At 37.9% G+C, this 105510-nt stretch overlaps 1 protein-coding gene and 1 pseudogene across 1 annotated transcript; one reads left to right on the top strand and one right to left on the bottom strand.

The window, feature by feature from the left end:
* Positions 1-233: 233 nt before the first annotated feature.
* ELOVL2 (ELOVL fatty acid elongase 2) lies at positions 234-82096 on the bottom strand. Its single transcript, XM_037844309.1, has 8 exons — positions 82035-82096; positions 17946-18009; positions 12086-12273; positions 9119-9196; positions 8075-8246; positions 5674-5798; positions 5045-5179; positions 234-3291 (listed from the first exon to the last, which is right to left on the bottom strand). Exons 1-8 carry the CDS (start codon positions 82035-82037, stop codon positions 3166-3168), a joined length of 891 nt encoding a protein of 296 aa, XP_037700237.1. The 5' UTR covers positions 82038-82096; the 3' UTR covers positions 234-3165.
* Positions 66841-68695, top strand: LOC119539633 (annotated as a pseudogene).
* Positions 82097-105510: the final 23414 nt, after the last annotated feature.

Below are 105510 nucleotides of genomic sequence, written 5' to 3'. Positions count from 1 at the left end.
GTTAATAATGTTGCATAAAAGCCCACTGCTTATGGTAATGAATGAAGAATGAAATACCTAAAATTAATTGCTAACGTTTTTACTGTAAAAAAAAAAAAAAATCCCTGAGTAATATGTCATTTGGAATATCATGCAGGTACACATTTTAACTTCTTTAAACCAAAAAAGAAAAATCACCACATGCTTTAGTGTAAAAATCAATTTATTATACAACAATCATACAGAATGCTTTTTATCTATCTATAAAGAAAAATGGCTTCTATTGCCTCCCTGTCCACCCCAATCATGATACTATGTTCTTAAGATATAATTTCAAAAGAGAACAAAAAAAAGTGATATCCTTATTTTACAAATAAGAAAGCCCCTATAAACACTCATGAAACAATATGAAAATATTGGAAAAAAGACTAGAATGGTCTCTCACATGCTAAATGCTGTTCTAAATACCATTTTGCCTTAAACAAAAATAAGAAATACCTCTCTGATAGTTTTGGGAAGGACTTTATTCCCCAGTATGGCTAACATAGTTTGACGGGTTGAGAAAGTCTATGTCTACTTCTATTCAATAAACATTCCATTTTAATTTTTCACATTAAAAATTGGGGTAATTACTAATTGATACTCTTATAGTATTAAGTGTTTTCATTCCCATGAGTAAGAGGAAATTCATTTGGGAAAAAATTTCCATTTGTTTAAACAGATTATACAGATTTATAATTTTTTTACAGTTCTATTTTAAGCAAATCACACTAAAATTAAACAGTTGTGTTCTTTAAAGTTATAACACTTAACGACAGGTTCAAGTATTTACCTGATTCCATTTTTGTGGCTAAGATTCCAAAGTTCTGTGTATTATCATCCCCTGAATGGTTTAAGGCTATACGTTTTTTAACTTTCACTAGAATCAAAGACCAAACTGGAAATAAACATCCTGAAAATTCTAACTAGATCTCTGGCATTAGCTTGAAGGAGTTAACTACCAAGTTCTTCACTTTGATCTAGAGGTTTCAAGCTGCCTTGTACTGACAGCTGCTTGGCTCTCTCGTTCTGCTGTAGGATGACCCACCCTCCTTACACACAGCCATGAAATACCTGAAAGCACACCAAATTGCAGCCTTGATACTGAGCTTGGGACTTGAAGGCCTTACGACAACAAAGAATGAGCTGAATATAATTATGACCTCTGATGTCTGTCTACTAGCTCTCTATTTCTTGTTTTTACATGGAATGTCCAAGCTCCAGACCTAAAATGGACTTAGCATCCCCTTTCTCCAGGAGGCTTCCTCCTCAGTCCAATTTGTGTTTTGTCCTAGAAAAGCAATGACAGCCAGACTCGAGGCTAGCCCTGGTTTGAATTGCTGGGAGAAAGCAATATGTTGAAAACAGTTATATGGTGGTGCAAGAGGGAAGTGGTGAGCAAATTAGTTTTAGAAAACTGCTTAGAAAAATAAATCTGAGAGTAAGTGGACATCAGAAGGAAATGTCTCTTCAGCAGAAATAGATCAACCAGCAGAGAGGGGGATGTCCCAGGGTATAAGTCATTCACCCTGAAGACTACTAAGAGATAGTCACCTTTCAAAAAGTGAGTCAAAATCCTGAGAAGGGTAGTTTACATGAATTAAAATTTAGAAAAGTCAGTGCGAGTTTTATTTATTTATTTATTTTTCAAGAGGAAAGTCAATTTAAAACTAGAGTGCAGGAAAAAAAGATGGCAAGCAAGGGACAGAAAGGCCCTTGGCCTATAATGTGAAATATCTTTCTGCTTTCTGATGCATATGTATTTGATGTCAACTTTATGACCTAGAAACTTACTTTAAAATGAATTAAACAGGAACCAAGATAAAATGTCAGTGTTGGCAAGTCTCAATTTACAGGGTATAAATTAACGTTCATCGAATCTTGAGAAAATATTCCATTTCCATTCTTAATACAATTTAATAATAAATGATAGTCCAACACTTGGGGAGGAAGGAAATAGTCACTCTTCTGCTTTTGTGCTTGATTCTCTGTAGAGATGGCAATATCTGAACAGGGAAAGGATGTGCTGCATTTGCCAGTTTGGCAATTCTCATCGTGGCTCATTATCAGCCCATGGCTCAGTGTTGGAATCTTTCTGGAGCACTCTTTTTCTTCCTATTTTCAAAAACCTAACTAACTTGCAAAGGACAGTAGCAGGTATTTGGGATAATAGTCACAAATAGTTTTCCCAAGCAGTGGTTGACAAAGTCAGTGTCTGTCTGCTCCATTAGTTCTGATCTGTAACTATTCCCGAGGCACGTAGGAATAGAGAAGAGCAGATAAGAAGAGCAGATAAGGACTCTAGCCCTTACTCAGAAAGGCAGTGGGCAGCCAGATTCAGACACTGCTTTTAGCACGGAGCAGGCTGGCTGTCTGTCTGTCCTAACCTAGACTAACTAGCATGGGAAGTAAACACGAATACATGAAAAATTGAGGAAATCAAATTAAAACTGAGGAACAACTCCTACCCAAAGCTCCTGAGTTATGAGGATTTGGCAGAGGATGTCTTCTTTGAAGAACTAATCTTCAAAATAAAATACACACATTTCATCATTGTATCACTAAATTTAGAATCAGGAGTGGTGGGAAAGTCAGAAAGACTCTGACTTAAGAGAGAAGTTTTGCTAGATTTTTCTGTCTTACATTTATGATTCCATTTTGATATCTCCTGGTGTTGATTCCTAATGGAACAGACATATTGATAATGCACTGGCAATTATTGCTTAAAATGTAGATTAAAACACACCCTGTATTTAGAAGACAGTTAACTTTTTAGTTTAAACATTTTCACTGAACAAAACTTTAACTTTTTATCTGAAGGCTTGCTGTGAGGAAAAAAATGTTCCATGTTTACTAGGTTTGTATCTGTATAAATTGCTAAAAAGTTTTTGGTTAGGGGTTAAGTTACGAGTGGGGAGGGAGTGGTAGGGGAGTGGCACCAATTTTGAGGTCAGCTTCATGTCAGTGCTGAGCAAAGGCTTTAGTGAACATGTTAAACCTAATAGCAATCTATTAATACATTCTGGTAGGAATGATTTATAAACTCGAAAGAAATTAGCTTATGCTAAAACGTATATAACTTTCAGTCTTTGCTTTAAAACAAGCGAATCTGTTAGGCTACTGTATATGCTTTTCCTGTTACTCTTTTTATTGTGCTTTCTTGTTGACCGCTCCATTAGTTGCCGTGAAGCAGGCTTTGGAGAAGCCATTCTTAACTTCTTTCCCTGCAGGTAGCTCTTCCACACCTTTCTTCATTGGCTTTTTCCGGTATGTCTGTTTTGAAGGGAAAAAGAAAGAAAGGGATTCTTTAATAAGACCTTGTCTCTGACATTGCATATTGTCTAAAACTGTACATGATTTTTTGGGGGTATTGAAATTTCTAATAAAAATTCCTGCTCCTTTGTAAGATGACCATTTGTAAGCCTCTGGTTAAAGATAAAAATAGAATAAAAACCAAGACAAATGCATCAATTTCAATGAAAGGTTTTTTTTTCACCATAACTACATTAGGTTAGGATTTGTGTATTATGGAATCAGCAGTCAAATTATTTGGCATTAGCTGCTTTCCTGGAATGATAAACTTCTTTAAAAATAGAATTCCAGCAAGAAAGTACTGTTATTTTAAAAGAAACAGTACCTGGGATTCTGGCTTGATTTGCTTTCTGGCATATCCTTATTCTGACAAAATACCTGATCTCATCTCAAATTCTGAGGGCTAAGTAGGAAGATTTCCAAGTTTAATTTATTTGACTTCTTTCCTAAGCAGTTGTTGCTGGTTTTTTTGTTGTTGTTGTTTTAATTTTAAGCAATGTTATCATTAAGGCCCAAAACTGAAATGATATACTCAAGTTACAAAGGACTAAGATTCAATTTGAGCCAGCATGGAGGGTTAAGCCTTCCAGGACCATTACCTACCCCTGCTGGGCTACTTGCTTCTCTTCAAATTTTAACAGCAAGCACCAACATGACTCCCCTATTAGTCTTTTTTTGTGACTTTGGTTCCAGCAATGGCTATTTCTTTAGAAATTCTCAAAGGAAACTTTTATCTCTTTATAAAATACAAAGCCTCCCAGTCCAAGAGCTGAAAAGCTGTCAAAAGTTCAGTTCCCACAATTGTACTTTGTATGAAACTGTTATGGGTTAACTTTCAGCAAATGCAAACTAAAACGTTCATTTCCCACATTTGTGCTCTGTGTAAAATCACCACGAATTAACCTTCAGCAAATGCAAACTAAAAAATAAGAAAGTGCTTCTTGTTTGAGGGAAAAAAAACAATTGAATACAATTTCAAAAGTACTGGTTAGAATATAAATGTATGCTTTTATTTTTTTCATAAAGCTTTCCATTTTTCCTGTCCACAAAGGAGAGCAATTTAAAATTGACAACCACCTGAGGCCTGTGCTCTATTACTGCTTTCATGAGTTCTTGTACAATAGTCATTTTGAAAGCGCAATATTGAAGCTCTCTTCCACTTAAATTGTAATTAAAAAGAAAATGATACTTGATAAAGTAAATGTGATCTTCCCACACTGGTTTGCCTGAAAGGATTTTTCTTCCATCTAAACAGTGAGCCTATAACATCACACTAGCAAATATGGTAATAATTTTTTAATACTAAAATCATTAAACCCATGTTTTTCTCCATTCATATAAACTTCCTGGACCTGTATTACTATAAACAGTGATTAAATTTCAGATGTCAGACTTTGGTTGCATGGTGCAAATACATGATGCAAATGAAGAACCATATGTAAAGCTAATAATATTTTTGATAAATCTTTATATGCATGCACTAAAAAATGTTGAATAGAATGCCCACTAAATTAATAAAGTGGTTATCCTTCAAGGAGTTAGGAAATTTCGTATTTTACTCTGCATCTGTTGTAGGAATTATCAACAAGCATGTACTACTCTAATTTTTAATCAAAAAAATTAAATGAATACATAATGCAAAAGTGCACAATCTATTTTTTTTAGTTAAATAGTTACATTCAGTTTTACCGCGGAATCTTTACATTCCACTTACCTGGACGTAAAAATTTAAGAACAGGATGACCAACGTGAGCATGTAAGATGACTGGAAGATAAGGCAACCGAAGGGAAAGCCGCAGGGTCTGACGACAGCGCTCATGGTGTGCGTGATGGTGAGCACGAACTGAACCTGCCGGGGGTGGAGAGGGCCTGGCTGGGAGGGTGCAGGGCTCTGAGAGCCCCGGGAAACCACCCTCACAGTTATAAATTTAGACGCCCACCGCTATTACTCCCTAAGTTTTGCGGGAATAAAACAAGAAAGTGCAGAAGCAGTCCTCTATTCTATTTAGGAGTTTTATTTGATATTAGTAAATATATAAAACTGCCTTTTATTAATTTTCTCTTGGAAAAGTAGGAGTTAATGTATATGTTAATTTTATAAAGTATTCATCTACATTTCAAAGTAAGGTACCTCCCATTATAAGCAAATTGTATACACACAGGACAGTTTAACACAAAAGGGTTAATTCTTAAAAGGCCATTTTGGAGAAAAATAGGAAGCCTCAGCACACATAAAAAGCCTCCCTTCTAAGCCTGGATGTCTGTTTTCCTTCCCCCATACATGAGAACATTTGAACGCTTTCACGTGGAGAAGAGGTGAAAGATGGGTTAACGTTAACATACCAGTTGAGCCTGCGTGAGGTATTTCTTCCACCAGAGATACTTGTGCATAGATGGAAACACAGAGAGCCCATAGTAGGAGTACATAAGGATGTGGATGAAACTGTTCAGTGTTGGTCCAAAGAAACCTATGAGAGAACATGAAAATTACTCTCTTCTAGAAAGTACTGTTTATTCTTCTTATCAAATGAGAGTCCTCTTGTGCATCACAAGTTGAAAATGAATAAACAAATGTGGCACTGTTACAAAACAAAGGTCACCCTGATCACTGTGCCATTACTCTAGGATCCAGCAAAACTCCCCCAGGTTGAGCCTTTCAGCCAGAGTGTCAGCCAAACAGGTAACTCCTGATTTGCAAACGTTCTGCCGTTTCTTTAACTGTCATTACTGTCAGCTAAGAAATACTAGTTTAAAGCTGGTGGCCTTTGATGAGCCCTTTTATTCTGAATGATTTCAGTATATAGCTGAATAGAATGCTAGAGAGACAAAGAAAATATGCTGTGTTCTTCATAAGTAAGTAAGTAACTTCCACTCGGAGGCCTAAGAACCGGGAGATGGAAGATGAGAGGATGGGGGAGAGGGAAAGCCCAGCAGGATGACAGGGCTGGGCTGAGGAGAGACTGGCCAGTGGGACCCTCCCAGCAGCAGGGCCACCTGACAGATTTTTCTTAGGAAAAATGTGGGGTACTTGCTGTGCTAAGCTGTGCTGTACCACCACCCGTCCCCTACGCCCCATCTTCATTTCCTCCATCACCACCTGCAATGAGGGTGAATGGAACTCGAGGAAACCAAGAAGGGCTATGTTCTATGTTGGGTTCGCTGAGGGTCAAAAGGGTGGATGTGTTGGAAAGAGAGGACATTTATTAGCTATGTTGCCTTGGATAGGTTATTTTACCTTGTGAAATAAGTTTTCTCATCTGTAAAATGGGCAAATAATAACCACTCTTAAGATTGTGATGCGATTAACTGAGATAATGTAAGACTAAGTAAACTAAAAAGTACTGCACATATACTAGCTAATTAATCTATGTAAATGCTCTAACCTGGTTTTCTAATCCTGTGTTAGAGATCTGGATAGACAAATGCATGTCAATGAACTAAGAAACAAAATACAATACCACGCACAAAGTAAATGCTCAACAAATACTGGCTGGAATGAGTTGTGAAGGCAGGTTTATTTATATGAAAAGATAATTTCGAAGTGCCAGGTAGTAGCAACAACAGTAGTGATATTTCTTTATCTACATAGGCTTGTGTTTCCATGGATAGACAACAAAAAATGGTTTCTGCTTTTAATTTTAATAATAATCTACACTGAAAGGAATTTGTTACATGCCTAATACGCTCATCACCAGAATCTCTGTTTACATAGTGACTGTGAGGTGATCTGGAATGACACTGTTGAAAATCATAACATACCTAACCTTGATAATTCTCCTTTGATATTGACTATAATCGTCTTTCCTTGATAACTGAACTCAAGAAGCTAGATTCCGTCTAGGAGAGCTGTAAAAGCCCGTCTTTCTGCCCACTCCACCTGCAGCAGTGTCCTCCTTCACACCGTGGCTGTAGATGACACCTTTGGTTACGGATATATTCCAGACACCCTGGTAATTTCTTCTAATAATATGTCTATTAGATTCTAAAGCCTAGAACAATATCATTTTGACCCAAGTTTTACCTGTTCTGAACTTTCAAAGAACATTTTGAAATTCTTGGGAACAAGACAGTAAGCATCAAATAGAAAATACTGCTTTCTCTAGTTCAATGTTTCTTGAACTGCAGGTCATAACTGATCCATTAGTGACTGAAGTCACTGTAGTGAGTTGTCACTAGTCTTTTAAAAGAGTAAAACAGAATTATCAATACAGAGCTAGGGTAACTACCACTTCGTCAAATCTTTGATTTATACAAAAACATATATATGACTGAGGGCATGAGATTACGATGTCAAATGTATTTCTTTTTGTAGTTACTGCTCTGGTGGCTCTCTCAGAGATGAAAACTTCATTTTTCAGAATGGAAAACCCAGAGCCCTGAAAGTTGAGATGACCCCATCTGTATCACAGTGAAGTGGTGACTGAGGAAGGTGCTGTATTTCCACAGCAGGCACAGAAGTTGCTGGCACTGGAGTAAAACTGCTCCTGCTGGGGTCTGTGCTTTGTGCTTTGTGCTTCTGACCACCACATTTGGTGCACACAAAAGAAAAATCCAGATTTACCCAAGTGTCGAAGACCAGAAACTAAACCACCCTGGCTGACTCGTACTCACTGTTGTGACAATGTAGGCTGTGCTCTGGCCTCCCTTGGCTCTCTCCAGACCAGTCTGCAGAGCTCAGCACGAGAGGCTCAGCAGCGGTCCCAGAAGGCTCCGTCCCACAGCACTGAAAACATAAGGTACTCACTCTGTCCACAAGGTATCCAGTTCAGAACACACCACCAGATGTTGAACATAGAGGCGTGATGATAGACGTGAAGAAAAGTAATCTGATTGGTTTTTTTCCGCAAAACAAAGAAAATTGTGTCCAGGAACTCTATTGATTTGGAGAAATAGTACCACCATAGCACTTTGGCTACCTATGAGGATATTAAAAAGGAAAAAGAAAGTGATATGTGATAATGTTCTTCCTGCCACCCAGTCAGCAGCCTGAGGGCATCGTTGGTGTGTCTCTTCTGTGTTTTCTAATGATAGCAACATTGTCCTTTCCTTATAGTATGTCTACACCACAGTCTCAAGAAAGCAATGCTGGTCTTATTATTAATCATAGCAACAAAAAACTGCTGCAGGCAGTTTCAAAGTACTTGAAATAATAATTCTTTGGATGGTTATGTCAACAACTTAATCTATTGGTATACTCATTTGTTTTAGTTTGTTTCCAATTTTGGGGGGTGCGGCTGCCTTGTTTTCTTTTTTACTTAATTTTGTTTTGTTTTATAATTATGTAAAATACTTAATGGATCCACCATGAAGTATAATGTAAAGTACATTCAAGGAAGCCTAACTTCCACCGCTGTCTCCTCCACTCTGATCCCTCCCCACAAAGGAAAGCATTTTTACTGACTTTGGTTTATCCAGCCATTGCTTCTTTTTAAAAATGTAAGCAAAAACATATACACAGATGTATATTCATATTTTTCTCCATTTCTTACACAAAAGGTACCACACTATAAACACAGTTCTGCAAGTTACTCTTTTTCAGTTAAATATATCCTGGAGATTTTAACAGTATAGAGATCTTCCTCATTCCGTTCTGTAGAGACATTTATAACATGGTTTATGCCACGGTTAATTAGGTTAGTTCCCTAAAAATGGACACTTGGAGAACCAAGTTTGTTACCTACTCTTTCTTTCTCATCCCAGCCCCAGGCTTGTATCTGAGAGGAGAAGGCCGCCTCTCCATCTCAATGAGAGGTGGTTTATAGATAGTTGATCTGCTCTAACAGCTCACCCGAACATCAGCTTCCCCTGCACTGGCAAGATCTTGACACTGTAAGTTGTAGCCTCCTTCCCAACTGGAGAGAATGAGCTGCCCAAGAAACAAGGGAAAAACATATCAATACAAGAATTTGGACCCCAACTTGAATTTTCCATGCATGTTTCTGAATAGCCTCTACTCAAGGTTTCAGTAGAAACATCCCAGAATTTGAGTCTGACTTGATACTGTCCTCAAACACAATTATCAAATGATTTAATTCTTGCTGTTGAACTGAAATCAATGGTAAACACATCAATTAATATATTTTACTTCTAACCATTTACATCAGCCCAAAGTAACAGAACTTAGCTATCATTTGAGTAACAAAATATTTCATGTAAGGAATTACCTAGTCCTGTATTTCCACAAGTATAATGTAAAATTAATTGAATATAAAATGTGAGGAAACTGTACTAAAATTTTAATATTTTATATTGGTTTATATATATTATTTTTATGCATACTCTGCATACAGGAATAGAATCACTCTTTGAATGAGGAGAAGACCAGGCACATTCTCTGCTTCAGGCAGATTTCTCCAGGCAGCCCCTCTCCCTGCGGCACCGCTGCAGGATGACCTGGCAATGTAATAACTGAATAGCAGAACGAAGCAGCAAAACTACCAGAGGTTCTAGCTACCTCACTCTGGGCCATTTCTAATCTCCAAGGTGTGTTTGGTGCACAGGAATCATCCAAGCTTTGTGTTGAAGAGAAGGAAACAAGACTCCCAAACAGGATTACAGCTTAAGGAGGTGTGGGCTCATCACTCCGAATCATATGTAGAATCCTTTGGCTTCTCCCCACATCCACCACCTTAATTCAAGCCACTAGCATTCACTGCCTATGGTACTGCAATCATCTGCTAACTGGACTCTTGGCTTCCATTCTTGCCTCCAACTCACCCTCCATGGTCTGTTCTCCATGTAGCAGCCAGTGATCTATTGTGTGTGTGTGTTTTACTACAGAAGTTGTGGATTTACAGAACAACCATGCAAAAATTATAGAATTCCCATACACTACTCCACCACCAACACTTGCATTAGTGTGGAAAATTTTTTACAATTGATAACACTTTTTTACTTGTAGTTACATTTGTTGCAATTGATGAATGATTTAAAGTAGTACTATTACTACCATCCAGAGTTTACGTAGGGGTATTTCCCCCACCCCATATTCCCGATCTATTATTTTTTTCATGCACGTCTTTATTTTATTACTCATCTACCCATACACTGGATAAAGGGATTGTCAGTCAAGGTTTTTACAATCACATGGTCACATGATAAAAGCTATACAGTTATACAATCATCGTCAAAAATCAAGCCTACTGGATTACAGTTCAACAATTTCAGGTATTTCCTTCTGGCTATTCTGATACACTAGAAACTAAAAAATATCTATATAATGAGTCAGTAGTCACAGTGATCTATTTTGAAAGAGAGAACATATCACTTCCGTCATTAAAATCCTCCAAAGGCTTTCCATTACACTTAGAATAAAAGCCAAGTTCCTTATAAGGCCCTATAGGATCTGCTTCTTCTCTATCTCATCCTGAATCGTCCTCTCCTCCGTCTGGTATGCCTTAGCTATGTCCATATTCTGTTTCCATTTTATAGGAAAGTTACCTAAGGTTCAAAGAGCTAAAGTAACTCCTCTAAAATTACAGAGAAAGTGGTAGCTGAAATTTGAATTTGGGTCTTCTAATTCCACTCTACAAAGCTTCCTCCAATCAGGCCCTTTTGATGCAGGTGCAACTTCCAAAGCAACCCAGGGAAGAGTATCTTTCCCTTTGCTATAAAGAGAAACTAACTCCATAAATTACTGTCTTGCAAGCTGGTTTAGAAGAGAGTGAACTAAAATTTATCTACTAAACAACTTCAAAAAGAAGTAAATTTATGAGCACCTGTGTATTATGATCTTAGGGTTGTCAGCACGGCTTTCCTGATCCCAAAGTCTTATCGCCTGCATTCCAAATGATGCCTAAAATTCTATTAGAGTTTCATTCCAGTCATTTAAGGTAATGGTTATTAATAATTATTAAACTGTGCATACTAGAATAATTCACAGAATAAACTATGGATGAGAGAACCTATATTTTAAGTCAAGGATTTATTTTATTTTAGAATTCAAGTATACAAGGGAGGCAGTTATACTTGGGCAATTATCAACCATTTATGCATTTTATAAATGATTTTATCATAACTTCTCCCTAAAAGAGATTCTGTAATGCTTTTGTTCCTTTTGTCTCTTCTTTTCTTGCTAGAGCAGGTTTATTTAACACTGTAAGATTTCCCCTTTTAAGACAGTACAACACTGGTTGTATTGGCAGGGCAATCATTACTTGTTCTTTCTCTTGTAAAATTATCTGGTTTGGTGCCTTATCAAAGAACAGGGAGTGTGTGATGTCGCAGAGCAGCTAGAGCTGAGCTGGAAAGTCAGCTTGGGCCCCCTGAAGTCGGCCTGAGGAATAGGAGTGCACTGCCTCGGTGGTCAGAGGATGGGACGAAAATTCTTTAAGGGAACACGTAGCTGCACTTCAGTCAAACTAACTGCATTTGGTATTTAAGTCAATTGAAAAACCATGCTGTTCTTCAATGGTCGTCTATTCTCAAGGAAGTCATGGGACTTTTCTAAGCCTCAGTATCATGATCTGTAGAAGGAGAAATTTTTAACATGATCTTCAAAGGCTTTTTCAGATCTAAATTGTGATTCTAAGTTACAGTGAAAGACGGAGGACTTAAAAAACACTGAGGGGGATGAAAATATTCAAGATAGAGATAAGGATTCCTAGTACTTCCTGAAGGGATGATATCAAACAAGTTCTTAAGATCTTAACGAATGACACTGATAGCAACCTTGGAGAGCTCAGCTATGCTAGATTCAATTGCTTTTAAAAATGGCTCACTTCTGGAAGGCAGCTTTAGCTGCATGAACACTTACCTCTGCCAGCATATATACGGAGAGAAGTGTGATTCCAAGATTGTACAAGGTGAGGATCCCCCTGAGAGAGAGAGCAGGCCTGTTCTTCATATACTTGTTACCCAACCAGATTGAAAGCAGGTACATAACAGTGAGAGAGAAGGTGGGAAGGTAGGAGTCCAGCATGAACCATCCTCTGACTCGAGAATCTGAAAAGAAACACGATAAAAATCCTGAATAACAATTTTGTTCATTTTATAAAATATCACACATTTTGTTTAAACTTACCAAATACAACAGGAAACAAAGTATCATTAAGTAAACTGCATTTGGGTTATAGGAGTTCAGAGGAAGAAGAAGACAGTGGGGGCTGGATAGTTAAGGAAGTTTTCATGGAGCAAGCAGCTTAAGACCACTGAATGAGGGGAAGAACAACTCAAAGGTGGGAAGCAACAGTTCTGGAACATCTAGTTCAGAACAGTCACTGTGTTTCTTCACTCTAAATTAACACGAGGTTAGTATTTTGCGAAAGGCCCTCAATAGTAAGAAGCAGAGCCGGAATCTGGATTCACACCCGACTCCTAACTTGTTGTACCTTGCTGCTGTCCTCCCAGGGAGAAGACCTCAGCAGGCAGGGGAGAAAAAGCAATACTGATATTGTATCTTAATTCTGAAACCCAGATTCTCCAGCATTTGCCTAGATCATTGTGCAGGAAGCCAGGAATGGGTTTAGAGTTCAGCTGATCCAAACAGAGCAATGGTGGCCTGGGATTTTGGTAAGGCAAGCAAGGGAAACTGAAGATAGCAAAAGACAAAGCCTTGGGGCTGATGATTTGGAACTAGCACAGGAAATAAAACCAAGGAGCCGGACCTGGCCATGGTCTAGATGTACAAACAACTGGGTGGCAAGAACCTAGATACATCAAGTATGTCCCTTACACTGGGAAATTAAAATTGTAAAAGCTGAATAAAATCCACATGATGGATCTATAATATAATTAGTAACATGTGAAAATAATTGTAGGCACAAAATGATCAGTTGTCTATTTGTTTGCTCTTTTGGTTTGTTTAAAGAAAAAAATAATTTGGCCCAGAATTATAAAAAATTCCATGCTGTTTTTAATCTCTGTGAATGGAGTTAGAGGAGCTGGTTTCCTCTGAAGATAATGCCTCTTCTGGATTTCTCTGGCTCTCTCTCAGTCTCAGTCCCTCTTCTCGGGCTACCCTATCTATACAAGCTTTTCTTTAAATGCCCCACCCTAAAGACAGAGTAGCATTTCTACAAGGAAAGTGTCCTCCCAAGCTCTTGCTGTCCTATCAGCTATTCTGTAGACTTCTTCCATTTGTGACAGAGATGAAAAGAAAGTCAGTATTAATGTGACTGACAGTTGGTACGTTTCATACAACTAGCTCATAATCACTTGTCACAGAAGTTTGTGCTATATGCCACTTCCCAAAGTTCATCTCCATATCTAAATCCTACTCATCCTTAATGGCCAGATGAAGGTCCTGCCTTCTGAAGGGAGCCATTTCCCTTCATAACTGTAGCTCTTCATTTGCATAAACAATTATTTTATCATTGATATATTATTATGGCTATTAGTATAACTACCATTTACTGGACACTTACTCTGTGCCCAGCACTTTTCTAAACTCTTTTACATGCATTAACATTTAATTCTCAAAACAATTATATTATGTAGGGTGGTATTATTATCTCCAGTTTACATTTGATAAAAACTGAGCCAGAGAGGGTAAAAAAAAGTAAAAACAAACAAACAAAAAACAAACAAAAAAACCACTCACTAACCTGCTACCCCACCTCCTGCTATTTCCATGGTTTAGTACATAATTACTTTACAATCGTATCAGAGTGATAGTTCTACTTCCCCATCTGGAGCACATGCTCCATGAGACAGGGACTAGGTCCTACATTTTGGTTCCGTCTTGCTTCAAAATTATATCCATTTAGTGCTGAGTTGAGAGGAAACGTTCATTAAATATGTATCAGTTGGTACACTGAGTCAACAACGTATGTAAAACTAACAGAGCACTCGAAGTTTCCCTTTCCTTTGGCCATGGTCTTGTGAATGTTTGCTGCAGTTAAGAACTGTTAAGGATGATCATAATTATTTATCAAAATATAGGAGCAAATACTTGTAATAACATTTGTTATCTTTAAGATTTGAGAAGTGTTAGCTGTGCATCTCTCACATATTTTTCCAGAACATCCCTTGATGGTACTAACACGGAGTGAGTACAATCAGAAAGCACTGGGGACATTAGATGTTTACTAGGTGACCTGCCAGTCAATCTAAGCTTTTGTCACTTTCAAGAAGGGATAAAGATTACTGGCCTAGAGCCAGACGCCTGTCATGTGGAGGTCATCTGATTTGGTTAATTGTCAATTTTACAATCTCCTTTCTACAAAGGAAGCTTCCATAGAAATGACCAAAGCTGAGTAAAAATACTGCAAAACTATCCTTAATTGATCCCATATCTGCATAATTCCAGATCATGGGTGATCTTATGTCCAAGTTCAATTTGAACTTGGCTCAGAGAAATTGTTGCTTAACTCTTTAGTTTAAGTGCCAAATGGAATGCAGAGTCACCAAGAAGCTATAGCTCCTCCATGTGTCCTGCATGCCTAAAAGAAGGCCATGCCCTCTCCACTGAGCCAACTTCCCTACACACTAGAACTATAAGGTAGAGGAAACACTGATGTAGGCTGCTAAGATACAGCTGTCCTGTCCTGCCTGCCACTCCAGCATCAATAGGAGGAGAGAATGAGAAAAACGACCAAAAGGTACCTGAAAGTATTTTTTAAAAAAGCTCTATGCAGTCAGAGTATCGTATGAACTATATAAATAGCCATTCACTTATAATAGTTTATGGAACGTGTATAGAAACTGGAGAATGGTCTAATTAATCTTTAAGTCTCTGAGTGATTCTGTTTCAAGATTTTGAGAAACAGGAAAACCTCCTCTTTCCCCACCCTGGCCCTGCCACATGACAATGCTGAGGAATTAGGTTGTAGAAAATTGTGGATTTTCCAAGTTTTTGAACCAGTAAGGCTCAAGTGAAATGAAACATGCTGTCTAGATTTACTCATATGTGCAAAACATAGAGTGCTTAATATGTTCCAAGCCCTGGAGTTAAAATGGTGAGGAAAACATTCACAGTCCTTGCCCTTGGAGAGAAATAAATAATATTAAATATATGAAGGAAGTAAACAGGGGTTGTAATAGAGAATAATGAGGGGCCTGCATTTCAGTTGTCTTGGCTGCTCAAGTAAATACCATGAAATGGGTCAGGTTATGCAATGGTAATTTACTAGGAAGTCCAAACCAAGTTGTCATCAAGGCTATGCTTTCTTCCTAAAGACTGGAGTTCTGGAGCTGGCTGCTGGCGACCCTTGGTCCTTGGCTCCTCTGTCACATGGCAATGCACATGGCGGCCTCTCCTGGTATCTCTCTCTCTCTCTTCCCTCTTCTCTCTCTCTGAGAATTGGGGTGGCAGCACTCTCTCTGAACAACAGGGTGCAGGCCAAGCCCTCCAAGTCCCGAGGTGGACCTTTCCACACACAAAGGTGGGGTCCACTCTCTTGGCATGAGGAGATCTTTTTGGTCCAGATCTTGGCTTCCATGAGTTCTGCCCTTGGAGTCATTCTTCCTTCAGTCTATCCCTTCTCAGTTCCTTTCAGTAGAGGCTGCCAGTGGTTACGCTCATAAGAATTTCATAAAAAATTGGTCACCTTTGCATGTAGTTCACAGGGGTCCAAACCACCAGACAAAAGGATCTGCCACAGATCCTCTCTGGACAACTGCATTTCCAATCCTGACTTCCCCTAACATGGCTGACTGGTTCCATGTTCTGTTAAACCCTCACATGGAACATTATTCTCCAGGGACTTACTTCCTGAAAGCTCAGAGAGGTCCCTGACAGAGCCACTTCTGGCCCTTGTCTCAGAGCACAACTATCTGGATAGGCTCAGAATTTTGCAAACCATCAATTTCTGGTTTCTTTGTGCCCAGGAGTTCAGTTCACAACTCACCCCTTTCCTCTCTCATATTACTGCAAGCTGCAAGGAGAAACCAGGCTGCACTATCCACACTTAGCTTGGAAATCTCCTCAGCTAAATATCCTAGTTCCTCACTTCCAAGTTCTGCCTTCCATCCAACATCAAAAGTTAATTTTGGCACATTCTCTACCACTTTAAAACAAAGATTGCCTTTTCTCCAATTTCCAATAACACATTCATCATTTCCTTCTAAGGCCTTATCAGAAGTACCTTCAGCATCCAGATTTCTATCAACAGTCTCTTCAAAGCAATCTAGCCTTTTTCCTGTCACGCACCTCGTAATTCTTCCAGCCTCTACCTGTTATCCAATTCCAAAGTCATTCCCATATTTTTGGTATTTATAATAGCAGCACCCCACTCTCCTGGTACCAAAATCTATTTTAATTTCCTTGGCTGCTCAAGAAAATACCATGCAATGGGGTGGCTTAAACAATGGGGATTACTATCTCACAGTTTTTGAGGCTAAGAGAAAGTCCAAATCAAGACATCATCAAGGTGATGCTTTTTTCCCTAAAGACTGGCATTCTCGGGCTGGCTGTTGGTGACCCTTGGTCCTTGGCTCCTCTGTCACATGGCAATGCACAACAGTCTCTCCTGCCCTCTCTGTTCTCTTCCGGGTTCTGCTGAATTTCAGCTTCTGGATTCCTGTGGCTTGCTTTCTTTCTCTCTGTCTGAGTTTCATTTTGCTTATAAAGGACTCCAGTAATAGGATTAAGACTCATCCTGATTGAGGTGGGCCACACTTTAACTGAAATAACCTCATCAAAATGTCCTACTTATGATTGGTTCATGCCCACACGAATGAATTAAGTTTAAGTTTTTCTGGGGTACAAACAAGTCCAAACCAACACAGCCTGCTTTAGATAGGACATCAGAGAAAGCCCACCTGAGAAGGTAACATTTAAGCTAATACATTAAGTATGAGAAGCCACTAACTATACTGGGGGCTGGGGCAGGGTAGAAGACACTGGAAGGAGTGGGGTGCATTCCAGGCACAGGGAACAGCAGACAAAAGAATTTTACACACTTGAAGAACAAAAAGAGGTCTAGAGTGGCCATATCAAAGTGAGGGAGGAAGAGTGGAAGTGACTGGTTGGACAGGTGAGCTGGGGCTAGACAATACAAGGTACTTAGTCCATGATAAGAAGTATGATTTTATCCTAGAGGTATTAGGAAGACATTGATGAGTTTTAAACTAGAGTATCATCCAATATGCTTTACGTTTTTGAACTATAATACTGGCTGATAATAAATGGTTGAAAGAGGGCAAGGGTACAAGAGGGGACTAGTTGGAAAGCCACTAGAATGGTCTAAATGACTGCTGATGGGGCAATGATGGAGAAATTTCTGAGCTCAACCTCATGGCCCTGGGCAGAGAAAGGTCACACATCTTTAAAAGAAATTTATCTAGATGTGTAACCACAGAAATGTCATTATCTAACTGCATTTGGGGAAGGTGTAAGGTGAATGGTGATGAAGGTGAGCCAGAAGTAGATTAGTTTAGAAGGAGAGTTACAACCTGACTTTGGTAGCCAGAAAACACCAGAGGAAAGTATTGCATTTCATTCCATTCCTGCTTCCTGTTATATAGATCGTCTTTAATCCAAGGACAATGTAAGCAGGAGGGGACGTAGGGGCCTTCTGTAAGTTCTGGGAGAAGTATATCAAAGGTAAGGAAACTTACATTTCTAAATGTTAAGTAACATTATTTTTAAGACATCAGAAACTGCATAATTATAGAAATTAAATGGCAATCTTCTTAGTGTTCCTTCCACATTAAATCCTCAAGTAGTCACTCACCTCGAGGTCCAAACATATTGTCTAAAAAAGCATTGATTTCATCATCAATGGCCTTTAGATGCTCCTGAAAAGATAAAGAAAAAATGATTTAAGTGGTTTTTTTGGAAACTCAAAACAAACTACTACCAACAACAACAACATATAGTTGACAGCATCTCCCACAGCCCCAGAGCCAAGGACTTTTGACTGAAATAATTAGATGTAAGGAAAGTGGACCATTACTTTTCTTCAGCTAGTAAGGATCCGGAAGGAAACAATTCCTCTTACAGTTCCTTAGGCAAAGAGGGTCCTGAAAAGCTGGTCAGTGCATTTAAACATTGAAGAGTTATTGACCTTAATTCCATTTACATCTAAAATGCTTTGAGGCATAAACTGTTCCATAACCAACTTCTATTGTTGTAATTAATAGGAGCTGTGTGTAAACAGCAGAGAAAATCTATACCCTTAGGATATAAATGCAATTTTTAAATGAAAATTCAGCTGGATTGCATTTTGCAAAGCTTTAAAGTAGGCTTAATTTCAAGTAAGGAAATTAAGCACTAAAGCTATTTTTTTCATTACCTTTCTATTTTGTTGTTTTTAAACACTTTTTAATATTGCAATAAAAATTGTCCCTCTGGTACATCAGATTAATTATTGCCACTTTAATTGGATTCGGTTTGGGACTTGGAAAATTGTTGCTAAGAATCTTAAGGTTGATAGGTTGGCTTTTGCCTCTTGATTCAGCACCTATTAATGCTTATCTACTATCATACTGACCTCCTCAAGCTCAGGGAAAAAAGACAGCACTATCCAGTGTTCCTAGGAAAGAGTCCTGAGAGAAGCTTTGGGCCAGCGGATTGTCCTTTACTCTATGTGAGTTCAGTCTGGTGGCCTTCAGGAAGTTCAAACAAAACATGCTCTATAGTTGAGAGCTGGAGTGCAGTTAAGACACCAAAAGCATCTATCTCTTAAAGAAAAATTAAGTGCCAAAGAGGAGAAATGATATACTGGTATCTGAAAAAGTATCTGCACATTCGGTGACTGGCAAATACTATTTGGACCTATCCCTGACTTTGATCTGGGAGAAGTTTCAAGGAAAGTTTTATCTTTGGACACTTTGGGAAGGTTGAGAAGGAGGATGGGGATTAGAGACTAACATTTATTGGCACTTACTCCTGCTGGCCAGTGTATTAGGAACTTTATTTTCATTATTTCATAATATCTCTCTAAAGCATCTGGGCTAAACAAAGCTTTGAAGTTCTTAGACTGTTTTTTTTTTAATCTTCATTTTATTGAGATATATTCACATACCACGCAGTCATACAAAACAAATCGTACTTTCGATTGTTCACAGTACCATTACATAGTTGTACATTCATCACCTAAATCAATCCCTGACACCTTCATTAGCACACACACAAAAATAACAATAATAATAATTAAAGTGAAAAAGAGCAATTGAAGTAAAAAAGAACACTGGGTACCTTTGTCTGTTTCCTTCTCCTATTTTTCTACTCATCCATCCATAAACTAGACAAAATGGAGTGTGGTCCTTATGGCTTTCCCAATCCCATTGTCACCCCTCATAAGCTACATTTTTATACAACTGTCTTCGAGATTCATGGGTTCTGGGTTGTAGTTTGATAGTTTCAGGTATCCACCACCAGCTACCCCAATTCTTTAGAACCTAAAAAGGGTTGTCTAAAGTGTGCGTAAGAGTGCCCACCAGAGTGACCTCTCGGCTCCTTTTGGAATCTCTCTGCCACTGAAGCTTATCTCATCTCCTTTCACATCCCCCTTTTGGTCAAGAAGATGTTCTCTTTCCCACGATGCCAGGTCTACATTCCTCTCCAGGAGTCATATTCCACGTTGCCAGGGAGATTCACTCCCCTGGGTGTCTGATCCCACGTAGTGGGGAGGGCAGTGATTTCACCTTTCAAGTTGGCTTAGCTAGAGAGAGAGGGCCACATCTGAGCAACAAAGAGGCATTCAGGAGGAGGCTCTTAGGCACAATTATAGGGAGGCCTAGCATCTCCTTTGCAGCAACCGTCTTCCCAAGGGTAAAACCTATGGTAGAGGGCTCAACCCATCAAACCACCAGTCCCCTATGTCTTAGACTGTTTTTTTAATCTTTGGTTTCCATGTATGACATCTTAGGAAACCTCCAGACTTGAGAAAGGTCGGTTACATAATAGCTCAGTGTGACAAAATCTGATCTGTGTTACCACCAGAACAGGGCAGCTCTGTCCAGAGGCGTCTCATACTTGAGCAAAGAAGGTTAACCTTACTGATGTTCCCATCTCATAGCAAATACCAATGAAATCTTCCCTCCATTTCCACATCCACTCACAAATGTTTAAAACTTTTCAGTTTGTTTGCTAAGGTTCAAAATCCATTCTCCAACATCTATAGAACTAAGAACACTTTAATTAAAGGTCACAAAGCTTGTATTATTACTACAATCTTGCATAAATTTTGTTACAGTGGAAGAAGAGTAGAAACAAAAGAAAAGTAGGAAAGCAAAGGATATTTAAGAGGGGGTAGACATGAAGAGATAGCTGAGAATGAAAGAGATGAATGAGAAAGGGGCAGTCCATTCTTTCATTCATTAATTTACTGATTCATTAACAAATTATGTGAGCATTACTTTGTGCCAGCACTATTAGATGCTGAAACATGAAGTCAAATGACTTGGTTCTTACCTTCACATAGTCTGCAGTCTAGAGAGCATAATAGACAAGTAAATCAGTGATTACAGTACTAGAGTCTTAAATATCATGAGATTGGGTTCCAGTGATGTTCTAAAAGAGCAGAGAAAGAACTTTAATTTAGAAGGGGGAGAAAAGAAGGTGTCCCACCACATGATGAGTTCTCTATGCTGTTCCCAAGCCTGGGGATAGTTGTCAAAGGTTGATACTCCTGTGGGAATACTGTCAGTCGGTCTATCATGTATTTGAATAACCTAAAAATGTTCACATTTGTGAACAAAATTCAAAAGTTCAGAGGATGGCTACAAGTGGACATGTAAATATATATATAAAATTCCTTGTCTTCCATGCAACTGACTTAACACAATGTGTACAACTGTTTGTGTTGTACAGTCCCATGGATTTTTCTTAAACTGTTATTCAAGTAACATATATACTACCTAAATTTCCCCTTTTACCCACACTCAAATAGATAATTTAGTGCTGTTAATCACATTCACAATGTGGCATTACCGTCACCACCATCCATTATCAAAACTTTTCCATCATCACAAATAGAAACTATGTACAATTTAAGCATTAACTCCCTATTCCCTGTGCCCACCCTGTCCCCAGGTAACCTATATCCTGGATTCTGACTCTATCAGTTTTCTTACTCCTATTATTTCATATTAGTGAGATCATACAATATTTGTCCTTTTCTGTCTTGCTTATTTCACTCAACATGATGTCTTCAAAGTTCATCCATGTTGTTGCATGTATCAGAAATTCATTCCTTTGTACAGCTGAATAATATTTCATTGTGCACATATACCACATTATTTTTATTCATTCATTGGTTGAAGGACACCTGGGTTGCTTCCATATTTTGGCAATTGTGAATAATGCCTTTATGAACATTGGTGTGAAAGTAACTGCTTTCGATTCTTTGGGATACATACCTAGAAGTTGAGATTGCTGGTCATATGGTAATTCTAGTTTAACTTTCTGAGGAACTGCCAAACTGTCTTCCAAAGCAGCTGCACCATTTTACATTCCAACCAGCAATGAATTCATGTTCCTGTGTCTCCACTTCTCCAACACTTGCAATTTTCCTTTTAAACAACATTAGCCATTCTAGTGGGTTGAAAACGGTATCACAGTATGGTTTTGATTTGCATTTCCCTAATGGCTAATGATGTTGAGCATCTTTTCATGTGATTTCTGGCCTTTGTATATCTTCTTTGGAAAAATGTCTATTCAACTCTTTTGCCCAGTTTTAATTGGGTTGTTTGTCTTTTAAGTTGTAGGAATTCTTTATAAATTCTGGATATTAAACCCTTATCAGATTTATGCTTTAAAATATTTTCTATCATGTACATTGTCATTTCACATTCATGATAAAGTCCTTTGATGAACAAATTTTTAAAATTTTGATGAGGCCCCTTTTATCTATTTTTTTCTCTTAATACTTATGCCTTGTGTATAAAGTTTAAGAAACCAGTGCCTAACAAAAGGTCCTGAAGATGCTCTCCTATGTTTTCTTCTATGAGTTTTATAGTTTTGGTTCTTATATTTAGGTCTTTGATCCATTTTGGGTTGTGGCATGAGTGTGAGGTAGGTGTACACCTTCATTCTTTCTATTTAGAGATCCAGTATTCCCAGCACCATTTGTTGAAGAGACTTTTCTTTCCTAATTGAGAGGTGTTCACCCTCTTGAAAATATCAGTTGGCCATAAACGTTGAGGGTTGATTTCTGACCTCTCAGTTCAATTTAATTTGTCTATATGTCTATCCTTGTGCCAGTACCGCGCTATTTTGATTACTGTAGCTTTGTAATAAGTTTTAAAATAGGGAAGTGATGATTAGGTTCATGAGTCAACTTGGCCAGGTGATGGTGCCCAGTTGTCTCGTCAAACAAGCACTGGCCAAACCCTTACTGCAAGGACAATTCATGGCAGGTTAATAAACCAGAAGGCTGATTTATTAAATCATCAGTCAATTTATTGCATCTGTGGCTGATTACATCCACAATCAACTTAGGGAGTGTCTTCCTCAATGAGAGAATCCAATCAGTTGTATTTAATCCAATCAGCTGAAGACTTCAAAGGGAAAAGAGAGAACTTTCATCTCTTCTTTGGCCTGCCAGCCTCTCCTGGGGAGTTCATCAAAGACCTTCATCAGAGTTGCCAGCTCACTGCCTGCCCTATGGAATTTGGACTTGTGCATCCCCACAGTTGCATGAGACATTTTTATAAAATCTCAAATTTACAGATATATCCTATTGGTTCTGTTTCCGTAGAGAACCCTAACTAATACAACCTCCAACTTCATTTTTCTTCTTTGTTTTCCTCTTCTTCATTTGGCCATTTGTGGCCCTTTACTCTTCCATGTAAATTGAATTGGCTTTTCCATTTCTGCAAAGAAGGCTGTTGGAATTTTGATAGGGATTACATTAAGTCCGTAAATCACTCTGCGTAGAATCAATGTCTTAACAATATTTAGCCTTACAATCCGTGAAAATGGTATGCTCTTTCATTTATTTAGGTCTTCTTAGATTTCTTTTAGCAATGTTTTGTTGTTTTCTATGTACAAGTCCTTTCCATCCTTGCTTAGATTTATTTGTTGATATTTCATTCTTTTAGTTGCTATTGTAAATGGAATTTTTTTACTTGATTTCTTCTTCCAACTGTTCATCACTAATATATACAAACACTACTGACTTTTGTATGTTTATTTGAACCCTACCACTTTGCTGAATTCATTTATTAGCTCTAGAAGCACTGTTTTTAGTTTTTCAGGATTTTCTATATATAGGATCATGTAATCTGCAAATAGGGAATGCTTTTCTTCTTCCTTTCCAATCTGGATACCTTTCTTTTTCTTGCCTAATTGCTCTGGCTAGAACTTCCAGTAAAATGTTAAGTAACAGTGATGACAGTGGGCATCCTTGTCTGTTTTCTGATCTAAGAGGGAAAGTTTCAGTCTTTCACCATTAAGTATGGTGTTAGCTGTGAGTTTTTCATATATACCCTTTATCTTGCTGAGGAATTTTCCTTCTATTCCTCGCTTTCTAAGAAGGGGTACAATATTTTTCTCCATCAATTGAGATTATCATGTGGTACTTTTTTGTTCATTCTCCTAATGTGGTGAATCACACAGATTTTTCTTATGTTAAACCATTTTTGCATACCTGGGATAAATCCCATTCAATGATGTGTATAAATCTTTCAGTGTGATGTTGGATTTGGTTTGCTAGTATTTTGTTGAGGATTATTGCATCTATATTCATAAGAGATACTGGTCTGTAATTTTCTTCTCTTATGGTATCTTTACCTGGCTTTGGTATTAAAGTGATATTGGACTCGTTGAATGAATTAGAGAGTATTTTGTGTTCTTTAATTTTTTTCAGAGTTTGAACAGGACCGATGTTAATTCTTCTTGGATTGCTTGGTAAAATTACCCTGTGAAGTCATCTGCTCCTGACATTTTATTTATTGGGAGATTTCTGAGTACTGATTCAATCTCTTTACTAGTTTGGTTTGTTTGTATTTCTTCTTGAGTCAGTATAGGTAGTTTGTGTATTTCTAGGAATTAGTCTACTTCCTATTTGTCTATTTCATCTAGTTTATCTCACTTGTTGGCATACACTTATTCATAGTATCCTCTTATAGTCCTTTTATATTTCAGTGGGGTCTACAGTACCGTACCCTTTTCATTTCTGATTTTAGTTATTTGCATTCTCCTTTATCTTCATCATTCTAGCTAAAGGTTTGTCAATTTTATCAATCTTCTCAAAGACCAACTTTTGGTTTTGTTGAATCTATTGTTTTTTCATTCTCTACTTCATTTATATTTGCTCTATTCTTTGTTTCCTTCATTCTCTTTGCTTTGGGTTTAGTTTGCTCTTCTTTTTCTAGTTTCTCCAGTTTTGAGGTTAGGTCTCTGATTAGGTATCTTCCATCTTTTTTAATGTAAGAATTTAGAGCTATAAATTTCCCTCTTAGCACTGCATTTGTTGCATCCCTTAAGTTCGGTATGTTGTGTTTTCATTTTCATTTGTCTCAAGATATTCTCTATTTCCTTTGTGTTTTCCTCTGTAACCAACTGGTTATTTAAGATTACGATGCTTAATTTCCACACATTTGTGAAGATTCCATTTATTCCTCTGTTACTGATTTCTAGCTTCATTCTATTGTGAACAGAGAAAATACATTGTATGGTTTCAATATTTTTTAATTTGTTGATAATTGTTTTGTGGCCTAAGATATGGTCTATCCCGAAGAGTGACCCATGTGCACGAGAGAAGAATGTGTATTCTGCTGCTACTGGGTGAAGGGTTCTATTTATGTCTGTTAGGCCTGGTTGGTTTAGAGTATCATTCAAGTCTTCTTTTACCTTTTGATCTTTGGTTTAGATGTTCTTTCCGTTATTGAAAATGGTGTATTAAAGTTTCCTACCATTAATCTAGACCTGTGTATTTCTCCCTATAAACCATCAATGTTTGCTTCTTATATTTTGGGAACTTGCTCTTAGATGCATATATAATTATTATGTCTTCTTATTGAATTGACACCTTTATTAGTATATAATGACCACCTTTGTCCTTTGTAACAGTTTTTGGCTTAAAGTCTATTTTTTTCAGAAATTGCAACAGCTACCCCAGCTCTTTTGGTTACTACTTACATGGAATAGGTTTTTCATCCTCTCAGTTTCAACCTTCTTATATCTTTGAATCCAAGATGAATTTCTTATAAACAGCATATAGTTTTCTCATGCTTTATAATCCATTCTGCCAAACTCTGCCTTTTAACTGGGGAGTTTAATCCATTTACATTTAAAGTCATTACTGATAATGCAGGGCTTTCTTCTGCTATTTTGCTATTTTGTGTTTGTAAGTCTTTTACCTTTTTTTGTCCCTCAATTCTTCCATTACTGCCTAATTTCATATTTATTTGGTATTTTGTATATTACCATTTTGAGTTCCTTCTAATTTCTTTCTGGATATATTTTTCATATTTTTAAATCATTTTCATAGATTAAAATTCAACACCGTAAATATATAACAATCATATTTGATTTGATACCAACTTGACTTCAATAGTATGCACACTCTGTTTCTTTCTATACTTCTCCATTCCCTGTGTCTTTTTTGTTCTTGCTACAAATTATATCATTGAACACTTTATAGTAAAAACCATAGATTTTTTTCATTATTTTTTATGTATCTGCCTTGTAGGAATAGAGTTACATAGCAAAGAAGCCCAATACAATGGTACTGGCATCTATAATTACTCATATGGTTACCTTTACTGGAAGTCTTTCTTTCTTTATGCTGCTTTGCACTACAGTCTAGTGTCCTTTCCTTTCACTCTGAAGAACTCCCTTTAGCACTGCTTATAGGGCAGGTCTCGTGGTGATGAACTCCCTCAGTTTTTGCTTATCTGGGGATGTTTTAATCTTCCTTCATTTTTGAAATAAAGTCTCAGCAGATATAAAATCTTTGTTGACAATTGTTTTTTTCCCAGCACTTGAAGTATTTCAAGCCACTGTTTACTTGCTTCCATGGTTTCTAATGAAATTGGCATTCAGTCTTATTGGTACTCACTTGTACATAACATGTTGCTCTCTTGCAAATTTCAGAACTCTCTTCTTCTCCTTTCTAATTCAAGAGTTAGACCAGCATATGTCAGGGCATATTTCTCTTCAAGCGTATCTTGTTTGGGTTTCTTACGGGTTCTCAGATGTGCATATTTACATCTCTTGCTGAGTTTGGGAAATTTTCTGTCATTTTATCTTTGAATATTCCTTCTGTGCCTTTCTTTCTTTCTTTTCCTTCTGGGGCTCTCATAATGTGTATATTGGTGTGGTTAATGGTGTTCAACAGGTCTCTTAGGCTATTTTCACTTCTTATAATTCTTTTTTCTTTCAGCTCCTCAGCCTGACTCATTTCAGTTTTCTTGTCTTTGAGTTCATTGATTCTTTATTCTGACAGCTCCAGTCTGTGTTGAAACCCTCCTGGGAATTTTTCATTTCATTTATTGTGGTCTTCAACTCCAGTAGTTCTGTTTGGTCCCTTTTCAAAATTTCTGTCTCTTTATTGAGATTCTCATATTGTTCATTAACTGTTTTCCTGATATCCTGTAGTTCTTTCTCTGTATTTTACTTCATCTCCTTGAGCATGCTGAAGACCTTTTTTTTAAAAAAGTCTTTGTTTACCATGTTCACCATCTGGTCTTCTTCACTGATGTTTTCTAGATTTTTATCCTCTTCCTTTTGATGAGCCATCATTTCCTGTTTGTACTGGAATCTTTTGTTGCAAGCTGGACATTTTTAATATTTTAAAATGTTAACTGTGATTTATTCTGTGAGATGTCTGTTTCTTGAATTTGTATCTACCTAGTGATATGATATTTTCTTGAGTGTCAGGAGGTAACAAAACCAAGCAAACCTAAACTTAAAACACCCTTCACTGTCTTTGCAAATTGGCTTTGTACTAGATGGTGCTCTCCTTCCAAGTCCAGCCCTCCTATCAAGAAGGTCAGCCCAAGGTGACTGCAAAATGCAGGGTCTTCTGTGTCTTTTTTCTGGGCCTGTGTCTTGACCTGGGCTTGTCCTTGCTAGTGTGTTAGGAGTTCCCATGATTACAGGAGTTTGAATTCTCCCTCTACTTCCCAGGAAACAGACTTTCTCCCTCTCAGGGATGTTCCATTTTGGAACTTAAAGCAAGGTAAGTCTTTGCCCCAGGATGCCTGCCTCAATTGTTTCTTACTCTGCTTTTGCTATCTCAAACTGCTTTTGCCTGGAGGGCAAATTCTGGGAGAGGGGGCACCCCTGAAAGGAGTTTCCCAAGTTAGTCATTCCTAGCCAGAACAAGGCCAGGGACCCATAAAGGAAGTGCTGGCTGGCTACAAATTGCCCCCCAGAGGGGATAAGGGAGAAGCCAGGAGTTATGCTTTCTTGACTGGGCACTTATCCAGCAAATGCAGCCCTTCAACTGTCCTGTGCAGCTCTAAGGAAGCTTGCCTTCTTTAAGTCTCCTCCTCCACCTTTGTTCGGGTTGGTTGGATCAATGGCCACCCTCAGTGCCTGGTCCCCATCTATCCAAAGCAACTAATCAAAAGCAGTGATCAGTGATTGGACCATATACCTTTGGATCTTGGGGAAAAGTCTTTATGTCCCACTGTGGCCCAACATGCAGCACCAGGGTCCGGGTTTGAGTACCTCCTTGCTGCCTGTCAGGAGAGTGGGGGGGATAGGCAACAGTTGCCACTGTGTGGAGAGTACAATTCACCTGCATTTACTGCAGTTTGCCAGCCTCTTCTGACAGCTTTTCCCTGGATGTGGAGTCCTGAAATAGTTGATTCAGGCGGTTCCTCCTGTTTAATGATTGTTCTGGTGGAGGAACTGATTCCTGGAGCTTCCTACTCTGCCACCTCTCCAGAATTCACTCTAACCACTGTTTTTATTCCTTCAGATTGAAAGGTTTCAGAGCTTGGATACCAGAGATGGTCTTTTTGCAAAGCTCATGCTCACATTTCTTGTGCTGTGGTATATGGCAGAATACTAAGTTGCAAAGACAATAGAGGCTGTTTTTATTTGCATCCTGGGTAACCCTGAGACAGTAGGAAAGTTTCCAAATTAAAGAGATAAAGGGACATTTTTAGAATGAAAAATTGCTACAATTTTGTTTTTTATGTTCTGCTTGCCCCACATGGCTCTCTAGCTCATGTCATTGGTCTCTGGTCAAATGATAGCTCCTTATATGCTTCTCTGATCCATCTCTAATGGGCTTGATTAAAAAGAAGAGGAAAGCTTCTGCTTTGTTGCTTTCCGGTATGTGGTGCAAAATCATTTTCTATTCTCTTATCTGCTCTTTTTTCCTTCATAGCACTTATCATTACCTGAACTTTCACTCCTCCTTATGGACCCTTCACTAAAAGGTAAGCTCCAATAAGCCATTTTCCCCTGATTCCAAGAACAGTGCTTGGCATTGAGCACTTAATATTTGTTGGATGAATTAACCAAACACTCATTCTTCTGAACCTTGACAATACTCACTTGATACTTATTTCATATTATACTTTTATATGTGTGGTCTGTTTTCCAACGTATTTTGAAAGTTGTTAACACTCTTAGCACTCAGTAGTATCATGAGGGTCCATTGGGCCCGATTTTAGTTTCTTTGTTCTTTAGAACAAAGAAAAAATTAACTTTTATTTTTAAAAGTATAATAAAACTCTTTCTATGTTGCAATTAACACATGCAATTAGATTTTTTATAAATATGATTCATTATGGGATGTCAATGATCTTATTTTTCCTAAATCTGAAAATATTTTGCTATTTTAACATCCTAAGAATTATCTCATTAATACTCATCAATCATTCCAGTTTGTGCTAAAAAGACAAAAAGACTTATGAAAATGCAAGAATGATGGACTTGCCTAGAAGGACAATGCAATAGTGAAAGAAGCCATTACTATTGCATCATCTTTCATTTTTTAAATTACTTTACCTGAGGTATTGCAAAATGTTTCTATAAGATGTAAAAGAATTCTGGAGACATCTTTATAGACTTTTTAAAGCCTTCAGTAAACACAGCTGAGTTTATAATTTTTCATGTTCTATCCCTAATGGCAAAGAGAAGAAAACTGACGGAGAAAGACATTTCATAATTACTAGAACCAGAAGGAGAATGCAAAGAAACAGCAGCACTCTGCACTTTGATGATGGTGGAATTGATAATATAAACAAAAGCTCATACTATGAGTTCTCATATGATGATATTCTAGATGAATTTTCTCAGACCAAGAATTGATGAGTGAATGTAAATGTTTTGCAACTACGAGGCAAAGAAGATGGCTGTCTTCTCTTCAACAAAATTATGCCAGTAAATATTTTTTATTGTGTTTGAGAATGTAAATGAAAGAAGAGCCAGTGATACTGATAAGTTAAAATCTATTAGAAATCTATCTGAAATCTGGAATCAATATTTAAAAGAAGGATATGTTCCAAATCATGCATGAGAGTTAATGAGCAGTTAATTGCATTCAAAGGGCATTGCGTATTTCAAACATATCTACCTTAAAAATCAAGAAAATTTGGGGAAAACTTGGACTTGCTATGTTTAAATTCTTATATTTTTGCTGAAGTTGCTCTTCACTGTTCTTTTTTTTAATGTGATTGTTCACATACCATACAATTATCCAAAGATCCAAAGTGTACAATCAATTGCCCCCAGTACCATCATACAGCTGTGCATCCATCACCACAATTTTTGTTCAATTTTTAGAATATTTTCATTACTCCAGAAAAGAAATAAAGACAAAAAGAAAAAAAAAAGGAAACTCACATCCTCCCATATCCCTAACCAACCCCCCTTCGTTGTTGACTCATAGTATTGGTGTAGTACATTTGTTACTGTTTATGAAAGAACATTGAAATACTACCAACTGTAGTATATAGTTTGCAACAGGTATATATATTTTTTCTATATACCCCTCTATTAATAGCTTCTAGTTGTAGTGTCATACATTTGTTCTGGTTCATGAAAGAGATTTCTAATATTTTACAGTTAATCTCGGACATTGCCCACCACAAAGTTTACTGTTTTATACATTCCCATCTTTCAACCTCCAACTTTCTTTCTGGTGACAAAAATGACTCTGAGCTTCCCCTTTCCACCACATTCACAACCACTCAGCACTGTTACTTATTCTCACAATGTGTTACCATCACCTCTGTTCACTTCCAAACATTTAAGTTCATCCTAGTTGAATGTTCTGCTCATACTAAGCAACCGCTCCCCATTCTTTAGCCTCGTTCTATATCTTGGTAACTTATATTTCACGTCTATGAGTTTACATATTATAATTAGTTCCTATCAGTGAGACCCTGCAATATTTGTCCTTATGTGTCGGGCTTATTTCACTCAGTATATTGCCCTCAAGGTTTCATCATCAAACCCTTTTTTTTAAGAGGGTTTTGTTCACATGCTATACATTCCATCCTAAGTAAACAATCAATGGTTCCCTGTTTAGTCACATATTTATGTGTTCACTACCCTCACCAGTATCTATATAATCACATCTACATTTCTTCCACAAAGCAAGAGGAAGAGTCAAAGAAGGTAGAGAGGCAAAAGCGTAAGAAAAAAGAGAGAAAAACAAACAACAACAACAAAAAAACATGACAGCTAGGAAGCAGCAAAAGGAAAGATAACCTTAGATCAAAGTAGCATAAAGAGTCAGACACCACCACCAATGCCAAGAGTCTCACATCCCTCCACTGTGCCCCCCTCTTATCTGCATTTACCTTGGTATATTGCCTTTGTTACATTAAAGGAAGCATAATACAATAATTCTGTTAATTATAGTCTCTAGATTATGTTGATTGTATTTTCCCCCAATAGCTCCCTATTTTTAAGACCTTGCAAGGCTGACATTCGTTTGTTCTTCCTTAAGAAAAAACATATTTGCACATTTTATCACAATTGTTGAACACTCTAGGTTTCACTGAGTTATACAGTCCAAGTCTTTATCTTTCCTCTTTTCTTTTGGTGTCCCACATGCTCCTCACCTTCCTCGTTCAACCATACTCATAGTTATCTTTGTTCAGTGTACTTACATTGCTGTGCTACCATCACCCAAAACTGTGTTCCAAACTTCTCACTCCTATCTTTTCCTATCAGTCTTTAGTATTTCCTGTAGGGCACGTATCTTGTTCACAAACTCTGTCACTGTCTGTTTATCAGAGAATATTTTGAACTCTCCCTCATATTTGAAGGCAGTTTTGCCGGATATAGGATTCTTGGTTGGTGGTTTTTCTATTTCAGTATCTTAAATATATCACACCACTTCCTTCTTGCCTCCATGGTTTGTACTGAGAAATCCACACATAGTCTTATTGAGCTTCCTTTGTATGTGACGGATCGCTTTTCTCTTGCTGCTTTCAGGATTCTTTCTTTGTCTTTGACGTTTGATAATCTGATTATTGAGTGTCTTGGCATAGGCCTATTCAGATCTATTCTGTTTGGAGTACGCTGTGCTTCTTGGATCTGTAATTTTACGTTTTTCATAAGAGATGGGGAATTTTCATTGATTATTTCCTCTATTATTGCTTCTGCCCCATTTCCCTTCTCTTCTCCTTCTGGGACACCAATGATACATGCATTATTGTATTTCATTTTGTCCTTAAGTTCCCAGAGACGTTGCTCATATTTTTCCATTTTTTTCTCTATCTGTTCTTTTGTGTGTAGGCTTTCAGGTGCCTTGTTCTCCAGTTCCTGAGTGTTTTCTTCTGCCTCTTGAGGTCTGCTGTTGTATGTCTCCATTGTGTCTTTCATCTCTTGTGTTGTGCCTTTCATTTCCATAGATTTTGCCAGTTGTTTTTTTGAACTTTCGATTTCTGCCTTATGTACTGTGCCAGTTTGAATGTATTGTGTCCCCCAAATGCCATTATCTTTGATGTAATCTTGTGTGGGCAGATGTTATCAGTGTTGATTAGATTGTAATTCTTTGAGTGTTTCTTTAGAATGAGCCCCACCCAGCTGTGGGTGATGACTCTGATTGGATAATTTCCATGGAGGTGTTGCTCCGCCCATTCGGGGTGGGTCTAAGTTGATCAGTGGAGTCATATAAATGAGCTGACATAACAGAAGAAATGCAGTGCAGCTGAGAGTGACATTTTGAAGAAAAGCTACAGCCAAAAGGGACACTTTGAAGAAAGCACAGGAGCTGCAGATGAGAGACATTTTGAAGACGGCCATTGTAAGCAGACTCTTGCTCTGGAGAAGCTGAGAGAGGACAAATATCCCAAGTGCAACTAAGAGTGACATTTTTGAGGAACTGCAACCTAGAGAGGAACATCCTGGGAGCAAGCCATTTTGAAACCAGAACTTTGGAGCAGACGCCAGCCATGTGCCTTCCCAGCTAACAGAGGTTTTCTAGACACCATTGGCCATCCTCCAGTGAAGGTACCCGATTACTGATGTGTTACCTTGGATACTTTATGGCCTTAAGACTGTAACTGTGTAACCAAATAAACCCCCTTTTATAAAAGCCAATCCATCTCTGGTGTTTTGCATTCTGGCAGCATTAGCAAACTAGAACATGTACACCCAGTGTTTTCTTTATAGCCTTTATCTCTTTTGCCATATCTTCTCTAAACTTTTTGAATTGATTTAGCATTCGTTGTTTAAGTTTCTGTATCTCGGTTGAAGTGTAAGTTTGTTCCTTTGACTGGGCCATAACTTCGTTTTTCTTAGAGTAGGTTGTAGTTTTCTGTTGTTTAGGCATCTGGCCTCCTTGGCCACCCCAATCAGGTTTTCCCTGACGAGAGCAGGCTCAGGTCCCAGAAGGAGGAAATATTCAGTATCCGGTTTCCCTGATGGTGTGTCTTAGAGGATTGACACACCCTGTGCTTTTCTGCCCAGCAAGTGGCGCCTGTCAGCCTGTCACTCCAGACTGGTGTAAGGAGGTGTGGCCTGCAGCTCTCCTCCCCCAGCCTCTGGGGTCTGGCCCTGAATGGAAGGCTGGTAGTAGAGCTGGGACCCACTTCTATTCTCTTGGGAAGCTATGCCTCATAGAGAGAGGTTATTTGCATATAAATAGATTATTTGTTTCTCTGACTCTGCTATCTCCACCCTTGTCTGGGTCAGAGTGCTGCGAGTTTAAAATGGCTGAGTCTTTCTCTACTGCAGAGCACTGCAAGCCGAAAACAGTTGAGGCTTTCTCCACTGAGCCGCCCAGGTTGAGAGAGAGAGAAAAAGGGACAGAAAGCCCCCAGATTCACCCACTGGCCAGAGATAGCACCCAATCCCTTGGGCTCCCCGTCCCAAGACAGATACGTCACCTGACTCTCCAAGGTCAGTTGTCTCCAAAAGCCTCTGTCTGCTTGTTGGGGATTCAGTCTGTATTGAGCGGTTAACATTAAAACCCCAGTTGGAGGTGGGCTGATGTATATTTGCTTGTTCAGAGAGTGCTGCTCTCTAGTGGTGAGGCTTCCATGAGGGAGGGGCTCTTGGCTCTTGGCTCAGGTTCCAAGTTTTTACTTACAGATTTTATGCTGCGATCTCGGGCATTCCTCCTAATTCAGGTTGGTGTATGATGAATGGACAGTCACGTTTGTCTCCCCGCAGATATTCCAGGTTATTTACTTGTTGTTCCTGTTGTTTATTAATTGTTCCAGGGGGACTAACTAGTTTCCACTCCTCTGTCATTTTAGCTCCTCCTCTTCACTATTCTTTTAACCAAACTTGTATAAATTATTCATAAAATAACTTGAAATATTAAAAATAATAAGAGTTAACTGAACCCAGATGGCAAATGATGGTGACTATTTTCCTGGTTTGCTGAGTTAAAGGATACGGACTGTATTACTTTGTAATGAATTGTTTCTTTGTACCCCCCAACAATTCCTTGCAAATAAGGAGAGCTCAAAAAGATTTATTACTCACCTGACTGTATTTTGCAGTCAGAGAAGCAGATAGATTAAAGAGAATATCCCTGCTCCACAGAGCAATGAAGCAGAACTTGTGCAGTACCTTCCTTCAAACCACTCAGCTCCCAGAATTATCTCTGTACAAAGATAAGGAGTCATAAATCCTGGACCAAGTATGCCAAATCCAATGCTCTTGGCTGAAAGAGTAACTGTTTAGATTGAGGCTTTCTATACTTTAATATTGCCAATAGTAGAGAAGAAACTAAATATGAATCTCCCTTACTACTCTTAATATTTATGCACCAAAATCAAGAAGCATTGCAATATAATGCAATAAAGTCCCATGAGAGATTAAGCTGGGAAATATCTTGATCAACCTTGCTCCCCGTCCTTAGATCATTATATATCTGTCTGAGTGCTTAGATGTCATGAAGATAGTGTTCAGGATACAGAGAGCTGTACACAGAGAAAAAGGGGCTGTTAGGTTATTGTTTGCTCTTGAAATAAATTTTCAAACAGTACAAGGTATAACCCCTTCAAAGTAACAAATAAAATTTTAAGAAGTCTACTGATCGCTTGTTGCAACACAGCTAAACAAAAAAAAAACCACTGGTTTTCCCTGACTGCTCTCCTTCTCCCAAACTAGGCAAGATCCTCTGTATCTGGCACACACTAGGCACTCAACAAGCATTGTGGAATGCATCTATTAATGAATGAAAAAGTTCACCAAAATCACACTAGGAATGGGGCTAGCAAACTTCAGAGATCTACTTTTTACCTTTGTTCTTTGGCAATACTCTTGTTTTACAGGTTCGGGGGATTATCAGGATAATGTATATATGAACACATACATACCACTGCCAAGTAGCAGTGCTCAGCCGGCAATCAGCATTCTACAGATATAGCATGAATGTTCATAGGATATTGTGACACCTTGTGGAAGTATCTGCATTCCCCAGCAGAAGGGGATCTGAGCAAGAGAAGATGACTATCCCCACAGATACCATGAAAAAAGTGACCAGAATTATTCATGAACAACCCCTAAGAATTCCTGGAAGTAACTGTTAGGAATGTGTGTATGTGGGAGTGGAGGATAGTAAGGAATTTTGTAAAGAGCAGGAATAAGAACTGGTTATATATATTATATATATATACACACACACACATATATATATGTGTATATATAAATTATATATACACAAAGTAACTGGAGCACAGAATGGTTCCTGGTCAAAGAAAAGATATGAAATAAATATCTTTTAAAATATATTCAAAAGGACTTAAGTAATTTGTGAATAATTCATTGGTTACAGAAAAATTTACCAAGTATTTAAGGAAACTGTTTCTTTACTAAATGCACATTCTTAAAAATGAATGTAATAGAGTTTCTTTCCAGTCATTTGGATGTTATGGCCTTCTCTTCAAGAGTATAGAAATAAAATCCAAACACATCCAATTTATAACATTTTGGTCTCATTAAAAGATATCAAATAGGCAGAAGACTATGGGAAGATCACAGAGGGAAACAGTCCCTCCACGAGAACAACTGTTAAACAGGCAGGAACTGTCTGAGTCAACCATTTAAAATCTTCACAGTCCAACAGAACACTGTACAGCATCCTTATCTAGGGAAGGGCAGGAGGAGGAGACTGATAAATTACAGTAAAAACCGTATCTATTGGTCTTTCTGCACAGTGGTTACTGTTGCCATTCTTCACTCTCACAGTAGGCAACAGTGGGTCCGATTTGGCGTAGCTTGCTGGTGCCAGAAAGGGACATAAAATTAGAGTTCCCCAAGGTTGGGGGAAGAAGGAGCGCGGGTTGATCATCGATCACTGCATCTGATTAGCAACTTTGGATCACTGGGGGTCTGGCTCTGACACACTTCAGACAAAGGCAGTGACGGAGAGTAGAGATGAACGCTTCCTCAGACCTGCAGAGGACCGTGGAAGGGCTTTTTGGCTGAGCAGGGGCTGAGCCAAGAAAGCACACTTTTGAGGAGATGTGGAAAAAGCTTCTGGCATCCTTCCTGGCCACTCTCTAATCCCGTTTCCAGGGCGTGCTCCCTTAGTGAGCCCATGGCCTTGTTCCAGCTGGGAAAGAATGACTTGGGAAACTTCTCTCCAGGCAAAAGAAGTTTGAAAAAATGAAAGCAGTGTAAGAAACAATTGAGGCAGTCTGCAAGGGGCAAAGGTTTACCTGCTTTAAATCCTCCCGTGGAACACCCAGGCAAGGGAGAAGGTCTGTTTCCTGGGAAGTAGAAGGGACATTCAAACTCCTATGACTGGGGAACTCCTAAGGCCACTACTAGCAAGCACAAGCCCAAAACAGGACACAAGCCCAGAAAAGAAAGAAGAAAGTCCTGCATTAACAGTAATGAGTAAATGTAAGTGGATTAAACTCTCCAGATAAATGCAGAGATTGTAATCGAGAAGTTAAGACTTAGGGGATGATTATGATTACTGTATTATTATATAGGTATTCCTTTTTTATTTTCTGGTACATTAGAGTAAACAGAGGGAAAGACCAGAACTGTAATCCAGCTGTTTTCATCTCTGATATGATTGTATAGCCTTTATCCTGTGCCCTTGTGATTGTAAAAACCTTGTGACTGACCCTCACTTATACCACTTTTATCTGTTTTTTCAACTTTAGAGTCTTATGATCACTAAAGACAGCCCCTCATGTTTATTAATGAAGGGCCTTGAGTCAGCCCAGAACTAACCCACCCCAATTCCAAAGCTATCTTGAAAAAGGAAGCTGGATCTAACCAAATGGGCCTGCTTGACATGTGTAGTAGCTTAAACTTTAATCTATAAGTGACCTATACCTCATTATAATACTAAAAATCATGCCCATAATCATTTCTCACATACATTCTATGACTAAGCATGTAATCAGTCTGTGCATGCTCAATAATTAGATCACCTCTACTTACATCATCTAGAGCTATTGTGCTCATTATCCTAAAACCTGTCCATCGTTTGATACTATAAAACTATCAGATTACTGCAGTTTTGGGAGACAGAGTTTTAGGCCCACAGGCCATCTGCTCTCCTGCTTCACACCTACCAATAAACTCTTTCTCTCTCTGAAACCCTAGTGTCTCAGGAATTGGTCATTTGAGTGGATTGGGCAGAGAACCTACCACTTTTGATTGGTATCAAGATTGGCAGAATTTATAAAAAAGCATGACCCAACTGCAAGTTCTTTACAAGAGACTAACCTTAAAGTCAAAGATATAAGGAGGTTGAAAGTAAAAGGATGGAAAAAATATTCCATGCCAATAGTAACCAAAAGAGAGCTGGGGTAGCTTTACTAACCAGATAAGATAGACTTTAAGATCAAAATTTTTAAGAAAGACAAAGATGGTCGTTATATAATGATAGAGGGGTCAATTCAACAAGAAGACTTCACAATTGTAAATACATATGTACCTATGAGCAGAGCCCCAAAATATATGAAGAAAAATACTGACAGATTTGAAAGGAGAAATAGATGGTTCTACATTAATAGTAAGAGGCTTTAATATACCACTTTCCATAACGGATAGAACACCCACACAGGAAATCAATGATGAAATACAAAATTGAAATAATACTCTAAACCAACTATACCTAACAAATATACATAGAACACTTCACCCAACAACAGCATACACATTCTTCTCGAGTGCACATGGATCATTAACCAGGTTAGACCATATCTTAGGTCACAAAACAAGTATCAATAAACGCAAAAATATTGAAATCATACAATTCTCCGACCACTATTTTGCTGGTTTGAATCTATTATGCCCCCCACAAAAGCCATGTTCTTTAATGCAACCTTGTGAAGGCAGGCTTATTATTCTTTTGATTAGGGTGGAATATTTTGATTGAGTGTTTCCATGCACATGTGTCTCACCCAACCGTGGGTGAGACCTCTGATTAAATTATTTCCATGGAGCTGTGGACCCCACCCATTCAGGGTTGGTTTTGATTAGTTCACCAGAGTACTTAACAGAGCTGAAGAGCCAACACAGACACTGATGCTTGGAGATGCTTGGAGATGCAGACAGAAGGATGTTTAGAAATGCTAAGCAAAGAGAATGAAGCCCAGAGTTTGCTCCAGAGAAGCTAAGAGAGGACTCTCAGATGCTTAGAGAGAAACACTCTGGGAGAAAGACGCAAGGATACATAGAAGTTGAGAGAGAGGAGTGAAGACAGAAGCCCAGAGACATTTTGGAGAAAGCCATTTTGAAACACAACCTGGGAGCAAAGGACCAGCTGACGCCAGCCGCATGCCTTCCCAGCTGACAGAAGTGTTAAAGGTATCCTCTTGTTGATGCCTTAGTATGGACACTTTTATGGCCTTAGAATTTCAAATTTGTAATCTAATAAATCCTCTTTATAAAAGCTAATCCATTTCTGTTATTTTGCATAATGGCAACTCCAGCAAACTGGAACAATAATGAAATGAAGCTAGAAATCAAAGAGGGAGAAATGAAAAAGTCACAAATATGCAGAAATTAAACATCGTAATCTTTCTTTTTTTGTTATATTCACAGTTATGCTTTCTTACAGGGAGAGGACACAGATTAATATATCAAAGTATAAAGGAATATTGGGGTAGACTTCAGGAGAGACCAGACCCAAGTTTCCACATGGCCTCTCCCATTCAGTCAGACGAACAGGACTTCTCTCTCAGAAAGCACGTGAAAATACATGAAAAGTATTGCGAAACAGGGGAGTTCACAGGATTCATGGTGCAAAGGGTTTAAACTTGGGGTTACTCACAAAGTGTGGTGTCCCAATTTGACTGATTTTACTTACCCAGCATCCAGGTCCCTAGGGATCAAACTATACATTATGACCCAAATCCTCTTGCGCACAAAAACACCGTAATTCACAGTTTTAGCATGAACTATCTGGCCTAGCCCAAGGCTTCAGACATATAAAATATTCTTCAGATGCTGGACATTCCAAGGGTTCAGATGCTATCTCCTGAGAGTGGCTAAGGGCCAAACCATTCCTTGGAATGGGAAAGATTGAGAAATCCTGGCTCTGCTGTGTTAACACTTTAATATACAAGGACATACAAATATCCGCAAAGGAGCTTACAAAAAAGGGTAATTGTCCTACATATTCTGCAAGGCCCCACCATCTCAGTTAAAAACCTGAAAATCATTTGGCAAGCTACAGCCTGCTCCATCCTGACACTATCAAAAAGCAGCTACTGAACTCTGTCAGTACCCACAATGGTAAAACAAGTCAAACATCCTTCAACGTTTTTGGGTTCTGGAGACAACATATTCTTCATACAAAAATTCTACTTAAACCTATTTATGATATAATATGGCATAATGGGGCCTCCTCCCTGAAGAAGCTTAGAATATGTCCAAGTTGCAATAAAATAGGCAATCCCCTTAGTGCTCTACAGAGGCTCCTTCCCTGAAGAGGCTTTACCAGCCTCGTCATGCCTCTTGTAGACTCCAGACAAGCATCGTAATGTTAAACAAGTAATGGATTCTAGAGGAAATCAGAAGGGAAATAGAGAATATCTTGAGACAAATGAAAATGAAAACACATTCCAAAACTTAAGGGATGCAACAAAGGCAGTGATAAGAGGGAAATTTATAGCTCTAAATGCTTTCATTAAAAAAGATGGGGAGACAAGATGGTGGCATAGGGAGGTGTTGAATTTAGTTAGTCCCCTAGAGCAACTAGTAAATAGCCAGGAATAACTAGAAAATAGTCTGGAACAATGGTTGGGGGGACATCAGTGACTGGACACACATTGTACATCAGTCTGGAATGGGTGGAACAGTTGAGATTACAGCATAGCTGTAAGTAAAATCCCCCAAACTGTGAAGCTAGCATCCCTGTACCACCAGCATGGCAGGCTGAGTCAGAACACTTCCCTTTGGAAAAAAGAAATGTTATCTGCTGGGAGCAAGGGAAGGCAGCTCAACCAAGCTCCAATCACAGGTTTTTTTGTTTTTTGTTTTTTCAGGAAATTTCCAAAGTTGCTAGGAGTTACAGTACCACAGTTTCAGTTATTTCCTTATTGTGAAATATAACATATATACAAAAGGTGATAACTTTCAAATTACAATTTAACAAATAGCTATAGAACAAATTTCAAAGGATGCTATGGGTTAGAGTTCTGCTATTTCAATGGTGACCAGCACTGACCTAGGCAAGGGTGGAGTTAAGCTAGTTAGAGAGATAAGGGAAGAAGTCAAGTGAAGGAGATAATTCCCTAAAGGGCTTACTTTCCCTAAGAAAAGGGGGAGGGTAGGGACCAGCTCAAGTGACTGCCCTCTTTCAGAGAATTCAGATCCTAGGTCCTGGGGAAAAAGGGAAAAAAAAAAAAAAAAAAAAAAAAAAAAACTCAAAACAACTAAAGCTTGGCTTTTGAATCACCCTCGGCCCCAAGCAGGGACAGGGTCTGCTGAGAACTAAAGGCACCACACCTCTTTATGCTAGTGGGGAACTGCAGGCTGAAAAGCACCTGCTGGGCAGGATAGGAAAAGCACCAAGTCTAGAGGCCTCACAGGAAAGTCTGACAATCTGCTGGGTCTCATCTTTACAAAAATTTGATATTGATTATACCCTCATCCTGGGACCTAGGCCTGTCTGGTCTGGGAAAATCTGATTGAGTAAATAAGGAAACCAGATGTTTAGACAACAAAAAATTATGATTCACACAAGGAAAAATGAAGATAGGCCCATTCAAAGGAAAAAACTTATACTTCAAGTGAGATACAGGATTTGAAAAAACTAATGAAAGATGTTCAAACAAATCTTTTAAATCAAATTAACAAGCTGAAGGAAAACATGGCAAAAGAGATGAAGGATATAAAGAACACACTGGGTGACCATAAAGAAGAATTCACAAGCTTGAAAAACAAATGGCAGAACTTATGGGAATGAAAGGCACAACACAAGAGATGAAGGGGCAGAAACACTAATGGAGGAAATAATCACTGAAAATCTCCCATCTCTTATGAAAGATATAAAATTATAGATCCAAGAAGTGCAGTGTACCCCAAACAGAATAGATCTGAATACACCTACTCCAAGACACTTAATAATGAGATTATCCAATGTCAAAGACAAAGAGAGAATTCTGAAAGCAGCAAGAGAAAAGCAATCCACCACATACAAGGGAAGCTCGATAAGATTATGTGCAGATTTCTCGGTAGAAACCATGAAGCTAAGAAGGCAGTGTGGTATGATATATTTAAGATACAGAAAGAGAAAAACTAACAACCAAGAATTCTATTTCCAGCAAAACTGTCCTTCAAAAATGAGGGAAAGATTAAAATATTTTCAGACAAACAGACACTGAGTTTCTGAACCAGATACCTGCTCTACAATAAATACTAAAGGGAGCATTAAAGGCAGATAGGAAAAGCAAAGAGAGAAAGGGTTGGAGAAGAGTGTACAAATGAAGACTATCAGTAAGGGTAAAAAGAGAGAGAGAGGAAAAGAAAAATAAAATATGACATATAAAATCCAAAACACAAAATGGTAAACAGTAGACATTTACGTTGAGTGAAATTAGCCAGAAACAAAAGGACAAATACTGTATGGTCTTACTAATATGAAATAAAACTGATGAGTGAAGGTTGAGAGTTAAAGTTGAGAACACAGGTTATGAGGAGACAGAATGAGGTTAGAGATCAGGCATTTGATGCTGAAGGAGTACAGAAGGCTCAACAGGATTGATTGTATAGATTCAGAAATGGATAGCATATTACTGTGTGATGGTAGCACAATATTGTAAGTACTCTGAACAAAGATGAGTATAATTATGGTTGAAAGAGGAAGGCTAGGGGCATGTATGACGCCAGAAGGACAGATAGAAGATAGAGACTGGGATTGTAAAACTTAGCAAAACCTAGAGTGGTCAATGATGGTGATTAAATGTACAAAAATAAAATACTTTTACATGAGGGAGAAGAAATGAATGTCAGCATTGCAAGGTGTTGAAAATTGGATGGTATGGGGAAAAAACACAATCAATGCAAACTAGAGTCTGTAGTTAACAGTAGCATTGTAAGGTGGTTCCATTAATTGTAACAAAGGCAATATACCAAAGCTAAATGTCTACAAGAGGGGGATGTAAGGGAGTGGTATGAGATTCTTGGTGACGGGGGTGTTGTCTGGCCTTTTCATTGTATTTTATTTTATTTTACTTTTATTTTCCTTCTATCTTTTATTTTTTATTCATTTTTTTTCTCCTCTTCTTTCTTTGCAGAAGAAATGGAAATATCCTCATATAAATTGTGGTGGTGAATGCATAGCTATGTGATTATACCAGGAATCATTGATTATTTACTTAAGACGGATTGTATGGGTGTGAATAAAACTTTAAAAAATAAACAGAGGGATACAAGTGCTGGAGAAAATGTGGAGAGAGGGATGTACTTATTACCCGTTGGTGGGGAAGTAGAATGGTGCAGACCAACTGGAAGGTGTGGTGGTTCCACAGGAAGCTAAGAATGGAGTTGCCATATGGTCCTGCAACCCTGTTATTGGGTATATACTTGGAAGAATTGAGAACAGGGACAGGAATGGGCATTTGCACAGTGGGATTTATAGCAGCAGCATTCACGATTTTCAATGGATGAAGGTGGCCTAAGGGTACATCGCATGATAAACAGAATGGTGAACTGTGGTGTATACATACAATGGAGTATTGAGGGCAGCAAGAAGGAATGCAGTTGTGAGGTATGCAACTAGGTGAATGGACCTTGAGGAAAGTATGTTGAGTGAAATAAGCCAGAACTGAAAAGACAAACATTATAATGCCTCACTAATGACTAATTATAATGTGCAAACTCTCAGAACTGAATCTGAGAGCATAGTTTATCAGGGGAAGGCTTATGGTAAAGGTTCCTAGATTGTGAGCTCTTACAGCAGTCACATTCATTCATGAGTTGTAATGGCTATTTCTAAATTCTGAGATGCTGAGCTGTTTGTGTATAACCTAGGTGGTCCCTGGAACTCTGGGTATCTGTGAAACACCTGAGACTCAGAACCCAAGTTTGGCAGCTATCAATCAGCATTATGCCATACAGCAATTGTTTAAAAAAAAGCTGAAAAAGAGATCATACTTCAATTAGAGATATGAATGAAATGAACTTGGTTGGGGCTAAGGTAAATCAGGCTAAAGGGTAAAGGATGATATTGACTGTTTTAAAACTTCAACTTCTGTGTGAGACCAAAGGAAGACATGTTTATTTGGTACAAAATCTATATTTTCTGCAGCACACTATATAATTTAACCTTTATGGTCAGTTTATTCAAATACCATAATTACATGGAACTGTGAATAGAGAATGAGATCTGGTTGCTTTGACAGGTTAGTGTGAAGCCCAGATACATCCCAGAGTAATTTGGTCAGAGAATAAAAAGTATTTCTGAAGCCCCCTTGAGGGATTAGGGGAAAATGTGGTAATATTAAATTTCCCTAACTGGGGAATTACTGATATTCTTGCAAGGATGGGGACTACCAGTTTAGTAGGCTGAGCCCTTGATCTTGGGGTTGCCCTTATGAAGCTTGTTACTGCAAAGGAGAGGCTAAGCGCTAAGCCTATTTATAATTGTGCCTATTTATAATTGTTGAGGATTATTGCACATATTGGTCTGTAGTTTTCTTCTCTTGTGGTATCTTTACCTGGCTTTGGTATTAGAGTGATGTTGGCTTCATTGAATTAGGGAGTGTTCCCTGTTCTTCAATTTTTTCAAAGATTTTAAACAGGATTGGTATCTTGGAATGCTCGGTAAAATTACCCTTTGAAGCCATCTGGTCCTGAGATATTATTGTTTGGAGATTTTGATTACTGATTCAATCCCTTTAACTAGTTTTGATTTGTTTGATTTGTTCTTCACCCCCGAAGAACCTCTTTTGTTGCTAAGATGTGGCCTCTCTCTCCAAGCGAACTCTGCAGGTAAACTCACTGCCTTCCCTCCCCTACATGGGACATGACTCCCAGGGATGTAAATCTCCCTGCCAATGTGGGACATGACTCTTGCGGATGAGCCCAGACCTGGTATCATAGGATTGAGAAAGCCTTCTGGGCCAAAAGGGGGAAGAGAAATGAAACAAAGTTTCACTGGCTGAGAGATTTCAAATGGAGTTGAGAGGTCATTCTGGAGGTTATTCTTATGCATTATATAGATATTCCCTTTTAGTTTTTAGTGTATTAGAATAGCTAGAAGGAAATACCTGAAACTGTTGAGCTGCAACCCAGTGGAGCCTTGATTCTTGAAGACTATCATATAACTGTGTAGTTATGTGACAGTATGATTGTTAAAACCTTGTGGCTCACACTCACTTTAGCCAGTGTATGGACAGATGAGTAGAAAAATGTGGAAAAAAGTAAATGAATAATGGGGGGAGGAGGGGTGTGAGATATTTTGGGTGTTCTTTTTTACTTCTATTTTTATTTTTTGGAGTAATGAAAATGTTCAAACATTGTAGAGATGAATGCACAACTATATGTTGATTTCGTGATCAACTGATTGTATACTTTGGATGATTGTATGGTGTATGAATATATCTCAATAAAATTGGATTAAAAACATGGAAATGTATAACACAGTGAATCTCATGTTGGACAATGTCCATGATTAAGTGTACAAATATAAAAAAAAGTTGTTTTATGAACTAGAGCAAATGTGAGACACTATTACAAAGCATTAAAAATAGAAGGGCATATGGGAAAAAATGTACCAATTGCAAAATATGGACTATAGTTAACAGGAATATTTTAATATTCTTTCATCAACAGTAATATTAAATGTACCACATCAGTACTAGGGGTCAATAATGGGGAGGACTTGGATTTTCTTTTTTATTCTTTTTTCTTTTCTGAAGTAATGAAAATGTTCTAAATTTGATTGTGAGTATGAATGCACAACCATGTGATGATATGATGAGCCAGTGACTGTTACTTCTGATGATTTGTATGGTGTGTGAGTATATCTCAACAAATTTTTTTAAAAAAAGATGGAATATATCGAATCAGAGAACTTACTTCAAAACTGGAGAAATTAGCAAAAGAAGAACAACTAAACCCAAACTGGCCAGAAGAAAGGAAATAACAAAGAACAGAAAAAATATAGAGAATGAAAAAACAATAGAGAATCAACAAAATCAAAAGTTGGTTCCCTGAAAAGATTAATAAAATTGACAACCCTTTAGCTAGAATGATGAAGATAAAAGAGATAGGACAAAAACTAAAATCAGAAATGAAAAGGGGAACATTCTCCCGACCCCACTGAAATATAAAAGGACTATAAGAGGATACTATGAACATTTATATGCCAACAAGTGACATACCTTGATGAAAAAGATAAATTCCTAGAAACATGCAAACTACCTATACTGATTCAAGAACAAATCAAAACTAGTTAAAGAGACTGAATCGGTAACCAAAATCTCCAAACAATAGTATCTCAGGACCAGATGGCTTCAAAGGGTAATTTTACCAAGCATTCCAAGATACCAATCCTGTTTAAAATCTTTGAAAAAATTGAAGAAAAGGGAACACTCCCTAATTCAATGAAGCCAACATCACTCTAATAACCAAAGCCAGGTAAAGATACCACAAGAGAAGAAAATTACAGACCAATATCTGCAGTAATCCTCAACAAAATACTAGCAAACCAAATCCAAAGGTACATTAAAATAATTACACCCCATGGTCAAATGGGATTTGGTGGTTCAACATAAGAAAAATCAATGTAATCCACCACACTAAGAGAATGAAGAGGAAAAAAAAACACATGATCATCTCAATTGATGGAGAAAAATCTTTTGGCAAAATCCAGTTCCCATTCTTGATAAAAACACCTAGAAAGCTAGGAATAGAAGGAAAATTCCTCAATGAGAAAAAAGGGCATCTATCAAAAACTCACAGCTAACATCATAATTAATGGTGAAGGACTGAAACTTTATCTCTATGATCAGGAAACAGACAAGAATGCTGAATGTCACCATTGTTACTTAACATTTTACTGAAGTTCTAGCTAGAGAAATCAGGCAAGAAAAACATATTAAAAAGACATTCAAATTGGAAAGGAAGAAGCAAAACTTCCCTATTTGCAGATTACATTATCCTATATACAGGAAATCCTGAAAAAATAGACAACAATGCTTTTAGAGCTAATAAATGAATTCAGCAAAGTGGCAGGGTACAAGATCAGCATCTAAAAGAAAGTAGTGTTCTACACAATAGTAATGAACAGTCAGAAGAAGAAATCAAGTATAAAATTCCATTTACAATAGCAACTAAAAGAATGAAATATCAAGGAATAAATCTAAGCAAAGATGGAAAGGACTTGTACACAGAAAACTACAAGACATTGCTAAAAGAAATCAAAGAAGACCTAAATGAATTGAAAGGCATTCTGGACTCATTGACTGAAAAGCTAATATTGTTAAGATGTCAATTCTACCAAGAGTAATTTATAGATTAAACATAATTGTATTGAAAATCCAACAATCTTCTTTTCAGAAATAGAGAAGTCAATTATCAAATTTATATGGGAATATGCTACCACTAATATGAACACTGAAACATATAAAATAAATGGTTTATAATGTAGAATGTAGGGAAACTAGCGATAGAGAGCAATTAATGGAGGGGGAATGATAACCCAATAAGAACAGATAAGCTATCATGGATAAATTTAACGTTCTGGGAATGCCCAGAAATGACTATGCTTTGTTAATTTCTGATGGGTATGGTAGGAACAGATTCAAGAAATGTTGCTATATTAAGGTTATTTTCTTAGGGTAGAGGAGGAACATGTTGGAAGTAGTTATTTTAGGTTAGTTGTCTTTTTCTTACTCCCTTGTTATGTTTGTTTGAAATGTTTTTTTACTGTATGTTTTTACAATTTTTTTTTGATATAGTTAATTTAAAAAAAAAAAGAATTAAAAAAAATGAAAAAAATACGCAGAGCCCCCTTGAGGAGCTGGTGGAGAATGCAAGGATATTGGGTGCCCCACCTTGGTGGTTGCTAATGTGCTCACAGACATAGGGGACTGGTGGTTGGATGGGCTGAGCCCTCTACCACGGGACTTGCCCTTGGCAAGACTGTTGCTGCAAAGGAGAGGCTAGGCCTCCCTATAATTGTGCCTAAGAGCCTCCTCCCGAATGCCTCTTTGTTGCTCAGATGTGGCCCTATCTCTCTAGCTAAGCCAACTTGGCAGGTGAAACCACTGCCCTCCCACCTACATGGGATCTGACACCCAGGGGAGTTTATCTTCCTGGCAACGTGGAATATGACTCCCGGGGAGGAATCTAGACCCAACATTGTGGGATGGAGAACATCTTCTTGACCAAAAGGGAGATGTTAAAGGAAATGAAATACGTTTCATTGGCTGAGAGATACCAAAAGGAGCCGAGAGGTCACTCTGGTGGGCACTCTTACGTACAATATAGACAACCCTTTTGAGGTTCTAATGAATTGGAATAGCTAGCAGTAAATATCTGAAACTATCAAACTACAACCCAGAACCCTTGAATCTTGAAGAGGACTGTATAAAAATGTAGCTTATGAGGTGTGACAATGTGATTGGGAAAGCCATGTGGACCACATTCCCCTTTGTCTAGCGTATGGATGGATGAGTAGAAAAATGGGGGGGGAGGCACGCAGTGCTCTTTTTTACTTTGTTCTTTTCCACTTTAGTTTTTATTCTTATTATTTTTGTGCGTGTGGTAATGAAAACGTTCAACAATTAATTTTGGTGATGAACGCACAACTGTATGACGGTAAAGTGAACAACCAAATGTACACATTGTATGACTGCATGGTATGTGAATATATCTCAATAAAAATGAATTTAAGGGACTCGGGCAAGATGGCGGCATACAGAGGAGTGGAAGCTAAGTAGTCCCCCTGGAACAACTACAAAAAACCAGAAACAACTAGCAAATAATCCAGAATAACTGCAGGGGGACAAACGAGACCATCCATTCATCATACACCAACCTGAATTGGGAGGAATGCCCGAGAACACAGCATAAAATCTGTAAGTAAAACCTGCGGAACCAGGTCGGGAGACCCCCTCCCCCATAGCCCGAGCTGCAGAGCCGCGTGGTGCCACAGAGAAGCTCTCTCCCAGCAAGCGAATACAGCTCAGCTGAGCTCCAACTGGGGTTTTAAGTAGCGAGTGTGAACTGCTCACTACAGGAACGCAGCCCCAAAAAACAGACAGAGGCTTTGGGTGACGACTGACCTGGGAGAGCCGGAGGGTCGCCTTGGACTGGGTCTGAAGGGGACTATCTTTTCTTTTTCGGCTCAGTGGAGAAAGCCCCAGTCATTTTCAGTTTCCAGGGCTGTGACTCTGGGAAGGGTGGAGATACCACAAGCAGAGAATGAGACCACTGAAATGCTAATGACCTCCACCTGAGGGGTCTGTCTTCTCTAGGAGGAAAGGGGTGGGGCCCTTTCCATTCAGAACCAGACCACAAAGCCTGGGGGAACACAGCCATACCTCCTCACACCAGTCAAGAACTATAGGCTAACAGGCGTCACCTGCTGGGCAGAAAAGCACAGTGACCCGAGGCATCAAAGGGTGGAGCAATTTTCTAAGACACAGCCTCAGGGAAACCAGATACTGAATATTTCTTCCCTCTGGGACCTGAGCCTGTTCTGGTCTGGGAAAACCTGATTTGGATAACCAAGGAAACCATGCCTAGACAACAGAAAATTACAACCTACACTAAGAAAAAACAAAGTTATGGCCCAGTCAAAGGAACAAACGTACACTTCAACTGAGATACAGGAATTTAAACAACTAATGCTAAATCAATTCAAAAAGTTTAGAGAAGATATTGCAAAAGAGATAGAGGCTGTAAAGGAAGCACTGGACATGTATACGGCAGAAATCAAAAGTTCAAAAAACCTACTAGCAGAATCTATGGAAATGAAAGGCACAACACAAGAGATGAAAGACACAATGGAAACATACAACAGCAGATCTCAAGAGGCAGAAAACACTCAGGAACTGGAGAACAAAACACCTGAAAGCCTACAAGCAAAGGAGCAGATGGAGAAAAGAATAAAAAAATATGAGCAACGTCTCCGGGAACTCAAGGATGAAACAAAGTACAATAATGTACGTATCATTGGTGTCCCAGAAGGAGAAGAGAAGGGAAAGGGGGCAGAAGCAATAACAGAGGAAATAATTAATGAAAATTTCCCATCTCTTATGAAAGACATAAAATTACAGATCCAAGAAGCGCAGCGTATTCCAAACACAAGAGATATGAATAGGCCTACGCCAAGACACTTAATAATCAGATTATCAAATGTCAAAGACAGAGAGAATCCTGAAAGCAGCAAGAGAAAGCAATCCATTACATACAAGGAAGCATAATAAGACTATGTGCGGATCTCTCAGCAGAAACCATGGAGGCAAGAAGGAAGTGGTGTGATATATTTAAGATACTGAAAGAGAAAAACCACCAACCAAGAATCCTGTATCCAGCAAAGCTGTCCTTCAAATATGAGGGAGAGCCCAAAATATTTTCTGACAAACAGACAATGAGAGACTTTGTGAACAAGACACCTGCCCTACAGGAAATACTAAAGAGAGCACTACAGGGTGATAGAAGACAGGAGTGTGTGGTTTGGAACACAATTTTGGGAGATGGTAGCACAACAATGTAAGTACACTGAACAAAGGTAACTATGAATATGGTTGAGAGAGAAAGATGGGGAGCATGTGAGACACCACAAGAAAGGAGGAAAGATAACAACTGGGACTGTGTAACTTGGTGAAATCTAGGGTATTCAACAATTGTGATAAAATGTACAAATATGTTCTTTTACAAGGGAGAGCAAGCAAATGTCAACCTTGCAAGATGTTAAACATGGGGAGGCACTGGGGGAGGGATGCAATCAGCATAAAGTAGAGACTGTAACTAATAGAATCATTGTATTATGCTTCCTTTAATGTAACAAAGGTGATATACCAAGGTGAATGCAGATAAGAGGGGGGGATAGGGGAGGCATGTTAGACACTTGACATTGGTGGTATTGTCTGATTCTTCATTCTACTTTGACTTAAGGTTATTTTTCCTTTTGCTGCTTCCTAGCTGTCATTTTTTTGTTTCCTCTTTCTTTTGCCTCTCTACCTTCTATGACTCTCCCTCCTGCCTTGTGGAAGAAATGTAGATGCTCTTGCTTAGTATGAGCAGAATGTTCAATTAGGATGAACTTAAATGTTTGGAAATGAACAGGGGTGTTGGTAGCAAGATGTGAGAATAACTAACAGTGCCAAATGGTGTGTGAATGAGGTGGAAAGGGGAAGCTCAGAGTCATATATGTCACCAGAAGGAAAGCTGGAGGTCAAAAGATGGAAATGTATAAAAGTGAATCCTATGGTGGGCAATGTCCATGATCAACTGTACAAATACCAGAAATCACTTCATGAACCAGAACAAATGTATGACAATACAATTAGAAGTTAATAATAGAGGGGCATATAGGGAAGAACTATATACCTATTACAAACTATATACTACAGTTAGTAGTATTTCAACATTTTTTCATAAACAGTAACAAACGTACTATATCAATACTAGGAGTCAACAATTGAGGGGGGTTGGTTAGGGATAGGGGAGGTTTAGAGTTTCCTTTTCTTTTTTTCTCTTTTCATCTTTCACTTTATTTCTTGTCTGGAGTAATGAAAAGTTTCTAAAAATTGAACAAAAATTAAGTGTGATGGATGCACAGCTGTATGAGGGTACCCAGGGGCAAGTGATTGTACACTTTGGATCTTTGGATAATTGTATGGTATCTGAACAATCTCAATAAAAATGAAAAAAAAAATGAATTTAAAAAAAATTTATATGGAAAAGGAAGAGGGCCCAAGTAGCCAAATCCATGTTAACAAAGAACAAAATTGGAGGACTAACACTTCCTAATCTTAAAAAGTATTAACACAGCTACGGTAATCAAAACAGCATGATACTGGTCCAAGGCAGGCATATAGACCAATGGAATTGAATTCGGAGTTCAGAAATTAACACCCAAATATATGGCAAAGTGATTCTGACAAGGGTGCAAAAACCACTTGATGGGGAAAGAAGAGTCTGTTCAACAAATGATTGTGGGAAAACTCGCTCTCCATTTGCAAAAGAATGAAGGTGGACACCTACCTCACACCACATACAAAAAATCAACTCAGAAATGATCAAAGACCTAAATATTAGAACCAGCAATACAAAACTCCTAGAAGAAAATGTAGGAAATCAGCTTCAGGACCTTGTGTTAAGCAATGGTTTCTTAGACTTTATATCCAAAGAACAAGAAACAACAAAAGAGATAAAATTAGACCTCATCCAAATTACAAACTTTTGTGCATTGAAGGATTTTATCATAAAAGTAAAATGATAACATACACAATGGGGAAAATATTTGGAAAGCATATATTTGATAAGGGTTTAATATCCACAATTTATAAAGAAATCCTTCAAATCAACAATAGAAAGATAAACAACCCAATCAAAATTCGGCAAAAGACTTGCATAGACATTTCTCCAAAGAAGATATACACAGGGCCAGAAATAACATGAAAAGACACACAACATCAATAGCCTTAGAAATTGCAAATCAAAACCATGAGTTACCTTTTCACACCCACTAGAATGGTTACCATTTAAAAAAAATACAGAAAGTTACATGTGTTGGAGAGGATGTGGAGAAATAGAAACACTTATTCATTTCTGGACAGAATGTAAAATGGTGCAGCCACTGTGGAAGACAGTTTGATGGTTCCACAGACAGTTAAACATAGTATCACCATATGTCCCAAAAATCCCACTACTAAGTATATACCCAAAAGAATTGAAAGCAGGGGCTTTATCAGATATTTTCACACCAATATTCATAGAGACGTATTCACAATTGCCAAATGATGGAGGCAACCCAAGTGTCCATCAACTATGAATGAAGAAACAAAATATTGTGTATTGACATAATGGAATATTATTCAGCTGTAAAAAGGAATGAATTTCTGATACGTGTGACAACATGTATGAACCTTGAGGACATCATGTTAAGTGAAATTAGCCTGACTCAAAAGAACAAATATTGTGCGATCTCACTGATATATAGCAATTAGAATAATCAACCTCATAGAATCAGAATCTAGAATATGGGTTACCTGGGGATGGGGTGGGGTTAGGGAATAGGGAGTTAATGCTTAAAATGTACAGAGTTTCTATTTGGGATGACAGAAAATTTTGGTAATGAATGGTGGTGATGGTGGCATAATATTTTGAATATAATTAACAGGACTGAATTATATATTTGAATGTGGTTGAAAGCGGAAATTTTATGTTATACACATAGCAGAATAAAAACTTTAAAAAAATCAATGGAACTGCACAACACAAACTGTGAACCCAAAGTTAAACCACGGACTACAGTTAATTCTACAGTTATAAAAATGTGCTTTCATCAATTATAACAAATGTACCACACCAATGCAAGGTATTAATAATAAGGTGGTATACGGGAACTCCATATTTGATGCATGATTTTTCTATAAACTCAGTTTCTCTAATAAATAAAGATATTATTTAACTTGTCTTAATTTCAAGTGAATAAAATGAAATGTGCTAGAGAAAAGAAACAAGAGTTTCAATTTCACAATTAGGAAATAAAGTCATTCAGTGATTCAATATTGAATATATGAGAAACAAAATAGCAAATAATGCTGTTAAGGTTGCAATTCAAGATATTTTAATGATTATTCCAATGTCTGCTTCTACAGAAAGTGGTGAGTAAATATAAAACTCCTTGGAGATTTAATCCAAAGCCAGATATCTGCATTCAGGACACCTTGGAACTGGACCAGTTTCTGAACTTGGGGACATGGAGAAGAATAAAGCTCTTTCACAATTAACAACAGCAATAAAAGGAGATTCTGTTGTATGTGCTCTGGTTATGAAGTACTGACCAGAGGGGAAGCAGGTTGGCCCATTCTGAATGTACAAGTGGTATCTCTTTGAATATGAAAACAAAGGGAAGCTTTTAATAATTTCTTGGAAAAACCAAGGGCCAGGTTTTATTTCTAATTTCTTAACCAACAATCATGTCTATAAAATTTCAGTATATTTAAGGTAAAGTCAAAAGATGTGTTCTTTTACTACTCATACTAAGCAAGAGACAATCCATGAGTCATATGGATATATTGTTTTATATTTTCCTTCTTTCAAGCTCCAAAACCAACCAATATAGGGATTTTTTGTGCAATCCAGATTCTTTACCTGCCTGACTAAAACCTTTATCATACACTTTTTTGTATGTCAATATGTTATCATTCTAAATTGACAGCTATCCACACTCCAATGTGCAAAGTCTTTTCTAGGAAGTAAAGGAAAATCATAACTTTCCCTTAGTGTTTTAATGCAGGAAATGTCAAATCACATTGAGCATCATTAACAGACTTTAAGTGGAAAATAAATAATCAAAAGGCCAAATGCAGACTGAGATGTGAGGACACCCCACTTTGCCTTGTTAGAGTCTTACAAACTAATTTTAGCTATTTGAATCTCATGTTATTTTGAGCATCTCCTGGAACAGATATCACCTTAATTCATTTTGGTTAAGTTAAGTCAACAGTCAATCATCAGCCCAATGTGGTCCCCCAGAACATAAGTCTGATGGCTAAAACATGAAACTCTGGGGGGGGGCGGGGAATAGGTGACAAATATTATCTGTTTTATAGATGATAAGAGGCAGAGGACAGAATGATTTATTACAAGCTATATACCATGTGTGGCTCTAGCCCTCTGCTTTTGCCACAATATTGTGTCAAAATAAAGAAAATTATGGACATGTAAGACTCTGACCACCCCACCCCCCCCCTTTTTTTCTCAGCATTGTATCACACATTCTTCTCCCTGGGTTTTTATTAAGCTATTGTTTCAAATGCTGATAAATGAGCACTTTTATGAACTATTACTATCCTTTTTCTCATTGATAAATAATTCCTATTAAATTGAACTGAAAGCCTTTTGTAGTGTAAAAAGTTCCTTAAGTAAACACAGTCATTTTATTTCTCCTATTAATAGGCCTACTGCAGACCACTACTTTTGATGTACATTTATCCTAAAATGGCGTTACAGAGAAGTAACGTAGTTAAAGGGAGGAAAAGCGTGATGAGATTTTTAAACTCAAGGGACAAATTTGCTTTGATTTCCCACCTCCACATTTGAGAGAAACTGTTACGCATCTTTTTTTCTGTGTCTATGTCTCAGTAAGTTCGGAGAGAAGAGATAGTTTTTTTCCTTGGAAAGCAAAGATTTCATTGGCGTTGCAAAAGTCTAGGCAGAAATGGCATTGTGCAATGGCACAAAGAAAAGATTCTGGAGGGGCTTCGGCATCCTCTATTAATTTCTGGCAGCCACTACCCTTCACCACCATTCTTTGAAAAGGACAGCTGATATTTTCTCAATTTTCTTGAAACTGCTAAGTAGTAGCAGCTTCAAGCCCTCCCCTTCAGCCCCCACCCTTGACTCCTGCACTTCCAATCAGATAGCTGCCCTGCTCTTTCACCATATAAATATTTTAAAGCTACTACTGGAAATAATGATACAAAACACATAATAAAGTAAATAGTAACTAAATCAATATATTTCTAGCTTCATAAATGGAGCCAATGTCACAGGACTGGAGCATAATTTGGAAATGAACCAAGGCGATAGAACTGAAATAAACCACTGAGACTGAAGTATGCAGGCTTTTAAATTAATTTCTGTTTAGTAAGTTTGGTTACTTCAGTCATTTCATTCATTCAACAGTTTTTAAGTTCAACTGCATGCAAACAAGGTCTCTTTTGATTGCTTATCTTCAATGTAAATTAATAGGATGGAAATAAGGTTTAAAAATGAATAAATGAAAAAAAATAAAAAGAATAAATGATTATTTGAAACTGTTATAAATGTATCAAAAACCAAAACGGAGTCAGAAAGGCACAACCATTCTAAGTCATACAAAAAAGAGAATATTAACAAATGTTCTTTAAAAAGTGGGTACGTTAATCTATTCTCTTGTCTATTAGCAACTACTTGATTTCTATAAAATAAACAAAAAAGTACACTAAGTGTTATTTTAAAATATTTTCTGACAGAAGTCTTCAACTAGTTTTAAACTTTCAGTACTCAAAAATTATTTTGATGCTAGATAATCAGATAATCTTTACCTGCCTGCCATACATAGAACTCTTAGTTTACTCTTTCCTAATGGGCAAATTGCTGTGACATACCATGTTTTATTGAGCTTGTCTGACTCATCAATAACATGTATTTTGCAAGACAACAGATTGAGATTAGGGAATCAGTACAATTTTTACTTCCTCTGTAGACTATTAAATGTCCTAAAGGGACAGTTACAAAAGAAAAAAAAATGGATTCTTTTTAGAACTGTATCATTATTGAGAATGTTAACTACTGTAGTTAATGCAGCTATGAAAGAGTTATACTCTTTTCCCTCCCAACCTGTAAAAGAAAAAGGATAAATTCAGAAACACTAATGAGTGGTGACTCTGGGAAGGGGGAGGGGTGTTCAGAAACATCCCTGACTTTTCTTTAAGAAGATATTTGATGCAGTCATGCTTTCAGGACAGTGTGGGGGGAGGGGAGGCAGTAACTGCGAGAGCTGCAGCTGTGACAGCCTGGCTTCCACTTCACTAGTGATCACTGCCTGATCAATGGTTCCAGTTGTTTCTCCAGTGGTGCCCAAAATGAGTCTCCAGAGAAGTAAAGACTTAAAGGAAGTTTACTGGCTTGATCATTTAAAAATAGATATTGGGTCTAGATATATTAGAAGAGTTAAAGAGGGGGATGTTAGAACGTGAGTTCTGTTTCTATAAAGGAGCAAGTCTGGCCAATTCATTTGTATAGCTTTTAAAATAGCCCAGTGATTGAAAATGTGAAAGGCCCCCTTAGCCAGCAGCAAGTTGGACAAAAAGGCCAGGCAGTGCTCTGGGCTGGGCCGCCAGGACATAGCTGGGCAGCATGTGGTGGGAAATCCTTTGTGATCCTTCTTGGCTGTAACAGGCGGGGTAAGCTGACTCATACGTTAACCCTGGGTTTAGGGATGAAGTGTTATATTACAGGCATCTGGGACAGCCACCAAGAAACTGATTCTTAAATAAAGAGCCTCTTTTGTTTCACTTGACAAACCAGAAGTTGTGGGAAAACCAAAGCTGCTTATTAGTATTTTTTTCATGTCCATTGTCTCATTACTATAGGAGTCTTGAGTCTACTAAGAGACTTAAGAAGGTAGCAGTTGGTAACAATCAGAAAGGAAAACCTTACATTGCTATTTTTTTTCCTAATGCTTCCCTTTGAAGAACGGGAATAAGGAGTAGTCTGATTTTCCACCTAATTGTTCATTCTATCTTACTATTCCTTCAGTCCCTAGAATGCTCTAATATAGGAGTAACTTAAATATATTCACAGAGAAAGCTATTTAACCCCATGACAGCAAGGGTTACTTCAGCTTAGCATAAACTTTAAGAAGAAAACATGCATTCATATCAAACCCAAAATAAGACCTTAAAGAGTTTAAAGCTTGCTTGTGCTTTGCAGAATGATGTTAGAATGCAGTGTACTCAATGTAATACAAATTAAAAATCTCAAATAACCAAAATGTGTTTTCCCAATTTGATAGACTTTCTTATAGGGAATGCCCATTCATTGAGCCCCTTATGCTTCTCTATAAAGCTAATCATAACTATAATAATGTAGTGAGCACTGGGATATGAATTAAGAGACCCAAGTTCTTATATTGACTCTGGCACCAACAAGCTTTGTAGCCTTCAACCTCAATGACATAATATTTTAAAAAGTTTTCCTTTTTATGATGACAGAATTAGCAGCTGTTGAGTGTCATTTACATAGATGGAAAGATTATACAGGCAAGTGTTCATAAAACACTGATATGCCTCAAGATGTCTAACGAGATTTTTAATTATTTTTTATTAGAGAAATTGTAGGTTTATGGAAAAATAATGCACAACAGAGTTCCCATATACCACCCCCCATTATTAAGACTTTGCATTAGTGTGGTGACTTTGTTAACAATTTATAAAATAATATTATTATAATTCTACTATTAACATAGTTTACATTAGGGTTCATGGCTTGTATTGTATGGCCCTATTCTTTTTAACTTTTACTCTACTATTATACAGACAACCTAAAATTTCCACTATTACCCACGTTCAATTATTCAATTCAGAGGTGTCAATGATATTCACAATATTGTGCCACCATCACCATAATCCATTACCAAAGCTTTTCCATCACCTCTATAAGAAATTCTACCAATTAAGCATTTATTATTTTTATTTTTCATTTTTATTAGAGAAGTTTTGGGTTTACAGAACAATCATGCATAAAATACAGGATTCCCATATACTACCCTATAATTAACACCTTGCTTTGGAGTGGAACATTTGTTAAAACTGATTAAAGCAAATTTTTATAATTGTACTATTAACTTTAGGCCTTGGCTTAACTTATGGTTCACTGTATAGTGTAGTTCCATAGGCTTTTTTAAAAAATGTTATTCTATTTCTATATAAAGCCCAACATTTCCACTTTTAACCACATTCAGATATATATTTCAGTGCTGTTAATTACATTATTATTTACAATTGTCAAAAGATGGAAGCAACCCAAGTATCCATCAATCAATGAATTGATAAACAAAATGTGGTATATACATACAATGGAATATAATTAAGCCATAAAAAGGAATGAAGTCCTGATACAAACAACATGGATAAACCTTGAAGACATCATATTGAGTGAAATAAGCCAGACACAAAAGGACAGATATTGTATGATCTCACTGATATGAAATAGTTAGAATAAGCAGCTCATAGAGTCAGAATCTAGAATATAGGTTACCAGGGGACAAGGTGGGGGAATGATAAGTTAAGGCTTAAAATGTACAGAGCTCCTATTTGGAACATTGGAAATGTTTTGGTAATAGATGGTGATGATGGTAGCAGAATTTTGCATTTGCATTTTAGAACCCAAAAAAGTTAAAAGTGGTATTATATACTAAAAAATACGATACTATAGTTCTGGCATTTATAATTTACCATATGGTGACCTGTACCGGAGGTCTTTATTTCTTGATGCCACTTCATTCCACCATTTAGTATCTTTCCTTTCAGCCTGAAGAACTCCCTTTAACGTTGAATGTAGTGCATTTCTTGCAGTGAAGAACTTCCTCAGTTTTTGTTTATCTGGAAATGTATTACCTCCCTCATTTTTGAAAGGCAGTCTTGCCAAATAGAAAATTCTTAGTTGGCAATTGTTTTCTTTAGCATTTTAAATATCTCATCCCACTGCCTTCTTGTTTCCATGGTTTCTGATGAGATTTTGGCACTTACTGTTGTTATTGGGACTCCTTTTCTGCAGATTTCAGAATTTCTCCTTGTACTTGGCATTTAGCAGTATGACTAGTACATGTCTAGGTGTGTATCTTTTTAAAATTAAATTTAATTAAATTTCTAAGTTAAATTTTATTGAGATATATTCAAATACCATACAATCATCCAAAGTGTACAATTGTTCACAGTACCATTTTATAGTTGTGCATTCATGACAATTAATTTTTGAACATTTTCATTACCACAAAAAACACACAATAAGAATAAGAATAAAAATTAAAGTAAAACAGAACACCCAAAACATCCCATCTATTCTATCCCTCCTTTTATTCATTTACTTTTTGTCCCCATTTTTCTACTCATCTGCCCATACACTGGTGAAAGGGAGCATGGGCCACAAGGTTTTCATAATCCCATAGTCCCACAGTGTAAACTATATAGTTATGCGATCGCCTTCAAGAACGAAGGCGACTGGGTAGCAGATCAACTGTTTCAGGTATTTCCTTCTAGCTATTCCAATACACTAAAAACTAAAAAGGGACATCTTTATAATGCCTAAGAACAACCTCCAGAATGACCTCTCGACTCCATTTGAAATTTCTCAGCCACTGAAACTTTTTTTATTTTGTTTCATATTTCTTCCCCCTTTTGGTCCAGAAGGCTTTCTCAATCCCACAATTCTGGGTCCAGGTTCATCCCTGGGAGGCATGTCCCACATTGCCAGGGAGATTCTCACCCCTGGGAGTCATGTCCCATGTAGGGGGGAGGGCAGTGAGTTTACCTGCCGAGTTGTCTTGGAGAGAGAGGCCACATCTGAGCAACAAAAGAGGTTCTCTGTGGGTGACTCCTAGATGCCATTATAAGTAAGCTTAGCCTCTCCTTTGCAGTAACAAGCTTCATAAGGGCAAGCCCCAATTTTGAGGACTTGGCCTTCTAAATTGGTAGTTCCTAATGCTTATGAGAATATCAGTAATTCCCCAGGTGGGGAAGTTTAATATTTCCACATTTTTCCCCAGTCCCTCAAGGGGATTTTGCAAATGCATGTTAACTCTCTGCCCAGATTACTCTGGGATATATTGGGGCTTCACACTAACCCGTACAAAGCAATCAGATCTCATTCCCTATTCAAGGTTCCACGTAATTATGTTGTTTGAATAAACTGACCATACAAGTTAAATTATATAGTGTGCTACAGAAAATACAGATTTTGTACCAAATAAATATCTCCTCCTTTGGTCTCACATAGAAGTTGAAGTTTTAAAACACAATCAATATCATCCTTTCCCCTTTAGTCTGATTTACCTTAGTCCTAACCAAGTCCATTTCATTCATATCTCTGATTGAAGTCTGATCTCATTTTCAGACTCCTTAACATTTGCTGTACAGGGTAATGCTGACAGTCATAGCTGCCGGACTCTGGCTCTGAGTCTCAGGTGTCATGTCACACATATACCTGAAGTTACAGGGACTGACCAGGTTATACACAAGAGCTCAGCATTTCAGAATTTAGAAATAGCCCTTATAACTCAGGAATAGATGTAACTACTGTAAGAGCTTACAATCTAGGAACCTATAGCATAAGCCTTCCTCTGATAACTATGCTCTCGGACTCAATTGTCAGAGCTTGACCATTATAGTTAGTACATATTGTAATGTTTGTCTTGTCATTTCTGGTTTATTTCCCTCAACATACTGTCCTCAGGGTCCATTTACCTAGTTGCATACTTCACAGCTTCATTCCTTCTTGCCATTGCTCAATATTCTGTTGTATGTATACACTGAAGATTGCCATTCTGTTCATCAGTCGATGTACCCCTAGGCCACCTCCACCCATTGTGAATCAAGAATACTGATACCATAAATCCCACTGTGCAAATGTCCATTTGTGTCACTGTTCTCAGTTCTTCCAAGTATGTACCCAATAACAGGGTTGCAGGACCATATGGCAATCCCATTCTTAGCTTCCTGTGGAACCCCACACTGCCTTCCAGATGGGTTGCACCATTCTACTTTCCCACCAACAGTGATTAGGTACATCCCTCTCTCCAGCACTTGTGTCCCTGTTTATTTTTTGAACAGTTTTATTCACATACCATACATTCCCTGCTAAGTAAACAATCAGTGGTTCTGGTATAATCACACAGTTATACATTCACCACCACAATCTATGTAAGGACATTCCCATTTCTTCTGCAAAAGAAAGAGGAAGAGAAGAAAAAAGAAAAAAAGAAAAAGAAAAAAAAATTATGCCAAAAATAAATAGAAAAATAAAATAAAATACAATGCAAAGGACAGACAACACCACCAACGCCAAGAATCCCATACCCCTCCCTTATATCCCCGTCTTATAGACACTTAGCTTTGGCATATTACCTTTGTTATAATTAGTGAAGCATATTACAATGTTAACTTTAACTACAGACTCTAGTTTGCATTGTGTTTTTTCCCCAATACCATCCCATTTTCAACACCTTGCAAAGTTGACATTCATTTGTTCTCCCTCATGTAAAAACATTCTTATATTTGTACATTTAATCACAATCATTGACTACTCTAGGTTTCACTAAGTTATACAGTCCCAGTCTTTATCTTCTATCTTTCCTTCCGGTGTCATACATACCCCTAACCTTCCTCTTTCAACTGTACTCACATCATCTTTGTTCCGTGTACTTACAATATTGTGCTATCATCACAGAGTATTATGCTATCCATTTCTGTATCTATACAATAAATCCTGTTGAACATTCTATACTCCTTCAGCATCAAATGCCTGATCTCTACCCTCTTTCTATTTCCTGGTATCTTCATTTCTCCACTCTTTTTCAAACCTCTCTCTCTTGTCTTTTCCTGTCTGTCTGTAGCACCCTCTTTAGTATTTCCTGTAGACAAGGTCTTCTGTTCATGAACTCTCTCCATGTCTGTTTATCTCAAAATATTTTAAACTCTCCCTCATTTTTGAAGGACAGCTTTGCTGGATATAGGATTCTTGGTTGGCAATTTTTCTCTTTCAGTATCTTGAATACATCATACCACTGCCTTCTTGCTCCATGTTTTCTGCTGAGAGATCTGCACTTAGTCTCATTGAGCTTCCCTTGTATGCGATGGATTGCTTTTCTCTTGCTGTTTTCAGAATTCTCTCTTTGTCTTTGACATTTGATAATCTGATTAGCAAGTGTCTTAGAGTAGGCTGGGAGTTTCAAACAATTCAGAATTGTCCTTTTTTTGGTTGAATCTCTGGAGAGAAGTTTTCAGTAGCTATTTACATCATCATGTTGATGACATCACTCCCCTGGGTGTGTATCTCTTCAAGTTTATCCTGTTTGGGTTTCATTGGGCTTCTTGAATGAGAATATTTATATATTTTGTAAAATTATTTCTTTGAATATTCCTTCTCCTTCTTTCTCTCTTTCTTCTCCTTCTGGGACTCCAATCACGTTATACTGGCACACCTGATGGCATCCCACAGGTATTTTAGGCTGTGTTTATTTTTTAAAATTCTTTTTCCTTTCTGCTGCTCAGTCTGAATTATTTCAATTGTCTTGTCTTTGAGTCACTGATTCTTTATTCTGCAAGCTCCAATCTGCTGTTGAAATTCTCCAGGGAATTTTTAATTTCAGTTTTGTGGTCTTCAACTCCAGTATTTTCATTTGATTTCTTTTAAAAATGTCTCTTTATTGATATTTTCATATTTTTCATTCATTTTTTGTGATATCCTTTAATTCTTTCTCCATGTTGCCCTTATCTCCTTGAGCATATTGAGGATCATTTTTTTAAAGTCTTTGCCCAGTACGTCCAAAATCTGTCCTTCATGGATTCTTATCTGGTTCCTTTGGATGGACCATCTTTTCCTATTTCTTTGCCTTTTAATCTTTTGTTACACACTGTACATTTTAATATTTTAAAGTGTTAACTCTGGGATTTAGTCCCTGAGCTGTCTTGTTCTATAAGTTTATATCCCCCTGGTATTATGACAGAGATTTCCTTGAGTGTCAGGAGGTAACAAAACAAATCGATGCAAAAAATACCTTTCACGGTCTTTGCAAATTGGCTTTGCATTGGCTATTGCTCTATCTCAGTGTTCAGCCCTCCTGTCAAGAAGATCAGCCAAGGTGAGTGCAAAGTACAGAGTCCTCTTTGTTTTTTCTGAGCCTATGCCTTGTCCTGGGCTTGCTTGCTCACAGCCTTAGGAATTCCTCTATTTACAGAAATTCAAATGCCCCTCCACTCCCTATGAAATAAATTTTCTTCTCCTCCTGGGTGCTCTATTGGATTACTTAAAGCAGAAATTCTTTGCCCTAGACAACTTTGACTTAATTGCTTCTTACACTGCTTTAGCCATCCATAAGCTGCTTCTGCCTGCAGGGCAAATTCTGGGAGGGCAGAGCTGAGATGAGTTTCCTGGTTTAGTCTTTCAGGCTCTCACCCCAATAGACTGGCACCAATATACAGGTACAACAGTGTGTGCATAGGGGTTACTTTGCTCCCTCCAGAACAGGGCTGGGGATCCACAGAGTGAGCACAGGCTGGGTCCACAATATGCTGTTCATGGGGAGGAGAGTAGGGACCAGCAAAGGTGCATGAGCTTCTCCTACCATTTTTTTTTTTTAAATAAAAAGGGGGTTTATTTGGCTACACAGTTACAGTCTTTTTTTTTAATCTTCATTTTATTGAGATATATTCACATACCACGCAGTCATACAAAACAAATTGTACTTTCGATTGTTTACAGTACCATTACATAGTTGTACATTCATCACCTAAATCAATCCCTGACACCTTCATTAGCACACACACAAAAATAACAAGAATAATAATTAGAGTGAAAAAGAGCAATTGAAGTAAAAAAGAACATTGGGTACTTTTGTCTGTTTGTTTCCTTCCCCTATTTTTCTACTCCTCCATCCATAAACTAGACAAAGTGGAGTGTGGTCCTTATGGCTTTTCCAATCCCACTGTCACCCCTCATAAGCTACATTTTTATACAACTGTCTTTGAGATTCATGGGTTCTGGGTTGTAGTTTGATAGTTTCAGGTATCCACCACCAGCTACCCCAATTCTTTGGAACCTAAAAAGAGTTGTCTAAAGTGTGCGTAAGAGTGCCCACCAGAGTGATCTCTCGGCTCGTTTTGGAATCTCTCTGCCACTGAAGCTTATTTCATTTCCTTTCACATCCCCCTTTTGGTCAAGAAGATGTTCTCTGTCCCATGATGCCAGGTCTACTTTCCTCCCCGGGAGTCATATTACACATTGCCAGGGAGATTCACTCCCCTGGGTGTCTGATCCCACATAGAGGGGAGGGCAGTGATTTCACCTTTCAAGTTGGCTTAGCCAGAGAGAGAGGGCCACATCTGAGCAACAAAGAGGCATTCGGGAGGAGGCTCTTAGGCACAACCATAGGGAGGCCTAGCCTCTCCTTTGCAGCGACCGTCTTCCCAAGGGTAAAACTTATGGTCCTACCATTTTTAAAGCTGCTTTTTCTTGATTGACCCTCTCCTAGTTACTGCAACACTTGAACTGTTATCCAGAATGTTGAGGAAGATGGCTCTCTGCTAGTTTTTGCTAGCTGTTCAACAATTCTGTGGGAGAAGAGCACCATGGGGCATCTTACACCACAATCTTGGTCAACCAGAGACCACAACTATATATTGGAATCAGTAAAATAAACATCCCTTTATGCTTTTATTCATGTGTAATTCCAGCATGATCATTAGAAGTAACTCTTTGGCTACACTCTTAACTCACATAAATGGTCCTCTAGCATTATATGTATCCAATGTTTGAAAAACGGAATAAATAACAGGATGAATGGCCAATTTGTAAATGTGCATCCTGATCTCTTCATTTGGCTTTATCATAGCTATCTGGAGTATTAATACTATATATCTAACAAAATAACTCTTTCCTTACATAAAAATTCATTATGTTTAGGTAAAATGATATTTGAAAAGTTTTTTGGTGTAAATACTCCATTTCTTAAATTTACTTGGCTGCGTTTTATGAAAAATACCTTTTAAAATATAATTACAGTAAAAATTGAGATGTTATTTACAAGGATTCCTTTTCCATCACATAGTGCTATAACAGCATAAGAATTAGCTCTACACAGTCCAGAATTTTTGATGTGAAGACAAATGAACTCTCTTTGAAAGGAGGGATATTTTAAACCTCACAGGAATAATGGAACAGCTTACTGGTTCTCATAAAATTCTGAAAGATATTCACCCACCTTTACCTGAAAAACTCCAGTAACAGACTTCACACTACTTTGAAAGGTAGTGTTCCAGTTTCCTGATGCTGCTGTCATGCAAAATACCAGAAATTGATTGGCTTTTATAAAGGGTGTTTATTTGGTTACAAATTTACTGTCTGTAGGCCATGGAAATGTCCAAATGAAGACATCAACACAAGTATACCTTCACCAAAGGAAGACCAATGGAATCCAGAAAACTGTCAGCTGGGAAGGCAAGTGGCTGGCATCCACCAATCCCAGGTTGTGCTCAGGCTCCTCTCCCAGTTTCCATGCATTCCCCAAAACATTGCTCTTGGGGCATTCTGTCCTCTCCCAGCTTCTCCACAGCAAACTCTGGGCCAGCATCTCCAAAGCACCAGCAAAAGTCTGCTTGCAACAGCTGCTTCCAAAATGTCTTTCTCAACTGATCTCCAAAATGTCACTCCTAGCTGTTCTGAGGTCCTTCTGTTTGTGAGCTCTTTGATAGGGCTCCAGTGATTAAATCAATACCCACCCTGAATGGGCAGGTCCCATATCTCCTTGGAAATAATTTAATCAAACGTTTCACCCACAGTTGACTGAGTCACATCTCCATGGAAACAGTCAATCGAAGGATTCCAATCCAATCAACACTAATACGTCTGCCCACAAGATTACATTAAGGAACATGGTGTTTGAGGGGACACAATACATTCAAATTGGCACAGGTAGCCTAGCTCATTTTTTAAATGTTTCTTATTTTTAGAAATCTTTTCCATATTTTGTGATAAAATTTTTTTGCCATTCAATTGTTACGTATCAATCCTAGTTCTTTTTTCTGGAGTCACACAAAACTAATATTATTTGTCTTTCACGTGAGAGCTCTTCAGATATTTGAAGATGGGCATCATTTTACATCAAGGCTTCTACTTTACTAGCTAAGTAGCTGCAGTTAATTCAACTTGTCTCATTCCCCTCTCACCCCTTCCCTCTTCTCTAACTATTTTGTCTGAATTTTCCTTCCTTCCTCCCATCCACAAACATTAGTTGGATGTATAGATGATATTGGACACATGTCCAAATATATGACACAAGCTCTAGACTCTCACTTTCTTCAGCACCATCTTCTGGAACTAATCCAGTTTGTCAACATCTCTTTTTAAATATGACATTCAGAAAGGAATATAATAGATGTTTGATCAGTTTGGGGTACAGAACTTTACCTCTCTTACTCTGAACACCATACTACTGTTGATATAACCAATTCCTTTTACCTGTGTTGAGCTGAAAATGTTTCCCATGACACCATTCCTCCAAATGGGTCTATTCTGGACTTTTTTTTGGGGGGTGGGGTGGGGTGGATTTATAGACATGTGGATTTCTCATCCCTACCATCATGCAAACAATTACTACAGAGTTCCTTTATAACTATGTATGAGTTGCCTTGTTTACAGGATGTCCTTTCCTCTTTGGGGATTTGCTTCTGGCTTTAGTTTTAGAAGTAGCATTTTAATGCCATAATAGATTAAAATAGGTCCTTGTCCTGGAACACTGCATGCTCACCTCCTAGGGCTGCTAAGATAAGCTATCCCTGGGTTTAACTTTCTATTCATCTGACTCTTTGGTTTGGCCCACAAAAAGAGATTTTACGGTTGACCAGAAGGAGTTGTAAACAAACAGCCTGGTCTTTCATTGAATGGCTTTCAGTCCAAAATAACTATCTCAACCACAACAGTAAAATACCTCCAAGTTGTAAAAATGGTTGTAGGTTTTCTTTTTCTCTTTTTAACTTACTGATTGGTTTATAAAAAGAAAAAGATTAAATTCTCCCTCATTAGCTACCCACGGATGCCATCAAGCATGCTTTTTTTTCTTAGGGTACTTTTTTTTTCATTTTAAAACAATATATTAAGGAGCTCTTGATTCAGAATTAACTCTTTCTCATTGATTTCATTATAGAAACTATAGATGATAGTTAGAATGTTTACAAGATAACAATCACTGCACCAGACACATTACATACTATTATCTCATTTAATTTTCTCAACTGCCCTATAAGAGAGGTATTTTCATCTCTTTGACAGATAAGGAAAGTGAGGCTTAGAGAAGTAAAGCAACTTGCCCAAATTCATATAGTTAGTAAATGCCTGATGACCATTGCTTGGAGGAATGCTATACCTTTTTACCCCTCACTCATGTGGTGATTATTTTTAGCCAGTCCCGTGTCTGGTATGTGTGTGGGGAGGTCACTTAAGGCTATCATTAAAAGAGGCAGTATCATCTTTTTTTCTCATCCAACCCAAGTAAAATTACAGAACTATCAACTAACTTCAATGATAAGAATAATACTAATTCTGTACATTTCTGCAGAAAGGCATAAGATGGTATGCTAGCCAGTAAAGTTTCTGTTTTAAATACAGAAAATCTTTCTAATACACCTACTGCTGCTAAGTCTTTGAATATATTGCCATCTGCTCCTAAGTGTAATGCAAAACATCCTTTTATTAAAGTAATGAAACAAATGGATATAGGTGAGTATTTTGGACCACCACCCAAGAGAAAAGAAGAGAAATTGCAGAAGGAAAGCCCTTTAAAAGGGATGAACTTAAATCCAGTTCTAAGTCCTAATGAAAAGAGGTCCCAGCAGTGTGAGAGAAAAGCAGAAAACTCTTTAAGTAATTTAGAATTTGATGCAATGAATACAAATGAGAAATGGCTTTCTGTGGAGCTTTCTAGTGAGAGGGCACAGCATCAAAGAAAGCGACTCAAAAAGTTAAATTCACTACAGGAAGGAGCACTTCAGAAGTCAGATTACCTTATTAACAATACAGAATCTGGAACAGTCAGTTTAAGTAAAGATCAAGTCTTCATAAAATCAGCTGGAAGGGGCTGCAGAAAGGGAGTACAAAAATTCCAGAGTCTTCTAATGCAGGAGGATTAAGATAAAAGACATGTCCATTCTATAAGCAAATACCTGGAACTGGCTTTACAGTTGATGCCTTTCAATACGGATTGGTTGTAGGTTGCTCAGCATATTTTCTCACGCATTTTCATTCTGATCATTATGCTGGATCATCTAAAAATTTTACATTCCCAGTTTACTGTAGTGAGATAACTGGCAATTTGTTGAAAAACAAGCTTCATGTGCAAGAACAATATATCCATCCATTACCAGTAGGCACTGAATGTATAGTGAATGGTATCAAAGTTGTTTTGCTTGATGCCAATCACTGTCCAGGTGCTGTCACAACACTTTTTTATCTTCCTAATGGAACCGTCATACTACACGCTGGAAACTTCAGAGCAGATCCTACTATGGAACGCTCCCTTCTCGGGGGCCAGAAAGTCCACATGCTTTACTTACATATGACATATTGCAGCCCAGATACTCCTTTCCATCTCAGCAAGAGGTTATTCATTTGCCATCAACACTGCCTTTGAGGTTGTAACTCTAAACCCACATACTCTTGTTGTCTGTGGCACTCACTCCATTGGAAAAGAGAAAGTCTTCCTAGCTATTGCTGATGTTTTGGGTTCTAAAGTGGGCCTGTGCCAAGAAAAGCATATAACACTGCAGTGTCTCAATACACCAGAAGTTAATTCCTTCATCACTGCAGACATGTGCAGTGCATTGGCTCACCTCCCGATGATGCAAATTAATTTTAAGGGTTTACAGAGTCATATGAAGAAGTGTGGTGGGAAATATGATCAGATTATGGCTTTGCGACCCACAGGATGGACACTTGCTGACAATTTAACCAGTATAGCAGATAGTATTCCCCAGATCAAAGGAAACATTTCTATATGTGGAATTCCTTACAGCAGCTACCTAAAAATGAAGTGTTTTGTCCAGAGCCTGAAGCCCCAGAAAATCATTCCTACTGTACGTAAATGCTAGCACCTTGAAAAGTAGGAACACAATAAAGAAATATTTTAATGAGTGGAAATTGGAAGCTGATATTGATTTAGTATTAAAGGACTCAGAAGTAGTTAAGTAACTTAGGTGTAGCTTTCTAGAAGTTAAATTTTCGTGATATGGAATACCTGTTATGTAAAAAACTTCATGAAGTTTGCTCATAATAGCTTATTTTTTTTTTCATTTATGTCTGAATAACACATCCGTGATGCTGAATGCCTCTCAGCATCATCAGTGATAACTAAGACTGGGTTTCCCTTCTATCCTTTATTTTTGCCCCTCCCTATGGGACCATCATTTCCTACATCAGGTTTAAGGGGTGAAACAAAAGCACGCCCAGGAACCAAAAGGATTCATGATAATGGATAAACTAGATTGAAAGCATTATATTTAAAGTAATTATGTATCTTTAAAATTATTTAATATGGGGCATATTTTATTTGGTAAAATTTTTTTATGAAACATATACTTAATTAAAATCCTAAATTTTCAATAGTGTCCTTTGATTTTTAGGATTTGTAACTCTGACATTCATGCATTTTTATAAAATCTCAATGAAAATAATTCAATGTTTGAGTCTGAAAAAGATGATTCAAAGAATCTACAAGATAATCACCCAATAAAGGATGCAGAAAAGTTTGCATTAAAAAAAAAAGAGGTAGCATGGCGTTCAGTGTGGTTCACTGCAAAGAATGAGGGTTTTACACAAGTTCTAGTCTTTGCTCTGCAACTAACTAGCTGTGTAACCTATGGCAAAACACTTTCTTTAAGCAACATCTTCCTTATGTATAAAATGAGAATAATAATCCTAACTTCACAGTATTGTTGTGAATATTAAATGATATATTTGTAAACATCTGTGCAGGGCTGTATACTGAATAGAAGCCTAAAAGACAATTGTTCATTCATTTGCTCATTCATTCAGCAGTCTGCATTTTCAAATCCCAATTCAGTGACATGCTGCCATATCCTTATATCTCCCACTGTCAAACCAAATGTAAAGCTGCTATCATATTTGGATGATCTAAAGGGAGGGATGTCACACAGGAGAAACATCCCTTTTTTAATCCATGCTTATTTCAATGGTGATGCCTTTAAAAAAAATTATAACGGGGAATGCAGTGGTGTTTTCATTTGTGTTTTTTTAGTTTTAAGAAATTTTTTCCTACCATAACCTCTATCTTATAAAAGTTTTAAAGCTTCATTTTTCTTAAGGTTTTTAAAATATGCAGAATTTATTTTTGTATATTATATGAGAGAGATCTCATTTCATTTTGTCCTATATGGAAGGCCATTCATCCCCAAACCATTTCTTAAACAATCCTTTTCACACTGATTTGTAATGCCACCTCTATCTTATAGCAAGTTTCCACTTATGCACTGGACATTCCCCTTTTGTCTCATTGTTCTAGTTGTCTACTCAGAACTCTCCACATCATTATAGCAAAACCAAAGATGTATTCCTCTTGTAAAGAACAATGCACTAGAAGTCAGAAGACCTGTGCTCTGGTTTTTAGTTTGCCACAGACAAGTGTTAGTGAAGTTACTTTTTCTTTTATTGCCACCTGCATTGTAGGGTTTATTATATGTGACCACTTGCCTCCTTCACAAGGTTGAGGTTTTGTCTGTGAAAGAACTACAACGTCATGAGAAAAGCTTTCCCATACTACTCATTCATTCTCCTAAAAGCTGCCAAAAGTAATTTTCATATCTTTTTAACATTTGGATAAAAGGTCTCTACATCCAAAATATTAAAAAGTGGATGAGAATGGAATAGGGCCTCTATAGGGCAACACAAATCTAGGATTAAATCCTTGTTTTTTTCTATTGTATGGACAAGATCATGAGAACATCTTGGGATTTAATTGCAGATGTCACATACATTTTCACAATGAAAAAAAAAAACCTAAATATCCTTCAAGTGATTACAAAATATACAGAGTGTTCAAGGTATCTCTGCTTCTGGCAAGCCGGCCTTCTTTAGCACTTTGTTCATGAGAGTAATTTGGAAACTTGTTAATAAATATCATTTCAGGCTGACTCAGGAAAGGAAGAATAAATACTGATGAAATTCTTCTATGAAAACCATAGGTTTTTTGTTTGTTTGTTTGTTTGTTTTTTTAAAAAAAAACAACCTGCATTAACTATTGGGTTTTCCAAATGGCTAAACTGACAGTTAAATTTTATGTTCTTTTTGCCTTTTTTTTTTTAACCACATTTCCCCAAAGCTAGTATATTCTGTTTAAAGAACTGCACCAAGGAATAACCTGCTGAACTGAGTTGCTAGAGAGAGAAAATCTAGAATTGAAGTTTAAAAATATATATCCCCCCAAAAAAGATACATATATACACACATAAAATATATGTATGTATCTTTTTAGCCCAATTCAGGGGCTTGACCTTGTTTTCCTCAAGGTAGTTTACATCTTATTTTCAGTCACCACTAAACAACTTATTTCACAAAATTGTTCTTGTGCAGAAACCCCACAAAATAAAAAAAAGATAACAGAACAAAACTAAAGCCTTGAAAATAATGTCACTCTTTAACTGAGCTTTCTCTGAAAAAAAAAATGTTTCAAGGAATACATCTCCAATAACTTTGCATTCAACAAAGAATCCGTGATCACACTTAAATTCTGTACTCTCCCCACCCCCCTCCCCAGCATGCCTGGTCCCTCTTACTCTGCTATATATTTTACCCACATCTCTTATAAAACCTTCTAACATGATATTTAATGTTCTTGTTTATTATGTTTACAGTTTATTGTCTGATTCCTCTCCACTAGAAAGTAAGCATGAATCTTTGTTTAGTTTGTTCATGGATGCATTCCAAGCACCTAGAACAATGCCTAGCAAAGGAACAAGTAAATGAACACTTATTCATGAATTCTTTTTTATCATTTCATGAATATTTTTGAACAGATAAATTCTAAGAAAACAGTATTATATAGAAAACACTGTTAAAATAGATTTAAACAATTCAGAATCTCTCTTCGCCAGTTTTTCAAACTGTAACACATTTTAGGAAAAATTCACGATGGTAACTTTTTATGAAAAGAACTGTCAAACAATGTATTCAAGAAGAAACCAGATAATTACTCCTTAGCTATGGGTACCAGGAAAGTCATTTGGTAAAACAGATCAAGCAATGGTGTAGAAGATGAGACATAGGTATAAAGTGGGCTTGAATCTCTAATCCAACACTTTCTAGCTATTTGACTCTGAATAAAAAAATCTGAGTCTCAATTTCCTCATACATAAAACGATAATAATTATAGCTATTTCACATATCTGTTAATTTATTTGACAAGTATTTTCTGAGTGTCTACTATATGCAGTCACTAATCTAGTGCTGAAATTACAGTAATCAGAAAAACAAAGCTCTTGCCCTTCGAGAGCTTATATTGTAATGAGAGAGTGTGGTGGCTTGAAGCTGTATGTACGCCAGAAAAATACGTTCTTAAACTTAATCCATTCTTGTTTGTGTATGAACCCACGTAGTAGGACCTTTATAAGCAGAGTGAAATTCAGACAGAGAGAGAAAGCCATAGGAAAGAGGCTGGACATCGACAGAACCTGGAAGAGAAGGGAGAGACCTGGAGATGCCGCCATGTGCCTTGCCTTGCCTTGCCACATGATAAGTTAAGATCAAGAATAGCCAGCAGCAGTCCCAGAACACCACATTCCTAGGAGAGAAAGCATCACCTTATGATGCCTTGATTTGGACTTTCTTTTAGCCTCAAAACGATAAGCTAATAAACTCCCATTGTTTAAGCCAATCCATTTCATGGTATTTGCTTGAGCAGCCTAGGAAACTAAAACAGATAGATAATAAAAAAGTAAACAAAGATAATAATTAAGCTACTAACTAAATAACATGCAACCGAGTTTTGCTGGGAAAGTTGTTAAGTTGAAAAGTATTATGCAAGCATATGGTATTATCATAATTAGGGACACTGTGCAAAGTTCCTCTAATGTTGCTCGCAAACTGAAGATATAATGACCCTATCATATTTAAAAATGAGCCTATACAGAGTCAAGCCATACAAGACAAAATAATTCTATCAGGTAGGAAAGAACTTTATGCTGTAGGGCATCATAAGCTTCTACCAAAGACTTTGTCCAGTTGGTTCAAAGCACTCTTCCAGCCTTGTCTCCAACCAGACCCTTAGATAGCAACTTCACTCTAGCCGGGCTGGTCTGTTTGCTGTCCTCAGCATATCTTCCACTTTTCCCACTTAATCTTAGCCTCTACTAACATTGTCCCCTCCTGTATCAGTCCATGTAAGTCCCCTTTCTTCATTTACTTTGGTCTTACCCATAGTTTCAATACCTAATCTATTTCCATTACTTCTAAACAAAGGGGGGGGGGGAGGCAGGAAAAAAAGCTATGTATATATACACACACACTTTCCTCTTTAATTCCAATACAGTGTACAAATCCTATAATTTTCCATATTTAAGGTTTTAAGTCACTGAAATTCTGGGAAAGGCAGAGAATGGAAGATATTTTTTCTCATAGGGTAAATTTTTAGGGGTTAAGGGATTAGACTAAACACTATTAAGAAGCTCAAAATATAGGCAATGCAACACACATGGCTGGGCAAATTGTTATAGCTTAATTTCATTATGTGAAACTCTTGGATAATTGTAAAGTTGTGATTGAAATTCATGGAACAATTTTCAAAATGCATTCAGTTTTATAATATGAATACATTTACTGGTGAGAACTATTCAATAAAAGAATTGTTTTGAAACAAGCACATAGTTTAATTTTCAATTTTTTACAACTCTAACAGAACTCCATTTACAATAGCAATTTAAAGAATCAAATATTGAGGACTAAATCTAAACAAGGATGTAAAGGGCCTGTACGCAGAAAACCTAAAGTATTGCTAAAAGAAATAAAAGACGACCTGAATAAATGGAAGGACACTCCATGTTCATGGAATAGAAAGCTAAATATTGTTTAGATGTCAATTCTACCCAAAACGATTTACAGATTCCAGCAATTCCAAACAATATTGTAATAGCCTTCTTTGTAGAAATGGAAAATCCAGTCACCCAATTTATATGGAAGGGTAAGGAGCCCCAAATAGCCCAAGTCATCTTGAAAATTAGAACGAAGCTGAAAGACTCATATTTCCCTCTCTTAAACTTATTACAAAGCCATGGTAATCAAAACAGCATGGTACTGGCACAAGGACAGACATACAGACCAATGGAATAAAACTGAGAGTTCAGAAATTAACACTCACATCTATAGCCAACTGATTCTTGACAAGGGTGCCAAGTCCATTCAATTGGGAAAGAATAGTCTCTTCAACAAATGGTGCTGGGAAAACTAGATATACATAAGCAAAAGAATGAAGGTGGACACCTACCTTACAACATATACAATAATCAACTCAAAATGGATAAAAGACCTAAATATAAGAACCAGAACTATAAAACCTCTAGAAGAAAACACAAGGAAACATCTTCAGGACCTTATATTAGGCAATGGTGTCTTAGATTTTACACTCCAAACCAGAGCAACAAAAGAAAAAATAAATGAGGCTTATCAAAATTAAAAACTTTTCTACATCAAAGGTCTTTATCATAAAAGTAAAAAGACAACCTGCAGTATGGGAGAAAATATTTGGAAACCAAATATCTCATAAGGGTTTAGTATCCAGATATATAAAGAAATCTTACAATTCTACAATAAAAAGACACACAACCCAAGTAAAAACTGGGTAAAATATTTGTATAGAAATTTCCCCAAAGAAGATGTGCAAATGGCCAAAAGGCAAATGAAAAGATGCTCATCACTAGCAATTAAGGAAATAAAATTCAAATCTACAAAGATACCATTTCACACCTACTAGAATGGTGGCTACAATTTAAAAAACTACAACAACAACAAAAAAACAACAGTAAATCATAAGTATTAGAGCAGATGTGGAGAAATAGGAACACTCATTCATTGTTGGTCTGAATATAAAATGATGTAGCTACTGTGGAAGATGGTTTGGCAGTTCCTCAGAAAGTTAAGAATAGAATTATCATATGACCCAGCAATCATACTTACAGGTATATACCCAAAAGAATTGAAAGCAGGGACTCAGATATTTTCACACCTATGTTCATAGAGGCGTTATTCACAGTTGTCAAAAGATGGAAGCAACCTATGTGTTCATCAACCAAGGAATGAATAAACAAAATGTCATATATATACAACAGAACATTATTAGGCCATAAAGAAGGAATGAAGTTCTGATACATACAATAACATGGATGAATCTTGAAGCCATCTTACTGCATGAAATAAGCCAGACACAAAAGGACTAGTACTGTATGAGCTCACTGACAGAAATAATTAGAATAAAGAAACTCATAGAGTCAGAGACTAGAATATAGGTTACCAGGGACCTGGTGGGGGGATAGGGATTAGGGAGTTAATGCTTAAATTGCACACAGTTTCTGCTTGGAGTGATGGAAAATTTGGTAATAGATGGTGGTGATGGTAGCACAGCAACGTGAATAAAATTACCAGCACTCAGTAACATATTTATATGTGGTTAAAATGGGAATTTTTAGATTGTATATATGTTACTAGAATAAAAATGGAAAAAACCCATGGGACTGTAAAATACAAATGGAATTGTAATGTAAACCATGGAGTACAATTAGTACAATTATAACCATATTCTTTCATCATTGTAACAAATGTACCACACTAATGCAAGGTGTTAATAATAGGGAGGAGGGTCTATGGGAACTCAGTATTTTCTGCATGATTTTTCTGTAAACCTATAATTTCTTTAATTAAAAAAAAATTCACCAAGGAGGCAGGAAGACTATAACAAAAAACAGTGAAACTAGTGTGGGTGCTGTACACTTATAAATTTGAAACAGATTTCAAGTAGTAAATTTCAGAATGACTTTGACCCATGCTATTTCTTTTTAGGAGCTTGAATGGAGAAAAGGACAAAGGAAAAGGGTAAAGCCTTCCTTGAGAATTCAAAAGAACAACAATTCCTCAGCCTGAAGCACAAGATACGAACTAGCCCCAACTGCAACTTTGATTGGGTTGCCCTAAAGGAAAATGTAGCCAGCTGAATATTCTTCTGGTAACCCAAATCATCCTCCCTCTGAATTGGCATTAAAATAATCATGATATCTACATTTCTGATAGTCAAGGAAGCTGCTAGCTTCAAGAGGAGTCATCCTTTTAACAATTTAGGGAAAGCCTCTGGAATGGGAACACAAGGGTCAAAGTCTAGGCTTGCTTTCTCTTTCTTACTACCATGCCTTGGAAAACTCTGCACAGTTCTCCCAGAGGCAGAGAAGAAAACCAGTTGATCAGAATCCCATTTTTCAGGAAAAGTAAAAATGGCCTAATTTCATTTTTGCATTACGGACACATTTTGACTTCTTCAAAGGCTTGAGTTAATTTTTAATCCAACCCTTCAGTGTAATGGTCAATAAACTTTGACCCTGCCAAAAAAAAATATGCCCCTGAGCAGCCATAAGATGTTAAATTCATAGATTCCATTAGCCATGCAGTAAATACATTTAAATCTTTAAAGCATTGGAAATAAACTCAAATGATGAACTCTTATTATGAAATAAAAATTCATGGGCAAAGCTACACTTGGTCTCTCTGATCAATGTCTTAATACTTGAGTCATTCTACTCCACAAGAATGACTACCTTACTTCCCTTGTAAATTTTTTAATTGTCTACTATATGGGTGTTCTATTGGTTATATTAGGTGGATTAAGTTTTATATGTACATGTTTTTGATGATCATCTCCATTTAAAATAGTTTCCCTTGCTGCTCCATTTCCTGTACATGTGAAATGGAACTCTGGGTTTTACATATTTAGTATGTTTAAATGCATAGCTACAAGATATTTTTGTCTCTTTATCCATATAGCCATATCTGTCTATCCATTCTTATAATTCATGGTGAAGAAACTTCATGGGAAAGTCACTCTGATTTTTCTCTTCTCATCTACAATAAGGGAAATGCTGGCTCTTTAACTGATTTGTATAAAACTAGAGTACCTGTATGCTGGCTCAGGGATAAGGCTATATGGAATAATGGAAAAGGTGGTATATTTAGAATCAGAAGGGTTAAACCTAGTCTTTGCCACCTTTAGTAGGCAACCTTGGGCATATTTTTATCTTCTCTGAAACTCAATTTTCTCACCTGTAAAGTAGGTATATAGAGAGAGGTCTTGCCTCTCTCATAAGTTTTTTTGCAAGGCTTCAAAAGAGATAATGTGCAGAAAATGCAATGAAAAACATTTAATCGATTAATAACTATAAAATATTACCACACTTGAAGTGTGTTCAAGACATAATTGATGGCCAAAAGACAACAAATGTACATAAAAATAATTATTCAGCAAATTGGATAATCAATTTTTTATTACTATTATGATAGTGATTTTCAATTTCAGCAAGAACTTAATGCTATAATTATATATTTCACTGTGTAAAAATAACATAACATGACCTCTTCTACAAATTATAAGATGTAAATAAGCTATAGAAATATGTACAATTTTTAAATACATGTTGAAATTAGATTTCATTGTTTAAAAATAAAGACATAACCTGACCCCCTTCCACAAATAAGATGACTGTGAAGTGCAAATATAATTGTAAAAATACATAAACATTACCATGTTCTAAAAGGTTACACAGGTATACGTGCATTGATGAAACAGCTTTATTACTGAAACATGCCTAAAATGAATTGTGATAATTTTAAATGCATTAAGGGAGACGTCTATTTGAAGGAATTGTCCTGGGACTGTTTCTGCAAAGCAAATGTTCATTTCCCAACACATCCTGTATGGACAGTAAATGGGATGTGATGAGGAAAGAGTACTGTCAGTAGTTAGGAGACCTGACCTTCGCTTTCTTAACGAATATTTGTTGAGCATTTACTATATATGCCAGGTATCATCCCAGGTATTTGAGATACATTACTGAACAACAAAAATCTCTGTCCTCATGAAGCTTGCAGTAAGGTAGGAAGTGACAAACAAAAAGCATACAAGCAAATTCTTTTGAGGTTATAAGTGCTATGTAATAAGTAAATTGTTGGAAGGATATGCTATGGAAAAAACAGAGCAGTGTAAGGGGCCAGTCTGTGTGAATATGGTGGACAGGTTCCAATGAATGGTTATAGTAGGTCTCATTTGAAGATAGCCACCCAGCTTTCTTGGGGAGGGAGGCATCCAGGCAGAGAAAACAGGCAGTATAAAGGCCCTGAGGCCTCATTTGATTCTGACAAAACAATCTTGTGAAAAATACCCCAATTTGCAGGTTAGTAAACCACTGTGACTGTATTGACCTGGGAGCCAGATTTTTTGACTCTTTGTCCAGTGACTTTGTTTGGCCATCGGATATGTGTTCACCAGGGCACAGAGGAAAGTCCTCTGCTTAGTATAAAGCACCACGTAGATAGAAGGCATCATCATCGTGCTGGGTGATGGTTGTGTTGCTAGTATTCCTGTTAAACATATCCACTGATATTTTAGGTCCACCTTTTCATAAAGGAAAACTATTAAGCATAGGAATTAAACTATAAAAATGGAAATCATTTATGACTTAACATGGAAAAGGGCTGATGGGGGAATGGAGAGAATGGAGAGGCCAGTGACTCAGAGGTAGAAAACTACACTTTTCAAGAGAGGCAGGAAAGAAGGGGAGAAGGAAGGAGACCTCAGAGGAGTGGGGAGGGAGGGAGAGAGCCTTTGAAATATTAGGACTAAACCTCCCTAGTCTTAGCTAGTGAACGAAAATGATGATTCTGGCCTTAAAGAAAAAAAGAACACATAAAAAAGTTCAAAACAAAAAAACAATAAAAGAGGAAACCTTGTGGAAAGATGGGGTGGAGAGAAGGGGAAAAGAGATTGAAAGATATTTTCAAGTAAAAATATGAGGATATTAGATAATAAACAATATAAAAGAAAAAAGAGAGTAAGAATCAGATTTCAGACACAGTAGACTGAAGAGCTGGTGGAATTACTACAAACAGTGAAAGGGGACAGAGAGGCGAGTCTGAAAGATGAGTAGCTTTCTTTCTGTTATGCCAGGTTTAAGGTGGCAGTGAGGTTCTCAAGAGTGGAAAGGTCTAGCAGATAACAGGTAAATTTGGAAGACGCTGTATCTCTGTCCAATATGGTAAGCCTCTAGCCACATGTGGCTACTAAGCCCTTGAAATGTGGCTAGCTCAAATTGAGATGTGCTGTAAGTATATAAAACACATGGGATTTGGAAGATTTCATATGGAAAAAAGAAAGTAAAATATCTCATTAACAATATTTTACATTGACTACATGTTGAAATACCATTTGGATGAATTGGGGTAAATAAAATACATCATTAAAATTAATTTTACCTATTTCTTTTTACTTTTTTAATGTACCAGAAAATTTAAACTTACATACATTAGTTGCATTATATTTCCATTAGACAGTACTCATCTAGAGCAATACTAGATACCTATGAGGATCATATAAGGGTCTCAGAAGAATGAGATGACTCTGAGACATCATACTAAGGTGTCTCAATCAAAAATAGTTACATATGGGGGAAAGAAAAACACACGTCATCTTAATAGTTCATATTTATTGAGCACTCCAAGCACTATGCTAGACATGTTAAGTGCATCACCTTATTTATTCCTCCCAACAATTTTATGTAGTAATATTATCATCTTCATTGAAACTGAGGACTTAAGAGGTTAATCTTCCCAAGGTCACAGTTAAATGTTGGCGTGAGGATTCAAACCCATGACTGACCCAGATCTCAAGCTCTAAGCAGACACACTATCAATTCCAGAACAATTTATACTCTGCAATGTTTAAGTTGCTAAATTTTAAATGGTTACATTTAAACTAGCAACTTACTAGACTGCTTCATTGTCAGAGTCAGTGATATACCAGTGACGTCCTGATTAAGAAAAAAATACAAATGTGCAAATTTGTATCTTTAGAATTCTGATTAGCTAATGATGGCATATTTTCGCCAGGTTGGGCCACTCAGTAAGTCTTATTCAACTAGGATACTTTAAAAACAAAATTTTAAGTCCCTGAAAATGCTATATTTGTGGAGAACAGAAAGAAAAAAAAGGCTTGGCATTTTAACTGGAATCTGAACATAGCAAAATATCCTACAAATATAAATTGGGATCCAAAGAATAAGGTGTCTTTCATTTATAAAATCTGGTTGTTTTGTTTTAATTTCAAAGACAAAATTATCTTTCCTTCCTTTTTACCTTTAATTTCTGCTACCTATCTGGACAAGACTGTAATCATAGAACCACTGAACATATGCGGTCATAGCTGTATTTACATTTTTGGAAACTCGCTCATGTAAATTTTATTAAGCAATTTGCTCCAGTTATAATAAACACACTTCCCAGGCTAATACCTAACTATTGCCATAAATTTAAACTATGGTAATGGAAAGACAAAAGGAAATTTGAAGGGAAATACTTATTTTGGAATAAGACTATTAGAGATATTGAGCTGTTTTGTTTTTTTAGAGACAGTTCATTGTTGCACCTAAATCCCAAGGGTTTCTCTCTGACCTGACCCACTAATTTATTTATGGATTGAACCTCCTCTGTTTCCACCCCCGCCTCATTTTTTTAAGTGAGATGATTTGGATTTACATATATTTTTTAAAATATCTCCTTGGAAGACATAAAGTTTCTGGAAAATACTTACATAAAGAGGTAGTATCACAATTGTACAGGTAGAGTTGCTTAGAGCTTGGACTTGATTTTGGCTCTTTTAGGTTAATTCCCATGATTTTTCCATTCAATTAAGAAGATATCCTTAGACTTGCTCCCTCACTAACTACAATTTGTACTTATACTTTAGCACAAAGATTCTGACCTCTAAGGAGACAGCTAGTTAGCCCTGAAAATACTTTGTCCACTTGGATTTTCAAGGTGTCAAGTGCATGAACTGAAAGACACGGGCATAAGAGATGACCATCTATAACTCTTATTATTGAGGACCGTCAAATAGAGTCTCCCTTGTGCAGGAATATCTCCCTCCTCTTAAACTTCACTTGAGATCCTCATCATTGCACCTGTCAATGCTGGCTGTATGGCTTTTGCACATTAGTATAAAACATTTTGCTTTTTGGGGTTAATTCTTAAAATATTTATTGAGCATCTACTGTGTGCCAGGCACTGCTGTAGGTACTAGAAATAAAAGCAGTGACAAAATGACAAAAATCTCTGCCCTCAAGAAACTTAACATTCTGGAAGAGAAGACATACAGTAATTGTGGTGGGAGTGTGGGAAAGATTGAATTTTAGATCAAGTGGCCAGAACAGACTTCACATATTATCAGGCAGATAGTGTGTGCCTGAAAAAGGAGAGGGAGCAAAATCTAGGACCGGATAGTGTCACTTGGGGTGGCAAAAAAAAAACAAAAACAAAGGAGAAGCATATTTTAACAAGCCTTGGAGAGAAAAGCACAGGGGAGGAGAGAAGCAAAGACAGAATATGGAACCCTGAAGACAAACGGGGACTTGACATTTTGCCTAGGGCTGGTCTTTTTGGCATGGCACAATACACTTTCTCTCTTTGTAGTCACGAACCAGGCTCTGCCGCCTAAACTCAGGCAATTCATCGAGGACTAGGACACACACACACACACACACACACACACACACACATCCCCTCTCCAGGAACAGAGCATCATGCCGAGCAGAAAGCCCTGTGAATTCACAATCACGTACTGGCTGGAAGACAAGGGAGGGAGAGAAGTTGTTGAAAAGCACACCCCAGAGGCCCTCCGTCCCGTTATCCTGATAGAAACCTATTCCCTGGCGCCAATTTGCACACACAGGTGTGCATGGGCAAGGGCGCAGACACACCTCCGAGGGCGCAAGCAACGAGCAGGGGAGGAAAAGGGGCATGAATTCAACCGTTAGAGACAAAACCCAGAATTTCCCGAGGCAGAGCGGGTGCAGCGCGCGCGGGAAGAGCTCTCGTTCTCCGAGGGGGCTCCCGCGGGCCCAAGGGCGCTGCGCGCGAGGAGGACCGAGACGCGGGCGGGGGGCGCCAATGGCGCCGGCGGGAGGAGGCCGTTCCTCGGACCCCCGGGCCGCCCGTGCAACAGGGTGGAGGGCGGGCGCGAGCCCCGCGGGGCCGGGAGGGACCCGAACAAGCTGGGGGGAGTTCCCCGAGACCAGGGCCGCTCACCCGCGACCCCGGCCCAAACGTCCACGGCCCCTCCCCACGCCGCGCGGCAGGGCCGGGGGAGCGAGACGCCCTCGCCGAGGCGGGTTCCAGCGCTCGAACCCGCCGGCCCCTCGCCCTCTCCCGCAGAGCGCGTTGGTGGGGGAGACCGGGAACGAGCGGCGGCCGAGCGCGCGGCGACCCCCTCACTCACCATGGCCGGCGACGGCGACGCGCTGTCCAAGGTAGCCAGCGTCCCTCCGCCCCGCGCGCCCGCTCCTGTTACCCCCACCCCTGCCCCCATCCGCACGCGCACGCGCCACCCCCTGCCCGCGTCTCCCCGCCCCTCGGCGCGAGCCTCCCGCGCGGCGCTGCACGCCCCCCCTCACCCGTCCCTTCGGGCCTAGCCCTGCTCCACGAGGGTCGGGGCGCGGGCAGGCGAGACGCTGGCCTCGCGCGCCCCCTCGCGGCCGCCCGGCTTCCCGCGCCACCGCGCGCCCCCTCCCGGACGGGAGGCGATTTGCAGGCACAGCTCGACCGGCGCTCGCCGCGGCCAACGTTCGCTGAGCCGCGGGGAGAAAGCACCTGCCCGGGGGGTTCTCCGTCCGCGCCCCTGTCGGGCAGCGGTGACCGTGGGCGGGAGCGCGGGGTAGGTGCTTTTGGTTGGTCTTTGTGGTTTTCAAACACACGTTAAAGGGAGGTGGGTGTTTTTGGTAAGGGTGGCCCAGTTGGGCTCCTTTTGTGATATGATAGGGGGCAGATAACTAATAATAACCCAATCGAGCAGGAGAATTTCACACGACCTTACCTCCAGAGGGTCTTTTTTCACCAGTGGGTAGCCTATTCAGCCATTATAATTGTGAAAAGAATGTGTAGTGTCTTCCATTCTGGAGCTTGAATTTTTTATTTTATTTATTATTACTTTTTTTTTTTTTTTGGTGGTCCAAGTGAAAGATGTCCAAAAAGATAGACTTGTGTGACTATTACATAACCTTTCCTTGTTTTTAAAAAGCTTTAAAAATTATTTTATCTGGTGATGTGGTAAACTGAATTGCAGACAAAGTTAAACGTATGTATTTTTTGTGGGGAACAACACATCTGGGTTTAATAAGTATACCTGCACTACACACGGAGTGTTCCACACTGGAGAAAGTTGCTCTAGCTTTCAACAACATTAAGGGAGAAAAATGTGTGATAACCAGCTTCCAAGCATGCTGCTATGTTTGCTTACTGTTGTATCATATTCTCATCTATACCCTATGAAGCATACAAGATTAATAGGTGGAAGGAACTCTTATACTTTGAATTATGGCTATGCTTCCATGCTAACATTTAGCCTGATTATAATTATTTTAGTTTTATTATCTGAAAACACATATCAACCCACAGGCCCAGAGAGAGATCTTAAAAAGTTAACTATAGCTTTATCTATTTCTTAAAATATTTTTTATGGCTTTCCTTGCTGGTACAATAATGGAGACAGCAAATGCTAGTGGCTATTTTTTTTTCTACCAATCCATTTCATTAAAAAAACAAACAAACAAACAAACAAACAAAGCAAGTGGTTCTATCTCTATAAAGGCAGAACTGGGTTAGTGCCTTAATGTTCTAACCAGATATAACATGAATTCTCACTTATTTACCAATAGAAGTTTAATATGCCTTCATCAGCATGTTTTTAGAATATTTCTTTCCTTGTATTATTTATTCTTTTGTGTGCATTACATGTGCATTACACAAAAACTGGAGGGCGCTTATGTTTCTTAGCAGTAGGGCTAAGCCCAAACTGTGTGTACCAGCCAAAGGTCCCTCAATAACATAGCCTAATCATGTGTTAGCTACTTATATAAGTGTGGCACTATATAAGTACTCATTAGCATAATCTAAGAATATTAACCCTTGCCAGAAATTATTTAGACATGCTTTCATTTTTACTACTTTAAAAAATATTTTATATAAAATTTTAACATTTTTTCTTTTTGTATATTTCTAAACATGCAATACTTGTGTAATAAACATTTCTCACAAGACCAATTTTCCTTTTTACCTTTTATGGTTCCAGATTGTTTTTGATGCCTCTCTTTTTCTGAATGTATTGTTGAGATGGAGGATGGAGATTGAATGGAGAAGCATGGGGGTGGGGGAGTGGGGGGTGGAGGGGGTGGCTTGAGGGCTACCCTGGCTGTTGGACTCAGCTGAAGCTTCCTAGGTCTAATTAAAATGACCATCATTATTTTCACCAACATGTATGGATACAGAGTCAGGTGTTTAACTGATCTTACTTTCAGCATTCACTCACTTAACCATTTTATCTTTTAAATATGTGATTTTAGCTAAATTGTATTTATTGACTTCCTTTTAATGTTATTTTCAAAAGTTTCTTTTATCAATGGCAAGAAGCACAAGTATAAAGTAGAATAGCCTATTTCACTAGGAATGTGAGGTACTGTAATCCCTCTATTTTTAGTCTTTCCAACTCACCTGATAGATCAGCTGTTTCTTTCTCAGGTTTCTCTTAGACAAACCCTAGGATTAGCCCCCAGCCTGTTTTTGTTGCAAAGCTACCCTACAGCAAATTGAAGCCTAGAAATCAATTGAGGAAAGGGAGAAATGGCTGATAAAACCTAACCATTTCGGTCTCAAGAAGGAAACACTGCATAAATGCCCCTTTACCATTCCCCATTGTAAATGTGAGTGGGGGGGGGGGGCCTGGGGGGGTTATCCACACATCCTTCACTGCCAGAAATACTCAGGCTTGGGAATAAGACTGATGAGACCCAAGACTAGGGCTTCATAATCATTTTGAAGTTTTTGATTTTCTGGCCTATGGTGAAAACTTGGTTGGAAATAATTTTTATCAATTTTATTTTAAATTGTTGAAAGTGTTAATAATGTGAAATTAGATGGTGGTAAACTTTGCATGGATGAATAAAACATAATAGATTACTCCTCTGAAATTTTGCTTCACCTTAGATTGATCTGTCCTGCATATTATTTCTATGCTCATCAAGAAAAAAAAGGCATTCAATATTACAACCTTATATGCCAGAAAGACACTCCACTGAAACATTCTATGGTTCCATCTAAATGAAGATAAGGAATTTGGATATTTAAAGAAGATGGTGCACTAATAAAAAGGAAATAGAAGAGTATAACTATATTTTTAAAAACCAGCTTGTGCATTATTCTTTTACTTTTGTTCTAACTGGTATTTGGTGAGGATATAAAATAATAACAGTCTCAATGTAGTTAACATTATTTTACCAGTATATTAGTGAATGGAGCCTTCTAGAGGAGTTAGAAATGAGGAACCTAAAAGAGATACAGGTGTTGAAAGGGAATTTTATTTGGCACTGATTTCAACCATGTGCATTGTTACAGCCAAAATAACTTCTTTGATGTTAGGAAACCAGAGAAAATGGGATCCTAAGATTAATCCAGGAATCATAGCAGGCAGCCCCGGCCTTTTGCCTCCTCATTCTTTTAGCTTAAATATGTTTGTGTTGTAACATTTTCTACAATCTGTATTTTGTTGATGGCATACCTGCAGTGCAGTTTAACAAGTGCTTCAGACCTCTGTATATTCATAACTCAGTAACTAAAACTTGCTTTAGAGGCATGGTCAGATTCAGGGTACAATTTTTGTTTTGCAAGAGTATCTCATAGTTGGTGGTATGTTATTCTATTAGGAGGCACATAGTATCTGATTGTCTTTCTTTTTGTGATGCTAGGCATTGGTTGCTACTCAGTGCCCATGTGCACTGATTCATTTGGGTTTGCAAAACTAATATTCTAGCTCTATCATTCCTTCTTACATTTAGCTTGAAAAGTTTAAAGAGAACTTCTTCTTATCTACTATTTGATTGCCTAAGTGGTACAGTTTTTTAAGGAAAGACAGACAGGATAAATGCCAGTTTTAATGAAGAGTTGGTTCACTAGCAATGTGAAAATGCAGAGACCAAGTCCAAAATTTAGATATGGGGATAAGTTAAGAATAAATGGCATTTAGAAATAATAGTGCTGGCTGCCAGTACAAACAATGCTATGTTAATTGCTGCTGCCCATTTTTTTTTTTTTTTTTTTACATCTGCTATGTTCTACCTGAAAATAGTGACTTTTTTTAAAATTTGTAATGCATTTTTTATTGTGAATTTTAACATATATACAGAACAGTGATAACTTTCAAAGTATGATTTAACAAGTAGGTAGAGAGCAAATTTCAAAAAATGTCATGGGTCACAATTCCACAACTTCAGCTATTTTCATTATTGTACAATATATCATACATAGAGAAAGATATCAACTTTCAATGTAAAGCATTCTTAAGGGTTACAGAGAGTGTCTTTTTGAAAGAATTTTTTTACTTACATAAACCCTATAAAGGAAAAAATTAACAGAAAGCTTTAATGTGGTTGGTCCTTTTCAGGGGATGGATCAGAATTCAGAAGGATATGAGTCATGAAAAAATATTTGAGTGAAATATTAAAATATTATTTGGTTATCTTATTAAACTAGTTGGATGAAAAGTTATATATGACAATTATCTTAGGGCAAAACAGCAATTAATTCAATTCTACAATTACTTCAGCTTATTTCCAGTGTTTAATTCAAAATTTATATTAATTCTGACCAACTTTACAGTTTCAGGCCCATAGTAGGGATTCAATTAATATTTGAGACAGACTGACCCTTTTTTTAACTTCATGTCACTTAAGGTTTCCATGGCATTCTGATGAGATAATCCTAAAAGGTATTTGAAAATTATATGATTATTAATAGCTAATGGAATTGTAATCCTTGAATAAATGCTAATTTAATTGTATTATTTATATAAACAATATCATGAAAAACTTTGGTCATTATGCTTTTGAGGCCAAAACCATGCCAACACTGAGGTGGTTACAAAAAAAATTGTGACAGTTCCAGCCTTCACAGAAATAAGACACATATGACAAAATAACCAAATAAAATAAAAATAAAATGATAATCACAGCACTATTAGGCATGATGGCTTCATTAGGAGTTTGCATTATATAGGTACTGGTATTAACCCCCTGTTCCTCTGAGAGGAATTGAACATGGTCCTAGCAATGAAGAAAACACTGCCTGACTACTGCTGATAAGACCTATTGAATTCTAATAATTGCTATAATTCAGTGGACTTCTAGGAAATTATAAATGGGGACAAGTAAGGTATTTCTTATTAACAATGAAAGAAGTAAAATTTAGCCCACTTGCATTTCTATTTTTGTCTTTCAAGGTTGCATACTGCAATTCATGCATACCTACCATGATCATCTTCCTGTATTAGAAGTTAAAGAAGCTTGGTGATTCTTCCAGTTGAATTTGTGTGCATCAGGTCTTTTATGTGAATGTCTGCAGTGTTAAAAGGCAATACACCGGAGGCGGGGCAAGATGGCAGACTGGTGAGCTGTATGTTTTAGTTACTCCTCCAGGAAAGTAGGTAAAAAGCCAGGAACTGCGTGGACTGGACACCACAGAGCAATCTGTCTTTGGGCATACTTCATACAACACTCATGAAAACGTGGAACTGCTGAGATCAGCGAAATCTGTAAGTTTTTGCGGCCAGGGGACCCGCGCCCCTCCCTGCCAGGCTCAGTCCCGGGGGAGGAGGGGCTGTCAGCTCCAGGAAGGAGAAGGGAGAATTGCAGTGGCTGCTCTTATCGGAAACTCAGTCTACTGATTCAAACTCCAACCATAGATAGACTGAGACCAGACACCAGAGACTCTGAGAGCAGCCAGCCCAGCAGAGAGGAGACAGGCATAGAAAAAAAACAACACGAAAAACTCCAAAATAAAAGCAGAGGATTTTTGGAGTTCTGGTGAACACAGAAAGGGGAAGGGCGGAGATCAGGCCTTGAGGCGCATATGCAAATCCCGAAGCAAGGCTGATCTCTCTGCCCTGTGCACCTTTCCTTAATGGCCCTGGTTGCTTTGTCTATTAGCATTTCAATAACCCATTAGATCTCTGAGGAGGGCCGTTTTTTTTTTTTTTTTTTTTTTTAAATCCTTTTTGCTTTTTCTAAAACAATTACTCTAAGAAGCTCAATACAGAAAGCTTCAAAGAATTGAAATTTGGGCACGTCAAGTCAAGAGCAGAACTAAGAGAGCTCTGAGACAAAAGGCAATAATCCAGTGGCTGAGAAAATTCACTAAACACCACAACTTCCCAAGAAAAGGGGGGTGTCCGCTCACAGCCACCATCCTGGTGGACAGGAAACACTCCTGCCCATCGCCAGCCCCATAGCCCAGAGCTGCCACAGACAACACAGTGTGACGGAAGTGCTTCAAATAACAGGCACACACCACAAGACTGGGCGTGGACATTAGCCTTCCCTGCAACCTCAGCTGAATGTCCCAGAGCTGGGAAGGGGGAGCAGTGTGAATTAACAGAGCCCCATTCAGCCATCATTTCAGCAGACTGGGAGCCTCCCTACACAGCCCAGCAGCCCAGAACTGCCCTGGGGGGACGGCACTCACCTGTGACATAGCACAGTCATCCCTCAACAGAGGACCCGGGGTGCACAGCCTGGAAGAGGGGCCCACTTGCAAGTCTCAGGAGCCATACGCCAATACCAAAGACTTGTGGGTCAGTGGCAGAGACAAACTGTGGCAGGACTGAACTGAAGGATTAGACTATTGCAGTAGCTTTAAAACTCTAGGATCATCAGGGAGATTTGATTGTTAGGGCCACCCCCCCTCCCCGACTGCCCAGAAACACGCCCCACATACAGGGCAGGCAACACCAACTACACACGCAAGCTTGGTACACCAATTGGGCCCCACAAGACTCACTCCCCCACTCACTAAAAAGGCTAAGCAGGGGAGATCTGGCTTGTGGAGAACAGGTGGCTCGTGGACGCCACCTGCTGGTTAGTTAGAGAAAGTGTACTCCACGAAGCTGTAGATCTGATAAATTAGAGATAAGGACTTCAACTGGTCTACAAACCCTAAAAGAACCCTATCAAGTTCAGCAAATGCCACGAGGCCAAAAACAACAGAAAATTATAAAGCATATGAAAAAACCAGACGATATGGATAACCCAAGCCCAAGCACCCAAATCAAAAGACCAGAAGAGACACACCTAGAGCAGCTACTCAAAGAACTAAAGATGAACAATGAGACCATAGTACGGGATATGAAGGAAATCAAGAAGACCCTAGAAGAGCATAAAGAAGACATTGCAAGACTAAATAAAAAAAATGGATGATCTTATGGAAATTAAAGAAACTGTTGACCAAATTAAAAAGATTCTGGACACTCATAGTACAAGACTAGAGGAAGTTGAACAACGAATCAGTGACCTGGAAGATGACAGAATGGAAAATGAAAGCATAAAAGAAAGAATGGGGAAAAAAATTGAAAAACTCGAAATGGACCTCAGGGATATGATAGATAATATGAAACGTCCGAATATAAGACTCATTGGTGTCCCAGAAGGGGAAGAAAAGGGTAAAGGTCTAGGAAGAGTATTCAAAGAAATTGTTGGGGAAAACTTCCCAAATCTTCTAAACAACATAAATACACAAATCATAAATGCTCAGCGAACTCCAAATAGAATAAATCCAAAAAAACCCACTCCGAGACATATACTGATCACACTGTCAAACATAGAAGAGAAGGAGCAAGTTCTGAAAGCAGCAAGAGAAAAGCAATTCACCACATACAAAGGAAACAGCATAAGACTAAGTAGTGACTACTCAGCAGCCACCATGGAGGCGAGAAGGCAGTGGCACGATATATTTAAAATTCTGAGTGAGAGGAATTTCCAGCCAAGAATACTTTATCCAGCAAAGCTCTCCTTCAAATTTGAGGGAGAGCTTAAATTTTTCACAGACAAAGAAATGCTGAGAGAATTTGCTAACAAGAGACCTGCCCTACTGGAGATACTAAAGGGAGCCCTACAGACAGAGAAACAAAGACAGGACAGAGAGACTTGGAGAAAGGTTCAGTACTAAAGAGATTCGGTATGGGTACAATAAAGGATATTAATAGAGAGAGGGAAAAATATGGCAAACATAATCCAAAGGATAAGATGGCCGATTCAAGAAATGCCTTCACGGTTTTAACGTTGAATGTAAATGGATTAAACTCCCCAATTAAAAGATATAGATTCGCAGAATGGATCAAAAAAAATGAACCATCAATATGTTGCATACAAGAGACTCATCTTAGACACAGGGACACAAAGAAACTGAAAGTGAAAGGATGGAAAAAAATATTTCATGCAAGCTACAGCCAAAAGAAAGCAGGTGTAGCAATATTAATCTCAGATAAAATAGACTTCAAATGCAGGGATGTTTTGAGAGACAAAGAAGGCCACTACATACTAATAAAAGGGGCAATTCAGCAAGAAGAAATAACAATCGTAAATGTCTATGCACCCAATCAAGGTGCCACAAAATACATGAGAGAAACATTGGCAAAACTAAAGGAAGCAATTGATGTTTCCACAATAATTGTGGGAGACTTCAACACAGCACTCTCTCCTATAGATAGATCAACCAGACAGAAGACCAATAAGGAAATTGAAAACCTAAACAATCTGATAAATGAATTAGATTTAACAGACATCTACAGGACATTACATCCCAAATCACCAGGATACACATACTTTTCTAGTGCTCACGGAACTTTCTCCAGAATAGATCATATGCTGGGACATAAAACAAGCCTCAATAAATTTAAAAAGATTGAAATTATTCAAAGCACATTCTCTGACCACAATGGAATACAATTAGAAGTCAATAACCATCAGAGACTTAGAAAATTCACAAATACCTGGAGGTTAAACAACACACTCCTAAACAATCAGTGGGTTAAAGAAGAAATAGCAAGAGAAATTGCTAAATATATAGAGACGAATGAAAATGAGAACACAACATACCAAAACCTATGGGATGCAGCAAAAGCAGTGCTAAGGGGGAAATTTATAGCACTAAACGCATATATTAAAAAGGAAGAAAGAGCCAAAATCAAAGAACTAATGGATCAACTGAAGAAGCTAGAAAATGAACAGCAAACCAATCCTAAACCAAGTACAAGAAAAGAAATAACAAGGATTAAAGCAGAAATAAATGACATAGAGAACAAAAAAACAATAGAAAGGATAAATATCACCAAAAGTTGGTTCTTTGAGAAGATCAACAAGATTGACAAGCCCCTAGCTAGACTGACAAAATCAAAAAGAGAGAAGACCCATATAAACAAAATAATGAATGAAAAAGGTGACATAACTGCAGATCCTGAAGAAATTAAAAAAATTATAAGAGGATATTATGAACAACTGTATGGCAACAAACTGGATAATGTAGAAGAAATGGACAATTTCCTGGAAACATATGAACAACCTAGACTGACCAGAGAAGAAATAGAAGACCTCAACCAACCCATCACAAGCAAAGAGATCCAATCAGTCATCAAAAATCTTCCCACAAATAAATGCCCAGGGCCAGATGGCTTCACAGGGGAATTCTACCAAACTTTCCAGAAAGAACTGACACCAATCTTACTCAAACTCTTTCAAAACATTGAAGAAAATGGAACACTACCTAACTCATTTTATGAAGCTAACATCAATCTAATACCAAAACCAGGCAAAGATGCTACAAAAAAGGAAAACTACCGGCCAATCTCCCTAATGAATATAGATGCAAAAATCCTCAACAAAATACTTGCAAATCGAATCCAAAGACACATTAAAAAAATCATACACCATGACCAAGTGGGGTTCATTCCAGGCATGCAAGGATGGTTCAACATAAGAAAAACAATCAATGTATTACAACACATTAAAAACTCGAAAGGGAAAAATCAATTGATCATCTCAATAGATGCTGAAAAAGCATTTGACAAAATCCAACATCCCTTTTTGATAAAAACACTTCAAAAGGTAGGAATTGAAGGAAACTTCCTCAACATGATAAAGAGCATATATGAAAAACCCACAGCCAGCATAGTACTCAATGGTGAGAGACTGAAAGCCTTCCCTCTAAGATCAGGAACAAGACAAGGATGCCCGCTGTCACCACTGTTATTCAACATTGTGCTGGAAGTGCTAGCCAGGGCAATCCGGCAAGACAAAGAAATAAAAGGCATCCAAATTGGAAAAGAAGTAAAACTGTCATTGTTTGCAGATGATATGATCTTATATCTAGAAAACCCTGAGAAATCAACGATACACCTACTAGAGCTAATAAACAAATTTAGCAAAGTAGCGGGATACAAGATTAATGCACATAAGTCAGTAATGTTTCTATATGCTAGAAATGAACAAACTGAAGAGACACTCAAGAAAAAGATACCATTTTCAATAGCAACTAAAAAAATCAAGTACCTAGGAATAAACTTAAGCAAAGATGTAAAAGACCTATACAAAGAAAACTACATAACTCTACTAAAAGAAATAGAAGGGGACCTTAAAAGATGGAAAAATATTCCATGTTCATGGATAGGAAGGCTAAATGTCATTAAGATGTCAATTCTACCCAAACTCATCTACAGATTCAATGCAATCCCAATCAAAATTCCAACAACCTACTTTGCAGACTTGGAAAAGCTAGTTATCAAATTTATTTGGAAAGGGAAGATGCCTCGAATTGCTAAAGACACTCTAAAAAAGAAAAACGAAGTGGGAGGACTTACACTCCCTGACTTTGAAGCTTATTATAAAGCCACAGTTGCCAAAACAGCATGGTACTGGCACAAAGATAGACATATAGATCAATGGAATCGAATTGAGAATTCAGAGATAGACCCTCCGATCTATGGCCGACTGATCTTTGATAAGGCCCCCAAAGTCACCGAACTGAGCCATAATGGTCTTTTCAACAAATGGGGCTGGGAGAGTTGGATATCCATATCCAAAAGAATGAAAGAGGACCCCTACCTCACCCCCTACACAAAAATTAACTCAAAATGGACCAAAGATCTCAATATAAAAGAAAGTACCATAAAACTCCTAGAAGATAATGTAGGAAAACATGTTCAAGACCTTGTATTAGGAGGCCACTTCCTAGACTTTACACCCAAAGCACAAGCAACAAAAGAGAAAACAGATAAATGGGAACTCCTCAAGCTTAGAAGTTTCTGCACCTCAAAGGAATTTCTCAAAAAGCTAAAGAGGCAGCCAACTCAATGGGAAAAAATTTTTGGAAACCATGTATCTGACAAAAGACTGATATCTTGCATATACAAAGAAATCCTACAACTCAATGACAATAGTACAGACAGCCCAATTATAAAATGGGCAAAAGATATGAAAAGACAGTTCTCTGAAGAGGAAATACAAATGGCCAAGAAACACATGAAAAAATGTTCAGCTTCACTAGCTATTAGAGAGATGCAAATTAAGACCACAATGAGATACCATCTAACACCGGTTAGAATGGCTGCCATTAAACAAACAGGAAACTACAAATGCTGGAGGGGATGTGGAGAAATTGGAACTCTTATTCATTGTTGGTGGGACTGTATAATGGTTCAGCCACTCTGGAAGTCAGTCTGGCAGTTCCTTAGAAAACTAGATATAGAGCTACCATTCGATCCAGCGATTGCACTTCTCGGTATATACCCGGAAGATCGGAAAGCAGTGACACGAACAGATATCTGCACGCCAGTGTTCATAGCAGCATTATTCACAATTGCCAAGAGATGGAAACAACCCAAATGTCCTTCAACAGATGAGTGGATAAATAAAATGTGGTATATACACACGATGGAATACTACGCGGCAGTAAGAAGGAACGATCTGGTGAAACATATGACAACATGGATGAACCTTGAAGACATAATGCTGAGCGAAATAAGCCATGCACAAAAAGAGAAATATTATATGCTACCACTAATGTGAACTTTGAAAAATGTAAAACAAATGGTTTATAATGTAGAATGTAGGGGAACTAGCAGTAGAGAGCAATTAAGGAAGGGGGAACAATAATCCAAGAAGAACAGATAAGCTATTTAACGTTCTGGGGATGCCCAGAAATGACTATGGTCTGTTAATTTCTGATGGATGTAGTAGGAACAAGTTCACTGAAATGTTGCTATATTATGTAACTTTCTTGGGGTAAAGTAGGAACATGTTGGAAGTTAAGCAGTTATCTTAGGTTAGTTGTCTTTTTCTTACTCCCTTGCTATGGTCTCTTTGAAATGTTCTTTTGTTGTATGTTTGTTTTCTTTTTAACTTTTTTTTTCATACAGTTGATTTGAAAAAAGAAGAGAAAGTTAAAAAAAAAAAAATAAAGAAAAAAGACAAACAAGGAAAAAAAAAAAAAAGAAAAAGATGTAGTGCCCCCTTGAGGAGCCTGTGGAGAATGCAGGGGTATTCGCCTACCCCACCTCCATGGTTGCTAACATGACCACAGACATAGGGGACTGGTGGTTTGATGGGTTGAGCCCTCTACCATAAGTTTTACCCTTGGGAAGACGGTTGCTGCAAAGGAGAGGCTAGGCCTCCCTGTATTTGTGCCTAAGAGTCTCCTCCTGAATGCCTCTTTGTTGCTCAGATGTGGCCCTCTCTCTCTGGCTAAGCCAACTTGAAAGGTGAAATCACTGCCCTCCCCCCTACGTGGGATCAGACACCCAGGGAAGTGAATCTCCCTGGCAACGTGGAATATGACTCCCGGGGAGGAATGTAGACCCGGCATCGTGGGATGGAGAACATCTTCTTGACCAAAAGGGGGATGTGAAAAGAAATGAAATAAGCTTCAGTGGCAGAGAGATTCCAAAACGAGCCGAGAGATCACTCTGGTGGGCACTCTTACGCACACTTTAGACAACCTTTTTTAGGTTCTAAAGAATTGGGGTAGCTGGTGGTGGATACCTGAAACTATTAAACTACAACCCAGAACCCATGAATCTCGAAGACAGTTGTATAAAAATGTAGCTTATGAGGGGTGACAGTGGGATTGGGAATGCCATAAGGACCAAACTCCACTTTGTCTAGTTTATGGATGGATGTGTAGAAAAGTAGGGGAAGCAAACAAACAGACAAAGGTACCTAGTGTTCTTTTTTACTTCAATTGCTCTTTTTCACTGTAATTATTATTCTTGTTATTTTTGTGTGTGTGCTAATGAAGGTGTCAGGGATTGATTTAGGTGATGAATGTACAACTATGTAATGGTACTGTAAACAATCGAAAGTACAATTTGTTTTGTATGACTGCATGGTATGTGAATATATCTCAATAAAATGATGATTAAAAAAAAAAAGAACATAAAAAAAAAAAAAAGGCAATACACCAATGGCGCAACAATTTTAGTCCACATGAACCTATGTCACTGAATTCATGAAATAAGATATGAAGAAGTCATTGAGGACTCCACATTTGGTGGACGGTCTCTGTATTAGTCAGGGTTCTCTAGGGAAACAGAACCAACAAGAGACATCTGTAAATATGAGATTTTATAACAATGTCTCACACAACTGTGGGGATGTATGAGTCCAAATTCCATAGGGCAAGTAGCAAACTGGCAACTCCAGTGAAGGTCTTCAATGAACTCCACAGGAAAGCATGGCTGGCTGAAGAAGTGAAGTTCTCTCTTCTCCCTTAAAAGTCTGCATCTGATTGTATTCTCTCATTGCAGAAGACACTCCCTTGGTTGATTGTAGATATAATCAGCCACAGATGTGATCAATTGACTGATGATTTAATAAACCAGCCTTCTGGTTTAAACATTTAGAATATCCTCACAGTAACAGTTAGGCCAGTGCTTGCTTGATCAAGACAACTGGGCACCATCATCTGGCCAAGTTGACACATGAACCTAACCATCACAGTCTCTTTTACCATGCAACTTTGTACTTACCCTGCTCCCCAAACTCACCACACCTCCAACTCTCTAGCTACTATTCCATGACTTTGGACCTTACTAAATGAACTCCTGCTGCTGGCTGTCAACAATTTTGTCATCTCAACTAAGCTGTATTCAGTAGCCAGACTATCTTTTGGAACTAGCATGCTTTCCCATAACAGGGCTCCGAGTATACTAAAACATAAAAAGGCTTGACTATATTTTGAATTCCTTAAACAAACAGTTTCAAACAAACTGATATCCTTTAGAAGTGACCAGGGAACAGGTCAACAGCCTTTACTCTACTTTAGGAGAAAGAAAAACAAGTAGGGAAAAAAGCATGTTTTAATGTGACTAGTTAAAAGCCTTTATTATGCCAGAAGGTAGGTTGCAAATAAACATTTAAAATATGAAACAATAGAGACCAAGGGAGAAGTATATAATCTCAGAGGCCTCTAAAGGTGATTTAATGAAGTTCTCAAGAAAAAAAAAAGGGACTAGAAACTCTTAATTCTTGTCTACTTTCTGCAAATGAGCAGAGCTGAGGAAAAAAATTATTGGCATTTAAACAAAGCAGAATCTCCTAGTATAGCCAAGTTCAGGCAGTGAGGTGGTCTGCTCTTGCACTTGCTCGGTTCATAAATGGATGGCCATCTGTGCTGGTTTGGAGCTGTTAGTACCCCAGAAAAGACTATGTTCTTTTAATCCATTCTTGTGTGGGCAGACCTGTTGTTGGGTGGGACTTTTTGATTGAGTTGTTTCTGTGGAGACCTGACCCAGCCCATTCAGGGTGGGTCTTAATCCCCTCTCTGGAATCCTTTATGAGAGGATAAAAGACAAATGAAACTGAGAGAGCTCAGAGAAGCTGAGAGAGAAATGCCCAGGGACATTTTGGAGACAGCCATTGAAACCAGAACCAGGAGAGAGGACCAGCAGATGTTGCCATGTTGTGACAGAGGAACCCCAGATGCCAGCAGCCTGTCCTCAGAGAAGGTATCTTCCTCTTGATGCCTTAATTTGGACATTTCATGGCCTTGGAACTGCAAATTTGTAACCTAATAAAACCCCATTGGAAAAAACCAACCCATTTCTGATATATTGCATTCTGGCAGCTCTAGCTAACCAAAACACCATCTGTACACTGTTTGTCTGGTAATGTTATCTTGAACTCACTGATACTGAGAATCTATTGAAAACCTAATTGAGAGATAAAATTTTTATGGGGATTTGTGATTCTTGTAAATTAATCTGAATAGCCTGAATCTACCTGTGCATAAAGCCAGGATCTTTAGAAAGCTGGGAACATGGACCAAATCAAATTGGCCCTCACTAAATGTTTTTACTCAATTGTACTTTGCTCAATGCTGTTATTTTATATTAAGGAACACCATAAGAAGCAGCCCTGTGAAATAACATTGCGTTTATCTTAATAGAACTAATTTCTGATTGTTTGCCCTAGTGGAAGGGACCTGAAGTAGAGATGCTTCACAACTTATTTTATCTGGCTTTAGTATGTACTAGAATAATTTTCACTTGCTCTGATTACTAGAATAATAATCAAAATGAATTCTAAACAGTTGTCAAGTAGCAAACACTTTTGGGAAGCCCTAGCTTCATTCATTCATTCACTTACAGTCCTCCAGGATTTATTGATTTATTTTTCAAGTACATATTGCTACCAGCATGCCTTCTTTGGTGGAGTCTGTTCAAAGGTGGAGTCTGTTTAGATCTTTTGTCCATCTTTTACTGGGTTGGTTTGTTTTCTTATCATTGAGTTTTAAGAATTCCTTATACATTTTGGAAACAAGTCTTTTATCAGCTGTATGTGCAGCAAATATATTCTCCTAGTCTATGACTTGTTTTATGTTTCTCTTAGCAGTGTTTTTTTGAAGAGAAGTTCTTAATTTTGATGAAGTCCAAGTTATCACATTTTTTTCTTTTATAAGTCATACTTTTGCTGCTATATATAAGAAATATTTACCTACCCATGGTCACAAAGATTTTTTCCTATGTTTTCTTCTGGAAATTTTATAGTTTTAGGTTTTACATTTAGCTCTATGTGATCCACTTTTCAGTTAACTTTTGTATATAATGCAAAGGGTGAGCATTTGCATATGTATGTCCAATTGTTACAGCACTGTTTTTTGAAAAGACTACCCTTTTTCCATTGAGTTGCCTTTGCACCTTTGTTGAAATTAAGTTGACCATTTATGTGCGGGTCTATTCTGGACTTCCCATTCTGTTCCATGGCTCTATGTTTCTACATTTTCACCAGCACCATGTTCTCTTGATAACTGTCCTCTATGGTAAGTTTTGAAATCAGGTTTTACAAGCTTTGGAACTTTCTTTTTCAAAATTGTTTTGGCCATTCCTGCTCCTTTGTCTTTCTATACAAATTTTAGAATCAGCTTGCAGAAAGTTTGTTTGGGTTTGTGTTGAATCTATAGATCAATTTGGGGAGAATTGGCAGGTTATTTTTTAGCCCAATCCAAAATGTCCTAGATGTAGGATCTCTAATGTAAATCTTTCAGATTTTAGAGATTTCTTAACCCAACAGTTTTTTTAAAAGAGGACATAGAACGTAGAAAATAAAAGAAAAATACCAGATTGTATCTCATGTAGAATGGAAAGTATTATTTCATGAATCTTTGGTAAGTATTGTTTCAAGAGATTTTGAAACCTATGTGTGTATGTGTGTTTATGCATGGCATTTCTTACAATTGGTTATCATCAAATAAGTTTGAAAACATTTGCTTTTATGTGATATCACTAGAAGCCAAATTGCCACTCTTTGTCCCTAGTTTTCCAAAAAATTATAGCTTTTCCTGAAGATGAAGAGGCAGATGCTAGGATATGTAGCAAAAGTAATTTTTAAATCTCATCATAGAATATCACACTTAGGTTTCCCAAGCCATTTTAACTGAGAAAGCAACTTTCTGTTTCTTACCTTATACCATGTGGTTTCCTATTATTAAGTCAGAGAACATGCATGTTTGATCAATAAAATATTCAAAGAAAACAATAATTTAAATAAAGGTAATGGTGGCATTTAAAAAACTGAATAGACTAAATTTCGCTTAATAGAAGCTTTGATACCACAATGCCAAGAGGAACTCCTTTTTCTCACCTCCACCCCACTCACATGCACATACCTGGTGTCTCCCAGTGAGACCTTTAATTTCTTTCTTGGATAACATCAATGCAACAATTAGAAACAAAGTTTAAAATGTGAGTTGTCTCTGCAAGAGGAAGCACAGAATAACAAATTTAGACAGATAAATGACTGATAAAAGATCATATCCTGAGATTTTTGGAAGGAGGAAAGAAAGGAAGACAAAATGCATCTTGATTTCTGTATGCAATTGGAAAGAGAGGGCATGGGAAGAAGAGGAAATAAAAATACTTAAAGGGAAGACTGGGAGCATGATACAACTTCTTCAGCTTCACCGTTTTTCTCAGCGTGGCATTTTGAAATGAACTTCAAATAGTTTGCCTGCAGTAGTTAGTTAGGCAGTGACAACCCTAACTTGTTCATATTGAAAGGGGGTGTTGACATTATGGGGAAGGGGGCTGCATCTGATTGTTGTTCTTAAAGAGGCTGTTGCCTCTGCATTTTAGGACTTGTCTGGCATAGGAACACTCTGGTGGATTTAAGTTTCTGAGAGATAAAACTTAGTGAGTAAATCTTTTATAGAATCTCAGATAGGGCCTAGGTATTTCGGGATAACTGTTGGTAAGAGCATGACGTACTGTGACCATTTGGGATATCTAGCTGGAGTTTGCATAAGAGAAAGCTCCAGGATAGCCTCTTGTTGAGTCTAGCTTGTAAGAGGACCGGCAGCTTCTGTTTTTGCTTGAGGAAGCCAGCTGCCATGCTGTAAGAAAGCTCAAGCATATTGCTGAATTACGAGACATAAAAGCCACATGGAGGAACATCATGGTACGAGACATGTGAGTGAAGCCTTCTTAGACCTTCTGTCCCAGCCCAGCTACCAACTAAATTCAGTTGAGATAGTGACTTCAGCTGATACCACAGGAAGCAGAAGAACCACCCAGATTCTCCCTTTCCAGATTCCTGACCCTAACACATGGTGACAATAACAATCAGACTCATTTTTAATCCTTTTTTAAAAATGCCCTAGAATTTTCCACAGACAATGCACCTCCTTATTGTTTGTACCCAGGTTGAAATATTCACCCTCAACACCACTGATATGCAACTGGATGAGAATGAAAAAGTTGAAATTACATAGTTAGCTCTCCCACCTTCTAGTAATTCAGGATTATAAGAGTCCCACTGGATGATTATATGGACTAGTAATAGTAATTTTTCTATGTCCTTTCAAGTAAAAGAGTTTCATTAAATATAGTTCATGCCTCTTTAGTTGTTCTCATCAAGATTTCAGATATTCAGGATCTACTAGCATTTTTATTCATGGAAACAAATCTTGTATATTTTCTTCATTCAAATTTTAAGGCATATTGTGTATTGTGGAAGAAGACAGTAAAAGTTGTTGTAGCCTCTAATGAAACTGAATCATACACTTTGGCTGCAAGGCTTTAGGTGGTTATATACACAGATGGCCAAAGCATCGTTTCTGGGCTTAGCAAGATGACGTTCTTTTGAGATGGAAGCAGAAGCCTGCCATTCAGCCTTAGGAGAAAATAAAACTTGCTGAGATAATGTGTTAATTAATGTGCCTCTCTAGGAATTTTTACTGCTTCCATTTATTTCCTCTAGCTTCCTCAGCTACTCATTATCAGCTGATTAAGCATATGCACATACATGCCTCACTAGTTTGCACCCATTTTATAGAATGATAGAAACATTTTCCTCAAGCTGGGAACTGGTAGGTGAAAGATGACTTCCCAAAATGTGTACGAAAATAAAATATCGGTATGTTCCAGTTTGCTAATGCTGCCATTTTGCAAAACACCAGAAATGGATTGGCTTTTATAAAGGGGTTTATTTGGTTACAAAGTTACAGTCTTAAGGCTGTAAAGTATCCAAGGTAAGGCATCAACAATAGGGTACCTTCACCGGAGGATGGCCAATGGCTTCTGGAAAACCTCTGTTAGCTGGGAAGGCGCGTGGCTGGCGTCTGCTCTGGAGTTCTGGTTTCAAAATGGCTTTCTCCCAGGACGTTCCTCTCTAGGCATCTGCTTGCTCCTAGGTTAGGTTCTCCAAAATGTCTCTGTAAGCTGCAGCACTTCCTCTGTCTGTGAACACTTTTATAGGACTCTAGTGATTTAATTAAGACCCACCCTGAAACCTCCATGGAAATTATCCAGTCAAAGGTCTCACTCACAGTTGATTGAATCAAATCTCCATGGAAACAACCAAAGGATTCCAATCTAATCAACATTAATATGTCTGCCCCCACAAGATTGCATCAAAGAACATGGAGTTTGGGGGGACATAATACATCCAAATTGGCACACGGTAGCAACAAACAAGATTTAACAAAGGTCTTTGAATACTGAAACTTAATATAAATATATATATATATATATATATATATATATATATATATATATATATTTAGCTGCTGGGGTGTTGGAATAGCTGGAAGGAGGTAATTGACACGCTGGAACTGTAACCCACAACATTCTTTGAAATTTGCTCTGTAATTACTCATTGAATTGTGCTCTGAAAGTCTTTACCTTTCTGCATATACCCTATATTTCATAATAAGAACTGAAACTGTGGAACTGTAACCCATAACAATTTTTGAAATTACCTATGTAGCTGCTTATTGAGCTGTACTTCAAAAGTTAACACCTTTCTGTAGGTACGTTATATTTGACAATAATGGAAATGACCAAAGTTGTAGAACTGTGACCCATGACATACTTTGAAATTTGCTCTCTAACCACTTGTTAAATAATACTTTGAAAGCTTTCACTGTTATGTATATATGTTAAAGTTCACACTAAAAAATGCATTAAAAATAATAAAATAAAATACCCACTCTCAGACCACCTTTATTAAGGATGTTAAAGTTACAGTCATTGTACTATACATAAAGTAAGTTTGTTTTGCTACAGACCTCTCTTTATCATTACTGAGATCCTCTTATTCCCATAGCTGCTAGGAGTTTTGGCTTCAGAGAGCTGACTCTGCTTCTGGACTTGCCCTAGACTGAAGGAAAGCCACCTTGCTGCCTCCTTTAAAGTTACACCCCTCTTTTGCCCAGGTTACATCCACATTTGACTTGTCAATTGGGTAGAAAGGCCCAGGCCCCTGCCCTAAGGCAGGACAACTCTGAAGAGCTGTCCCATCTCTGGAGGATCATATGAGTCCTTCTCACTCTTCCCAGTCTTGCTTCTTCACCCCTTCAAAGGGCGACCCCAACAGCACTCACCAGTTAATTTTCTGCACTCAACTCTCATCTCAGAGTCTGCTTCCTGGGAGAATCTGATCCATGACAAATATATTCAGGTAGCTTTAGAAAACATTTCATTGCAGGAAAGTCCAAAATTTCAAGCAAATGAACTCCCATGTACCCATTACCCAGCTTCAACAACGATTACCTCATGGCAAATCTTGTTTCATCTAAACTCCTTCTGGCTGCCTCTAATTGCCATCCCATCCTAGATTATTTTGAAGCAAATCCTAGGTATCATAAATTTTACTATATATATATATATATCAGGATGAATCTTTAAAACGTAATGATTTTTCTTTTAAAAAACCACTGTAAAACCTTAATACCATCAATAAAATCAGTGTTCAGTTGGTTTGAATTAGGATCTCCATAAGGTCTGATGCACTGTAATTGATTGATGTGTCTTTTAATCCTCTTTTGCTCTATAGGTTCTCTCTTTCTCTCTCCTATAAGTTTTAAGCAGGATACTTCGCAATTTTTATGATTACCATGCTAAGAGGTCTAGTTGCAATAGCTTGTGGTAATGCATATAATACTAATGATAGCTGCCTCTGAAAGCCTTTATGAGCCAGGAGCTGTACTGTGCTTTGTATACATCATCTCATTTAATCCTTACAACAAACCAGCAAGTTAGGTATTATCAGACCCATTTTATAGACAGAAAGCTGAGGGCTAGAGAGATGAAGTAATTTGCCCAAAGACACACAGTTAATAAAAAACGGAGCTCAGAGTCAAAACCACATCACTCTGACTCCCAGGTCCATGTTCTCAACCTGTAGGCTCTCTTTCCCAGGTAAATGTTTTAAAAAAATTAATGCCATGCTGATCATGGGCTATATTATTCTTAGTGCTTTCATGGATGTTTGAAATATCTCTTGGCTTAACAAAGGAAATGTAACGTCATCATCAAATGACATGTAGTCAATCTAAATCAACAGACATTTAATGAGCACCTCTGTGTACATGGAACAGGAACAGCGGTAGGAGCTGGGCAAAATCAGCAGGTAACAGTATTTGAGCACTGCCTTCCAAACACTTGCAATCCGGGGGTTGGGGTAGAGAGAGATACACAAGCCGATTCCCTGAAAGGTGGATTGCAGTGAGTGCTCTAATAGAGTTAGAGCAAAAAGTGATGGAGAACAGGGAAAATAATTTGAAGTCATCAGGGAAGGTCTGTTGGAGAATGTGGGAGCTGAGAGGCTTTTGAAGGGTATTAGCAAACAAAGTTTAGGTGGATGAAGAGTGAAGATGGTGCATATTAAAGTACTGGGGCTTCTGTTTCCAGCTGAATGCCTAAAGCATTCATTGCTGCTTCCTTCCCAGCTCAGCAACTTGCAATATAGGCAGAAGGGAACTAACCCCTGCTCCTGTCTTCACTGAAGTTACCAGGTGGGATCCAGGTTGGAGTGGGGATATTAAGAGCATCTTGACCATCCAGGATTGTCTTTGGATCACTGGAAGTCTTGGTCCTTATGTCTTTGGCTGCTGTTAATTGCATTAGCCTATTCTTTGACATAACACATCCTTTGGCTTTGTTTACGTCAGACAACCTGCCAATTCTACCTTGGCAGGAGAACCTTGGTTTCCCAAGATAACTAGTTTTGTGCCTCTCTGATTACAACCAGATTACAACCCTGGATTGTTCTTGGTGAGCAGTGAGTGTCTATCTCTGCAGAAGGCAGCTGAAAGCTGTACTTAATGGCAGATCAGCTGAGATTTATTTTTGTTCTGAGAAACTAAGCTGTCCTTTCCAGTACTTGGAAGGACTGCTTCACTTTACATTTTTTCATTTTAGAGAAATCTGCTTCTCTGGCTTTCTTTATGAGGTTAAGGGAAAAGGGTATCCTGAGGACAATTTTTTCATTTATATATTTGTCACTTATCTGCAGGAAAAGTTTATCTTCAGGCTGCCTTATCCGTTTACCCAAGCCTAGTTGTTCCCCCTTCCCACCTGCTTACACACAGAGCAGTTGTGTTCTCAGGGAAGACAATCAGGTTTTAACATTAACCAAAGCAAAACCTAAGTAAAGAAGTAAATCTAGTACACATCCCTCTGTTCCAAATTATATGGAGCAATGAATCTAAAAATCGAAAACAAAATGTTTTAATTATCCATGCCAGTAGTTTTTGTTACTAAGGAAGAAATTTGAAATGATAGTATAGGCCAACTTTGAAGACACAAGGATAACTTCAAAATCAACCTTGCTATATTATTTCCAATGGTTTTTATTATTATTACATCTATAGTGTGTGGTGGTTATTAGTGGTATCCATTGATAATGTGGATTTACCTTCTAGATACACGATTGCGTTATATTTCACAAACTCTAGAAGTTAGGTGTAGCCATGTGAATTGCTTTAGTCAAGAAAATGTGATAGGAAGTAATGAAAGCTAACTTTATACATGGAAGCTCTGGGAGCCAGTGCATGATTAGCCATGCTTGCCTTTTTCTCTGCCTTGGTAGCTACTTGGTGGATCTGCAACCACCATATTGAGGACAACACTGGGCAGAGCCTCCAACCAACCAACCAGATGATTGACACACAGCTTGAGCTAGAAACAAACCTTTGATTCTTAAGCTACTGAAGCTTTGAAGCTGGTTGTTGCTGCATTACCCTAGCCTCTCTTGACTGATAGATGGGACTTCTTGGGAGCTTCTGAGGATTAAACAAATGAGACCCCCGAGGCCTTTGAGATAACCTCAGAAAACACTCACCTTGTTCATAAATTGGAGGGACAAATGATCATTTTGCCAAGCCTTCTAAAAAAGCTCATTGACTCATTTTCCAGTCCTCTGGTGTCTTACATAATTTGCCACTCTACAAAAAATTTTTCTTTTTTTTAAAAACAATAATAGGTTTTATAAAGTGGCAAGCCAACATAGGGGAATTGCCCTTGTAGTTAAGATTTAATATTAAATATTTCACATTTTTAAACAACTTTGATTCCAAGACATCCTATGCCCATATTCTATGAGTAGCCCTTTTTAGATATATTTGCTATCAGAACCTGATAATCAAGACTGAATAGGCAAATCTATTATTCAACTAAACAAACTTTTGCTAAGCTTCACTGTGCCAGATTTATAGTTCAGCACCCTCTGCTGGAGAAATTATGTGCACCTCTGATAAATATAGGTGATTGCTGCCAATGTGATATATGTGACTTGTGCCTTTCTAATATGGGCTCCGGAGGATGTATTATTTATAATCTGTACCAAAAGAAGTTTCTCCTTTAAACAAATGCCTTTCCAACAACCTATCACAGACCAATGGTATTTGTCTCTTTCAGATCCTATAGAAAAAGAAACAGGGATATACATGTAGTCATTATTGCATGTGTAATGTACACATTCAAAAGGTAAAAATATACTTACTGAAAATTAGACATTTATAATTGTATCCCAGACAACCCTCCCTCCCTCTGTATGTGCTTATGAACATGCATGCACACGCACACACACATATACACACACACCAGCCTC

This window comes from Choloepus didactylus, chromosome 7, assembly GCF_015220235.1.
Source record: "Choloepus didactylus isolate mChoDid1 chromosome 7, mChoDid1.pri, whole genome shotgun sequence".
In the NCBI taxonomy this organism is placed as follows: domain Eukaryota; kingdom Metazoa; phylum Chordata; class Mammalia; order Pilosa; family Megalonychidae; genus Choloepus; species Choloepus didactylus.
The sequence above is the reverse complement of the archived record's forward strand: the minus strand, read 5'-3'. Positions and strand labels throughout refer to the sequence as shown.

Excerpts from the sequence above, each read along its gene's own strand:
- ELOVL2 (XM_037844309.1), bottom strand. Across the intron at positions 8,247-9,118 it reads CAGGGGAAGCTGATGTTCGG|GTAGCCAAAGTGCTATGGTG; the intron begins GTGAGCTGTTAG and ends ATATCCTCATAG. Across the intron at positions 5,180-5,673 it reads ACCTCACGCAGGCTCAACTG|GTTCAGTTCGTGCTCACCAT; the intron begins GTATGTTAACGT and ends CACCCCCGGCAG.